This window comes from Mytilus trossulus, chromosome 3 (genome assembly GCF_036588685.1).
Source record: "Mytilus trossulus isolate FHL-02 chromosome 3, PNRI_Mtr1.1.1.hap1, whole genome shotgun sequence".
NCBI lineage: Eukaryota > Metazoa > Mollusca > Bivalvia > Mytilida > Mytilidae > Mytilus > Mytilus trossulus.
The window spans coordinates 66807808-66951986 of NC_086375.1; the positions used below are offsets into that span (position 1 = coordinate 66807808).

General features: G+C 32.5%; 7 protein-coding genes across 7 annotated transcripts; 4 read left to right on the forward strand and 3 right to left on the reverse strand.

The window, feature by feature from the left end:
- The first annotated feature begins 6050 nt into the window (after positions 1 to 6050).
- Positions 6051 to 9438, forward strand: LOC134709655 (toll-like receptor 13). The gene is made up of 2 exons (XM_063569807.1): positions 6051 to 6111; positions 7219 to 9438. The coding sequence occupies exon 2, from the start codon at positions 7228 to 7230 to the stop codon at positions 9355 to 9357; it is 2130 nt and encodes a 709-aa protein (XP_063425877.1). The 5' UTR covers positions 6051 to 6111; positions 7219 to 7227; the 3' UTR covers positions 9358 to 9438.
- Positions 9439 to 29794: 20356 nt separating this feature from the next.
- LOC134710971 (toll-like receptor 13) lies at positions 29795 to 31956 on the forward strand. The gene has a single exon (XM_063571393.1). It carries the CDS (start codon positions 29795 to 29797, stop codon positions 31868 to 31870), a length of 2076 nt encoding a protein of 691 aa, XP_063427463.1. The 3' UTR covers positions 31871 to 31956.
- A 9671-nt stretch (positions 31957 to 41627) lies between these two features.
- On the reverse strand, positions 41628 to 42713 carry LOC134710972 (uncharacterized). Its single transcript, XM_063571395.1, has one exon. The coding sequence runs from the start codon at positions 42711 to 42713 to the stop codon at positions 41628 to 41630; it is 1086 nt and encodes a 361-aa protein (XP_063427465.1).
- Positions 42714 to 49221: 6508 nt separating this feature from the next.
- LOC134712183 (tectonin beta-propeller repeat-containing protein 2-like) lies at positions 49222 to 71015 on the forward strand. The gene is made up of 17 exons (XM_063573482.1): positions 49222 to 49332; positions 51446 to 51711; positions 53414 to 53542; positions 54349 to 54480; positions 55254 to 55417; positions 56544 to 56977; positions 58534 to 59139; positions 59748 to 61365; positions 61661 to 61876; positions 62612 to 62747; positions 63338 to 63539; positions 63918 to 64007; positions 65262 to 65489; positions 66312 to 66505; positions 68075 to 68165; positions 68997 to 69146; positions 70534 to 71015. Exons 2-17 carry the CDS (start codon positions 51466 to 51468, stop codon positions 70686 to 70688), a joined length of 4791 nt encoding a protein of 1596 aa, XP_063429552.1. The 5' UTR covers positions 49222 to 49332; positions 51446 to 51465; the 3' UTR covers positions 70689 to 71015.
- Positions 71016 to 78618: 7603 nt separating this feature from the next.
- LOC134712185 (uncharacterized) lies at positions 78619 to 83460 on the reverse strand. Its single transcript, XM_063573484.1, has 3 exons — positions 83179 to 83460; positions 80194 to 80338; positions 78619 to 78824 (listed from the first exon to the last, which is right to left on the reverse strand). Exons 1-3 carry the CDS (start codon positions 83339 to 83341, stop codon positions 78791 to 78793), a joined length of 342 nt encoding a protein of 113 aa, XP_063429554.1. The 5' UTR covers positions 83342 to 83460; the 3' UTR covers positions 78619 to 78790.
- A 34-nt stretch (positions 83461 to 83494) lies between these two features.
- LOC134712184 (ribonuclease H2 subunit C-like) lies at positions 83495 to 89341 on the forward strand. The gene is made up of 5 exons (XM_063573483.1): positions 83495 to 83730; positions 85981 to 86049; positions 87441 to 87604; positions 88448 to 88506; positions 89006 to 89341. Exons 1-4 carry the CDS (start codon positions 83583 to 83585, stop codon positions 88499 to 88501), a joined length of 435 nt encoding a protein of 144 aa, XP_063429553.1. The 5' UTR covers positions 83495 to 83582; the 3' UTR covers positions 88502 to 88506; positions 89006 to 89341.
- A 24085-nt stretch (positions 89342 to 113426) lies between these two features.
- Positions 113427 to 118549, reverse strand: LOC134712186 (leucine repeat adapter protein 25-like). Its single transcript, XM_063573485.1, has 2 exons — positions 118225 to 118549; positions 113427 to 115989 (listed from the first exon to the last, which is right to left on the reverse strand). The coding sequence occupies exons 1-2, from the start codon at positions 118453 to 118455 to the stop codon at positions 115699 to 115701; spliced, it is 522 nt and encodes a 173-aa protein (XP_063429555.1). The 5' UTR covers positions 118456 to 118549; the 3' UTR covers positions 113427 to 115698.
- Positions 118550 to 144179: the final 25630 nt, after the last annotated feature.

Genomic DNA, 144179 nt, shown 5'->3' on the forward strand with positions numbered 1-144179 from the left:
ATGTACGTGTATTATAAGAAATGTTATAATTAGTTTATTACGGGAAATAGCCCGCGATAATGACATCTTGGTTCCCAACGTAAACTTCCGTTACATATTTTACTTGACGGTGGTGTTTTTTTCGTGAACATTGTAAGCCCAACCCTGGCCTAAATTTTGAATTGCTCGATTATTATTGAAAAAATATATTTATTCAAATTCGGGTTTTTGTGATATTATGCAGGTTCTATGACTTGATTTAAATTGTAGGAATTAGAAGAACGTATTGAAATTAATATTTCTGCATAATTTATTTAGAACTGTTCAGTTGTTAATTTGCAGCCTTTTCTACTAAACAGCTCGGTAGTTACATTTTTACAATAGGGAGATGGTACTATACACTTTTTTTATATCTGTAATGGGGGAAGGTTTAAAATCTTGAACCAAAACTAGTTTAAATAGCCAAAATGGGAATGTGCCTGTCCTTAGTGTATGTAATGATTTTGTTTCAAATTGTTATTTGATTCGAGCGTCACTGATGAGTCTTTTGTAGAAGAAACGCGTGTCTGGCGTAAATACAAAATTTAATCCTGGTATCTATGGTGATTTTATTTACAACCACTGGGTCGATGGTGGTGTTTTAATTCCCCGAGGGCATCACTAGCCCAGGAGTCAGCACTTCTGTTTTGACATGAAGTATCATTGATATGGTCATATTTATAAATTACCTGTTTTTTTGTTTTTTTTGCGTAGAGCGTCACTGATGAATCTTAAGTAGACGAAACGCGCGTCTGGCGTTAATACAAAATGTAATATTGGTATCTTTGGTGAGCTTATTTGCAAATTGAATTCGATTGTTTATGTTAAATTTGATCAACAAAATCATAAAGCTAACTACACAGGTTTTGATCAAACGGATAATTACTATTTCCAGCAATTGCGATTCCTAAAAATTCAAAATAACAAGCATACCTCAAATGGCTTGAATTTTTACCAAGTACAATTTCATCTTTATACCATTTACTTACGCTGAGGTGAATTTTTTTGGGGTTTTTTTTGGTGGAAATTTAACTACACGATGAGCGTTCAGAGCAATACAAACACAACTAGGTGAACCCCAATGATGTCTTTAACAATAACAAAAAATGTCCAATCTTAGTTTACCTTCCGATTATAGATAGAACGTCCAATCACAAGATAAAGTAAAATAACAAAGATACCGAACTCCGAATTTTTTTTAAAACGAAACAAAAGCAAAAATCGAAAGATCAGACACATTGAATGATGAAAAACAACTGTCTTATTCCTGACTTGGTACACGCATTTTCTTATGTAGAAAATGATGGACTCAATTTGAATTCATAGTTAGCAAAAACCTTCTATACTCCTTTTTTTCATAAATCAGGCCGGTATGTTTCTGGTTTGAATTTTTTGATATAGTCATTTAAGGCCCAATGTGTTATAAGTTTCGTTGATTGTGGAAAGTGACGAATAATTCTTAATTTCTAGGTTATTTTGTCTCTGGTGAAGCGTTGTTTTATTGCCAATAATACCATTTTCTCATTTTTGTATATACGAATAGTAATATTTTTTTCTTCTTTTTGTTTACAAAACAAACTAAAATATTGATATCTATTAAGTATAATCTGCAGTATAAAAAGGAAGATGTGGTATGATTGCCAATGAGACAGCTATCCACAAAAGACCAAAATGACGCAGACATTAACAACTATAGGTCACCGTACGGACTTCAACAATGAGCAAAGCCCATACCACATGGTAAACTATAAAACGCCCCGATAAGACAATGTAAAACAATTCAATCGAGAAAACTAACGGCCTTATTTATGTAAAAAAATGAACGAAAAACAAATATGTAACACATAAACAAACAGCAACCACTGAATTAACAGGCTTCTGCAAGAACTTTTTTTTAAAATAAACTCAGGTATAATAATAAAGTACTAATTACCAGAAAAAAACCCCATAATTAACGTCAGCACCTCTATTTAAAAAAACATTTCAAAACTCCCTGTTTTACAACTAAAACTCGTCGTTTAATATCAACTGCATTTTTGTCTAAAAATAAAACCGGTTTGTATGTTAATTATCTGTATCTAGTGTTCTATGTTGTTGTTAGCATGCTGTTGTTTGTCTTTTGGTCTGTTTCTATCTTAGACATGGCGTTATCAGATAATGTTTGACTTATGAGTTTGAATGAACATTTTGAGACATTTCGTTTTTCTTTTATTTTCTTTGTTTGCAATCTGCTTTATATTTTTATAGCTTATTTCTAATTAGTAGAACTTTTTCATGTACCATGTCAAACTTGGTCGAGTGGTGCTATCATTTCTGGACATATGCAACTACTTTTGTTTTACGAAATCTGAAAGTTTTTTACTTTGTTTTATATTTTTATGATCTGCCAAAAGATCTAAATATTTCCGTATTATTGGGTTCACCCAGTCATATTCCCCGCTTATATTATCATCTTCTTCCTGGTATGTCTAACAAAGATGAAAAGATAGATGTATCCTCTTGAACAAGCACTTTATTATTACCGGTGTCAACTTCTGTTATATTCGAAACAGCATATACACGTCTAGATGGGCATTTCCCCATTTTAAATTCAAAATAAACGGGATTGTTAGGCAGATCTCGGGTTTTAACTTTTAAAGTTGCACTTTCACAAGATATGCGTCTGTGATGAAAATAATGACACACGTTTGATTTTTTAATTTTACCCATTTCTTTAGTAAGGGAAGGGTATTTTTCCATGCTGAACCAAAAGTGCATAAAACTAGTTAAGCCGTGTGTATCCATCCTCTACACGTTTAAAGATGCACAATTGTAAAGATATTATTCACTCTATATGAGTCACAACCTACTATGTACATTTTATATAATTTATAAAAGCTCTTTAGATGTCCAGTTTATAAATCATTTTAATAACAGCGTAGACAACCGCAATACTTTTGTTGGTAATAATACTGAATCATGTATCTTTGATTTGTTTGTGATCGACAATCGATAACAGTGAGTTTATGCTCACTCAGTCTGTCAGAGGCCTTCGGATAGGGATTTAAATAAAATAAAAGAGTAACGTTCATGCAGAAGCGAAAAGAAGGTGTGCGCATTCAGCATTTCAATCAACACACAATGATTATTTCTATTCTAGTTTTTCGTGTTACTTGATTTAGGCATTTGGAACGGTTGGGATCCCAGAGTTTAAATGTATATAACACGTACGATGTCACAAGTTGGCGTTACAGACGGACATTAACATAATCAGACCAAGTCAATTGATAACCTAAGCACGCCAAGAAATAGTCCTGTCAACGCTGTTATGAAAATGATTCTATTTATCTTTACAGGTACACAGCTAATATGCATATCACAGAATGTGTATCAAGAATGATTGTTCGGCAGTAGCTGTGTACTAACTTTCTGAATGAATAATTTAAACTTTATACAATCTAGTTTAATTAATAACTGTTTCTGCCATTAAGAAAGTTCTGAGCACATGAAAGTTTTCTAAAAAATGGTTATCGTCTCGAAGAAGTTTGTTCCTAAACGGATGAACTTTAAAAAATTTTAATATCCATTGCTAAAGGATCAAGAATATCCAAGACTACAAGATACTATCAAGTTGTCTTTACTACTCACATTTTTTTGCAAAGTAAATCTATTGGGAAAAAAACACGAAATTTTAGTATACACGAAGGTAAACAAAACAAAAAAGAAAGGAAACAAGTTAAAAACATTGATCAAGTATTTGAACTATTTCATAACTGATTAATAGAGAGGCATATCGAATAAGGATAATAAAAAAAAGGAGGAAAGTGTCTTGACACTAGGTTAAGAACCTGCTGGTGGACATTTTATGCTCAGTTATATCACCAGCTAAGTAAGCAGCGCTCTTGTCCTGACATTAAATATAATAAAAATGTTCTTCTGTAATAATACAGAATATGTGACGTATGTGACGATAATATAATGTTAAAAAAGGTTATTTTGAAGGTTATTTAGGATTTCTAATATCCCAAAACATGGATTGCCTTAAATGTATGCGGTTAAAAAAATCTGTTTCAAAAGCTCATTTATAACTACGAAATAATAGCATAATATTTGTTTTTTTGTTTTTTTAGGTTCTTATGACAACTGAATTTTAATTAATACTTTCCGTAAAGAAATACAGTTTTATTGTACAAAGTTTGTTTTCGAGAAACAAAAAAGTTATGTCTATAATTTCTCGACGATAATTACGATGTTGTTCCTGTGGACAAAGCTTCAAATAATTTTGCCTTTGTGTAAAGATCATATTTCTAAGAAGTTTGACATCACTAGTTGGTTGACAGTTATGGAATATACGTTTCACAGAATTCCTAAAATCTTAACTAAAATACAGTCCACTTTTCCCGAATGTTCCCTACCTAATTTCTAAATTATTATAGTATTTGTACTAACATGTTACACGGCGGTTACGACATGTGTAGCAGGATCTTCTTACCCTTCCGGACTATCTGAGATCACTCCTAGATTTAATTGGGAATAATGTTGTTCAGTCTCCAGTTTTCTTTGCTGATTCGACTTATGAGTTTGGTTGTCTCTTTGGTATCTCTGGTATCTTTCGATTTGATTGACAAACACTATGTCTTCATTGCAAGGGGTCTTCAGAAATACTATGAAACTATTTACTCTCGTAGTGGAATTAACCATAAGAACAAATGTTTTGGTAATATACTTTTGGTTTGGCTCGGTATTTATACATTCCATGGTAAATATTTGTATGTTTGTCTTTCTCTTTTGTATATGAACTATTTCTTTTGCCGTTTGGGTATCTTTCTTGACAATTTGTGGTTTTTTTTATGGTGAATAAGATTATAACACAATATTGACAGGTGAACTTTTTTTTACATTTTTACATAGCAAGTATGTTTGTTTTGATCACGCATTGTTTTCAATATAATTGAAATATATACGATTGTCATACAAGTGAAGTGTTTGACTAGCTTTTAAACAACAATTTTTCTACATGAGGCATTGAATGTACCAAGCCAGGATTATGACAGTTGACCGCTAAAAAAACTTGTGTATCATGAACACTGCACCATTCTTCAAATGCACGTTTATTAAGTCGATTGTCTGCCATGATTGACTTTGTTTCTAGTTTATAATGTTTAGCCAAAATCAGGCCGTTGGTGTATTCTTTTGACTTCTTTTAAACTTTGTTATTGTGAGGCCTTTAAAAGCTTACCTACAGTATAATTACAGTCAGGATTCTACTTCGTCAAAATTATCATCCCATTACGCCAGTTCATGTTTACAATCGTAGAAGTGGAAGCCATTGTATGGATGACGCGCTGTCAATTTTGCTCTTGAAAACCGACACATTTTTCCACAGAGCTACATTACGATCCTTATGTGTCAATTATAAATTTAAAAGACAAAATTCCACCTGACAACCGATCAGACAATAGTTTTAAGTTGAACCAACTTTTTAACAATCATTAATTGATGCTCATTTAACTAGTAGATACATTTGTCTTTTAATTTTGTAACTTAAGACAAAGTAGAATTTAATGCTTGAAATTGCAGAATGTAACATAGAAACCAATGGGGCTATGCATTAGTGGTTTTATACTAATCAAAATCTTTCACTCGTTGTTTAACTTTACCTACGTTTGTATTTGACATCGATTTATTGTGCAATTTTCGGTTTTGCCTAATATGAAACCCTTGTGAAATACTCTTTTTCAATTTATTTCTACTTTACATAATATTATATATTTAACTGAACTTTATCATTTTGTATCATTAATCGTGAATGCACTGAAGATCATGGAAGTTGCCACTTAAGAAGAAATCGTTTAGATTGTTTGATGTTTATTTATTGTAGATTGCGTTAAATGCCGGAAGTAAAACAAAAGCATTTCAAACTTTGAAAGGGTGTATTTGAAACCATAAATGAATTATATTTTTTATATATCACGTGCAATATCTTACCATATAAGGTTTGTGTAATCGGTTTAAATGCAACGTAGTAAACATCTTAGTTCATTCTGACTGAACAACTGTCGATTAAAACACATAGGAATCAAAATATTTTTTTTTCTGACAGGATAGTTGAATGTAAGTATTAATCTTGTTTCACATGTTAAATACTTTAAACGTATTTATACATACACAGTTATGAGTGTATTAATTTACTGTTTAAACATCACATGGCACGAAAAAGATAATGAGACCATCTAGATTAAAAAATGACAGCATTTGTTCTGGAAGAAATTTCCACAAATCCTAGTATTAAATGAAGGCAAGAGTAGTATACCGCTGTTCAAAACTCATAAATCCATGGACAAAAAACAAAATTAAGTTCTACTGTGGATTCATTATTATTCGTTGGATACCAATATTCGTGGGTTTCGTAAGTACAGGTGAACCACGAGTTCAAATGTTCAACGAATAACATACTTTCATTCTTGCTTTGTATACAGAGATTGGCAAATCAACGAAATATAATATCCACGAATATGCAAGTTTTCAGCAATCCACGAAAATTGATACCCGCGAAAATAAATGAATTCACAGTATTTGAGAAATCAAGTGAGACCTTTATTGTTTTATCTCGTGCTGTCAAACTATTTGATATGCTTACGATTTTAATTAGCAAAATATGTTTCGTATAACTTACATCATATATTCACAAAACAGTGCATTTGATATTATTCATTGCTCTTCAACTTTGTACTTGTTGGCTTTATTAATATTTTGATATGAGCGTCACTGATGAGTCTTATGTAGACGAAACGCACGTCTGGCGTACTTAATTATAATCCTGGTACCTTTGATAACTATTTTAGTACGCTTGAAAGTTAGTTCAACGAAAAACTAGTTTTACTCAGCCGTGTGTTTGCTGAGACTTATGAGAATGATTAAGGACAACAAAATATGTTTTCTATCCTCGGCTACAATATTCTTAATTTGAACAACTGTGCTTCAATTTGGTTCAATTGTAATTGATATTTATCAATTTAGTACATGTGTATTATAGAATTTCATTTTGATTCAGATGGTATATAATTTCTCAGAAATATTCAAGAATGAAAAAAGTATGCTCCAATTTAAATGGCTTCATTATTAATCAAAATAATAAATTTACTAAGTAGAATTATATATGATTGTTTGAAAGCAAATGAGATCATATATATAAATAAGTAGTTTTTATGTTTTTTTCAGGTTATAGATATGATCATAACAGACGTTTGGTTTGGTATAATCGCGATCTTTATGATCATTACTATAATCCATTGTGATACATATCATGACTGTGGAGCGTCTTGCAAGTGTTTTCTTAAAGTCACTGGAGCTAGAAGGGCCTTTTGTAATGGATATTACATTCCAAAATTGCCAGTATCTGTTTTAAAAATTGAAATAAGAAATTCTAACCTGACAGATATCGGGCATTTTGCTTTGGTTAATCTTACATTGCATAGCGTGTATGAACTAGTGTTTTCAGGAAACTCCATACGTCACATTCATCAAGAGGCTTTTGTGAATTTAACATGTCTAACAGTTTTAACAATCAATAACGAAACTTCATTAAATGTAGAAGTTTTGAAGCAAGCACTTACAAAAGTGTCATTAAAATCTCTGAAAACACTCCGGCTCACTAACAATAACTGGCAGTATCTTCCAAATGATATGTTTGATTCATTCAAAAATACAAAGATACAAAAAGTTTATCTAACAGGAAATCAATTTTCTAGCATCAATGGATCAGCATTTAGATTTTTTACACTTTGTGAGAGGTTATTTCTTGAGGAAAATCAACTTACAAAGATATATTTCTGGAAAATGCAGCGTCTTAAAAGGTTAGGACTTGAAAGAAATAGGTTAGCAAAAGTCCCAAATTTCTGCAGTTTACACGACAGTTTATTTCCGAGACTAGAAAGATTGTCTTTGAGCTATAATAATATCGGGAATATTGATAAAACGTCATTTATTTGTTTACCTAAACTTAAGGATTTACATTTAAAGGGCATTTCCATTGTACAGTTACAAAACAATATATTTTCCAGTCTTAATAAACTAGAATATATAAACTTAGAAATGATTAATACATTAAAACGGATTGAAGATTTTGCGTTTAACAGTACGTCTATTAAAAAGATTCTCATGCAACACTGTAAATTTCGCTTTGACATAGTCGAAAGATTCAACCCTGTCACAATCTTTAAATGCTGTCCAAATGTAAATTATGTGAATCTTGGAATCAATTATCTGCCAAAAATTCCAAATATTCTTTATTCAATGTTCATTCCACTTGATAATCTCGAGACCCTTAAGTTATATTCCACCAACCTTGTTAATTTACCAAGGAATTTACTTAACAATTTAAGAAACTTACGTGAGCTGAATCTCCATGACAATAGTATACATACTTTGGATCACAGCAGTGAAATATTTGGTAATATGACAACCTTGAAATTTCTAGATCTCAGTTCTAATTTGATTTCAATCATGAATAAGACATCGCTGCAGTCTACAATACTAAATTCATTGGAGCAAATTAATCTAGGAGCCAATCCATTTTCCTGTACATGTGACCAAAAATGGTTTTTGGAATGGATTAAGCAAACCAAAGTAAAAATCGTTGGTTATCCTTACAGGTACAAATGTCGATATCCAAATAAATTAGAAGGACAATACTTAAAAGACTACAACCCAACTGATAATATTTGCAAACCATGGAATCAGTTATATACTATGGCGATAGTTTTGTCCTTATTTGGAATATCAATACTAGTAATTATCATTTTCATTTGGATATGTCAGAATAATATCAAGAATAGTGTTTACCTGCTCCGAGTTGTGTACAGTCACAGACAAGGTCATTTTACATTGGATGATCGTTTAAATTACGAATATGATGCATTCGTTGTCTACTGTGATGCAGATAGAAAATGGGTTCACAACGTCTTTTTGAAGAGAATGGAAAGTGAAGAAGGAATAAAACTTTGCATTCACCAAAGGGATTTCGATATTGGAAAAAATATAACTGGAAATATTGACAAATATCTTGAAAAAAGTTGGAAAGTTGTTGTTGTGATGTCAAATGACTTCGCCAAAAGTGAATGGTGTCAGTGGGAAGTTGATATAGTCCAGGAAAGACGACGACGTCAAGGAAAAGACGCTTTCTTGTTAATAATGCTGAAGACAATTGATTCCAAGCACATGACTAGTCCACTGCGTACGTTACTGGAGAGTACTCCTCATGTAAGTTTCCAGACAGGCGTAGGGGAAGACATGTTTTGGAGGGCCGCAGCAAGGTCCTTACAAAAACAACTTGGTCTTCCTCCCGTTGCCGTTTTGTGATAAAATTTATTCATTTGCTTTATTTTTATTAAAACAATTATATTATAGTACAATATAATGACCATTCAACAGTTACATTCATGTAAACCTTAACATTTACATCATCATTATCATTAAATAAAGGCAACATTTATATACCGGTGTTCGAAATTCATATACAATTGCAAAAAAAAAATCCGAGTAACAATCTTAAACTTGGGGAAATATATCTAATATAAGAGGAGAACAACGATACAACAGAAACACTGAAATGCAAGACACACACAAATTAACTATATCATAACAATGGCCATTTTCCTGACTTGGTACAGGACACTCATGGAGGAACATACAGGACAGAGAAAAATACAAATAAACAATACATTAGAACATTACGAAAGTTTATTGCTATTAAAGGTACCAGGCTTATAACTAAATACGTCAGACGCGTCTTTCGTCTATATAAGACTCATCAGTGACGCTCATGTCAAAATAACAAAGGAAGACAAACAAAGATGAAAGCATTGATGACCAAAAATTCCAAAACGTTGTGCCAAATACGGCTAAGATTATATGCCTGTGATAAGAAAATCCTTAGTATTTAGAAACACTCATACTTTTGAAAACAGTAAATTTATAAAAATGACCATAAAATTGATATACATGTTAACACCGAAGTGGGACACCTTTATTATTACTAGATATCGTTCTGTCGCACTTTGTTTGAAAGCAATCAATGCAGCAAGTTAAATATATTCATCAGTCGCGTATAAATAAAATGTAAATCAGTTCGATTTCACTATTTTTTCTTTCTACATGTTGATATATCAATAACCAAATAACAATCAAAACCAAGGAGTAAACAATAACAATCAAAACCACGGGACATTTACAACAACAGTTATAAATAATAAATACATTGTAAAAACACGAACTCCACTAAAAACCGGGAGTGAAATAAGGTTTTCCGGAAGGGTAAGCTTTTCCTGCACCGTATATGGCACCCGTCGTGTTATTTCTTTGTTCAGTTCGGTCATGATTGAAGGTTATTATGACTGAGGAAGAATATCAGATAAGATTTCCGACACACTTTTGTCATAAAGGCTAATCAGCTCATGATGGCCACCGTAAAATTTCTTTAGTGGTGACCTTTATTTAATTGATTCATAGCACTGTCTTAGGAACTTTTGAGAAAGCAGAATTCCTCGTTCATCAAAATCATTGAGCTATCCCTGAAGTATCGTATCAATTGAGACACATATACTCCATATGCTGGTGCCGATGGGATGTTGCTACACAAAAATGGAAAGTTGACTATAGGAAAATTAAAATCATCGCGTTTGTCATAAATTTGGGTATTCAACCTACCATCAGTAGTCATTTCGAGAAAAAGGTCTAAATAGGAAGCAGATTTATCCGTGTTGGTATTATCTTTAATGTCAAGTTCACTTGGATATATTAAAGGTAAGTGATCACAGAATCTATCAGTACATTACATCATCAATACATCATGAATATACCGAAAGGTAAAATCTAAGGACTGAGCTTATTTCTTTTCTCCTATCTGTACAAGCCCTTGGATAAAATCTGCCATATAGGAATATAAACACAAATCTGAAAGTAGAGGAGCGCAATTGGTACCCATTTTGGATTCCAATGGTCTGTAGCAAACCTCCAAATTCAACAGTGGTGTACGCGTACAACATAAGAACAAACTAAAAAATCAGTTTAAAACGGTTTAACTCCTTAAAGGGATAAAAATAGAAATACATCTAACAAAAACATAGAGTGGACGTGGTAAGGTACTTGTATATCCAAACAAACAAAAAACACTGATTTAACACATTATCATTCAGTACACATCCAACATCCAATGGATTAAGTGTAAAAATATCATAAAAAGTCAGAGAAAAATATGAACTTCTGCAATGCCAAGATACAAATAGTAGAGCTATGAATATGTATACGTATATAATAACATTTAATTTGCTGTTAATTTTCTGATGACAACAAAAATATGCATACAATTAAAAAGAATATTCAAAGATATAATTACAGTGTTGAACTATTAACCATTTAAAATAAGTTTATTGAGGAACGATAAGTTTTCCAGGATCGTCTGGTACGGTGACATCTCCGAAAAAATTACCATGTGTTTTCCCGTTTGACATAAGTTTTCTACAGGTTCTTCCAAATTTCAATACCAAATATTTAAATCTATGAAAGAATTTAGTAAAGGTTTTAAATAATTTGTGGTTACAGAATCGACATAAGCAAATTTACCATTAATACATAGTCTTCGTTTATAAAAATCAAAAACGTTACAACAAACCCGTTCATAACGAGTTGTGATATGTTAACACCTTAAAATAGTACCAGAGGAACAGTTGTGTTTATATCACAGGTAGTGAAAAACTACCTTTTATCTAAGTGCCTCTCCTCGTACAACAGTTGTAAACATTTAATAATTCTCTTTGCTCTAGTGTTCTTCATTCTTATCTTAAAGACAGATTGAAAGAATTAGTTGAACATATATCTTATTTACTATTTTACTAAGGTGAAATTTAAAAAAGTCAAGAATTGAAAATTGACACTATTACCAATGCTATTTCAACTGATTGGTCGGAGCTTACGTTGTAATTCGCATAAGGACAGTTAAAGATGTGTGTAATAAGTATGATTGCCGTTGTAATTATTATTGAATTCTTATCACCTATCAGTGTCACCAAACACATATACAAAAGAACTGAGTGTATGATACAGGACGAATATCTGGATACTTAATTGATGAGTTTATCCCAAAACTACTGTCTATAGATGGACTGGTCTTAAATAGGCGAACTTCTTAAATCCCTCCAAGTCAAGTGAAATAGATCTAGTAATACCAGTCAAAAGAGCAGTAGTTAAATTTTTTGACAGGTAATGTATCTACTTTTCGAGATATTTGAGTTTTAAAAAGTAACGAAAAACAATTTACTCGAACTGATGGAGAGTTGTCTCATTGGCACTCACACCACATCTTCCTATATCTTTTTACCTTAAATTTGCATTGGTATTATTTTGAACTCAAATAAAAAGAAAAGAAATCAAGAACTGCTTAAATTTTGGTAAATAACTGTTTATGCTATTGAAGATTTATTTGAAAAGAAAAATGTCTTATGATGCAAAACATTTCATACTGAATCTTAGGAAAAAATCAAGGAGTCTAAATATCTGACACAAATTCCAAAATCTCACATGAGTTCTTCCTTAAGGCAGGGCCAAACAAGCTTTCTAAAGCAGTAGTGTGTTTTATAATTCAAATGGTATTATTATAGGAAACAACAATGATCCTTTGTTTGAAGACTTGTTGCTTTGTTTATATGGGTTTATTTATGAACTTTTCAAAATTTCATCTTCTGAAATAAATTAGGATGGTTTTTGACGTTGTCCTTCACAATATGGTATCTATCTTGACTGCATCTACCTACATGAATTTGAGATAAAGGAAACCACGGATGAAAACAAAAGTAATAACTGTCTTGACTAACGTCTGGAAATTGAACATAAGAATAAATGAAAGCTAAACTTTTCCACAATTAAATATTTCAATTTTTCCCTTGTGAACTTTTCATTTTATCTAGCAATACAGAAGGACAAACATACTTTAAATGCAACTCGATATCTAAAATCTTGCGAAAACCTTAATTACTTTCACATTTTCATACAGCTCAGTCATATGAAACTTCAAATAAAAAAAAATATGCACATGTTTTTTTTAACTTAATGGCTAGGTTTTATTATAAAACTTATGTACATATATAGATATAGGAAGATGTGGTGTGAGTGCCAATGAGACAACTCTCCATCCAAATAACAATTTAAAAATTAAACCATTATAGGTTAAAGTACGGCCTTCAACACGGAGCCTTGGCTCACACCGAACAACAAGCTATAAAGGGCCCCAAAATTACTAGTGTAAAACCATTAAAACGGGAAAACCAACGGTCTAATCTATATAAACAAAACGAGAAACGAGAAACACGTATATATTACATAAACAAACGACAACTACTGTATATACCTTGTTCTCAAGAAAATTCTATAATTTTTCCAAATTAAGAAGAAGTGTACTTTTTTTTAATACTTGCTTCCTGCAAATACCTTGCCGACATGTTTTCCGTATGCAGCCTGATCTTTCTCGTAAAAATCTCGTTTTTTTATGACTTTTTGCGTTGAGGCTTGGACTAAGTTGGGTGTGACTATTTTCTGTTTTGGTCTTTGTATTATGTATTCGGGTTTTGTTTTCTGTAATTAGTTAATACTTCAGTTTTATCATATATATCTTGAATATTCATTTGATAAAATGTACTGTTTGCAATAGCATAAATTGTTCTAAATAATAAGGATGTTTTTATCCCAAGCAAAAAAACAAAGCCGTATTTGGCACAACCTTTCTCAGCTTTTGATCATCAGTGCTGTACAACTTTGCACTTGTTTTACTTTTTAACTTTTTTATCTTGGCGTCACTGGTAAGTCTTGTATGGACGAGAAGCGTTTTTGGCGTATTGAATTTTAAACCTGATGCCTTTTGTTATCTATTATTCGTGTGTTTCTTTGTTCAAAAGTTCGTCTATTTATTTGTATTACTAGTATAGTCCTGTAATATTATGTTGTCATTTTAATATTATATTTAACATTGCCATTTAAGTGCGAGGGTTGGCATGCCACAAGACCAGATTCCCACCATTTTATTCTTTTAAAATGTCCTGTACCAAGTCAGGAAAATGGCCATTGTTATATCATAGTTCGTTTCTGTGTGTGTAACATTTTAACGTTGTGTTTCCTTTGTGTAGTTTGTTTCCACTTATATTTGAGTGTGAATTCACATTACTATAAAGCGTGTCACGGAACTTTTCTATCCCAAATTCATGTATTTGGTTTTGATATATATTTCTTCTTCTTATCGGATGTTGTCTAATGCTTAGTCCGTTTCTGTGTGTGTTACATTTGAATGTTGTGTCGTTGTACTCCTCTTATATTTAATGCGTTCAGTTAAGTTTAAATTTGTTACCCCGATTTTGTTTTTTGTCCATAGATTTACGAGCCTTGAACAGTGGTATACTATTGTTGCCTTTATTTGTATAAAAGTATAATATACTCCAATATTAGAAAAAATAAATTACAAAGTCCCCCAACCCGTGACTCGCCATTTTTTTTATTATTAGAGCAAGAAATAGCAATACTTAAAAAGGTCATTAAGTGAAGGGATGGTCTAAATGTTAAAGATGCATTTCCTTTTATACTGCAACTATTTATGTTTATTTCCTTAATATAGTAGCGCAGCTATATATTGCGCACTGTCAACGTCATCATTAACCACTTTGACCACAAACAGGGTTTCATTAAAGCAGAAAAAAACAAATTGAAAGTGGTGTTATAATTTAAATACCTTTCGAAATATTAATCTTAATTGCAGTAATTAGGATAATGTCATAAAATATAAAAGCAATTTCTTAGATTAAACCTCGCCCTTTCCCAGTTTCTCAGCCTTATACAAACATTTTTATATTTTTTCTGATATTGACCGAATATTGTTTATTTATTATTAGATAAACATTGAATTTGATACCAGTTAATTTCAATTGACATCCACAAGGACAGATCGGTTCATTCAGCAAACCAGTCCTATATAAATAAGCTTGTAGATGACTGCATTTATGTCATAACGTTTTCGCCCTTCTACCAGTAAAGTTATTGGTATACCATAGATATTTTTCGGACTTTTTTGTTTTCAGAGATGATTGAATTGGTATAATATAAAACTTTAATAATTTCATGTGCGAATTGTATGCATGATTTCCGTAACAATCTGTCATGCTTTATACGGATTTTAAACTTAAAATTTTGCTAATGGCCTTAACAGTTTGACCTAATCAGTTTTTTTATAGACTCGACGGGATAATCATTTGCCAACCTTTATTTTTTGCTGATTAGTATCATCAAAAATGTGGAAATAGCGTTTACGAATAAGTAAGGCGGAGATAACAAATCTATAATCTTGGCTTACCTTCTAACGTCATGGGGTCGGTCATTCTAGGGCATAGTTTGTTTTAAAACGAAGTGAAAGCATATGACAGAATCAAATAATTCATTTGTCAGCTTATAAGAACTCAGCATTTGGATGTAGTTAACACGTCTCTAAATATAATGAAATCAATATTTTTCACATTTTGTTTTAACTAGTATTATGAACTAACATCCCTTTCTAAAAAAAATTAATCAATTTGTTTTGATAACATCTATCGCAATATCAAGATATCAACAACTATCATTATATGGGATTTAAAACACAAAGTCCTTTAAAATAACTATTTGCAATAAAACAAGTATATAAAAAGACGCATAAATACAGGCAACAGTAGTATACAACTGCTTAAAAGTCATAAATTGATTGAGAGAAAACAAATCCTGGTTACAAACTAAAACTGAGGGAAACGCATCAACTTTAAGAGTTAAACAACGAAACAACAGAACTATTGAAGTTCAACAAAAAACAAGCGAAAATGCAACATACATAGAAACGAACTATTAGATAACAGCTGCCATATTCAGGACTTGATACATGACATTTCAAGAAAAAAAGGAGGGTTGAACCTAAATACCCAAACCTCACGATTTATTGCAATGTTATTACAAGCCAGAATTCAGCACTTCCGTTTTCATAAATCTACTGTTTGCAAAAGTATGAAACATTCAAAATACTAAGGCTGTTCTTATCCCATGCATAGATTACTTAAGGTGGTACCTAACACTAAATTTATAAAGAAGACCACATTATTGATATTCATGTCAACACCGAAGTGTTGACTACTGGGCAGGTGATACCCTCGGGGACGAAACGTCCACCAGCAGTGGCATCGACCCAGTGGTGTAAATAGTTATCAAAGGTACCAGGATTATAATTTAGTACGCCAGACGCGTCTACATAAGACTCATTAGTGACGCTCATATCAAAATATTTATAAAGCCAAACTAGTACAAAGTTGAAGAGCATTGAGGATCGGTTTTCAACACGGAGTCATGGTTCACACCGAAAAGCAAACTATGGTTCATTCTGGCTATTCCTACATTTTGAATTTTACAGGTAAAATAGTAAAATGTTATGTAGGAGTTCCCAGAATTTTTTTGTAAACAATGGGAATATGCAGGATTATCTTGTAACAACACTAAACTAATGAGATCTAATGAATCAAGGTAAATGCAGGTAATTCTTGTAGAAAATAAAGAAAAAGAATAATTTATATCACAATCTTTTACTTCATTTAATAATTTCATATCACAGTTTATGTAAATAATATTCAAATAAAATTACATTAAACAAAGCACCAAAAGTATACTAAATTGACATTATTTATAGCACTCGCATAGTAAAACATTGAACATGATTGAACATATAAGAGAATACAAAGTCTTAATCAATGTGCAGGAGATGAGGAGCAGCATCCCCATACCCGACTGGAGTAAGTTCATCATTCTGTAACATTATTTTCTATTATTATCTATGATAATTAAGTACTTTTGATATTATATTTATTTTTAAAAATCATAATTTGTTAAAGTAAAGAAATTAATAAATTCTTTGTGTCTGTCCCAAGTCAGGAGCCGAAAATTCAGTGGTTGTTGTTTGTTTATGTGTTACATATAACTATGCGGTATGGGCTTTGCTCATTGTTGAACGCCATACGGTGACCTATAGTTGTTAATGTCTGTGTCATTTTGGTCACTTGTGGACAGTTGTCTCATTGGCAATCATACCACATCTCCTTCTTTTATATTTGAGGCTGAAGTTGAAAGTGTGGGTAGCTATTAATTTTCTTTTTAAATACTTTTTTTATAGTTCAATGTAAGTATCTAATGTTGTTTCATATAATAGAACATGTAAAATCTAATACATTTATATATATACGTATACAAATTGCGGCTTTTATCCAACGCATTCATAGGTTTGAACGTTGTTTTCGATTTAGACTTGTTTATACTAATTTCGTTTGGGCTAGTATTATATTTTCCCTTCAATTAATAAAATCCGTTCATACTATTTCGACTCTTTAAAATTCAACAGTCTACCCTAAATTGAGGTCGATCCCTAACATCACTGACGAGACATTTATTGTCGAAATCTAGATATGGTGTAAAACAAAATTATTACCTCATGTTTGTGGTTTACAATCTTTGTCGCAAGTTTATTGTTTTTTGTTTGGTATTGAATTACTATAAAGATCCGTTTTGTTATATCTTGTGATGAATGTATTTGGCAATCTTCAAGGGCAGTCAGTAGGGTTTAAGAACATCAGTTGTTCGACCTGTTTGTCAAATGCGTTTTGTTAAAATATACGTTTTCACTTTTTTAGAGTCTTTTTGAAGATGTTGTTTGTGCGGTATTTTGTTTTATATTCAAACGTATAAAAATTGCGGTTTTTATCCAACGCAATCATAGTTTTTTTAATGTTGTTTTCAACTTGTTTGATATTTACAGCGACAAGTATGGATTTCAGAGGAAGATTAACTATAAACAGGTTTAATGACTAACAATGCAAGTCCTTTACAAGCAGATAACATTTATTAAGAAATATTTAAGCAGTTTTTAAGTCAGGCAAATTTATGAATGATTTAAGTGGTTCTGACAGCCATCTCCGCGAATCATTTTATTAAATACTGTTTTTGCAAAACTACGTACCAACTTTTATTACTCTATCTTGTGATTTTCAAAAACTAATTACTTTGCCTATTTAAGTGTACGAAATCGATTGACTATATTACGTTAAACTTGTATATGAAAGTCACAGAAAAAATGTATCTAAATATATGCATGTCTTAATATATTCGTGAAAAAATAATACTTCAGAAAACTAGTTTTACTCATCCTTGTGTTTACCGAGTTTTGTGGGAATAAAATAAGTCTGTTCTCGGCTACCATGTATTTAAGAAATAAACAACTATATTCAACCTACAAATCAAGAAGTATTTTTTAACGTTTTTTTAGGTTAAAAATATGATCATAACAGACATTTGGTGTGGTATTCTGGTGATCTTTATGATTATGACAAAAATCCACACTGATACGGATCTTGAATGTGGAAAGTTTTGCAAGTGTCTTTCCAGGCGATTTAAGAGAGCCATTTGCCATGGATCTTACATTCCGAAATTACCAGTATCTGTTTTAGAAGTTGAACTAAGAAACTCTAACCGGACAGATATCGGGCGTTTTGCCTTGGTTAATCTTACATTCCATAGAGTGAATGAATTTGTATTGTCAGGAAACTCCATACGTCACATTAATCAAGAAGCTTTCGTGAATTTAACATGGCTTTCAGTTTTAACAGTCAATAACGAAACTTCCTTAGGTGTGGATGGATTGAAGAAAGCACTTACAAAACTGTCTTTAAATTACACAAGAAAACTCCGGTTAACTAACAACAACTGGACGTATCTTTCAAATGATATGTTTGAACCGTTCATAAATACAAAGATTAAGGAAGTTTATCTTACCGGGAATCAATTTTCTTATATCAATGGATCATCATTTAAATTTTTACCTCTATTAGAGAAGTTAGTCCTAGAAAACAAAAAACTCATACAGATACATTTCTGGGAAATGCTGGGTCTTAATAATTTAAGACTTAATGGAAATAGATTAGCAAAAGTTCCAAATTTCTGCAGTTTTGGGGACAGTTTATGTCCGAGACTTGAGAGTTTGTCTCTGAGCGATAATAATATAGGAATTATTGATAAAACTTCTTTTTTGTGTCTGCCAGCACTTAAGTTTTTAAAAATGATGGGCATTTCAATTGTTGAATTAAAAAAAACAACATATTTTATGGTCTTACAAAGCTTAAAGACGTAAGTTTAGGAAAGATAAGTACATTAAAACGGATTGAAGATTTTGCGTTTTACAATTCTTGTATAAAAAGGATTGTTATGAATAACTGTAACTTCCGTTTTCACCCAATAGAAAGGTTCAACCCCGTCACAATCTTCAAATTCTGTCCAAATGTGAATCATGTGAATCTTGGACTCAATCATATGCCAAAGATTCCAAATATTCTTTATGTTATGTCCAAACCACTTGATAATCTGGAGTCACTGCTGCTGCATTCCACCGGACTCTTTGATTTACCAAGACAAGAAATCTGCTTTCAAATTTCAGAAAGTTACGTGATTTGAATCTCCAAGACAATAGCTTACATACCTTTGATCACAGCATAGGAATCTTTGGTAATATCATATCCTTGAAATCTCTAGATCTCAGTTCTAATTTGATTTCAATCATAAATAAAACATTGCTATCGTCAAGATTACTAAATTCATTGGAGCAAATTAATCTAGGAGCCAATCCATTTTCCTGTACATGTGACCAAAAATGGTTTTTGGAATGGATTAAGCAAACCAAAGTAAAAGTCGATGGTTATCCTAAAAATTATAAATGTCGATATCCAAAGGAATTAGACGGACAATATTTAAAAAATTACACCCCTACTGATGATATTTGTAAACCATGGAATCAGTTATATACTATTGCGATAGTTTTTCTCTTTTTTGGAGTATAAATACTAGTCATAATCATTTTCATTTGGATATGTCAGAATGATATTAAGAATACTGTTTACCTGCTCCGAGTCGTGTACAATCACAGACAAGGCCTTGTTGCATACGATGAACGTTTAATCTACGAATATCATGCATTCGTTGTATACTGTGATGCAGATAGAAAATGGGTTCACAAGTCTTTTTGAAGAGAATGGAAAGTGAAGAAGGAATAAAACTTTGCATTCACCAAAGGGATTTCGATATTGGAAAAAATATAACTGGAAATATTGACAAATATCTTGAAAAAAGTTGGAAAGTTGTTGTTGTGATGTCAAATGACTTCGCCAAAAGTGAATGGTGTCAGTGGGAAGTTGATATAGTCCAGGAAAGACGACGACGTCAAGGAAAAGACGCTTTCTTGTTAATAATGCTGAAGACAATTGATTCCAAGCACATGACTAGTCCACTGCGTACGTTACTGGAGAGTACTCCTCATGTAAGTTTCCAGACAGGCGTAGGGGAAGACATGTTTTGGAGGGCCGCAGCAAGGTCCTTACAAAAACAACTTGGTCTTCCTTCCGTTGCCGTTTTGTGATAAAATTTATTCATTTGCTTTATTTTTATTAAAACAATTATATTATAGTACAATATAATGACCATTCAACAGTTACATTCATGTAAACCTTAACATTTACATCATCATTATCATTAAATAAAGGCAACATTTATATACCGGTGTTCGAAATTCATATACAATTGCAAAACAAAAATCCGAGTAACAATCTTAAACTTGGGGAAATATATCTAATAACAATTGCCATTTTCCTGACTTGGTACAGGACACTCATGGAGGAACATACAGGACAGAGAAAAATACAAATAAACAATACATTAGAACATTACGACAAGTTTATTGCTATTAAAGGTACCAGGCTTATAACTAAATACGTCAGACGCGTCTTTCGTCTATATAAGACTCATCAGTGACGCTCATGTCAAAATAACAAAGGAAGACAAACAAAGATGAAAGCATTGATGACCAAAAATTCCAAAATGTTGTGCCAAATACGGCTAAGATTATCTGCCTGGGATAAGAAAATCCTTAGTATTTACAAACAATCATACTTTTGAAAACAGTAAATTTATAAAAATGACCATAGAATTGATAAACATATTAACACCGAAATGGGACACCTTTATTATTACTAGAAATCGTTCTGTCGCATTGTGTTTGAAAGCAAACAATGCAGCAAGTTAAATATATTCATCAGTCGCGTATAAATAAAATGTAAATCAGTTCGATTTCACTATGTTTTCTTTCTACATGTTGATATATCAATAACCAAATAACAATCAAAACCAAGGAGTAAACAATAACAATCAAAACCACGGGACATTTACAACAACAGTTATAAATAATAAATAAGTAACAACACGAACTCGTCGTGTTATTTCTTTGTTCAGTTCGGTCATGATTGAAGGTTATTATGACTGAGGAAGAATATCAGATATGATTTCCGACACACTGTTGTCATAAAGGCTAATCAGCTCATGATGGCCACCGTAAAATTTCTTTAGTGGTGACCTTTATTTAATTGATTCATAGCACTGTCTTATGAACTTTTGAGAACGCAGAATTCCTCGTTCATAAAAATCAATGTACTTTGAGCTAGCCCCAAATTATCGTATCAATTGAGACACATATACTCCATATGCTGGTGCCGATGGGATGTTGCTACACAAAAATGGAAAGTTGACTATAGGAAAATCAAAATCATCGCTTTTGTCATAAATTTGGGTATTCAACCTACCATCAGTAGTCATTTCGAGAAAAAGGTCTAAATAGAAGGCAGATTTATCCGTGTTGGTATTATCTTTAATGTCAAGTTCACTTGGATATATTAACTGTAAGTGATCACAGAATCTATCAGTACATTACATCATCAATACATCATGAATATACCGAAAGGTAAAATCTAATGACTGGGCTAATTTCTTTTTCTCCTATCTGTACAAGCCCTTGGATAAAATCTGCCATATAGGAATATAAAGACAAATCTGAAAGTAGAGGAGCGCAATTGGTACCCATTTGGGATTCCAATGGTCTGTAGCAAACCTCCAAATTCGACAGTGGTGAACGCGTACAACATAAGAACAAACTAAAAAATCAGTTTAAAACGGTTTAACTCCTTAAAGGGATAAAAATAGAAATACATCTAACAAAAAACATAGAGTGGACGTGGTAAGGTACTTGTATATCCAAACAAACAAAAAACACTGATTTAACACGTTATCATTCAGTACACATCCAACATCCAATGGATTAAGTGTAAAAATATCATAAAAAGTCAGAGAAAAATATGAACTTCTGCAATGCCAAGATACAAATAGTAGAGCTATGAATATGTATACGTATATAATAACATTTAATTTGCTGTTAATTTTCTGATGACAACAAAATTATGCATACAATTAAAAAGAATATTCAAAGATATAATTACAGTGTTAAACTATTAACCATTTAAAATAAGTTTATTGAGGATCGATAAGTTTTCCAGGATCGTCTGGTATGGTGAAATCTCCGAAAAAAATACCATGTGTTTTCCCGTTTGACATAAGTTTTTTACAGGTTCTTCCAAATTTCAATACCAAATATTTAAATCTATGAAAGAATTTAGTAAAGGTTTTAAATAATTTGTGGTTACAGAATCGACATAAGCAAATTTACCATTAATACATAGTCTTCGTTTATAAAAATCAAAAACTTTACAACAAACCCGTTCATAACGAGTTGTGATATGTTAACACCATAAGATAGTACCAGAGGAACAGTTGTGTTTGTATCACAGGTAGTGTAAAACTACCTTTTATCTAAGTGCCTCTCCTCGTACAACAGGTGTAAACAGTTAATAATTCTCTTTACTCTAGTGTTCTTCATTCTTATCTTAAAGACAGATTCAAGGAATTAGTTGAACATATATCTTATTTAAAAGATGTACTAAGGTGAAATTTAAAAACGTCAAGAATTGAAAATTGACACTATTACCAATGCTATTTCAACTGATTGGTCGGAGCTTACGTTGTAATTCGCATAAGGACAGTTAAAGATGTGTGTAATAAGTATGATTGCCGTTGTAATTATTATTGAATTCTTATCACCTATCAGTGTCACCAAACACATATACAAAAGAACTGAGTGTATGATACAGGACGAATATCTGGATACTTAATTGATGAGTTTATCCCAAAACTACTGTCTATAGATGGACTGGTCTTAAATAGGCGAACTTCTTAAATCCCTCCAAGTCAAGTGAAATAGATCTAGTAATACCAGTCAAAAGAGCAGTAGTTAAATTTTTTGACAGGTAATGTATCTACTTTTCGAGATATTTGAGTTTTAAAAAGTAACGAAAAAAATTTGACTCGAACTTTTACCTTAAATTTGCATTGGTATTATTTTGAACTCAAATAAAAAGAAAAGAAATCAAGAACTGCTTAAATTTTGGTAAATAACTGTTTATGAGCTATTGAAAACTTATATGAAAAGAAAAATGTGTTATGATGCAAAACATTTCATTCTGAATCTTAGGAAAAAATCAAGAAGTCCACATATTTGACACAAATTCCAAAATCTCACATGAGTACTTCCTTAAGGCAGGGCCAAACAAGCCTTCTAAAACAGTAGTGTGGTTTTTTTTTTAATTCAAATGGTATTATTATAGGAAACAACAATGATCCTTTGTTTGAAGACTTGTTGCTTTGTTTAAATGGGTTTATTTATGAACTTTTCAAAACTTCATCTTCTGAAATAAATAAGGATGGTTGTTTTTGACGTTGTCCTTCACAATATGGTATCTTTCTTGACTGCATCTACCTACATGAATTTGAGATAAAGGAAACCACGGATGAAAACAAAAGTAATAACTGTCTTGACTAACGTCTTGAAATTGACAATAAGAATCAATGAAAGCTAAACTTTTCCACAATTAAATATTTCAATTTTCCCCTTGTGAACTTTTTATCTAGCAATACAGAAGGACAAACATACTTTAAATGCAACTCTATATCTAAAATCTTGCGAAAAACTTTATTACTTTCACATTTTCATACAGCTCAGTCATATGAAACTTCAAATAAAAAAAAAATATGCACATGTTTTTTTTTTTAACTTAATGGCTAGGTTTTATTATAAAACTTATGTACATATACCTTGTTCTCAAGAAAATTCTATAATTTGTCCAAATTAAGAAGAAGTGTACTTTTTTTAATACTTGCTTCCTGCAAATAACTTGCCGACATGTTTTCCGTATGCAGCCTGATCTTTCTCGTAAAAATTTCGTTTTTTTATGACTTTTTGCGTTGAGGCTTGGACTAAGTTGGGTGTGACTGTTTTCTGTTTCGGTCTTTGTATTATATATTCGGGTTTTGTTTTCTGTAATTAGTTAATACTTCAGTTTTATCACATATATCTTGAATATCCATTTGATAAAATTAACTGTTTGCAATAGCATAAATTGTTCTAAATAATAAGGATGTTTTTATCCCAAGCAAAAAAACAAAGCCGGATTTGGCACAACCTTTTTCAGCTTTTGATCATCAGTGCTGTACAACTTTGCACTTGTTTTACTTTTTAACTTTTTTATCTTGGCGTCACTGGTAAGTCTTGTATGGACGAGAAGCGTTTTTGGCGTATTGAATTTTAAACCTGATGCTTTTTGTTATCTATTATTCGTGTGTTTCTTTGTTCAAAAGTTCGTCTATTTATTTGTATTACTAGTATAGTCCTGTAATATTATGTTGTCATTTTAATATTATATTTAACATTGCCATTTAAGTGCGAGGGTTGGCATGCCACAAGACCAGGTTCAACCCACCATTTTATTCTTTTAAAATGTCCTGTACCAAGTCAGGAAAATGGCCATTGTTATATCATAGTTCGTTTCTGTGTGTGTAACATTTTAACGTTGTGTTTCCTTTGTGTCGTTTGTTTCCACTTATATTTGAGTGTGAATTCACATTACTATAAAGCGTGTCACGGAACTTTTCTATCCCAAATTCATGTATTTGGTTTTGATGTTATATTTGTTCTTCTTATCGGAATTTGTCTAATGCTTAGTCCGTTTCTGTGTGTGTTACATTTGAATGTTGTGTCGTTGTACTCCTCTTATATTTAATGCGTTCAGTTAAGTTTAAGTTTGTTACCCCGATTTTGTTTTTTGTCCATAGATTTACGAGCCTTGAACAGTGGTATACTACTGTTGCCTTTATTTTTTATAAAAGAATAATATACTCCAATATTAGAGAAAATAAATTACAAAGTCCCCCAACCCGTGACTCGCCATTTTTTTTTATAAGAGCAAGAAATAGCAATGCTTAAAAAGGTCATTAAGTGAAGGGATGGTCTAAATGTTAAAGATGCATTTCCTTTTATACTGCAACTATTTATGTTTATTTCCTTAATATAGTAGCGCAGCTATATATTGCGCACTGTCATCGTCATCATTAACCACTTTGACCACAAACAGGGTTTCATTAAAGCAGAAAAAAACAAATTGAAAGTGGTGTTATAATTTAAATACCTTTCGAAATATCAATCTTAATTGCAGTAATTAGGATAATGTCATAAAATATAAAAGCAATTTCTAAGGTTAAACCTCGCCCTTTCCCAGTTTCTGAGCCTTATACAAACAATTTTATATTTTTTCTGATATTGACCGAATATTGTTTATTAATTATTAGATAAACATCGAATTTGATACCAGTTAATTTCAATTGACATTCACAAGGACAGATCGGTTCATTCAGCAAACCAGTCCTATATAAATAAGCTTGTAGATGACTGCATTTATGTCATAACGTTTTCGCCCTTCTACCAATAAAGTTATTGGTATACCATAGATATGTTTCGGTCAGTTTGTTTTCAGAGATGATTGAATTGGTATAATATAAAACTTTAGTAATTTCATGTGCGAATTGTATGCATGATTTCCGTTACTATCTATCATGCTTTATACGGATTTTAAACTTAAAATTTTGCTAATGGTCTTAACAGTTTGACCTAATCAGTTTTTTTATAGACTCGACGGGATAATCATTTGCCAACTTTGATTTTTTGCTGATTAGTATCATCAAAAATGTGGAAATAGCGTTTACGAATTAGTAAGGCGGAGATAACAAATCTATAATCTTGGCTTACCTTCTTACGTCATGGGATCAGTCATTCATACGGCATGGTTTTAAATGGGATTTAGAACACAAAGTCCTTTAAAATAACTATTTACAATAAAACAAGTATATAAAAAGACGCATAAATACAGGCAACAGTAGTATACCACTGCTTAAAAGTCATAAATTGATTGAGAGAAAACAAATCCTGGTTACAAACTAAAACCGAGGGAAACGCATCAACTTTAAGAGTTAAACAACGAAACAACAGAACTATTGAAGTTCAACAAAAAACAAGCGAAAATGCAACATACATAGAAACGAACTATTAGATAACAGCTGCCATATTCAGGACTTGATACATGACATTTCAAGAAAAAAAGGAGGGTTGAACCTAAATACCCAAACCTCACGATTTATTGCAATGTTATTACAAGCCAGAATTCAGCACTTCCGTTTTCATAAATTTACTGTTTGCAAAAGTATGAAACATTCAAAATACTAAGGCTGTTCTTATCCCATGCATAGATTACTTAATGTGGTACCTAACACTAAATTTATAAAGAAGACCACATTATTGATATTCATGTCAACACCGAAGTGTTGACTACTGGTCAGGTGATACCCTCGGGGACGAAACGTCCACCAGCAGTGGCATCGACCCAGTGGTGTAAATAGTTATCAAAGGTACCAGGATTATAATTAAGTACGCCAGACGCGTCTACATAAGACTCATTAGTGACGCTCATATCAAAATATTTATAAAGCCAAACTAGTACAAAGTTGAAGAGCATTGAGGATCGGTTTTCAACACGGAGTCATGGTTCACACCGAACAGCAAACTATGGTTCATTCTGGCTATTCCTACATTTTGAATTTTACAGGTAAAATAGTAAAATGTTATGTAGGAGTTCCCAGAATTGTTTTGTAAACAATGGGAATATGCAGGATTATCTTGTAACAACACTAAACTAATGAGATCTAATGAATCAAGGTAAATGCAGGTAATTCTTGTAGAAAATAAAGAAAAAGAATAATTTATATCACAATCTTTTACTTCATTTAATAATTTCATATCACAGTTTATGTAAATAATATTCAAATAAAATTACATTAAACAAAGCACCAAAAGTATACTAAATTGACATTATTTATAGCACTCGCATAGTAAAACATTGAACATGATTGAACATATAAGAGAATATAAAGTCTTAATCAATGTGCAGGAGATGAGGAGCAGCATCCCCATACCCGACTGGAGTAAGTTCATCATTCTGTAACATTATTTTCTATTATTATCTATGATAATTAAGTACTTTTGATATTATATTTATTTTTTAAAAATCATAATTTGTTAAAGTAAAGAAATTAATAAATTCTTTGTGTCTGTCCCAAGTCAGGAGCCGAAAATTCAGTGGTTGTTGTTTGTTTATGTGTTACATATAACTATGCGGTATGGGCTTTGCTCATTGTTGAACGCCATACGGTGACCTATAGTTGTTAATGTCTGTGTCATTTTGGTCACTTGTGGACAGTTGTCTCATTGGCAATCATACCACATCTCCTTCTTTTATATTTGAGGCTGAAGTTGAAAGTGTGGGTAGCTATTAATTTTCTTTTTAAATACTTTTTTTATAGTTCAATGTAAGTATCTAATGTTGTTTCATATAATAGAACATGTAAAATCTAATACATTTATATATATACGTATACAAATTGCGGCTTTTATCCAACGCATTCATAGGTTTGAACGTTGTTTTCGATTTAGACTTGTTTATACTAATTTCGTTTGGGCTAGTATTATATTTTCCCTTCAATTAATAAAATCGGTTCATACTATTTCGACTCTTTAAAATTCAACAGTCTACCCTAAATTGAGGTCGATCCCTAACATCACTGACGAGACATTTATTGTCGAAATCTAGATATGGTGTAAAACAAAATTATTACCTCATGTTTGTAGTTTACAATCTTTGTCGCAAGTTTATTGTTTTTTGTTTGGTATTGAATTACTATAAAGATCCGTTTTGTTATATCTTGTGATGAATGTATTTGGCAATCTTCAAGGGCAGTCAGTAGGGTTTAAGAACATCAGTTGTTCGACCTGTTTGTCAAATGCGTTTTGTTAAAATATACGTTTTCACTTTTTTGGGGTCTTTTTGAAGATGTTGTTTGTGCGATATTTATACCCGTCAACAACGAAATTGGTTTATATTCACACGTATAAAAATTGCGGTTTTTATCCAACGCAATCATAGTTTTGAACGTTGTTTTCAACTTGTTTGATATTTACAGCGACAAGTATGGATTTCAGAGGAAGATTAACTATAAACAGGTTTAATGACTAACAATGCAAGTCCTTTACAAGCAGATAACATTTATTAAGAAATATTTAAGCAGTTTTTAAGTCAGGCAAATTTAGGAATGATATAAGTGGTTCTGACAGCCATCTCCGCGTATCATTTTATTAAATACTGTTTTTGCAAAACTACGTACCAACTTTTATTACTCTATCTTGTGATTTTCAAAAACTAATTACTTTGCCTATTCAAGTGTACGAAATCGATTGAATATCTTACGTTAAACTTGTATATTAAAGTCACAGAAAAAAGTGTATCTAAATATATGCATGTCTTAATATATTCGTGAAAAAATAATACTTCAGAAAACTATACTAGTCAACAAAAGAAACGATACAAGACTTTTTTTCAAATTAAAGATAAAATTTTCCGTTCATTGGACCAATATTATAGGAAGTTATACTTAATTATTATGAAAATATAATTCCGTCAAAATTATTTTTTTTTGCTTTTGTGACGTTTTTTCGCGAACTTTTTTTTTTTACAAAATTTACATGAAACGACAATTTTAAAAACAGAAGTTCCAACTAATGATGCCAACCTCTCATTTAAAGGTAAAGACAGTGTTTGCCATCAATTTGTTTTTAAGAGTCATACAGTTTATTTGTGAAGCAAAGTTCGGCCCCACGAGAAATCGTTAAAATGTATACATTTTGAACTGATTTACCATAGACAGTATGTGTAGAGTGATATTAAAAAAGCGGTCACAATCTTAAAAGAATCCGAAAGGTTTAAAATTTACTGTGTGTTGTTTTCATATCTAAAGCATTGATTTGAGACGAAAATTTAAAAAAAAAAATTGCATTTTTTGAGATTTCAAAAAAACACTTTTTTCCCAAAAAATTGAAAAAACAATATTTCAACCCATTAATTTCAACATGCACAAAACTTGATTAGCATATTGAATATTTTTAAACAAATTTGAAATTTTATTCAGTACTTAGAAAATTATGTGTCGATTTCTTATTCATCTTTCCGCAAAACTAATTTGCACCCTATGATCGTTTACACGGAATTTAGATACTTTCCGACAAGTTTTGATTTTCATTATCACATGTGCATACATTAAAAATGAAAGCTTTCTAAAATAGTGTTTCTCATTTTGTTTTATATCTAATATTTTTTGATAAATTTTATTTCAAAGTCGTGTATCGTTTCTTTTGTTGACTAGTATAGTTTTACTCATCCTTGTGTTTACCGAGTTTTGTGGGAATAAAATAAGTCTGTTCTCGGCTACCATGTATTTAAGAAATAAACATCTGTATTTAACCTACAAATCAAGAAGTATTTTTAACGGTTTTTTTTAGGTTAAAAATATGATCATAACAGACATTTGGTGTGGTATTCTGGTGATCTTTATGATTATGAAAAAAATCCACACTGGTACGGATCTTGAATGTGGAAAGTTTTGCAAGTGTCTTTCCAGGCGATTTAAGAGAGCCATTTGCCATGGATCTTACATTCCGAAATTACCAGTATCTGTTTTAGAAGTTGAACTAAGAAACTCTAACCGGACAGATATCGGGCGTTTTACCTTGGTTAATCTTACATTCCATAGAGTGACTGAATTTGTATTGTCAGGAAACTCCATACGTCACATTAATCAAGAAGCTTTCGTGAATTTAACATGGCTTTCAGTTTTAACAGTCAATAACGAAACTTCCTTAGGTGTGGAGGGATTGAAGAAAGCACTTACAAAACTGTCTTTAAATTACACAAGAAAACTCCGGTTAACTAACAACAACTGGACGTATCTTCCAACTGATATGTTTGAACCGTTCATAAATACAAAGATTAAGGAAGTTTATCTTACCGGGAATCAATTTTCCTATATCAATGGATCATCATTTAGATTTTTACCTCTATTAGAGAAGTTAGTCCTAGAAAACAATAAACTCATACAGATACATTTCTGGGAAATGCTGGGTCTTAAGAATTTAAGACTTAATGGAAATAGATTAGCAAAAGTTCCAAATTTCTGCAGTTTTGGGGACAGTTTATTTCCGAGACTTGAGAGTTTGTCTCTGAGCGATAATAATATTGGAATTATTGATAAAACTTCTTTTTTGTGTCTGCCAGCACTTAAGTTTTTAAAAATGATGGGCATTTCAATTGTTGAATTAAAAAACAACATATTTTCTGGTCTTACAAAGCTTAAAGACGTAAGTTTAGGAAAGATAAGTACATTAAAACGGATTGAAGATTTTGCGTTTAACAATACTTCTATAAAAAGGATTGTTATGAATAACTGTAACTTCCGTTTTGACCTAATAGAAAGGTTCAACCCCGTCACAATCTTCAAATTCTGTCCAAATGTGAATCATGTGAATCTTGGACTCAATCATATGCCAAAGATTCCAAATATTCTTTATGTTATGTTCAAACCACTTGTTAATCTGGAGTCACTGCTGCTGCATTCAACCAGACTCCTTGATTTACCAAGAAATCTGCTTTCAAATTTCAGAAAGTTACGTGATTTGAATCTCCAAGACAATAGCTTACATACCTTTGATCACAGCATAGGAATATTTGGTAATATCATATCCTTGAAATCTCTAGATCTCAGTTCTAATTTGATTTCAATCATAAATAAGACATTGCTATCGTCAAGATTACTAAATTCATTGGAACAAATTAATCTCGGATTCAATCCCTTTTCCTGTACATGTGACCAAAAATGGTTTTTGGAATGGATAAAGCAAACCAAAATAAAAATTGTCGGTTATCCTAAAAATTATAAATGTCGATATCCAAATGAATTAGCAGGACAACATTTAAAAAATTACACCCCTACTGATGATATTTGCAAACCATGGAATCAGTTATATACTATTGCGATAGTGTTGCCCTTATTTGGAGTATCAGTACTAGTCATAATCATTTTCATTTGGATATGTCAGAATAATATTAAGAATACTGTTTACCTGCTCCGAGTCGTGTACAATCACAGACAAGGCCTTGTTGCATACGATGAACGTTTAAACTACGAATATCATGCATTCGTTGTATACTGTGATGCAGATAGAAAATGGGTACACAACGTTTTTGTGCAGAGAATGGAAAGTGAAGAAGGAATAAAACTTTGCATTCACCAAAGGGATTTCGATATTGGAAAAAATATAACTGGAAATATTGACAAATATCTTGAGAAAAGTTGGAAAGTGGTTGTTGTGATGTCGAATGACTTCGCCAAAAGTGAATGGTGTCAGTGGGAAGTTGATATAGTCCAGGAAAGACGACGACGTCAAGGAAAAGATGCTTTCTTGTTAATAATGCTGAAGACAATTGATTCAAAGCACATGACAAGTCCACTGCGTACGTTACTGGAGAGTACTCCTCATGTAAGGTACCAAACAGGCGTAGGAGAAGATCTGTTCTGGAGGGCCGCAGCAAAGTCTTTACAAAAACCACTTGGTCATCCTCCTGTGTCAGTTTTGTGATAACTGGTGATTCTCAACATTATCACCAACATGTGTCTGCTAATTGTGTTAGCCAAAGGACCGACATATAGGAAAAGTCAGCCAAAACCAATAAACGGGAAACGTTATTTTAAAATACTTATGGATTCAGTCGAGATTATACAATTAAAAATTATATGAAAAAAACTAAGATACCCTTTCGAAGTAAGCCCCATCTTCGAGAGTGTTAAAACAAACCAGGATAAAAAATACTAACTGGTTCTTTTACTACGCAATAAATACTCAAAAATTACTACGCATTTGTCTGCCTATATGGCAAATATATCAAAGGCACATCATATTTGTTGCAGGATAAATAAATTTGAAGCCGACATTTCACTTGGAATCCCCTCATACCACGAGCAAAAGATAAAACCCTGAACATTCATAGGTAATCTTTTTAGTGTCGTTACTATAACGTTATACCGCTGTGTCTGCCATACGTTCTACGAAAACTTTTTCCAAATTTTGTTTCTATCAAACATAACAAAATATGTTTTTGCTTTACATTTTTTAAACTCTTGTCCTATATTCTGTCGATATATATGTACTTATATTTTGACTTCTGTCGGGATTATTTTTTCATATGTGAAGTAAGATGTTTATGATTGCATTCTTTACTCTTATTGGTTGGTATTACAGTCTTGTAAAACATGATTAAATTTATTTATTAGTTGTTATTGGGTATCGCCGAGCTTTCAGTAACTAAAATCAAATTAATATTGAGAGCCGATTGAAAACTAAACTTGACTAGATGACTTCATTTTTCCGACTGAGAACATTCCATTTGTATCGTCTTATATTCCAGCAGCGCCTGTATATTAGTGCACTTTTCACAGTCGATATGATAGTCCAGGACTTGCGTTTCTTGTCATGATTTCATTCATATAGTCTTCAGCATACAATCAACCTATTGCAACAATATGTCCATGTGGTTGAGTTTAAGTCGCTCCTTTAAACGAACGTCATCATGATTTTGTTGACTGTTATCGAATATCTGTGAAGCAGATAACCACGAATATGAATTACAATCCCGTCCTGTTTTCCATGATAGTGACAAAATCCTAGGCGACCTATTATTGAATTTGTTTTGCAGAACAGCCGATGGGTGCCAAATGTACAGCAGGAACGTATTAACCTTCCGGAGCACCTGAGTGCGTTTGTTTTTGTTAAGGGCATACGATACAGTTACAGGGAAGGTAATGACGTTGCTAGCGTAATTTGTTATTTTCGCGACGTCAAACTGTGACATATCGGGAAAAGATACATTTTTCGACCGATTTTTATCATTCAAACTGATTTAATTTGGAAACGAGTTTATGGACCCCTATTTTTCCAAACGGCATTTTGTTTCATTATGCAGGGAGATTATGTGACCCAAATTTTATAAAACTGTAAATAGAGGATTTTTTTTTAATTTGATAAACATGCAGTAAAAAATGACGTGTTTTCCTCAATTCATGAACATTTGATAAATATGAGTTATTTCTGAATAAAAAATTGCACATTATTTTAGAATATTTATCAAATACAGAAATTACCGATTATTTAACAAAAAACAATTTGTGTTTATCTTTTATAACAAAAAGGTTATGTCTTTCTTTCGAAAAAGAAGTTACGGCCACAAATCTGAATTTTGAGCAAATATACAAAATTTTGACCTCATTTTACTCAAAAAGTAGCACATGAAGGTATACTTTTTATTACATATTTGATTTAATCAGGTAAAAAATAGCCTATATGCAAATTTTCATGAACTTGTAAATACAGGATCAAAACTGTAGCGTATGCCCTTAAAGGTTTTCGTTATATCTGTGGTTCCGTTGCTCACTACGTATACAGATTGAAGATCTGTTTCCTTCGGATTTAGTTTTTAATCCGGTTGTGTTTTATATTACTAGTAATCGATTTATGACTATTGAACAGCGGTATATACCACTGTTGCCTTTGTTATGAAGTCTCAGTAGCAGCTGTAAGCTTCCGGCTTTTCAATTAGTTGTGAAATTAGTATCACATAGGAAGGTGAAGTTGGTAAATTGCGGCGAATGTTTTAGAAAGTTTTAACTTCAAAATTATTATGGAAAGAACTTCATCAACATATAGAATGTGAAATTAAATGATCTGGCTTCTTTGGTTTCATGTTTTTAACAAGTGTCTGAAGGAACTCAGACGTATGTTAAAATAAGAATAGGTCGGCAAGGATAGACGCACAGTTAGTACCCATAAGAATGCCGATACTTTGTTGAAATAGTATACATCCAGATTCGACATATGTGGTGTCTATACACAGAATAGAAAGTAGAATAAATAAATTAGTACTTGATGACACGTCGCCCAGGTTTTTCTCCTATAGGTGATGTGTTTTCCGTGGTTTTGATTTGATGCTTAATCGTTTTATAACTTTTGAACTGCAGTATGCTACTGTTGTCCTTATTCGTTTTCTTATTTGTGAGGTGAGCGTTGATCATTCTGGTCTGTTTTTTTTGTTGTTGTTTTTTAAATTTTTAATTTTTGCATGTTGGGAGTGTATACCCCCCTGGTATCGTCTCTCTATGAACATAATTCAGCACACAGGAAACTTATTTTAGAAACTACCTTTATCTTGTACGATTGATGCCAATAGATTATAAAGTGGAATAAATAATAGTTATCAAAGGTATCAGAATTTCAATTTAGTATGCCAAACGCGCGTTTCGTTTACATAAGACTCATCAGTGACGCTCAGATAAAAAAAAGTTATAGAGCCAAACAAGTACAAAGTTGAAGAGCATTGAGGACCCAAAATTCCAGAAAGTTGCGTCGAATACGGCTAAGGTAATTTATTCTGTGGATAATAAAATCCTCAGTTTTTCGATTAATTCAATGTTTTGTAACATGAAATTTATAAAAATGAAAACCTTTATTAGAGACATCAAAAGTGATAAGGAACCGAACTAGGACAGCTAAAACTTACTCAATCAATTTATTATAAAGGCATTGCAATAGCTGAAAATTTAGATATAAATACCATTCGAATCATGTCAATACCGAAGTGGTGGTTATTTAAAGGAACGAAATCTTGAGGCCAAATTTATTTCAAAAATATGATTTTATCGCATACAACACATGTTTTGGAATAATCTTCACCATGTACGATAGAAAGAAGAAAAAAGAAGACTCAAAGTAATTAACTTTTATAGAACACAGAAATAGAATGCGCGGAAGCAAAAGAGAACAAACGGTGTGTCAGGCCAAACTTTGATATTTATCCTCAGCACAATTTCATGACAATGTATCATTGGCTGAATCATTTCAAAGCAAAGCTCTGGTTCGGAAATTTAGTAACAAGGGATAAATTCGTTTAAAGAAAAGTCAAAGAGCAAAATCAAAAGCTCAAACATATCAAACTAATGGATAACAACTGTCATATTCCTGACTTGGTATAGGCATTTTCTATATAGAAAATGGTAGCTTAAACCTGGTTATATAGCTAGCTAAACCACTCATTTGTATGACCATCGCATTAAAATTCCATTGTATCGACAACTATGTGTGAACAAAATAAACATAGACATAAAAGGCATAATCATCAAAAATAAGGGTACAGCAGTCAATATTGTGTAACAATCTTAACCACTTTAAAGAACAAAAAAAGTTGTCAATAACAAAACAACAAAAAGGCATATAGACAAAGTATATAAGAAAAAACAAAAGACAAAAATCAAAAAATTCACTATAGCCTAATAATAAAATGAGGGATGAATAAGTACCGAGCCACGTCAACTGGATCAGTATTACCAAAAATGGACTAAACAGTAAAAAGGATATACTGTAAGAATACAAATGAAGCACACAATAACACGTAATTAAGATAATAAACACATCTTAACCATAAAACCATCGTGTAATATTTGTAATGCCCGCGTCACACTGTCCCGATTTTTAAATACGATGGACACGCGAATGCGAAAATTTTAAGTTCGTACGAAGTTGGTCCCGATCTCGTTAAAATACAAAAAAGTGACCGAAGCCTGTAATAGTTGCTCTTCTGGTTCCATTTGAATTAATAGAAACAACGCTGTCGCCTTTCATGATCTCATAGAATCATATGATATGAGCTTCATGTTTTGTGAACGTCTTTCTTAACTCTCGTATTAGACACACCAGTACATATCGCGCAAGGCACTTTAAATGTATTTAAGCGCAAAAAATAACTTGCATTTAGCTGGATTTATTGTCGTCGTAGTTCCATCTTGTCGCCTTCGTACTTTTATCCGATGGCAACACGACGGGATTACGAGGTCTTCACGTAGTCGTGTAGCCATCGTAAGACCTTCGGGTAGCTTTGTGATTCATTCGTGTAGACATCGTAATGTCAAAACTGCCCGATGGAAACGATGGAAACACGAATGCAATACGATGTTCAAAGATGCATTCCCGGTTACATTACGATGGTATGGATGGTGATACGAACTCAATACGAACCCTCAACATCGGACGCACCTTCGGGGATTTTTTAACATGTTAAAAAATTTAGAACCCTTCCTGAAGTTGTCCCCGAAGGCTAGAAAAAGTGGCCGATGGTTCTACGATGGTTAAAGATGGCACTACGAATAGTCCGATATGGATACGATCAGTCCCGATTTTGAAAATTTCCATAATCGTGTTGCCATCGGCGTAAAAATCGGGACAGTGTGACGCGGGCATTAAGGATATACTAATTATTTATCAACTAGATCTGGATATCTTCTGATGAACTTTTATTTAGAAAAAGGACGATACGTTCTTTAATATAACCCTGGTTCATCAGCTTTCTGATCAGATACTTGAGACGTTTTACAAAGTCTGAGTATTAACTGCAAGCTCTTGAATATCGAATGAGTTGCAAAAGGTACATCCAATATGAAGATGAGGTTACTATATTTCTGCCAATGTGGGGGAAATTGATAGTTTCATAATTTAAATCATCTCGTTTATCATAAATCCTGTAACTGAAATGACCGCTAATGTCAAATGTGAGGTATATGTCTAAAACTGCGACAGGTGAAGAAGTGGTGTTTGTTATTTCTTTAATTTCTAGTGTTCGAGGGTAAATCAATGGAACCCAATCAGAAAAGCTTGGATTGTTAATAAAAAGATCATCATCAATATATCTAAATGTAAAATTAGATAATATGGCTTCTTTGATTTCTTGATTTTGACAAGTATCTGAAGAAACCCTGACTCATATAAAAATGAAACGTTTGCACAGCAACAATCACAAACTGGTTGATCATTCCTGCTATTTTGCAGTTAGGTTTGCATAGCGGAAGAATAGTATACTGCATTGACAAATAATAATTCAGTGATTACAACAACAACTAGAGGCTCTAAAGAGCCTGTGTCGCTCACCTTGGTCTATGTGCATATTAAACAAAGGACACAAATGGATTCATGACAAAATTGTATTTTGGTGATGGTGATGTGTTTGAAGTTCTTACTTTACTGAACGATTTTGCTTCTTACAATTATATCTATCATGAACCTTGCCCATTAGTAACAGAGAACTATATTTGGTAAATATTTACATAAATTTACCAAATTAATGAAAATTGTTAAAAATTTACTATAAAGGGCAATAACTCCTTAAGGGGTCAATTGACCATTTAGGTCATGTTGACTTATTTGTAGATCTTACTTTGCTGAACATTATTGCTGTTTACAGTTTATCGCTATCTATAATAGTATTCAAGATAACCAAAAACGGCAAAATTTCTTTAAAAATTACCAATTGGAGGGCAGCAACCCAACAACCAGTTGTCCAATTCATCTGAAAAATTCAGGGCAGATAGATATTGACTTGATTAACAATTTAACTTCTTGTCAGATTTGCTCTAGATGCTTTGGTTTCATAGTTATAAGCAAAAAACTGCATTTTACCCCTATGTTCTATTTTTAGCCGTGGCGGCCATCTTGGTTGAATGGCCAGGTCATCGGACACATTTTTCAAACTAGATACCCCAAAGATGATTGTGGCCTAGTAGTTTCAGTGGAGATTTTGTAAAAGATTACTTAGATTTATGAAAAATGGTTAAAGATTGACTATAAAGGGCAATAACTCCTAAAGGGGTCAACTGACCATTTTGGTCATGTTGACTTATTTGTAGATCTTACTTTTCTGAACATTATTGCTGTTTACAATTTATCTCTATCTATAATAATATTCAAGATAATAACCAAAAACAGCAAAATTTCCTCAAAATTATCAATTCAGGGGCAGCAACCCAACAACCGATTGACCGATTCATCTGAAAATTTCAGGGCAGACAGTTCTTGACCTGATAAACATTTTTATCCCATGTCAGATTTCCTCAAAATGCTTTGGTTTTTGAGTTATAAGCCAAAAACTGCATTTTACCCCTATGTTCTATTTTTAGCGGTGGCGGCCATCTTGGTTGGTTGACCAGGTCACGCCACACATTTTTTAAACGAGATACCCCAAAGATGATTGTGGCCAAGTTTGGATTAATTTGGCCCAGTAGTTTCAGAGGAGAAGATTTTTGTAAAAGATTACTTTAATTTACGAAAAATGGTTAAAAATTGACTATAAAGGGCAATAATTCCTAAACGGGTCAACTGACCATTTTGGTCATGTTGACTTATTTGTAGATCTTACTTTGCTGAACATTATTGCTGTTTACAGTTTATCTCTATCTATAATAATATTCAAGATAATAACCAAAAACAGCAAAATTTCCTCAAAATTACCAATTCAGGGGCAGCAATCCAACAACCGATTGACCGATTCATCTGAAAATTTCAGGGCAGATAGATCTTGACCTGATAAACATTTTTATCCCCATGTCAGATTTCCTCAAAATGCTTTGGTTTTTGAGTTATAAGCCAAAAACTGCATTTTACCCCTTTGTTCTATTTTTAGCCGTGGCGGCCATCTTGGTTGGTTGACCAGGTCACGCCACACATTTTTTAAACTAGATACCCCAAAGATGATTGTGGCCAAGTTTGGATTAATTTGGCCAAGTAGTTTCAGAGGAGAAGATTTTTGTAAAAGATTACTTTAATTAACGAAAAATGGTTAAAAATTGACTATAAATGGCAATAACTCCTAAACGGGTCAACTGATCATTTTAGTCATGTTGACTTATTTGTAGATCTTACTTTGCTGAACATTATTGCTGTTTACAGTTTATCTCTAACTATAATAATATTCAAGATAATAACCAAAAACAGCAAAATTTCTTCAAAATTACCAATTCAGGGGCAGCAACCCAACAACCGATTGACCGATTCATCTGAAAATTTCAGGGCAGATAGATCTTGACCTGATAAACATTTTTACCCCATGTCAGATTTGCTCTAAATGCTTTGGTTTTTGAATAATAAGCCAAAAACTGCATTTTATCCCTATGTTCTATTTTTAGCCGTGGCGGCCATCTTGGTTGGTTGACCGGGTCACGCCACACATTTTTTAAACTAGATACCCCAATGATGATTGTGGCCAAGTTTGGTTTGATTTGGCCCAGTAGTTTCAGAGGAGAAGATTTTTGTAAAAGTTAACGACGACGGACGACGACGACGACGACGACGACGGACGACGGACGACGGACGCCAAGTGATGAGAAAAGCTCACTTGGCCCTTCGGGCCAGGTGAGCTAAAACTGAAATGTTTCATGCCATCACGTTAAAAACATAACTTTAAAGGGATAAAAATGAATTCATTAATCTATGGTAAGACCAAACATGACTATTTTGCTATCAACAGGTTAACTTACGGTAATTTTTTTTAACAAACTGCGAGCATACGCGAAACAAGTTCATGTTTGAGTTTTGTGTTCTATGGTATCATTATTGTAGAGTTCAGTGTTTTCCTGTATACTTGTTTTCTTTTATGTAGGTTCTGATAATCTATAGATGAAAATTATTAAAAGAGGGTGGCTAAAAATTTAGTTTAGACCTATACTGTCGTATTGTCATATGCTGGTTCTAAGTCAAGAAACTCTACAGTGGTTTATACCATATCTTAATGATTTAATTTGGTTGTTATTCTGAGAATGGGGTGTTGATGGCAGACCTTTGATTCTTCCTAATAAATTGTTCAAAACTAAAAAATTTTAAGCAATCCTGCTCAATTTTATAGCTATTGGTATTCCTAAATGCAAAATGAATTGCATAAGATAAGAAATTCAAAGCAGCAATCAAACCAAGCGAAATTCATGTGAATTTACGGTAATATTACACTCGGATGTCTTTTAGGGGTTATGATAATAGAGCAAACAAATGTAACATATTAATAACGATTTAGAGGCTCTAAAGAGCCTGTGTCGCTCACCTTGGTCTATGTGAATATTAAACAATGGACACAGATGAATTCATGACAAAATTGTGTTTTGGTGATGGTGATGTGTTTGTTGATCTTACTTTACTAAACATTCTTGCTGCTTACAATTAACTCTATAACAGTAGTTTCTGTGGAAAATGTTAGTGAAAATCTACAAATTTTATGAAAATTGTTAAAAATTGACTTCAAGGCCGTACGGTTACCTTTAATTGTTAATTTTTGTGTCATTTTGGTCTTTTGTGGATAGTTGTCTCATTGGCAATCATACCACATCTTCTTTTTTATATGAAGGGCAATAACACCTTAGGGGGTCAATTGACTATTTTGGTCATGTTGACTTATTTTTAGTTCTTACTTTGCTGTACATTATTACTGTTTACAAGTTTATCTCTATCTATAATAATATTCAAGATAATAACAAAAAAATTCCTCAAAATTACCAATTCAGGGGCAGCAACATAACAACCTAACAACCGATTATCCGATTCATCTGAAAATTCCAGGGCAGATAGATTTTGACCTGATCAACAATTTTACTTCCTGTCAGATTTGCTCTAAATGTTTGAGTTTTAAGCCAAAAACTGCATTTTACCCCCCCCCCCCCCCCCCCCCCCAGGTTCTATTTTTAGTCATGGCGGCCATCTTGGTTTGTTGGCGGAGTTACCGGACACATTTTTTAAACTAGATACCCAAATGATGATTATGGCCACGTTTGGCTTCATTTGGCCCAGTAGTTTCAGAAGAGAAGATTTTTCTAAAAGATTACTAAGATTTACGAAAAATGGTTTAAAATTGACTATAAAGGGCAATAACTCCTAAAGTGGTCAACTGACCATTTTGATTAAGTTGACTTATTTGTAGATCTTACTTTGTTGAACATTATTGTTGTTTACAGTTTATCTCTATCTATAATAATATTCAAGATAATAACCAAAAACAGCAAATTTTCCTTATAATTACAAATTCAGGGGCAGCAACCTAACAACGGAATGTCGGATTCATCTGAAAATTTCAAGGCAGATAGATCTTGACCTGATAAACAATTTTTACTCATGTCAGATTTGCTCTAAATGCTTTGGTTTTTGAGTTATTAGGCAAAAACTGCATTTTACCCCTATGTTCTATTTTCAGCCATGGCGGCCATCTTGGTTGGTTGGCCGGGTTACCGGACATTTTTTTTAAACTAGATACCCCAATGATGATTGTGGCCAAGTTTGGTTAAATTTGGCCCTGTAGTTTCAGAGGAGAGATTTTTGTAAAAATTAACGCCGGACCCAGGACGACGACGACGGACGACGGACAACGGACGCCAAGTGATGAGAAAAGCTCACTTGGCCCTTTGGGCCAGGTGAGCTAAAAAGGGCATGAATTAAAAACCAAATGTGTCCAATTTGATTTTGCATGAGCGTGTTCGTGCTTGAGCTACACCAACAGTTTTACAACAAATATTTTCGCTTTATCGTCTTCCCCATTATAACTAGTACATCCAATCAAAAGAAACCCCTCACCGTCTACCGAAAGACTATATGGAAGAATGATCCCTATGTTCTGTGTTAACTGTATTCCACACAATTCTCCTTTAGGATTAAGCGCGTGTAAAGTATGATTATTCCTATCTGATATTAAAATGACATCATTCGGCGTAACTGCAATATCCATCGGGATTAAGGGTACGTCATCTGTATTGTAAAAGGGATGGCCAGTGTAAGAAAAGGTTTTATGACCACTTCTATTAATTCCTACTATTTGTCCTCTTAAATCATTATCCATCCAATCTACAACATATACATTATCGTTCGAATCGGTTGCAATTCTGCCAGCATAATTAAACAGCTTTTTTCCTGTACTGTCAAACTCAAATACTGATTTGCGTGTATACTTTTCGTCAAATATGGCTACTTGCCTCGAACTCCTTTCCGTAATTGGATATTTCTGACCTTGGTCTCTCATGCCAATTATAAGATCTCCATGCTTGGTTAAATGAATGGCTAATATCACCATAGGCGAAGCCTGAATAACACTCTTCGCGCTTCCAGAAGCTGACACAGCTAGAAGTTCTTTACCTGGAGGTGCCGCAAATAAAATTTCTTCCTGGTTATTTACAGTGAAGTCCATGCATGTGATGTTGTAATTCAATAACACTTTCAATGACGCTTTTAAAAGTTTTCTTTTAATAAACTTGTGCTTTCCAAGTTCACAATTCCCCATGAAGAAAACGATATCGTTCTCTTTACAAAGCAATTTCCCGATCCCATGCAATTCTGTGTCATATGAATTATAAACTGAGGCAATAATCTCCGGAAGATTGAGAGATTTTATACGATCTGATATGTCTTTGCCTATATCTTTTACTGATATTACTCTGTGTTTCTCAGACGAATGTTTGGTAATTTTACAGTTTTCACACATAAACAACTCGCATTTGGTACACTTCCATTTCAAAATGACATTGGTTTCACATAACTGACACTGAATTGGTGATTGTGCCTTTACAAAAGATGTCGCCATTTTACTAGCTCAAGTCTTTAGCACGGGGTCGTTCTAAAGGAACGTGTATCTTTTATCTCAGCAAATATAAAATGTAATGCCATGCACATAGTTCGAAATAAAATCAATATTAAAAATCCTTCCTCTGATCGGAACAAAACAAACTCCGATATTGACAACTTTCTTTGTCTATTTAAATATACAGTTTTAAAAAATGAACACCAAAATATGTTAGAATAGAAGTAAAAAATAAGTTCTATATTGAATGTTTGGTTATCGTCTGAAGGACGTTTATTCAATATCGGATTTAATTCTCTGAACATGAGGTGAATCTTTTTATAATGGGTGTTACCAGAGACATGTATATAATATGTCTCTGGTGTTAAATAGAAAAATGTGTATGTAAAACAAATTTCGTTATAGAAGGGTCTAAAGACAGCACAAACACCATTTTCCAAAAGACCAAAAAGGTGAAAAAGTATATTATAATAAAACACATTTGACTAACAGGTCGAACAACTAATGTTCTTAAACCCTGCTGACTGCCATTAGCGATTGCCAAATAAACTGATCACAAGATGTAACAAAAGATATATAAATACAACTCGTCTAATCATCAGCCCAACAATGTTAGATCTGTTAATTTGCTTTTACTTATAGGTTAGACAATACTTGGTCATGTTTTATGAAGATTTAAGCCCAAGGCGAAGCCGAGGGCTTAAATCTTCATAAAACATGAATGACCTAGTATTGTTTGACAAATTTAGAACATATTCACACTTTCGAGTGACCTTACAAAACTGTCCTTTCCCATTGTAATATTCAAACCTAAATAAGAGTTCACTTTTTATAATGAAAACATAGGTAAATAAATGATCATTTCAATGGATGAAATGAAATAGCACTGACATACATGTAGTTTGTGAAGGATACATTGTTTTTCTTCTGCTTCAGGTAAAATTTAAAACTTATATATCTTTAGATTTTTTTTTATTTGAAAAATCAACACAATGCTATATAGATCCCCTTTTTGAAATTTTATTTTTTCTATAAATATAAAACTGTATGAATATTTGAATTTAGACCATTCAACATTAATTGCTTTTTTTTTATTGATAGATTTAAATGTATTGTGTTTTCCGAAAACAATCCTTTGCTTTAATCAGCAGTCTGGCATTGTGTTAATTTTTTTTTAAAGAAACAGAATACAATTCCCTCAAATGTCAGGTATATAAATTAAATAAATATCATTTTATTTATCCTTACCAATTTTATTTTGTGTATTCTATATATCTGTACCATTAGAAAATGAATGAAATTTAGCAAAATTCAAAATGTTTTTCTTTGCTGTTTCATCTTTGATCAGTAGGCTATTTTCCCAAGGAAAATGCCTTAGGGGATTGTTCACTTCATTAGTGCAGCTGTTAAGCATGTTAAGAGTTCACTTTCATAATTAACTGACAATGAAAAGTCATTCATGTATAGCATTTCATAGTGCATAGAAAACCATGTACTATGAAAATAAGAGGGCAAAAACCTGACTTTGTATTGGACAAGAAAGGGTGAGTATGTTCTAACAAATTTTTGTTCTTTCCTCGCCGGGATTCGAACTCATGCTACTGAAATATCGTGACACAAAATCGCCTGCAATGTATCCGTCGCGCTAGACCACTTGACCATCTTGGCTTCACTTGGCTATGTTCATATCACAAATTACTATATGTATTTTGGCATATCTTTGCAGTCTTTGGGTCGTGTATGAAGATTTTAAAAATTGTACTAATCTCTGATGTTCGCTTCAACTGGTTTTTTTTGTGTATAATTTTCAAGATTGTGATAGTTTTATAATTAGAACAAATTGACATGATTCATTTTACATCGTGATCATACTGAAGAAGGATATCTGTTATCTATGATGGCCGGATGCGGCCATTTCCCGATTTCGTGTTTTCGTGTTTCCTTCTTTCATTTTTCCAACGCGAAATCGAGAAATTGAGAAATAGGGAAATCGGGAAATCGGGAAATCGGGAAATCGAGAAATGGAGAAAGCGTGAATTAGAGAAATCGAGAAACTGGGAAATAGGGAAATCGAGAAATTGTGAAATAGGGAAAGCGAAAACGCGAAATCGAATAATTCATTTCGCGTTTTTGCATTTTCGCTTTCGTGTGTTTGCATTTTTGCTTTCTCAATTTTTCGATTTCTCGATTTCCCGATTTTTCGATTTCCCTATTTATCGATTTTACAGATTTCCAGATTTCTCAAATTTCGCGATTTCGCTATCCAGATTACCCGATTTCGCGTTGCAAAGTGAAAGGAGAAAACACGAAAAGGAGAAATGGCCGCATCCGGCCACCCTAGTTATCCGAAATATTTAACTTTTTTGTTCATTTCATTGTTATTTTATGGTGATGTTGTACCCTTTTAGACTTGGTGTATAATATATTTTGTAAACTGTTGTCTGCTCTATGGTCGGCTGGTTGTCGCTTTGACATATTCACCATTTCCTTTCTCAATTTTATGTATCATAATTATATGATTCATCGCCCCGTAAGATTTATCGTTGACTATTTATTGAGTCATTTTTAACCGGATTTTTGTGACAAAAATGTCGGTTATTAAATTGGGGATGCTCGGCGGGCGGGCGGCAGGGCGGGCGGGCGGCAATCAAATGTTGTCCGTGCATTAACTCAAGAACCATTCAACCAAAGCTTTTAAAATTTTAATATGTTGTTACTGACAACTAAATGAAGGTCAAGTTCAATAATGGCCATTTTGACTTTTACCGTTCAGGAGTTATGGTTCTTGAAAGATTGAAAAATGGCGTTTCCAGTCGTGTCCGTGCATTTACGCATGAACAGTTCTACCAAAGCTTCCCAAATTTTAATATGTTGTTACTGGTGACAAAATGGAGGTCAACTTCAATAATGACGATTTTGACTTTTACCGTTCAGGAGTTATGGTTCTTGAAAGATTGAAAAATGGCGTTTCCAGTCATGTCCGTGCATTTACGCATGAACTGTTCTACCAAAGCTTCCCAAATTTTAATATGTTGTTACTGGTGACAAAATGGAGGTCAAGTTCAATAATGACGATTTTGACTTTTACCGTTCAGGAGTTATGGTTCTTGAAAGATTGAAAAATGGTGTTTCCAGTCGTCTCCGTGCATTTTCTCATGAACCATTCAACCAAAGCTTTTCAAATTTTAATATGTTGTTACTGATGACAAAATAGAGGTCAAGTTCAATAATGACGATTTTGACTTTTACCGTTCAGGAGTTATGGTTCTTGAAAGATCGTAAAATGGTGTTTCCATTCACGTTGTTGCATTTACTCACAAACCATTCAATCTAAGCTTTTCAAATTTTAATATGTTGATACTGATGACCATCTTCGCTAGCCAAGGGTTGAGATCCACTCCCGCTCTCTTCACCCTTGGCGGATTGAGCCAACATTTGTGAAAACAATGTTGCGCCATCTGCCGGAACATTAAAGACACGCCCATTCCGAAAACATTATTCTTGACCAATGGTAGCACTTCAACTCTTCAATTTGGTGGTAAAAACACGGTAATGTCTAGGTACTACACACTTGGTAAAGCCGGAAACGAAAATATACACAAACATTCATGCATTTGTGCACGAAATATACACAGGAACTTCTATTAGTTGATTAAAAACATTCAAGTAGTCACTTAATATAGTCGTATGTTTAGGGATGTAAAGACTTGTTGCACAATAAACACGTGGCAATTGTTTACAAACACTTTCTACATTTACACGTGATCATGTTGAAGACGCTTTTTGATTGGATGCAGCGAGTTTCGACTGCAACCAATAAAAATCCTTACCCTGTGTCTCCGAAATTTTATCTCAATCCACCAAGGGTGAAGAGAGCGGGAGTGGATCGTAATCCTTGGCTAGCGAAGGTGACTGATGACAAAATAGAGGTCAAATTTGATATTGACAATTTTCACTTTCACCAATCATCAGTAATGGTTCTTGTGATATTGCCAGGACACAAATAAATGCTAATAAATCCGGTTTGCTGTCGTTGTGACAGCCTCTTGTTATAGAATAAGAAGAATAAGAATAGTTTTATTTGTCAATCAAGACGTCTATAAAGAGCAACATAATTACATCATTAATACAAATTACAATACAAATAAAATACATATGAAAAGAATTGATTTTGTTGATTAAAATTGTGAAAAAAAACCACCAATATATATATATATATATACAACTCGTCTAAACATAAACCCAACAATGTTAGATCTGTATATTTGCTTTCGTAAATTATTTGTTCTTCCCTCGCCGGGACACCAAATCGCCTGCACTGCAACCATTCCGCTAGACCACACGACCACCTGGGCTCTACAATAATAAAGCTTTCAGTGGCCGTGTGTTACCTTTCCTCGTCAGTTTTAATCTAGCGGTGTACTACAGTACATGATATATAAGGCATGAAGATGATCTTGTTACAGATCAGCTAAATTATCTATAGTAAAGGATCCTACAAATTAATGTAAGATACAGTCACAGAAAATTATTATATTTGTAAGTACGTCGGAGTCAATGACAACTCTACAACAGATGTATCAATGATGGTGGTACATGGCTGTGTACATAATGTATATGTTCCAGACCGTATGAGTATTTGGACCGTACGCGTACGGTCTGGACCGTATGCGTACTTTTTGAAAATACTCATACGGTCGGACCGTAAGCGTACGGTCTGACTAATGTTATAAAAGACAGTCAGGTTTATTAGATACAAATGCATTATAGCAGATCAACATAACTATCAAATTAATATAAAAAAGTTCAATTGTAAGTGAAATAAAAACTTTATATTTTAACTTTTTTTTAAATTCACGCTTATTAAATCTGTTCAGTAATCTCTTGTATCTAGCATGTCGATCAGTAATACATTAATTAGAATTTTAATCACTGAAATTGAAGATATCGGCAGAAAATATCATGAGGGAGGTCAATTTTTTTGAAAAAATGTCACGTTACTTGAATTGTGTCACCTTTACGATAGTACCAAAATAGGATTCAGATTTACAATTAAACAAATACTAAGTTGTAATTGTTTGTTTGTTCATTTTATCTAATTGTAATAAACTATCAATAACAATTTGTAAAACTAAAAATCACTAGCAAAATAAAGATTGTGATAAATGCTTGTTTCAATTTAATCAATTACCCATATGATAAAATAACATGTATGGTCAGCTCGCTCGTACCGGACCGTACGCGTATACTCATACGGTCCGACCGTACGCGTATGGTCGGACCGTACGAGTATACGTATACGGTCCGGACCGTACGCGTACGGTCCAAAAACTCATATGGTCTGGAACATATATACAACTCGTCTAAACACATCAACCCAACAATGTAAGATCTGTAAATTTGCTTACTATATATATATATATATACAACTCGTCTAAAAATCAACCTAATATATATATATATAAGTACGTCTGAGTCAGTGACAACTCTACAACAGATTTATCCATCGGATCACCAGCAATGATGGTGAAACATGGCTATGTACATATACATACATATATAAACGAGTCTAAATTGAAAACTACCTTCAAACCTATGATTGCGTTGGTTAAAAACCGCAATTTTTATACGTGTGCATGTAAAAGAAATTTCGTTGTAGAAGGGTCTAAATACAGCACAAACAACATTTTCCCAAAGACCAAAAAAAAGTGAAAAGGTATATTTAAACAAAACGCATTTATATAATTATATATAATATGTTCCTGAATATATCAAGAACCACTGTGAATAATTAGCTTGGAATTGATAGTTAATTGTAAATACAAGTCATTTCTAGTATATCTATATTCATATGATACAGAAAACGCGAAAATACTAGTAATGGAAATTAATATAAAGCCGAAAAATTAATTATTTTGGAAAGAAAGAGGGGGGGGGGCTTACAACAAATTGTCTTGTCTCCAAGCACCTATGGTATATCGAAGTGAAATTCTCGCTAAATGGCCATAACACTATAGCTAATCATTGTAATGTAGCGAAGCGTATTTTCTTTCCATTTAATGTTAGAGGCAGTCTCATTTCGTATCTGAATTTCCCACGGCCTCCTAAAAAAATATCATAAAAATAGTGATAGAACTTGGGTAATGGCCGATTTCAAGGGACAGAAATTCTGATGAAAATGATGGCTTATCATTATTTTTGTCGGATGGTCTTTACTTTTCCCTAAAAATAACCGAAATATATTCTCTTTGTTTTGATATAACTTATTCTGGGCTCGGATTTGGGAAATATCATGAACCGTTGGTTTGCAAACGAGTTGAGTTTTGTTGTCAGTCTTCCAATTTATGTGAGCGCTTGTTTTATTTATTTCTTTTGTTTGGTTTCGTTTGACCAATAGCGTTTGTTTTGTTTATACCTCTATCCAAAAGTTTTGTTTAAGTACGTTGCAGTATATTTTCTAGTTGTTGGTTTTGTATTCTCAGCAGGGAACAATCTGGCGACAGTGAACAGCTTGAACCGGAACTTGCGGAAATACACTCAGAAAACGAAACAAGTCAAAATATTGCTACAGCTGATCGCTGATCACGGGACCTCCAGATAAAAAAGCACTCGTTATTTTAGTGTAAATCAATTCCCCAAATATTATTTAATAAGATATGTTCTAAAATCTTTTAAAAAAAATCTTAAATGTCACACGTCAGTACAAATTTTACAAAACGAACCCGCATATGATATCCTTTGATCTGTTGATAGGGTTTGTTCTTATGGTAAAGGCCTTCTCCCTCATCATTCCGTAAAAAAGGCCCGGGGAAAGAAATATGGAGCCAACCTTTGCTATCCCATGAAGCAAGTGCCTTTGTTAATCTGTTAACCAGCCGACAGTACAATCCGACAAACAAATGAAGTACTTGACACTGAACTAAGAACTAAGCAAGTAAAAAATAGCTTGGTAATAATACACCTTATTTCTAGTTGTCCACCATTACTGGATATCACACAGATTCCCGTAAAATTTTAACGTCATAAAACAAAATATCTAACGGCACAATGGAAAAGTGATTGTTGTATGCATCAAAATCACAGGCACTTGTTTCTATTCATTGGAAGAACCACTATCAACGTAAATATACGTTGATAGTGGTTCTTCCAATGGATAGAAACAAGTGCCTGTGGGAAGGACCCAAAAAATAATCATGATAATACATGTGTTTTTCCTTGACATATTGAAAAAAAAGGGTATGTAGGTAGTCCATATCATTTTATTTTAAAATCATTTTTAGCTGGTTGTTCCAAAATGGCTTAAAAAGTGTTAGGGTAGGCACCAAAAATAAGTTGGGTAGGGTTGGCGGAAACACATATATTATTTTTTTGGCCTGAGTATAAATCATATACAGTTGTGTACTATGAAGGTAATTGTTATGATGACTTGGATGGCTATTTCAATCAGAAAAAAAACTTTAAAAGAGGTAGAGATTGTCAGTAACTTTTAATAGACATGCTAGAATAGAATCTGTACTATTACAGATGGTGGTCCATCAGTTGTATAGGAATAATCCAAGTCCCTTTGCTGATTAATGGATTTTAAAAGCTTTTTTTGTTTGGCAGTTAACATAAACATGATAAAATTTATAGATTCAGTCTGGAAACATATATTTAAAGAATGACATAATTTTGTTTTATGACTTATGTTTACCTTTCTACATGTTCTAGAATGTCTGAAATATTTGAAACTTGGTCAAAACCTTTTTTGATATATATCAAGAAATGGCATCTGAAGAAGAAAATGATTGAAATGTTTTGTGTATATTTTCTGTAAAAATGTATTTCACTAATTAATGGGCTAAGTTTAGGGGGCAACATTACACTTTGACTTTGACTGCAGCAATAGCCATGATAGTAGGCCAGGCACTAGGTTCCTCAGAAACCTTAATAATGTTTTGTTATCTATGATTATTGTCATGTACAAAATGTATGTGTACTGCACAAGCTGTAGGATAAAAGCCATCAAAACAACATATAATGCATCTGGTCCTGAATTTCAAAATTAAAAAAAAATGTACAAATATTGAATCCTTTCATCTTTTTCATCATTACTTTAATTATAGTATTAAATGAACATGATGAATAGGATGATATATAATCTGGATACATTTATAAGTGTAGAAATATCCATTTCAATGGTGCTATGATGTCATAAATTCAGAAGGTACATGTAAATAACCTATATTTTCAATTCATATGTACAATGTTTAACAAAAGTTTGGATATATCAGAAGTGAGTAATATAAATTGAAAACATTTATATTAATTTTGAACTTACATGACTTACTTGCCATAGCAAAAGGTGGTACATGTTTAAGTGAGAATGGGGAAAATATAAATATGATCACTTACAGCTTTTCTTGTTGATAACATGTACATCATCATCTTCAGTATAGATAATAGAATTGAGATTCCAAATGGGGAATGTGTCAAAAAGACAACAACCCGACCATTGAGCAGACAACAGCCAAAGGCAACCAATGCAATGGGTCTTCAATGCAGCGAGAAACTCCGGTACCTGGAGGAGTCTTTAGCTGGCTCCTAAACAAATATGTTACTAGTTCAGTGATAATGGACGTCATACTGAAGTCCCAATTGTACATATACACAAGAAAATAAAATTAAAAATAATACAAGACTAAGTAACAAAGGCCAGAGGCTCCTATATAGCATTTATTTATATAATTTTCCAGATGATTTAAGATTATGGAAGATGGCAGCTGTTGGTAAAAAGACTGAGGATGAAATTCCAGAAATTAGAATTCCAAAAGAACATGCTTACCTTGATTACCTATTATCACAAATACCTAAAAAGGCCCAAAAGGGGATGCTCATTCAGTGTGATTTGCATATTATTTCCTTAGATGCTAATGAGTTTTTTATTGCCCTTGGTTCCAATGTGGGAGTTGTGTTTTTGTATAACCGAAAAACCAAAGAAATAGAAAGACTAAGAACCCATGTAGGTATTAATTAACATTAAATTCTAAGGTATAAAAAGTAAATACTGTAAATATTATTATTTGTTGGCCATTATGACTTTGAAGTTTTTCCCTTTGATTAATTTTTGCTTGCAGAGCTGCAGGTTAGCTAAAGTAAAGGGTATGTGTTCTAGTCCATAAAAGTTAAGGAGTTTGTATGCTTGTCCATCTCAGTTTTATGGTAAATGTGCTTATAAAAAAGAGGATGTAGTATGATTGTCAATGAGACAACCCTTCACAAGATCTCAGACCGAATGACACAGAAATTAACAGCTTTGGGTCATCATACCGCCTTCAACATATTTAAGATGATGGGTTTGTGTAAGTTAAGGGTTTACATCAGTCTGCACAGTTAGCCACTAGTCTGATGCCCCAAACTACTAAAATTTCTCTTGGACTAGTAGGTTTTTGCAAAAGTTTGTTTGGACCAATATGAAAATTGTTAGAATATTGGTCTCCGGACTAGAAGTTAAAAAAGTTTTTGGTGCAGACTGTAAAATACATTCTAGTCCATCCTAGCGTAGGAGTTGTGTGCTGGTCCATCTCAGTTTAAGGGTTTGTGTGCTTTGCTCAGTAAGTGTAGGGTTTGTTTTCTTGTCCCTCTATAATATTATAACATTATAATTACAAGAAACTTGATTAATATGAATGTGACATTAAAGTTGATCTCCCATACCTTTACCAAAGAGAGGCGAAAGATACCAGAGGGACATTCAAACCCATACAATGTAAGTTAAAGGTAATTGACAACACCATTGCTAAAAAGACAAACAGACAAACAATAATACAAAGAACACAACATCGCAAACTAAAGACTGAACAACATGAACTGTACCAAAAACTTGATCTAAGGTGCTTCAGAAGGGTGAGCAGATCCTTCTCCACATGTTGCACTTGTTGTGTTGTGCATGTTAGTACAAACCGGGTAATAAGTCCTAATTTTGGTAGATCACATTTGAGAAAAAATCACTATTTTAAAGATATTAAACTACAAGAAGGTAAGTATGTATGAGGGAAACAAAATCCCATACAAGTTTGATTTTTTTAAATACATGGATTTTCAAACTTTAGCTTGAACTTTTGTGGCTTAATATACCTTTTGAGTACTTATAACATATATATATATACCCCATACTTATGCTAGTTAATTTATACTAGCTTCTAAGAATACTCTTCTGCCAAAATTCAAAACCTATAAAGTTAAATGGTTTGCAAGTAGAGGACTCATCTTCATATAATGTTTAACAGACCATGCTTTTATTGATTTTCTTTTTTAAATATATATTTTAGGTCTTGACATGTGAATGAAACTAAAAAAAATAATGCAATAAGATAAAATTAGCCTCAAATCCACAATTATTTATATTACATCATGTTTTGGTAACTAAAAGTTAATTGCTCATGTTTGTGGATCATAAAGAAAAAAAAATAATCCCCAAAATTCTTCCTTGTCAATATTGTCCTTTATCACTATTTTAAAGATATTATACTAAAAAGATAAGTATGTAAGAGGGAAACTGAATCTTATATGTTAGATTTTTGATACATGCATTTTAAAACTTGATGAAACTTTTTCATACTTGATAGCTTTTCAGAACTTATTAAAAAATCTTTGCAATCTCCATTGCACATATTACACACACAGCTGATTATTCTATATTGCATAATTTATTTTTCTTACAGTCCCACAATGATGTGATAACTTGTGTTGCAATACATTCCGGACTTGAACACCAGGTGGCAGTAGCTACACAGAAAGGTTTGATCTATCTATTCCAGCTTCCGTCTGTGATGCCATCTCAAAGTAAACAGGTACGTTCATTAAAAATCTGATATATTGAAGCTAAACACTACCAGGTATTTGATTCAATGTCATTCATGATCCCATATATAGCTTTAAACAAATGATGATCACATTAGGTGTTAAATCAAAGAAGGTAAATGTAAGCATCACGAATGATTCAGTTTAGAAAATGTTTAGATAAAATGGAGCAAAAAAGAGATAATTTAAGACTTAAAACAGACAATATGAATAAATTGAAAACAATGCTTATTTGCACCAAAAATCTGGCAAAGACACAAAGATAAGTGTGCATTTCATTCTTTGTTCCTAAAAGGAGCTTTTGGCAGAACACTTAAAAATGTAGCATGTACATGTATCAAAAAAGATTTTACAACTCATAAGGATTTTAACATACTGCATTTGCCATTTAAATTGATCATTGATAAGATGATCAGGAGCAGATATGATTTCAATAACAATTAATATTGATATATTAGAATAAAATTTACTTTTCAAGTTATATCGTAATGTTTTGTATTTGTCATTTAGAGAATCAGATTTTTAGGGAAATAAAAATCAAATGTCAAATAATGATTGATAGGCTGATATTTTGAACAGACAGTTATCTTCTTTATCTTTGCAAACAGGAAAAGCAGGTATAGAACTGCTCTACTCCATCCATCAGTACTTCTGTATGTTCGTCCCTCTGAAAGACCTAGGGTAAAAAACTTTTGAAAGTTTTCTTGGCTTTTATGAAAGTAAATGATTTTATATTTGGTCTTCAACTTGATAATGTTGAGTTATAAGTTACATTAACACCTTATGGTATTTTCAGCTTCAACAATTTATAGTAAAAGACATACATAAAAGTGAAGTAACAAGTCTATGTTGGAGTATGAATGGTATGAAACTATTTGGTGGTGATAAGAAAGGTCTTGTATCCTGTACGGAAGTGGATTTTTATGCTGTAAGGTTTTAAATGTTTTTAAATGCAAAGATGTATAGTAGGGACTACCAGCTGCCATTTGAATTTCTAGCATTAGAATAAGTTTGAATAGAGAAAAATATTTTTATAAAGCATTTTTGGAATTAAACTGTCATGCATTCAATTTTAAAAGGATATTTAGATAAAGATCTGTATATAGCAATTTTCTGAAATGCTATTTCAACAGTAATGCTTGGAGCTTTTTAATTGGAGAGCCAAATATGATAAATATGGAGAGCTGTACATTACCATGTGGATATAAAGAATATCCAAAATTGTCTTATGTTTAAAATCTACTGTCTGCAAGGATTTTTCCTGCCTTAGCATCAGATAAGAATGTAATAAAAATAAATATGGTAAATTATGGCAATTGCTTCTGAAATTTACCTTAAAATCTTGAAGGTTTTGTGACATTTTTCTCAGGAACAACAAATGAGCTACCTGAAATTTGAAATCAAGCTTTATGTGAACATGAATGGCAATGCCATGTGTTTTCACATTTATCCCTCATCAATTTTCTGTTATTTCAATTAATATTTATATTTTCCAACAAATAATATCAATTTACAACATTTTTCTCTTTGTCTCAGGGAATTGTTTTCAGGAATCATGGATAAATTCATCCTGAAATTTATGAAGCTTTATGTGAGCATGCCATACCATGTGTTTTCACATTCATTGCTCATCAACTTCCTAATAATTGAAATCTTATAGCAAGGTAACATAATTGGTTACAGCTTGTTTTCATATTTCAGGGATTATGTGAGACCAACATTTGTTTGATTGAGAATAACAGTGAGATTGTACAACTGAATCATGCACATAAAACTTTACTGATCTCTACAAACCAGAGATCTATGTTATATCGAACAGATACCAAAGTCTCACTAGTCCAGGTGGGACAGAAAGACAGAAAAATGTAAGTGATTCAAGCAACAAACTTTTTGTCTTGCCAGCAGCTATTTTAATTGCTAGCTCTGGAGCCAGGATTATATTTTTAAGTCTTAATTTATTGATTTTCAAGTATTTATTCAGAGATAACTGTATTGTATTTGATGCTTTAAGGACGTCCATCGGTAGTTTTACTGTCGTAAATTTAGTTTACCTGGCGACGCGTAGCGGAGACAGGTAAACAGGTATTTGAGACAGTAAAACTACCGATGGACGTCCGCAAACGCTTCAAATACAATACAGTTATCTCTATTCTAACGCAAAGCAAGTTCAAAATTAAATTTCAATCATTATTTCAGTATAAAATCTTCATTAAAAAAAAATCCGCGAAAAGATGTTATCTTCTTTGGTCCCTACACTCGTTGTCGTCATAGCTATGCTTCCGGCGTCAAACATAAACACCGGGCGTTTTCTGGAATGTAATAAAATTTGATAAAAAGATGATTTTTAGGTGCAACATGTGAGTTTTTTTGGCTTTTTATTGTAAAAATTACATGTCAATACATTCAGCAATTCAAAATGTCGGCTTCGTTAGTTACAGACAAGGAGATAGAGAATTTTATGCTAACTGTCATCCAATCAGAACCATTGATACAAAATGATTGCATTAGAATGACATGTTCATTGTTCAGTAAATAGTTTTCAGCAACCTTTGGAAGTTTTAAAGTTGGATGTCCACACATATATATGTACATGCAGTTACTGGTATATGGGATTTTATAAATTTTACTGTTTGCTTTGGGTTTTTTTCCCTGTTAATTTAAAGCAGATTCCTTATGAGACAACTATCCACCAGAGACCAAAAAAGGTTCTGTATAATTTATTTAAAGGTACAACATACTGTAAAAACTCATACTTAATTACAAAGAATTTACATTAAATTTTTTAATTAACTTTGATTTGAGTTCTAATACCCGCTATACCTATCCATATGTGTCTGCCATTACTGTAAAATTCTGTCATCTTAATAGAAAATATCTGACAGCATAATAGAAAAGTGATTGTTGTATGAAGTTAATAGTTCATTTGGCGCAGATTATCAAATAGCAATAAGGTGTATTTGATTCACAATCTATGGTACCTTCTTCTTGTAGATTTGGAAAGTTTGGTGCAGTTTTTATACCAGGACTTTGTAAACCAGAAGATGCTGAATTATATGCTTGTCGGCCAGGTCTACGAATCTGGAAATCCAAAATGGATGGTTCTGTCATTAGCACATATCTGTTCAAAGAACTTTTAAATAACCCTCATCCAACATTAGAACTCTTACCTTTCAATAGAAAAACTAGAATGTTTCTGCCAGAAGCTCAGTTTGGGCCCTTGTATTTGTATAAAGATAAATACATTGTGACATGGTCAGATTCTAGTGTTTTTATTTTGAATATGGACAATACATCTGTGATAGGAGGAACGTTTCATGTTGGGACAATTCAAAACATTGCTGTTACAACTGATGAAATATTTATCTTACGTAAAGATACAGATAGAAATGTGATAAGAATAGCTGAACGTCCTGAGACTTTGGGAGGTATGTGACTCAACCTGGAATCTTTTTCTGATGCCTACATGTATATAACTTTACTACTTTAAGCTGTTACAAGCTTTTTGATTAGCTTGAAACAAAATCATTGAATGCAACATACCTCCAAGGAGCATAATTTACATAAACATTGCACTATTAATGCTGTTAATTGTGCCGATTTTACCAAATAACTTTTTTAACATTTGGCAATTTCTTTCACTCATGTAAAAATTGATTTTTGTCGAGCCTTTGACTTAAGTCGAAAAAGCGAGACTAAGCGATCCTACATTCCGTCGTCGTCGTCGGCGGCGTCCACAAATATTCACTCTGTGGTTAAAGTTTTTGAAATTTTAATAACTTTCTTAAACCATACTGGATTTGTACCAAACTTGGACAGAAGCTAGTTTATGATCATAAGATAGTATCCAGAAGTAAATTTTGTGAAAATAAAATTCCATTTTTTCCGTATTTTACTTATAAATGGACTTAGTTTTTCTGCGGGAAAACATTACATTCACTCTGTGGTTAAAGTTTTTGAAATTTTAATATCTTTCTTAAACTATCCTGGATTTCTACCAAACTTGGACAGAAGCTTGTTTATGATCATTAGATAGTATCCAGAAGTAAATTTTGTAAAAATGAAATTCTGTTTTTTTCGTATTTTACTTATAAATGGACTTAGTTTTTCTGCGGGAAAACATTACATTCACTCTGCAGTTAAAGTTTTTAAAATTTTAATAACTTTCTTAAACTATTCTTGGTTTGTACCAAACTTGGACAGAAGCTTGTTTATGATCATTAGACAGTATTCAGAAGTAAATTTTGTAAAACGATAAATCCATTTTTTCCGTATTCTACTTTAAATAGACTTAGATTTTCTGCCTGCAATATTAATTTAATTTGTACCAAAGTTGGACAGAAGCTTGTTTATGATCAAAAGCTAGTATCTAGAAAGAAATTTTGTTTATATTTTGTACCTGTGTATCTGTATTTTACTTATAAATGGACTTAGTTTTTCTTCCAGTTAACATTACATCCAGTCTGCAGTTAAAGTTTTTAAAGTATTTATTAGATTCATAAACTATTCTGGATTTTTACCAAACTTGGACAGATTCTTCTTACAATCAAAAGATAGTATCAAGCAGAATATTTTTATTGATTTTTTCCCTCGATTTTGTTGAGCCTGGAATTTACAGCAAAAGTAGGCGAGACACTGGGTTCCGCGGAACCCTTACAAATTTTTGTATATGTAATGAATTTGCATTTTTGTCTATTGTTAAAGATCGGGATATGAGTTAGCAAGGGATCATTTAAAGCTCAGAAACTGGGAGTGATCTCATGTGCTCTAAAAGGGTAAGCATATCCTGCCTCACTACTGGCACCCATTATGCTGCTTGTTGCAAGTAAAAATTTGGTCATAAGTCTCATTAGATGATTTTACAATTGAGAAAAAGGATAATTGCAATAATAAATGCACAAACAAATTTCTGTAATGACAGTTCATGTTTTGATGAATGAAAACTTTTCTGATTTTCCAATAATTTCTTTTGATTTGTTTTTAGGTAATACATATCAGAGGTTAGTGAAGGATAAAAATCTGCCAGATTTTATGTCTGAAACTCCTGTAAAACATGAAAAGGCAGAAAATACTCAAACAACACCGTCACCACTTAGGTTTATAAAAGAAAATGTGATAGACAAAATAAAAAATTTAGATGTAATCTCAGATATGTCAGATGGTACCAGTTCTGTGTCAAATTTAGCTGACTCAGTTGATAAACATATTGAACAGAAAGAGTTACCTCCCATTGTGAAACTTGAAAATCCTGATCTTTTGACAATTGAAATTTTTCCTGGAATTCCTACCACATCAGAGTCTACTGACCAAAATGTTACTTCACCCATAAGACGAGATAGATTTAATCCATTTTCAACAGATGATTCACATGAATTTGAAGAGGATACTGAGCTGGATACGTCTAAACTACCATTGTGCAATAAACCAAAGCCAGTTAGTCATAAATCTAGTCAGGAAACCAAAGCAGAGCAACATGATTCTAAAGAATCTTCTGGATCACATGACAGAATTAGGTCTATACCTATCAATACTCCCACAGATGACATTGCTATCAGTGTGAAAACAAAGAAAAAGAAAAAGAAGAAAACTGGTAATCCTTTTATTGAAAAATAACATAACGGATAAACACAAATTGTATTTATAAATATTTGCTATGTCAAGAGTTTGTGAAATCTTTTTTCCCCCGGTGGTCCTTGAAGAAAATCTGCTGGTCCTCACTATTTTTTCTATTGAAAAGAACTAAAGTTGTGTCAGCCATTTGTAATATGTTGGTGGTAAAATCCATAGGACCACCACTTTTCATAAACTCTGCAGTATGTCATTCACTTATAGGTTATATGAAATTAGCTTAAAATAATAATGATAAATTACATAATACATGAATTAATTAAATGAAAAAATTGGATCAATTTACATTACTCTTCCAGCATGTTAGGATGCATCTTGGTATAGGCTTCATTGATTCATAGTGAGTTTAACTTTGTTATTCTTTTCTCAAATACTTACTTCATTATCACATTCGGGTCCTTCTCACATTTAAATTAAATAACACTTCGACTACAATTTTCAGTTTTATTTGAGATTTAACAAGTCAATTTAGCTTGTGTTTTCATTACCTATATATGTATTTAATGGCTATTTTGTAGTATGATAAATGGTCTCCTCTTCTAGTTTTATGTTTTGATTTTTATATTCTAGAAAGCAAGTTGTCTCCAAACATCAAGCATCAGGACCTTGACACACTATCCCAGAATTCTGTAGAAAGTGAAGCTACCAGTGAACATATGTCAGATAAAGAAAAGTCATCTGATAGTACATCTAATGATAGAGTATCCATGGAAACTGAAAATATAAATGTGGACATTTCTGACATCATTGGCTTAAAACCTTTAGAAAGTAAAATAAATTACACAGAAGACAATCAATTAAAACATGGATCTGATGGGCACATAATGAATAAAGAGGATGTGAAATGTGTACTGGTTCAGGAAGTACATAATATTCAGGATAAAGATGGTGTTGTTTCTGATTCTGAAAAAGTTTCAACTGTGAAAATTGCAGAAATACAGATTAAGGAAACTAAACTGAAGGAAAACTTACAAAAGTCTGAATCTGTGTTACAAGAGGATAAAACTATTTCTATGAAACAAGAAGAAAAACCGAAAAATGACAATGTAGTGGGTGTGGTAGAGAAAGACGTAGCAAAACCAATTACAGATAATATTACAAAAACAAAACAAGATAATATAGTGAAACCAAAACAAGATAATATAATAAAATCAAAACAAGATAATATAGTAAAACCAAAACAAGATAATATAGTAAAACCAAAACAAGATAATATAGTAAAACCTATCACAGATAATATTACAAAACCAAAACAAGACAATAGTCCAAAACCACAGACATCAAAACCAATCGAAAATAAAGCAGAAAGTTCTATTACTGTAGATGATCTTTTCAAGGAAAATAAATCTAATCTAGATATTGTTGAAAAGATAACGAAACATCCCAAAAAACAGAGTGCTTTGTCAAAACTTGAAAAAAATCTTGCCAGTTTGGAAGAAGGGTTATCTTTCTCAGGTTTTGAACAAACAAGTCAGTTCCAAAGAACAAATGATGCTGAAACCAAAAAAGAAGCATTAAATATATCTCAGGCAGATTCTGGTAATGATTCAATGCATGAAGAAACTTTGTCATCACAAAGTAAAGTGACTGAAGATCAGGAGAAAAAGGAAATGACACAAGTATCTGCCAAAGATGTTTCTCCACTTAGTGGTTCTATTTATCGTTCAAACAGTTCATCTTGTGATGATTTTTATGCACAGTACAATACTTCAGCAAATACAACATCAACAAGTGGTAGTGGACTTAGTGAATGTTCTGAAAATCCACTTTCAGGAGGTGAACCTGAGGAACCAGAAGAAATATTTGACAATAAATCTGAAAGTGTCAAAGTTTGTGATCAGGATAGTGATAATATAAATAAATCAAGCAAGGTATTCAATACATGGACAGAAGTTGTGACATCTGGCAATTTGCTCAGTCTTGTTGTGTCAGATTTACACATATGGTGTACTGACAGAAGCTCAAATATTTGGTACAGTAATATAAAATCTCCTGGCATCAAATGGGTGAAAGCTAATGGTTATGCAAAACAGATTTCTGTTTCTCCCTCAGGAATGATTGTATGGAGGGTATACAAGGATACAGTTTATGCTGGTACCAAAATCACATCAAAACATCCAGAAGGCATGAAATGGGTTGAGGCAATAAGAGGAGTTCAGTCAGTGTCTGTGGACAATTACTCTGCTTGGTATGTTGGTTATAACAATATGTTTTCTACCAGTTCTTTTGTTTTAACTACATAAGAGAATTTTACTGCCAAACTGGAACCAGAAAAGACATGAATGTTTCCAATGGTTATGAAAAAGATAAAGAAATTCAACTAGCTTTGATTTTCTTCAAGTTGTAAATATTTATCCAATTTATAATAGTATGTTACGATCTGCAATACTTTTCAAACTTGATTTTTCATTCTCCCATACAGTGTATAGTTCTTGTGGAAACAATTGAAATAAGCACACTTATAACTTTCCTTTTATTTGCAGGTATATCAAGTCTAATGGTGAAGTAGCAATGCAGAAAGGATTATCTAGGGATAGACCATGTTATAAATCTATAATTATAGAGTGTTCATACAAATTACAACACATTGTTTGTAGATCAGGGGTGGTCTGGGCCATCACTGACCAATGTAAGCTAATATATAGAGCTGGGATAAAGAAAGATTGTCCAGAAGGAATGGAATGGGCTGAATATATCAAGTAAGTATACATGGAAAGGTATTTTATGTTCACAAATTGTTAAGACATTTTAATCGGAATATATTACAGAAAACCTCATCAATGAAATTTGGGGGCATACGTTTAAATAAAGATACTATTTATAATACTGCATGATATAATCAAGTCATTAAACCAGATTTTTTTGTCAACAAAAATTAATTTATTCATGTTTCCAAAAAGTACAACTTTAATTGTTATTGATCTGATAAACTAAATGATGTCATAGCAAAGAGGTGAATCCAGTTGATGCCCTAATGAGGAAACTCCTTTTCTAAGAGATTAAAAGGAGGATTTTTTATGAATTTTGATAGACAGTAGAACCTTTATAAGTGTAGCATTAGAAATGCATAGAACAAACAGGAATTTAGAAGGAATACTTCGACTCATCCTGGTTTCAACCAGGTTCAACTGTGCAAGTGATTGAATAAAACTTCTCCATAGATAAATTAGAATCATGAAAGTGATTGGAGTTCCTATAATTCAAATCTTGCTTATAATGAGTAGATGTGCTTTCTACCTTTATTGTGAAATAGAACCTAACACAATTTTGTGGACAAATCCCAAGTTTCCTAAATAATACCAATTTAACTTATTATATTATTCTATTTTATCAAGACTTATATGTAAACATTTTCATTGACTTATTTCCATCTTACCAAATTTCAAAAAATATTGAATTTAGGTTAACCTAAAGCTTTTATCATAATATTTCAGTCCAGATGGTATGATGTTTTCATCTGTTTCATTTGGAGATGGTAATTTGTCTTGGGCTGTTGATGTACTAGGGAGAATTTATTTCATGACTAATGTTTCCATGGAAACACCATTAGGAGATAACTGTTGGTGGCAGGTGATTTTAACTTTATAATATTATGTTACAATTAGATGAAAAATTATTCAAACAATTTGTTACAACTTGTTTGAAGTTATAATACACATCTTTGTCATCAGATTTGTTTAAGGCACCAGAAACAGTGCATGCATTGTTATGACTAAAATATCTATAGCTGTAGTATTGATCCCTCTCAGGGATGGATTGGCTTAATTTACAGAGTTACACAGATTTCACAAAATGTATAAATTTTTATCAATTTAATAGTAAAATTTTGATATTTTGTAAATTCTGTGCAACTCTGTAAAGGTATATAAATCAATGGTTTAAAGTGAATCATGACACAATATATAAAAACACCAACTGTCCACAATGAGACATAACACAATGTATAAAACCAACATATTCTGAAGTGAAAGTCAACATAATATTTAAAATCATCAAACGTCTATGGTCAAATTGTTCAACTGTTTATAAATTGAACACTAAATAACATATTTAGGTTCACAAAACATAAACACATAATTCATCATTGCAGTTGTTATACTATTGATAGTATAGTATCAACATAATTAATTTAAAAAATAAGTTGTTTGGTTGATTTACAGGTACCTATTAATAATGAAATAACTACTACTGATTACACTTTAATTGATGGCATCAAGTCACTGGCCAAAGTATTTGATCCTCAAAAACTGACTGATTTAATTGGTAGCCAAAGGGGTGGTCTGATAGCAGCAGGGACAGAAGGTGTCTGGGTTTGTCCTGATTGTAAATATACATTACAACTGTGCCGAGGATCAATGGAAGGTAAGCCATATTTCAAATACATATATGTGTGATAGGATTGTCAAGAAACCTCTGTTGGGGATTTATGAATTGTGTGTTGATAATTCTTTCTATACTCAGTTTAAAAAGACCCTAACTTTTAACGACACATTATATTGCTATTTGAAAAAAAAAAGCTTAAAACATATTGAAATATTTAATATTTGGTATATTGCGCTTAAAGTGTAAATCCTAGCAGTATGTGCGTCATGATAATATCAATGTTAATTTGTTAAATTAGGTATGATACTTTTAATCGTTACAGTCACAGACCTTGATTACTTTAATATTTTCTGTTTGCAGTTTGTGTCATTAAGGAGTACCAAATATCCTAATGGCATAGTATTTGTTTTGTTTAAGGTCACTTTTGGGAGGCTGTTTTTCTGAGTGGCATTGTTTCTTCAACAGCTTGGAAATTGATTTCAGTGGCAGCCATTCATTTAGAGTGGGGTAAGTATATATATAACAGGAAGTGGTATTTCACAGTAATATGATAATTGACATAGGAGCTGAAAATAGATAACATTATTAGTCATAGTCTTGGAAAATTTCGATGTTGTCTCATGAAAATTGTATAATACCCTTACCAGGTAATCATTGCTAAGAACCAAAACATGCAACAGTTTGAATTTGGCACTTACAGTCCTATGTGTAGAGTATATTGGATATGCCTTTTTTAAAACTTGGCAATTTGTTTTCATTAGTTTCTATTTGTTTGGAAAACAGTTTTTAACCAGATTTTTGTGACAAAAATGTCGGTTATTGATTTGGGGATGCTCGGCAGGCTGGCGGGCGGCAATCAAATGTTGTCCGTGCATTAACTTATGAGCCGTTCAACCAAAGCTTCTAAAATTTTAATATGTTGTTACTGACAACATAATGAAGGTCAAGTTCAATAATGGCGATTTTGACTTTTACCGTTCAGGAGTAATGGTTCTTGAAAGATTGAAAAATGGCATTTCCAGTCGTGTCCGAGCATTTACGCATAAACTGTTCTACCAAAGCTTCCTAAATTTTAATATGTTGTTACTGATGACAAAATAGAGGTCAAGTTCAATAATGACGATTTTGACTTTTACCGTTCAGGAGTTATGGTTCTTGAAAGATCTTAAAATGGTGTTTCCATTCACGTGTTGCATTTACTCACGAACCATTCAATCTAAGCTTTTCAAATTTTAATATGTTGATACTAATGACAAAATAAGGGTCAAATTTGATATTGACGATTTTCACTTTCACCAATCATCAGTAATGGTTCTTGTGATATTGCCAGGACACAAATAAATGCTAATAAATCCGACAAATGATTATGCTGGCTATTTAAAATTTCCTCCCTCTGAAAATTACAATGCCAGCTGTTTGCTTCTTTATAAACAAAAAAGGGAGGTGCATGGAAAAGCCTACACAATCACTTTATTCTTATATACATCAGACATAGAAATTACCTTAATTGTCCTAATCAGAATTAAAATAATTGATGCAAGCTATACTTTATTGTTGTTTTAACATGGGTAGGCAATATTTTCATGTTATTTTAGCACTGTTGCTCGGGCAAAAATAATCAAGAAAATAATGGCTACCCATGTCAAAACTACAATAAAGTATAGCTTGCATCAATTATTTCTTAAATAAATCTCAATTAAAAGCCAAATATAATTAGGACAAAAGATTATCAATAGACAAGATGCCCTTCTGTCTTTTTAGGTTTAATTTGGGCTCAGCAACCAAATGGTGAAATATTTACATTCACTCCAACTAAAAAGAAAATAAGAACAGAGCAGAGGCCTCCAAAAGGCATGTTTGTGTGTATGAGTGTTTGTGAGGAGGCTGTATGGGGCCTGAATGAGGATGGGAAGGTATACATACGTAGTGGCATAGCAGATCACTGTCCTGAGGGTGCCAAGTGGTGTGACCTGGATCTGAAACAATTAGGTAGGAATTTTATATCTTTTATGATCTCATATACCAACTTATGAATTAAAGACTTCAGTGATGTCAAAATACTTTTATCAAACACAACAGAAAAATGTCTGGTTCATGATTTTATAACTTCAACTATTTGCATTGGAAATCTAGTGACAAGCATCTTCACCCTAAAATATTTCAATGATTGGAACATTCTCCACAAGAATTATTTTGTAATAAGTTTAAAAGAAATATTTCTGGTATTAGTAGTAATAATGAAAACAATTTGCATAAAAACAGAATTAACATATCATGTTATTGTTTTTCTCTCATTTATATCAAATGCAATAAATAGCAGGTTTTAAAAGATATTGGCTGTTTTCAGTTCATTATGGATTGGTGTTAACAATTTTTCTATGAACTGCAATATTGCTGCTTTATTGTCATGATGTAGTAAGCAGATTTCATTATGTGAAAGAAGGGAAATCATAGTTTGAGAGAAAACCATGCAAAAACAAATTAAATCATATTCAATACACAGGCAAAATTTGCTGACATGAATTTAACACGAACCTCAAATGAAATGACATCAAATGAGCTGATACATAATACTTATGTGAAATTTTGATGTGAAAAAAATATTTAATTTTACAAAAAACTGGATATCAATGCCTTTCAATGAGGACATGTAGTTGGAACCCCCCACCCCCTTTGTCCTGGGTTTGGAACCCCCTTTCAAAAATGTCTGGATCTTCCCCTGTTTTGACATATTGTACAATTGAAATACATTTTTTATTAGATGTAAGTAATGTAGGATGACAAATATTGATTTTTTTTTTTTTTATACAGGTGAAGCCCATTTAATCCATCTATCTTGCGGGTCTAGAAATGTCTGGGCTATTGACAGTGATGGTGTAGTATACCAAAGGATAGGAGTTAAGGCTCCTTCCACTCACTCTCTACAGGCTGCTTGGTTACCAGTAGACTCTGGTCCATCAGGGACCACATTTATACAAGTCTTTACTGGACCTTCAGATCTTTATGTATGTAGTCCTGTATTTTATAATTGTACAGTAATTTCTAATAGAAAAGCCTGTTTTCAGACATAAGAACCAAAAAATATACTTCAATAAGCACAAGTACCAACACTAGTTTTGAATTATTCTCAAATGTACATGTTCAATAAGTAATGTTTTGTCAAAAGTATTAATAGTTCATAGTTCAAAAGTAACATGAACTTCAACTAGTCTTGCATGTGAATGATAACTAGTAATACTTTTAGTTTGGTTTAAGTTTTGATTGGTTGCTAATATTTAAATAGCTATCTATATTTATCATGCAAAATTTTATGTTCAACCCAAATTTACTGAACAAGATTATAAGCTAAACAATCAGACAATTTTTGGGTCAAAATATCTACAATTCAAATTCCAACTGAAAATTCTGGACCAATAGTTATCTGATTCTGTAAAAGTAAATATGTCTATCACTCTGAAACTATGAGAGTTGACATGAATAAAACTTCAGACATACCTGCTGGTACTACACTTTAATTAAAGATTGCAAAAAGCAAAATAATTGTCAGTGATGAACAACTGAAAGAGAAATAAAATGACACATTTATCTAATTTATCCTGAGATTTTGTTTTTGTAAGCACAACTTCTTAAAATATTAGATTTATTTCAATGAAGCTTCCTTTAAAGTTAATTCAGCATATTTTATTAAGATTTCGACGGTCCAGATAGGATATATACATCCCAACAATGTATAGGGGTGTTATCAACTTTAAGAATCTTAATTTTGATGAGGAGATCATTAAGATTGAAATAAACAATTAATTTCTCCACAGGCGACAATGATAGCCTTTTTCAAGATTCAGACTTCAGAAAGATGATTTTTTTAACAAAACTTTGTTAGAATTAAAAAATAGTTATTTGGACAGTATTTTTTGGTCCAAAAAATATAGGTTTGTGTTGCTTTTCTTGGCTTAATTTTTAATTATCTCCCATGCCCATGCCTATCAATTTTGCACTTGATAAAACATGTCTCATCATGGCATTTAAAAAACATCTGAGTTCTGTTAGGGCTAAGGAAAATAATTTATTTGGCCTTTGGTATAATGCAGAATACACGAAGTCTCTAATAACAAAAAATATCGGGCGCACATATCAACCAATCAGGATTAGCTATACTCTTGATTCTGAATACCATGTTATGCTCATATAATTGCTGCGCCCATAAAATATAATGGTGTATTGTAACCTTAAACATTTGATGTGTGATTATTGTATGGTATTGAAACAAATAGGTATATTTTATTACAAAATCTTGCTTCTGTCAATATTCAAAGGAATTAAACACAAGTGAACCAACGCCTGGTAAATCTTCTGACAGTAGATTCCATGAAGTGTATACCTCGGGTATGCAGGGTCTTAATGATAAAAATATAAAATGTTATAAGACCTTCTACAATAGAAGGAATTCTTTAATTTAAATACATAATAAAAAAATACAATAATAATATTGATATAACTTGCGTGTCTGATTCTGTTGTCATTACTAAATCTCATTTATAAAATTTAATGTGCTGTAATGTTTGTTGAATTGATAGGTATGGGCTATAGATAACAGAAGGCAGACTTATGTCAGGATTGGTATAACAGATGACATGCCTATTGGAACAGAATGGATTCACATCCCTGGTAAGTCCATAGCACAAGACACAATTTTCTGCATTCATCGTCACTGCAATTCAACAACAATTTTGAATATGTTCATGTCCTGGTCATTACCAAATTCTCTAATGCTTGATTCTAGATCAATCTTTATGAAATAGCTGTCAATGGATGTAATATATATATGCCCATATCTGGGAAACAAAAAAACTTGAAGTCAATGATATCTTAAGAGTATTTAAACCCTTTCAGTTCAGTTTTAAGACTTTTCAAGGGGTCTTTTCACAAAAAATCTTAGGATGAAAATTGATTATAAGTTGAGTGAAACTTCGTACTTTATTTGGCCTTTTTAACTTTTTTGGATTCGAGCGTCACTGATGAGTCTTTTGTAGACAAAACGTGTGTCTGGTGTATATAAAAAAATTTCGTCCTGGTATCTATGATGAGTTTATTTTCATGATTAAGAGTATTTTCATCTGTAATATTCATGTGGTAAAAGTTAATAGAAAATTTGAAGCTTTGTCTCCAAGTCCTTATTCAGTGACTTTAAATTTAACAGTGTGTAAATGTTAGTTAAATTGATTAGATGTGTAAATAATGGAGTACTTATAGTTTTAATACTGAAGCATTGAATTAAACATTGTGAAATGTTTTAAAGTTATCTGATTTGGTGAAATTAATAAAAAAAGTATTTCTAGTGTGTTTTTTAGAAATTATACTTGATCTTTTATATTTGGTTTGTGGTTGCATTAGCATCCCTAAATTTTTAATATAGAGGAGAATATGATAAAATTGTACCTTTGTATCAAGTTTTGATTTTAATGCATGTTTTAAATGTTTGATATATTTAATTTTCAGGCATTCAGGCACAAGAACTTGCCATAAGCAATACATTTCTGTGGGCCTTGGACCCAAATGGAGAAGTACTCTGTCGTCATAATATAACTAAAGATAATCCAGGGGGAGACTACTGGAGAAAGATTCCAGGAATATTCCTCCATATCTCATGTAAGTACCTCATATATCAATCTAACAAATATTTCTTATTATGATTATTTGCCTAGATCTCATGTTATTCCACCATATATCAAGATAACCCATTTTTCTTATATTATTGCATTGTACTTCCTATATCTGAAGCATTGTTTTCTAATCATGAATATTTGTTCACATCAAATATGACTGTCAGATTTTATACAAGAGTTATCTTCCTATGGTCATATGCAAATAATACAGAGAATCAAGACAAGGAGAATTACATGTGTATGTACCAGTAAGCAACTGCAGGTCACTTTGTCCTTCAACAATGAGTAAAACCAACACTGCATAGTCAGCTATAAAAGGTCCTGACATGTCAAATTTAGATAATTTTGTTCAAATGTTATAGTATAGGAAGTCATAACATCATAGATATCAGGTTTTAAATTTTGTATACCAGACAAGCTTTTCATCTACAAAAGACGCATGAGTGGCATTTTATTATAAAAAAAAGTGAATAAGACAGTTTAAAGTACATAGTTTTATAAGCATTCAGGACCCAAAATTCCAAAAGTCTTTGCCAAATCATATACAGAGAAGGTAATAAAGGATTACTTGCAAATTTAAACAAGCGATCTTTAATTGAAAAATCTGAAAAATAAACTTTATACAAACACAAAAATCACTAGAAAGTCAAAAAGGTTTTTCCAAAGTGGTATTAACAACAAAAATGTCAAATACTTATTATATCCATCAAAGCATCCAAAAGTTCTATACTTGACCCAACTTTAAATACAGACCGACAAAGTCATTCCTATGTGCCCCTTATACTTCATGTACATTAACAAAAGTATACAAATATTTACACCACCTTCAATTGAAGTTCACATTTAATCCACAGTTAAAAGTACATGTACTATAAGAGAAGACGAATATTTATACCCCCGCTTTAAAAAAGGGGGGGTATACTGTTTTATCTCTGACTGTCCGTCAGTCCGTCCGTCAGTCCTTCTGTCCGTCAGTCTGTCCGTCAGTCAGTCCGTCCCATGAAACTTTCGTCACATTATCCTCAGGAACTACAATACAAGGATTTCTGAAATTTGGTTTCAGGGTTTATCTAAGTCAGCTATACCGTGTGATGCGTTTTCAGATTGATCACTTGACAACTTCCTGTTTACCGAACACTAGCATATTTTTACACTATTAATATTATCCACTTGCGGCGGGGGTATCATCAGTGAGCAGTAGCTCGCAGTTTCACTTGTTAATCATTGAATTAGACCATTATGAACAATACATATTGAATCCCGTTTTGTTTTTTTTACATTTAAGAAGCTTTCTTTAGGTTATTATTGTGAATTATTGAAAAATTGAAAAAGGCTCAGTGTTTTTATTAATTGTAGACATTGCATTTCAGGTTCTGTCAATGACCAGTTGTGGGCAATAAGCCGTGAAGGACAGATTTTCTGTAGAAAAACAAGATATCTATTACGTAAAGACTTGCCACAGGATGCTCAAAAAGGCAGAAAATCATCTAATTTATCCATCAGTGAAGACTGGGAATTAGTGTAAAATTTAACTGCGAATGAAATTAAACTTTTTATCATAGGCATATATCATAAAATTTCAAATTTTTGTGGAAGAGCTCATATTAAAAATTCAGGTGGTTCTAAATTTTAAAAAGGAATGAATTTTAATAAAGAACTTGTTCAGATTTGTTGATAGTGTAATGACGGGTATATCGTAATTTTTTCTAGCTTTTCTAGTCATGTGTTCAAGTAAAATCAAGACTTAAAAAATTCAAAAATGGTTGTAAAAAAATAGAACTGCCTACATTTATAACTGGACAAGGACGAAAACCATGACCTGTATTTTATGCAGAACCGAAATGTGAGTCTGTTATTAAAATCAAGGGATAGAACACTTTTGTGAAGAAAAAAAACTTTTGTTCAAGTATATATATATATGAAAAGTGTATTTCTATGATAACAGTACACCTTTGGTTAAAACAGTATTATATTTCTTTTTTGTATAACATATATTTATCATTCCATCATTATTTTTTAAAACAAAAGATATATTTTTTTAATTTATTTTTTCTTTAAAATCTCTTTTGGGAATACTTTTTCACTATTTAACATATTATTTGTTTTAGAAGTTATAAAAACTTGGAAAATCTTGCTATTAATTGTAAAAAAAATATTTTCCATAAATTATGTTAATACTTATTATATTTATTTGTTCATTGATCATGTTGATGCTTCAGAGTTTGAGTATGAATACATTTTAGAAAATAATACATTTTCTGCAGATGTGTTTGTATTTTCATTGTGTATTTAACCATTTGTATTGTCTGAACTTTCTTCAATCATAAGATATTTATTTTTTGTATAACGAATCCTTTTGTCTTAAAACTTATGTTTACTTAAGTTGGTGATAGCTTTTTTTGCAAGACTGGTGTAAAGCTTTAATGCTATTATGTTGGCTTTGTGATTTGGTGCTATCCTATGTTGTGCTATTTGATTAAGTGTAGTAGCTTACTTTTTGCATGTCAGATTAAAATATGACTACGCATATTTGTTATAAAGCCATCCTATTAGATAATATAACTTATTCAGATCATATATAACCATGATCATATAACCACTATTATTTTCTTAGCTTATAAATTGATGAATTTGCACAAGTTTTATCTCTTACTTTTGTACATTTATTTTCGAAAACAGATTTAAAGATCATGTCTATTTATCACTTGGTAAGATATATTTTAAATTCAGTTTCAGAACTTTATGCCTTCTGAGTTATATTTTTAAAGCCTATACTTAAATATTGTAATTAACAACATCGGAAACAGTTAATATCAAATTATTTGTGTAACACTGATTTTGAATTGCAACACCATTAGTGTCAAGAGATTTTGTATGTGGGGTTATATTACTTTTAGTGCAAGATCCATCTGAAACTAAATATGTCAGAAACAACGTATTCAAAACGCATTATTCAGCCCTCTTTCACTTTATTCAAAACATAAAAACACTAACTTTCAAAGTTTTTTTGTCGATGTAAAAGAACATCCATTATCATCGAACTAATATATATATATATTTGTTAACGGGCCAGCTAAAGGATGCCTCTGTGAGCTGTAGTTTCTCGCTGCATTGAATACATGAAGCTACTTGGCTGCCATTTCAACCATTCCAGAATGTGACCTATTTTCCTAATCTGATTTTATTGATATTTACAACAAATTAAAATATCTGTAGTATGGCTATACAATTAAAAAACAGAGCATTTAGCTTATATCTGGTGTATGTAATAATCTTTTTAGACACCCATAGGTGTAGCTGAATTTTGTAAAATGAGACAAGATGTTCTTTGGTTTTACTGTTAATATATATATTTGTTTACGGGCCAGCTAAAGGATGCCTCTGTGAGCTGTAGTTTATAAATGATATGCACCAGATTGCATCGTTCTGGTTATTTGTTATACATATTAAGGTAATGTGTCTTCAAATTATACATATGACATTTGAACGGTATTTATTTGAAAAAAATACAGATATGTATTTTCTGTTTTTAATGTGCCCTACCTTCTTAAAAGGGGGCTAGCTTTATGTTTTCCTGTCTGTGCTTCCTTCTGTCCGTCCATTAGTCTGTCCCATTTCATGTTTTAAATTTTTGGTTCATTAAGTTGTTCCCACCTTTTCTAGAAACTTAAGTACATGTACTGGGTAATATATGTATGTTTATTGTGATGTGAACCATTTAAATGATGTTTTGATTTACACTTGACCCTAATTTCAGGGTTCACTGAAAATCGAAATTTAAAATGGGAGTGGAGCATATCCTATAGAAACATTTTCTTGCTTTTTTTATTGACTTTCATTGTCTTTCTGGCAGAACATTGTTATTTACAAGCAAATTATAAATTTTGTTAGATTATGTTTTTGAAATGATATGTGATATATTTAATGTTTGTGATTTTTTAACAAAAAGCATAGCCTTTTGAAATTAGTTTGCAATAGATGAAGTAAAAAGGTATTTAAAAATGTTTGTTTTTTTAAGCGATGGGTGTAAAAAAATTGGCACTCAGTGCAGAAAAGCTTAATCATGGCAACTCTCAAAAAATTGGAAAACAACTTTTTTAAATCTTAGATTAGGAAGTTTTTGGGAGGTCCACAAATTTTAAAACCTAGTTGTTTTTATTAAACTTTTTTGAAATAATTTTTCACAAAAAAAAATCTTTAAGTCAATCAGTCCTAATCCTCTAAGGTGTGAATTTGTCAGTTTGTAATTTTTTGATAAAGGATTTGCTATATAGGGTTTTACATCTTATATATTGCAATCTTAGATGTTTGTGACAATGGGGACTATCTTGTATGCAATCTTAGGTATTTGTGACCATGAGGACTATCTTGTGTTATTTACAGTTTTATTAAATAGCATATTATGAATGAAACATTATTGAGCAAAATTTCCTTTATTTTTTGTTGTTGCTTTTACAGTCACAATCTTACTTTGTAGTAAGTTTTATATATGTGTTTTTCGTTTACTCTCTACTGTAAAATTTGAGGATAGCACATATAAACTTCTTTCATAATAAGATTGTGCTAGTAAAAGAAAGAACACATTTAGTTATGTGTTTATGATTTGTACTTCATGTAGAAATGATTACAGGTATGTTTCTAATATAGGTCAGTATCTTACGGTTTATAGTACCAAAACATTCCAAATATATTGTAAAGCTCAAGTAGAATAATTGTGTAATTATAACCTTTCATTGTATGCATTGTAGACTTATAACCATGTCTTAGAGTTTTAATTTTTCAAATTTTATTTGCTAGAGCAATCAAGACTTGAATAGATTACAAAAATACAATGTATTTCTTTTTTTTTCAATGAAGGAATCAAATTGCAAAATAATATTTGTGTGTTTAGTTCCATTTTGTGTGAGGTTTAAGTTATTCATATGCCATTAAAAGTTGGGGAAAAAGTATCTAGATATTTTTTTTTCTTGTGTATCAGAAAAACCAATAGGATATTATTCTTCTAAAGAACAGCATGCAATTTGAAGATGCAAAAAGCCATCCAAAATATGTTAAACATTTACCATTGTTTACTGGTAAAAGCCAATGACATATTCTACAGTTCTGTACCTGAGAAACACATAAAACAACATATTTCATGTCTATGGAGGGGTATGTGGATTCAGTGAAACAGCCATTTAAAAGCAGTATTAAAAAAACAAATTTTTGCTTATATATATCTAGAAAAAAAAGTAATTGGAAAAAACTAATAGGGTAAAAAGTCAGCACAACAAACTATCTCCCCTCAAAAATTTAGAAAATCTACCTGTTTTTGACTGTTATCTTGAAAACTAGGAGGTAGTTGCAAAAAATATCTGCAAGAAATGATATATCAACCTGGAAAAAGGAGGAAATTCAATTTTGGAGTTATTTCCCCTGAAATATATATTTTTGTAGATCTTGCAATATTTGGCACTCATATTGAATATTTTGATTACTGTAAAATGCATTTTAACATACTGGTATATACTCAAAACAAGCATATTAAAGGGAAGTGTGATTTCAATTTCAACAAACCGGCTGTTTTTCATGGTCCAATAGGTGGCCAGTTTTGAGAAGTTCACTGTAATAACCAATGAAAAATGTAAATGAGGTACCAGTTAAAAGTACATTTAGGACAGACAGACATCTCAGGGCTCGACATTACCGTTTGTCCGATTGTCCGGGACAAGTGGAAATAGGTGTCGGGCAAGTAAATTCATCATACTACTTGTCCGATGGGACAAGTGAAAAAATCGATGTCAGATGTTAATAGAACAAATTCAAGACTTATACATTCCTAAAAATATGAATGATTGTTTTATTGATCATACAAAATGAAATAAATATTCATTGATTGAACCAGAGACATATAAACTTATTTAATTTGTCTCTGTTTGAACGTATTTGAACATGATGGCAGCCATTGACCAGGGGAAAATAAGTAAGGGGAAGGAAACCAATGTAAATGTTTCTTCTTAATAGGAGCATCTTGAATTAGGAGCACCTCCATATGCATGATATGGAGTTTTACCTCAACTTTAAAATTTTGAATTAAAGTTTGTATCATTTGATTTGCTTTAAGGCATAACATTAAATTAAAAAAGGTTTTATTTAATGAGATCTACATTTTAAAATAAAAAAGTTAAGATGTAAAAATTAAATAAAATCTTAAAAGGCAAATTTTTTACTAAAATGTTTTATGAACTTCATGATCATATATCAATGTATGTAAAAATCAAGATAAATTGTAAAATCTTGTTTGGCACCATCAATAAATTAAAAAGATTTATTTGTAAACAAGGAGCCAGGTGTATTTGGTTTAAACCATACCACTACTTAAGAATGAATATAGGTCCATGAATAGGAGAACCTAGTGGTATGGGAAGAGATATATGATTTAATGATTGACACATGATAGTGACAATGAGCTCAGTCTTGCAAATAAGCCTTCAGTCTGAAATAATAAAATGAATTTTGATGTGGTATTCATATAACTTAATAAAATGCTCCCTTAATTGATCTTTAATAGGAACAATCAAAGGGCAAGTTTATTATTGCATATGACATGTATAATCAATATGGAGGATTTTTAATTATAAATTCGGACAAGTGAGTTGAGAGTTCGGACAAGTTGATTTTCTTGCAACTTGTCCGAAGGGACAAGTGAGAAAAAATGATAATGTAGAGGCCTGCATCTACACCTTACAATCTTTATGTACACCAAATAAAGTTGATCTGTAGATTATATTATCTTAAATCTAAACTTATCCAGGAAAACTTAACATTAACAATGGACCATGAAAATGAGGTCAAGGCAAGATGCTACAATCCAGACAAATATGCACACCTTACAAAAATTCCATGCACAAAATATAGTTGACCAATTTCTTACTTTTGTAATACATGTATGTAAGACAAAGACTTGTGTCATTTGGTATCTTGTGGAGAGTTGTCTCATGGAGCAATCCTACCACATATTTTTATATTAACATTGATCAATGAACATAAGTATAAGGTAAAGGTCAGATGAATATTGCCAAATAGACATGTACACCTTATAATCACCCAATACTCAAAATATATAAACCTATAGCTGCAATATAGCAATCTAAAAACAGACCAAAGCACAACATATTATCATTGACCAATGAACAGTGTAAAAAAAACAGTGCAACTAAACCTGCCATAGTTGCGTTTTCAAATAACAATGATTCCATACAACAAAGATATTTACCCTACTGCCTAAATAGTATTAAGTGCTCATCACAGATTACTGATCAATGGATTTAGGTCGTGTCACGAGAACCATATCTGACGGACATGTAGACCTTGTAAGGAATCCATATACCAAATACAATAACCCTTTTCTTCTTATTGGGGAGAAATACACATGACAAAAAGCTTTTCATTTTTTCAGTGGTCATTGAACTATGAAAATGAGGTTAAGGATATTGGACATATGATAATGACAGATGGATACTTCTTAAAACAAAACAGATGAAGCATATAGTTCTTCAACCCTCTGACTATAATTATAAAGCTTTATACAAATAGCATTCCACAAACAGATAGTATTCTGAATGTCATGCATTCTGTGACTGGTGGTTCACTGACACTACAGGTGCAATAATAATGACTTAAAATCATCATTACAGAGCAATAATTTGTTTTGCCAGAGACATATAATACTGTCTCTGGTTTTGCTTATCAATTTTGCTGTTTACCAATTTTCTTGACCAAAAAAAACATCAGCTTTTCCATTGGAACAACTTTATTCCTCTTTTTGTTGACTGGTTCCCTAATTCACATGAGGCTGACATCATACAGGAGCTTCTTAAGAAGAATGATATTTTATAGATACCTATTCAAGTTTGATGACCTTTTAACAGATAACAAGGGATATGTTTCAAACGCAGTAACCACATTCCTGTCCATCTTTTTCCCAAATTCGACACATCACAGGTTTTTTAAATTGAGCAACGAGCTTGACACCACATGTGAACAGGATCTGTTTATTTCACTTGGGCACATTAAATCAAAATTGATCTTACAAGAACTAATATTAACACAGCCACTATTGTCAGATGTTTCCTTATAGCCCTAGAATAATTTTTTTAAACTATTTTGTTATGTTGCAGACGTTGAAGTTGAAGAACTACAAATCAGTGAACATGCCTTAAATCGCAAGTCCACTCTGTATAAGAGCACTTACCCTTGGAAGAAAGATCTATTTTTTTACACTTTGTTTCTGGAAATCATCTCTTTACAATTTTCTAGAAAATAGGTAAAAACACAAAAATGATCCATAAAAAGTAGTTTTGTTGAAGACAAAAATCTTTACAAAGAGTGTAAGAAAAATTCAATAATGTTGACCTATTTTAGATCTGACAGTTTGGGAAAATCATTTAATGTGGATCTAGTACTGTTGATTAATTCCCACACAACTTTTTTTTTAATGTTACCATTTTTAAATTTATATGCACTTTTATAAGTTTAATGTTATATAGGTGGGAAAAAAATAAAAATCCTTGAAGAACCTACCTTTTGTTATGATGATAAATTGTTCTCTTCCTGATTATACATGAAATATTTGTTACTAGATTTTAAGCAAGCAACACTCACTAATTGATCATGTTTTGTGACATAGATATAAATACCTGCAAGTAAACATAAACTTGCAAATGGCAATGGGGAATGTGTCAAAGAAATAACAACTTGACCGAAAAGAATAAAACAACCAAAGATCACTAATGATAACCATTATGATGGCAAGACTTCTCCTTATATATCAGTTGTTAGCCTACTAAAGCTCACAGAAAAATAATCTGTATGATGGTGTGTTACGGCTTCTCAATGCTAACTTGAATGGTCTGCTGTCTTCAGATACATATTATATCAGCAGAAGTGGACCAGTCATGGAAAATTTGTGTATATAGTATTGTAAAGGAAAATGAAGGTTTGGCTGAATTCTGTCATGTCATGGTAAAGGAGTTGTGGATTAACAAACAGATGTTGTTAGGCAGAAACTGTTAATACTATGCTTCTGTACGGGAAACTTCAAAATGAAAAAAAGTTTTAAAAGCAGCTGCAGTCCTAAAAAAGAATCTTTGCATGTTTGGTTGAATTTTTTCAAGATGTTTTCTACTGTGGAAGTGTTTTATACCAGTTGAGGATAATCAAAGTGTGAAACTGGCTCAGAAGTTATCCCTGATTTTACTACAGAAACTGAACACTGCCTGGTTACATTAATTTTTACTTATTTCAACTATTCCTCCACAATTGATAGATATGTAATTATCATTCCTTAATTGGATGGTGAAATATTGGGAATGGTAACATTACACTGAGGTCTGTACCCATAATTGTAATTATTATATACAATTCAGTTACTGATCTTGGCATCTAAGCTATATTCAATCCTTTAAACTACTTCGTAAATAAAAAGTTCTTTATTACATGTTATTCATTTTAAAACAAAAACACATCTGTTAACAATAGTCATTAACAGAATAGTAAATCACTTTATATCCATTATTTCAGTTGACCATGTGGTCAGTAATGTAATTAGTAGCACTAAAATCTTCTAATAAATCGTCTGCCCTCTTCTCATTCATCTGCTTCAATAACATTTTCAACTGACCTGAAAAATACCATTAAAATATATAACAACTATGTACAAGGCTTAGAAACAGGTTGAAGGCCAGGCTGTGCTGATTTCCTATCCTGTTTGCAGTCAAGTACATGTAAAATAAAATTCAGACTTTGAAACAAATTTATGATTATTCTTTATAACTCCTACCACTGTTCCAAATGAAATATTAGGGGTAAAAAGCAACAATATTTAAATTGGAGGATCGAAATAAACATTTCGCAAACATATATACTTTTAATGACGTCATATATAAAACTCTACAGAAACGCACTGTCCATGTCATAAATAAGGCAATATACAGTCAGTGTTCTCCATGAGGCCTTTTAGCATGTTTAGCTTTAAGGTAATGTGATGATAATATTTCTTGAATTGGCTTTCTTATACATTACATTATGTATGTGATGGTATATATTATTTAGGAACAAGATGATATTTAAAGTTTCCTTGATTACCAGGATGCTAGATGAAGTATCTGGAGGAAAAAACTGTACAGTCAGTGTCTGTATAACACAAATGATTATGCCTCAATGAAATTTGAAAGCATAAATAGCACAGTATATAATTCATTAACAATTTGATCTTGAAAAATCATTTCCTTTTACATAAACTGTTACATGTACAGTGAGATGGGATTTTTTTCCTTACTTTGTCACATACTATTTTATTTTAGAAATTCCTGAAGATTAAAAAATAATAAGTACAATGTACCATGTATTTACAAAACCATGAGAAAAAAGTGTGGTAAAATCAATAGCCATTCATTAATGTGTATTTACCAAAAATTTGTTATAGTTGAAATAAGTGCTATAGATTTGTTCTATTTTTTAACCTTGAATATTTAACATTTTGTTCTGACACCATATCTTTTTATACATGTTATAAGTATGATGACACAATTTTAAACATCCAAAAAAAATACAGTTTTACACTTGTAAGCAATTCAGCTTATTATGAAAGTTTTATATTATACATGTGTAGATATGAGAAAGGTTTAAATTTGGCACCTGCTATTAACATGTTTAACCTGCTGCTTTCTTTAAGTGCCTATTTCAAGGCAGTGATTCAGTGGATGTCATGTGTTACTGAATTTCATAAAAAAAAAAAATCGTTTATTGTTTGATATATAAATCAGGCGATTAATTTTTCTCGTCTTAAATTTTTCATTATGCAGCCATCTGTCATGTCTGTAGCTTTCAATATGGTATGGGTTTTGCTCATTGTGTAAGCCATACCATAACCTATGGTTGCTAATTTCTGGGTCATTTAATTTTGGTCTCAGTTTGAGAGTTGTCATTGTCAATCCTACCACATCTTCTTTATTTTATTGATACATGTGAATTATGCATCTTTTACTCACTTTTCTTCTTGCTCTCCTTCTTTACTGTACTTGTGAAATAACTCTTTGCCTGTCATTTCTTCCACTTTCATGCCTCTACCCAGGGTAATTTTTGTAGTCTTTGCATTTGAATCACCATATCCATAGACTAATAATGCTTTTTGTGCTACAAGGGGAATTTAGAACAAGTAGAACAATATTAAACTCAAATCACAACTAGGATAGAAGTTCTTGCTTTGATGTAATATCAAGCTTTCCAAATAATGCACATTTGTACATGTGTTCATTGTACGTTGTTGTATGTAGGTCTTTTATTTGTTTGTTTCAGTAAGTAGTCATCCTGTTGGTAGCTGGGTTTTGTTTCATGTTTTACTTTCATGACATAAATGTATGATCTAGATACATGTACATGTATATATAAAGTATTATCTTTTAATGTATATGTTATTTTATCTAAAATATACAGCACCAGGTTTGTGATACCTATATTTTTAACAATGGTGCTTTTATATAAATGGACATATTAAATTGTTGATACATGTAATAAGATGCAATCTATAACAGCAATCTAATCCAGATTTTTAAACACTTTGACGACAAATTAGGAACAATCAAAGTTGCTTAAATAGTTGATGGAATTAAACATTTCCTGAAATATTATACAATTACTGTCTTTTGATGAGGTAAATATGCGGTTCTATTGACTTTTGAAAAAATGATATTCACTAAGGCCGACAGCCGAAGTGAATATCAGTTTTTCAAAAGTCAATTAAACCCCATATTTACCGAAACAAAAGACAGTAATTGTTTTATTCCATATTCAGAGAGAAGAACATGTATTTAAGGAATAACATATATACCAAAACAAATTTTACATGAAACATTTAATCATAACGTTGCATGTAAAAGCGTGCGACGTTTAGCGCGTTGAATAACACTTTCTCAGGTGAATATGCTTTTTTATTCAAAATCCAATTCATATAAAGAAACCTACTAAAATAATACCACTATGGAATAGCAATTATCATTTCATTTTTCCTGAATTAAGAATTTAATTTCACATAACTACAATGTATTTGGGGCCACTAGCTGATTTTAGGGCCACTACATATACGCAGCCCCAAACTAGATCATTAGAATCATTTCTGCTGTCAGTAACTATGAGTTCTCTCAGATCTGCAAGTAATGTCATTTTGGTGTGGGTATGTACCTGAATGAGGGTAGTAATGCCCTTTATCGTCAGGCGTTAAACAGTCATTTTCGGCTACCATTAGCATCAAATTGGTTAAATGTTTACAGTGATTTGTCAGAGGTCTCAAAAAATTATTGTTACGGTTATTTTAGGAAAAAAATTAACGTGATTCATGAAAATCAGTTGATTTTCTTATCATATAAAAGAAAGTGTTCATTTTTTTGTCATGCACAAAAAAATACCATTAACATCATTTAGCAAGAGCTTTTACCATTATTCTTCATAAAGGTATCCCCATTACTACCCTCATGTATAAGCACTTTATTTTTTCATTATATGGTTATACACTAGTCATTTTTGGGGCCCTTATTAAGGCATAATAGCTTGCTCTTCAGTGTGAGTAAAGGCTCTGTGTTGAAGACCATACTTTGACTATGAAATGGTTTACTTCAACTAATCATATATATGTGCTTATTGTGACTTGGATTAAGAGTTGTCATATTAGCACTCGTTTCTTTTAACCATAATTTTTTTGTTTAGCATCAATTTTAAAACTGAAGAACAGAGGAATCCAGGTTCAATCGCCCAAAATCACATTGCCTCCCAATTAGCATTTGCTCCTTTTGATGTTCATACCCGTTTTTAAGGTTTTGTGTTTGAAATATAATTTAAAAAATGCTTTATCATGTTATTTGTATTGCTATAAAAATACAGAAAGTTTTTTTCTTATTGTCTTTTTTTTTATATATTTTGTCTTTTTGATACATTGTAGAACATTGTTCATGTTGTTGAACCAGAGACATACATGTATAAATACATTAATGTATAATATGTCTCTGCTGAAACTGAGGTAAGTGTACAGAGATATTTTTTTCCTGAGACAGAGTTTGAGCGTGGATGATGAATAAATGACAGGAAATTCAACCTCACCATAATTACCCGATCCTCACTTTTTATAACTCGATACTTGACAAAGTCCCCAATAACAGTAGTAAAATCAATAAAAAAAAATTAAAAAAAATCTGGAAAATTTTCGTCATGTTCGTTGTTCTGATAACTTCAATGAACTTCAAAATCGTTCTATTTTTTGGATGTCATGTTTTGAATTCCCACATTTGCACAGAAATCTACAATGTACTTTCTTCTTCCGGTCTGGTTTGTATGAAACTTTGAGTAAAATATATATTCATCTAGTCGATAAAATAGGAAGGAATGCAATACCAATATCATTTTTAATAATTCCTTGATATGAAAAAATGTTACCTGATTATAGCATTTCTTTGTTTACATGGCATATGACATTATAACTTAAACATCGTCACAACTAAAATCCCTAACAACAGAGCCAAAATCGGAAACGTTACTGTATTTTCGTTTCTTTTTTTTTTAAACAAATATTTAATTTTAATAAGTTACAAAAAAATAATTCATACAGACATTTGTCCCCATTTACAGGTAATGCCTGCCTCATATTACAGAGGTGGATTTAGGGGTAAGGCCCAGGGGGACCCCCCCCCCCCCCCAAATCATGGCAGATGGCTGCATAATGAAAAAATTTGGTAGCTTATATAGGGAATCACTGAAGCGTGACTGGAGCGGGCCCCCTCTTAGGCAGTCAGTGGGCCCCCACCTATGAAAATTTCTAGATCCGCCAGTGTATTACTCGACAAAAAGAAATCCTCATGGTGGTACCTAGCTCTTCTGTAAAAATTTAGATTTTTCTAAAAGATTGGATATCAGTATAAAAAAAAAAAAGCATAGAATGATACCAGAACAGAGATATTGAAATTTCTAAATATAGCTGTAAAGCTTACTGTGAGTTAGAGAGTCGTATTCTGGATGTTTCTCTTTAGTTTTCTTCATTATTTTATGCCAAGCTATATAGCCAAAGAAATTCCATGCAGTAAAAGCATACATTAAAGGCAGGTATCTTTTCCATCCAGTCCTTTGAGAAGCTGAATACCTATATCTTTTCATGATGCTATATAATTTTGCATTTTCAGCTAATTTTTAACAAATCAGAAGGAAAAAGTATTCAAAGTCAAATCTTTCATGGGGGCTGACATGACACCGGAAATATACAGACCATCTTTGCTAACGAGTACTTTGGTTAGTTATTTTCTTTTATGTCGTTGTTTGAACCAATCACAAAATAGATTACTAAATACCGATAATTCTGACAAATCCGCGGGAAAGTGTTAGAATAAATAAATTTAAAATGAGTGCCGTGGTAATAGACGTAGACTCTTGTAATAGGGCTCCGGATTGCAAAACTCACCTTTTACCGTGTGAGATTAGTTACAATGGTCAAGCAAAGGTAGAAGAATATTTTGCAAGCTCAATTAAGCAAGACAAGGAAAGTCAAGGTATTTTATTTTTAATAAATCGAAACTTCCTTATTCAATTAATAATTGTACATACATGTAGGCTCCATCCATTACGAACAAGAAGAAGATACAAGTTGCTCTCTTTGCAAATCAAAAAGGAAAACAATACGTGAGGCCTAGGCCATTAATTGGGATTCATTTTTTTGGGCCCAAAATCAAGTTTAATTAATTGCTCCCATACACATGACAGGCGCGTAGCTCCCTATACGCCAACACGCAGTTGCGTGCACATCGGTTCGGCATGCAAAAAAAAATGTTGCAAAATTAAAAATTTATAAATTAAATTTTAAAGGAAACACATATGTTGTCACTTTTTTGATTGATGAAATGTCATTAAATAACGGCCATTTGGTTTCAAAATAGAAGTTATATTGGAGATCATGCATGACAAAATCGGACACTGTAACGTGTAGATCTTTTACAAGATTTAGATTTGTTATACTCAATACATGTAGTTTCGGAGCACATTTTACAGAGTACGGTTTAACTGTTTGGAATGAGGTGTACCAATCGGCATTAGCTTTAAACCCTTCGATATCGTTGAAATTATGCCACGGCGATGTGTTAGGGACTACCAGAGCCATTCATCCTGCTAACACGCCAAAACAGTATTGGAAAGTCTCATTATATTTTGCGTTTACAGACCATATGATAATGGAACTGGAGAGTGGAATCTCGTCTGGTATTATCAGAAAATCGCTCCTTTGTGTCACGGCGTATCTGCTTCCTCGTGTCGTAGGAAATATAACAAACGAACAAATCTCAACATTGTCTGAGACATACATGACATACGAAACTGACCTGGTATGTAATTTTGACGAATTCAATTGGGAGGTCGCTCGATGGCAAACACGTACACTGGTTTATAACATCTCGCTAGTGCTACCGTGGAGATGTATCAGTCACCATCAGTGTCACTACGTCTGTTGAAATCAAATGTACGATCAACAACGAACAATGACAGGTTATCATCGCTAGCATTACTGCTTATTAATCGAGATTTCAGTGTGAATATTGTCAAAAAATAGAGAAGCTCGTTTCTGCCTAGACCCGAAGAGCAGATTTTGGACAATTTTGAGTAAATTCTGTATCAGAAAAATGTGTAGTTTATATGTTTTTCAATTAACCATGATTTACTTTATTCAGAAGATTTATGAATAGTTTTACATTCATAAATTGTTTATAAGTCCTATCTACATGTAGCTCCTCTTTCAACTTTCTTATGACCGAAAACCGAAAAAAAACCATTTTCCTGCATAAAAGGGTCCCAAAATTTTTTCGTCTCGCTCCGTTCGGCGGTAGGTGCTTGCACATAGTTTCTTTCTAGCTACGCCCCTGCATGATACAGATACATCTTAGGCAGCAACCATTTGATTTTCTGGTGGGCTATGGTTTTTTTTTCTGTGCAAACTTTTTGTTTTGCCTTTGGCGAAGAACAATCTATTTTTTTAGCGACAAACCGAAAACATTTTTTTTCTTTCAATTATAGCATAACATATAATGGCAGCTGAGGGTGAAACAAACAATTTTTTTTTTCTCAGAATCAAAAACAAATTATTTTTTTCTCCAAAAACTGGAAACAAACTTTTTTTTCCAAAAAAAACCATAGCCCCTCCCCCCCCCCCCCCCCCTCCCCCCAGAAAATCAAATGGTTGCTGCCTTATTGGAAATCTGTGTTGGTTGAGGTTGGGTATGCATGAAGCTGAAATAATTGCAGAAACTAAAAACTTGGCCTTGACATGCTTGATGACTAATTTTCGAATAAGATCAATATATATACATTTTACATACATGTAAACCATGGTCAATCAATGAGACGAGAGTCACGAGACCTTTTTACAAATGTTTTAATGATAAACTTATAAGCTGTAATAACAAGGCTTAGTTACAATTACAAAATATATTAAAGGCATGTAGCTTTTTATGTGACACATTTTTGGAATGGATGGGAAACTTAAACAGAATGTCATTACATGCTCTGATCATTCAATCTTACAATGCAATAGGATACATGTACATAATGATTAAGCATGGTCTATGTCTTAGCAAATGCTTTGAAGTGATGTATAGAAGCTGTAATAACAACCTTTATTTATTACAGACATGTTTTTTTTTCTGTAATAACAGGTGTACTATATATTATGGTCAGTAATGAAGGGTGAGACCTTTCAACATTTCCACTCTGGTCTTAAAATTGATTCAAAAAACTACCACACCATTTGTTTACAGGTTTGACATCTACGTTTAGAGGGAGGCCTCTTGATGGTGAAGTAAAGGAAGTCCCTTCAGGTTACACAGGTAAAAATGTATATTGTTTTAGAAATAAAGAATACATTTTGTAAGTACATACATTTTATGAGAAGTGTCCTGATTAATATAGATATTACAACTGCATCAAATGTGATACCATATTTCTTTTCTTGAGACAGTTGACTTTTCAAGCTTTTTAAATATTTTACGTTTGAGTAGCATGGGCAGATATATATTATTACACTAGATTTGTTGGTAGAGTCTGTTACTCTAGCTCTAATATTTATGATTTAAGATGATATGTAGACAACATCAATAATTTTCAAATGATCTGAACAATTTATGATGTGTTCTTTCTTTGTTGCTTCACCAGACAGTCTAGTGACCTTTCTTGGTGAAGATGAGAAATTCTAAGGAAAACAAGAAATTTTTACATTATAAATGAATTTTGACTAAATTGCACTCCTAAATTGGCAATGAAGAACTGATAAAGTTAAGTACCACATGTTAATTAAATAAGATTATTCATTGAACAGGTCATGAGAAGGATAAACTGACTAAATAAAAATTGAAAACTATTTGTATATATATCTACAGCTTGCCTAACAATCTCTATTGTGTATTTGAAATAAAACATCTTACAAAAGTATATGAATTACACCCTATTAGTTTTGAACATACATTGTTCAGCTATATCATAACGTAACATGTACTATCAGCAACCTATTCACTTTAGATTGAACTGAACACTAGTATGGTCTAATCAAAATTATGAAAAAAAATAGTAATAAATAGTTTTTCATATTGAAAGATGCCTGATATAATGTTAGAGAAAGTAAAAGATAAACCTACCATCGTTGTCGTAGAACATGCATTTGACCAGGCATATCTTTAGAAAAATTGAAAAATTAGATGGAGATGAAAAGTTAAGTCAAGTTGTAATAATCTTTTAGATTATTAGTCATGAAACTACATTGTAATACTCCAAAAAATAGAAAGATAGGTTTTAAGAACAGCATGCTAAAGATTAAGCATCTGATATTTTATCTGAGCCACCTTTTAATAATTAATTAAGAGCACTCCAAAAAAGAACATTTAGATTAGAAATTAAAGAAAGATTTGGAGGAAGGTCAATCATTTAGTTGATATAAATACATGCAAGTAAAAAAAATATATTCATGAATTTGGCGAAATTAGATGATTTTATTATTGGCACAAATGATACCTAGATATTCTTTTTAAATTGAAGTGGTGTAGCAGTAGCTTCGGCGCTAAAAAGATACTGCCCAACAATTTAGAATACTTGCACAATTGAATTGAACAATTAATAGAGAAACAGGACTAACAGCAAAATAAAAATCTTCTTGAAAAGTGGTTGACAATTTAAAAATCAATTGTTTTAATATTTAATATTTTCATGTTTAGCTTTTTTTTCAAAGGTATTATACTGAAAGAAACAAGAAAAGCTTATACAGATGAAGAAGAGAGAAAACTGATAGCAACACACAAATTCTCTAACTTTCATTTCTGGAATCTGGATAAAAAGACATCACAAGAGGATAAACTTCATCAGGTTATAGACTGGATGGAAATAGCTAACGTTGTAAGGATTATTGATATTATTTAATAAAATATAGTTGTGAATTAGGGTGGTGTGTAGAGGGCTTCCCACAAACAGACACATTTTTGGATGGGTTTTTACAAAGTCAAAGCTTAACTATAATATATGGTGATGCTGGGTAGTGAAAAGTGGATACTGTGGATTCATTATTTGTTGGATACCAATTTCCTAGATTTCATGGTACAGGTTAACCACAAAATTAAATGTTCAACAAATAATTTTGTAAACTTTGGTTTTATGAAGAACTTTGGCAAAACCAAGAAATCAAATATCCATGATATTGCAAGTTTTCTCCAATCAACAAAACAAAAATTGGTACCCACACAAATAAATGAATCCACAGTACATTATTTGAGTAAAGCTTTAACTCAGAACCATGGAACTTCTCAGAAAGATTGTACAATTGTTAATGTTTTGCACCTGCTTTTATGGCATTTCCACCCATTATTGTAAGTTTAAGAAATTAGTTATTATTCAGCAAAGTTGCAAATGACAGTACCAATTATAATTTTTTTTTTACTTCAGTTATCAACCCAGATACTTGAAACTTCAAAAATTAATTCGATTATTAGACTGCAGCTGTGCACCTGCTATTCTTGAATTGTTTTAGGAATATTTCCCTATTTTTCAAGATTAAAATTTGGCTAACCTTGTACCCATGACCTTCCATTATTGAGTTGTGATATAATATTTTTCTTTAACTAATGTTACATTTAATTTTAAATTTTAGTTATAGGCTATTCTCTATTTGCTCTCTAAGAACTTTAACCTACTTTAAAATGCCATTACATCATTTACATAGCATTTTTTTATTATTTATTGTAGTTGCATAGTCCTGTTAACTCCAATAGCATACCAATAAAAATGGAAGATAGTTAAAGGGTGTAAGTATTTCCTCACAGTCTTTTTACTTTAAAATCACTTTAATTCACAAAATATTCCAAGAGAGAAACAAGAAAGAAAAAGACTTTCACCAAAGATTTTACTAAATTGACAATAGAAAAAGGAAATCTGATGACTTGTTTATTGATCTGTAGATCCGAATATTAACTAAGTTTTCTTCTCACCCTTCTTTTGTTCTGATCATGCATGAAATATTTGCTGCTTGACATTAATCAATCAACATTTATCAATTTCACTCTTCTTGGTATGTACACAAGTTTCATTTTGCTATAAAAGCTGTCTTTAATGTGTAACCAATTACTTTTTTGATAGAATACTGTTATTTTGTTTTGATTTCATAATGCATGTTTGCTAGTCACTTTTCCAATACAGTAACATGTTCACAATTATGATTTTATAATAGCTTTCTATTATTTAATTGGATATAAAAAAATGTTAGATGTAATTGCATATCTTTGATCCTATATTTTTATTTTACAGAATATTATTCAGACTTGACCTTGACAGAATGTGATAGATGTCAAATAATAAAATTAACTGGAATGGAAGATTATTCAGTGCCACATAATTGACAGAATTTTCTTACAAAAAATACTTTGAAGCATATATATAAATTGTTAATGAAATGAAAATAAAATACACATAATATAGGATCTGTTGAATGACATCTTCTGTACTCTTGACAATTATAAATGTGAATCAAGCAGTTAAAAAATAAAATATGAAAAAAATTGTTATTCAGATAATTGATATACCATGAGCCTTAACCATTTATTGTTGATGAGTTTGTGCTAATAAAATATTTGTATTCAGATATACTTAATCACCATTTTTAACTGGATTTCTGAAGGAAAAATCAGTAATGTTAATGGGGTTGTTATCGGGTTGGGTGGCTGCCAAATAGAGTCTTATGAGCTGTTCAACCAAAGTTTATCAAATTTCATTATGTTACTGAAGACAAAATGGAGGTCATTACCATCAAGTTCAATATTTTCTCTTAAACCATTCAGGAGTTATGGTTCTTGAAGGATTGAAAATGAATTTTCCAGTCGTGCCTGCTTTAACTCATGAAATGTTCAACCAAATCTTTTCAAATTTTAATGTGTTGTTTCTGAATGACAAAATGAAGGTCAAGTTCTATATTGGTGATTTTCAATTTCATTGTTCAGGAGTTGTGGTTCTTGAAAGATTAAAAAATTATCTTTCCAGTCTCGTCCATGCTTTAACTCGTGAGCAATTCAGCCAAAGCTTTTCAATCTTTTATATATTGTTACTGATAACAAAGTAGAGGTCAAGTTTAAAATGGAAGATTTTCACTTTACCCTTCTGGAGTTGTAATCCTTTTGATATTAAAAAATGCAAGGACACAAATAAATGTTAAACAAGAATGTGTCCCCAGTACACAGATGCCTCATCCACACTATCATTTTCTATGTTCAATGGACCATGAAAATTGGGTAAAAACTCTAATTTGGCCTTAAATTAGAAAGATCATATTATTGGGAACATGTGTACTAAGTTTCAAGTTGATTGGACTTCAAAAAAAATTAAAAAAATACCTCATACAAAAACTTTAACCTGAAGCCAGACAGACAAACAGACCAGAAAACATAATGCCCATAAATGAGAAATAAAAATCTGGTTTGCTGTTGCTCGGAAAGTCTCTTCTTTAGATTTAATTGTAAGCTGAACATCCTACACATCCTATATATATGTCAATGCACGAAAGCTGGACAAAGCACAACAAGGGGATGCTATTTTGACAGTGCAATTATTGTATAAACCTTTATAAATCAGAAGGGAAAGACTTTAATGCTTATAACCTTTTATACAGAATCGTTATGTTGCAAAGATTTATTTCTGTCAAATGTCAATTTCAATGGTCATGATTCCAAAATTATTGAATAGTTATTTTGTAATGTGTAATAAATAAAAGAAAGATATTTGGTATAAGTGATTATTGCAAGTTTTGACATTTGAACATTAATTAACCTGATCATAACCTTATTTCGTTGATCAAAAATGAAAGCTGTTGAAAGTTTTTGTGGTCAAAGATTGAAAGGTGTAGATCTCCATCTGGCAGGTTTCCTCAGACCCTCATCTCATTTTCAAGGTTTATTAGTCAATGTTTAGTATTGGTTTTGTTCCATCTCTCAATACTCATGCAATACATTTTTCTCCTTTGGTGTTTGAAATGATTGTACAGTGTACAGATTAGTCCAGCATGGTTAATCTTTATTTTCATGGTCCATTGGACAATGAGTTTTCATAGTTAGGTCTGTTTCTCCTGTAATTATAAGCAATATGTGAACTATATTTGGTGTATGTAGTTCATGTCTATCTTACAGGTTTATCTGACCTTGACCTCATGCATTCTATTGTGAACTATTAGTGTGCCCGACTCATGCAAATTTGTTACTAATGTGAAATTCATCCAGACTTCTTAACTGCATCTCATCAAAGCAGGAGCAAGATAATTACAGATACCACTGACACTACAGTACAAAGTTTGCTCTATACATTGATAGAAACCTTTCAATGGATTGATAAATGTGCATGTGAACCTTGGTATTAACCAGGCATATCAATACATATGGACTTCCTCTTTCTGAAAATTAAGGAAACTAGCTATGGACAGTTTGTAGGGGTCTCCTCATCACCTCCATTTTAGCATTTTAAGAAATTTCACCCTTTATCTTCAGTGGTTTAGAAATTGGTGAACCCACATCAAAAGTTTTCTCTATTCGTAGCAATGTTTTTTGTAAGGTGGTACCTAACACTCCAGGGAGATAACGGCTATTGGTACTTTACGGAACGGAACGGAACAGAATTTCATTTAAGGTATCCAAAGGGGGCATTTATCAAAATTTCGAAAAATCTTTAAAACAAAACAAACTTTAAAATTTCTGTGTTTTACGGTTTTCCATATACAAATAACACAAATGTACTATAATCTCATCTTCACAGGTGAAATGTGCAATAATGTATAACATCGGGAACTATTCTGTAAATGAATATGTCGGATTGTCCTGATAAATTATCATGAAATTAACGCATTTGCAAGTCATGCATTATGATATCTAGACTGACCTCACGTCGTCCTTTCCGACGATGATTAGAAACATTGGTTCTGATTTGAACTTTTTAAATTTATTATTCCGTTCCGTTCCGTTCCGCAAAGTACCAATTGCTCTGAGGAATTGGTATTTAACGGAATCGAACGGAACCAGACATTTATAATGAAATAAAAGTAGTATGATAAAAAAAAATGTGTCTGACACCCCTTTTTGCAGAAGAAATAAGTGTTTTAGATAGCATTCCCGGCCAGATAAATAATTAAGAATTTAACACAAAGGCCGGATAGACAAAAAGTCTTACTTCTTCCATTGGTAATAATATTTTTTAAAAGAGGCCCTTCCACCTTTCGTTCCGACGATGATTAGAAACAGTGATCAAGTTGAATCTGATTTAAACTTTTTAATTTATTATTCCGTTCCGTTCCGTTCCGCAAAGTACCAATTGCTCTGAGGAATTGGTATTTAACGGAATCGAACGGAACCAGACATTTATAATGTAATAAAAGCAGTATGATAAAAAAAAATGTGTCTGACACCCCTTTTTGCAGAAGAAATAAGTGTTTTAGATAGCATTCCCGGCCAGATAAATAATTAAGAATTTAACACAAAGGCCGGATAGACAAAAAGTCTTACTTCTTCCATTGGTAATAATATTTTTTAAAAGAGGCCCTTCCACCTTTCGTTCCGACGATGATTAGAAACAGTGATCAAGTTGAATCTGATTTAAACTTTTTAATTTATTATTCCGTTCCGTTCCGTTCCGCAAAGTACCAATTGCTCTGAGGAATTGGTATTTAACGGAATCGAACGGAACCAGACATTTATAATGAAATAAAAGTAGTATGATAAAAAAAAATGTGTCTGACACCCCTTTTTGCAGAAGAAATAAGTGTTTTAGATAGCATTCCCGACCAGATAAATAATTAAGAATTTAAAACAAAGGCAGCTTAGACAAAAACAAAAAATCTTACTCCTTCCATTGGTAATTATATTTTTTAAAAGAGGCCTTCCACCTCTCGTGCCGACGAGAATTAGAAACAGTAATCAAGTTGAATCTGATTTAAACTTTTTAATTTATTATTCCGTTCCGTTCCGTTCCGCAAAGTACCAATTGCTCTGAGGAATTGGTATTTAACGGAATCGAACGGAACCAGACATTTATAATGTAATAAAAGCAGTATGATAAAAAAAAATGTGTCTGACACCCCTTTTTGCAGAAAAAATAAGTGTTTTAGATAGCATTCCCGACCAGATAAATAATTAAGAATTTAAAATAAAGGCAGCTTAGCCAAAAAGTCTTACTCCTTCCATTGGTAATTATATTTTTTAAAAGAGGCCTTCCACCTCTCGTGCCGACGAGGATTAGAAACAGTAATCAAGTTGAATCTGATTTAAACTTTTTAAATTTATTATTCCGTTCCGTTCCGTTCCGCAAAGTACCAATTGCTCTGAGGAATTGGTATTTAACGGAATCGAACGGAACCAGACATTTATAATGTAATAAAAGCAGTATGATATAAAAAAAAATGTGTCTGACACCCCTTTTTGCACGAGAAATAAGTGTTTTAGATAGCATTCCCGACCAGATAAATAATTAAGAATTTAAAACAAAGGCAGCTTAGACAAAAAGTCTTACTCCTTCCATTGGTAATTATATTTTTTAAAAGAGGCCTTCCACCTCTCGTGCCGACGAGGATAAGAAACAGTAATCAAGTTGAATCTGATTTAAACTTTTTAATTTATTATTCCGTTCCGTTCCGTTCCGCAAAGTACCAATTGCTCTGAGGAATTGGTATTTAACGGAATCGAACGGAACCAGACATTTATAATGTAATAAAAGCAGTATGATAAAAAAAAATGTGTCTGACACCCCTTTTTGCAGAAGAAATAAGTGTTTTAGATAGCATTCCCGGCCAGATAAATAATTAAGAATTTAACACAAAGGCCGGATAGACAAAAAGTCTTACTTCTTCCATTGGTAATTATATTTTTTAAAAGAGGCCCTTCCACCTTTCGTTCCGACGATGATTAGAAACAGTGATCAAGTTGAATCTGATTTAAACTTTTTAATTTATTATTCCGTTCCGTTCCGTTCCGCAAAGTACCAATTGCTCTGAGGAATTGGTATTTAACGGAATCGAACGGAACCAGACATTTATAATGAAATAAAAGTAGTATGATAAAAAAAAATGTGTCTGACACACCTTTTTGCAGAAGAAATAAGTGTTTTAGATAGCATTCCCGACCAGATAAATAATTAAGAATTTAAAACAAAGGCAGCTTAGACAAAAACAAAAAATCTTACTCCTTCCATTGGTAATTATATTTTTTAAAAGAGGCCTTCCACCTCTCGTGCCGACGAGAATTAGAAAATTAAACAGTAATCAAGTTGAATCTGATTTAAACTTTTTAATTTATTATTCCGTTCCGTTCCGCAAAGTACCAATTGCTCTGAGGAATTGGTATTTAACGGAATCGAACGGAAACAGACATCTATAATGTAATAAAAACCTGTTCTTTATATTCCATTTAAATTTTCTATGTGTAGACTGCCTACGGATTTATATTGCTCTTATGGGACCCGAGATAAAGGGGGCCAATAGGGGGGGGGGGCCTGAAAAAATATATTTGTTTTTTATTTCAAGTCCGATTTTGATGAGTTTTTTTACATTAAATTCCTGATAAAAAGCAATGCCTGCCGGGCATTTTTCACATTGCACGTTCCACAAAGTACCAATTGGTCTGAGGAATTGGTATTTAACGGAATCGAACGGAAACAGACATCTACAAATGTAATAAAATCAGTATGATAAAAAAAGGCTGACACTTCTTTTTTTGAATGAGTGGTAATTGTTTTATATAGCATTCTCGACCTGATCATTAATAAATAATTTAACACAAATGCAGGTTACCCAAAATCCATCCATTCCTTATTATATTTTAAAATTTTCGGGAAAAAAAATGATGAAATGGGCAAAAAAATGTTGTCGTTAATTTTTAAAGTTCGGAATGAGTTGCTACATTTGTATGTCTAAAGTAATGTTGATCCTCTTGGAATTCATTTGAATGTAAGTTTTAAATTGTGCTAATGAATATCATGCATGTGTATTTAAGTTAAAAAAAAAAATGAAAAAAAATGTCTTGAATAAAAACAAAGCTCTCGTCAATGATACCCGGCGTCATTACAGTGGTTACAAATGAAAACATCAAAATTAACCTTTCATTAAATTAGAAGTCCGCAACTTTGACAATATACAGTGCGAATGACATAAGCTTTTGATGTAGAAATACAAGTGTACTTAAACTATGACAGTGTCAATTTTTTAATTACTGTAACGGTTATTGGGTTCGGTATTGTGTACTTGTTTTTATGTTGTTCGTTCTATAAATAAAGTTTGAGTACTGCAGACGTCTTTTTGTCACAGCCAAGCTTTTTGTAGATCTCTGCTATTTGTGGTGCCAAATAGGACCCACGTTGCTTGAGAAATGTTTCAGGCATCACACTGGTGTCAGAAGTGTCGACTATTGTGAATTTATTCGACTGAGAAGTTTGGAAATTCATCGGAAAGTTGCCAGTTTGGAAAACCACGTGAGTCGACGATTGGGCGATCCAGAAGCGGATCCCCGTCAATCACAACCCAAACATAATTATTCCGGTGAGATTGTATGATTTTTATACTTTAAATACTGAAAATTGTTTTAATTTTACAAAAATTTAGCTGACGAAAATTTGCATTTGAAAAAAAATAATTCCGGTGGCTCCGACCTCGTTACCAAATTACCGGACATACAAAAACATTTTGATTTTTGATTTTTTATTTTATTTTAGTCAAGATTTGCATTTTGTATCATAATAATTTGCATATTTTTAGACTGTTTCATGTAATACGTGTTTTTTAAGTATTACAGATCGAATTTAGAAAATAAAGGACTTATGAGTGAAACTGTTCTACACAACTATCTCAGGTCTATTCCACTCGTCATCACACAACAGACAAAATATTAATTTTCACCTGCTAAGAGACGGGCTTCATCCTAAAAGAATATGGGCACAAAAGTGGTTTAGAAGATTACCACTTGACATATGCCAAGAGTATTGGTTAGATAGGGAATCATTTTCAGTACACGTCGATCCACAGGATTGAAAATTACAATCTTTTATAAATTGCAATTTAATAATAAACATGAATGACGATACAGTAGTAGAGACGGGTTCTGATTGAAAAGTCAGCGAAGATTCCCCGCCAAATGGTGATCAGTTGGGCATAAAAATGCTTAACGTGTTAGAAAGAATGGGGAACGACATGGGAACCTTGGCTGACACCATGACATATGTTTAGAAAACAGGATGAGGTTTCTGCCAATACAATGCAGCTACTCTACCAACAAAGTAGAAGTATAGAAGAATTGAACAATACGTTTTTGCAGAACCGGGAGACATCGAAATCCGACATTAAGAGCACACGCCACAGGAACTAATACTTCCGGTTACACAGTTGACGATTTTTCTGGGTCTTCTATTTGTCCAAAGTATGGATTATATGATGGAAATAATGAACACCTAGACCCTAAGTTAGGTGAAAACAAACCAGTTGACAGTTTTCAGGTTGACCAAGAGAACAGTCACAGACAATCTCTGTTCGGTCAAGATAGCAAGCCGAAATCGGTTTTACAGTTCGGTCGTGGGAACAGTCCCAGACCACCTTCATTTAGTTTAGATAATCAACCAATAGGATATTTGCAGTTCGGTCGAGGGAACAGTCCCAGACCATCGTCCCAGAATACAGATAATGACATACAGACCGGAAGTTTGCAGTTTGGTCGCGGGAACAGTCCCAGACCAAATGCAAATTCACACCCACCATTGTCATCAACACAAAGGGATACAACAACACAGAATTTAGATGATGACAGACAGAACGGGAGTTTGCAGTTTGGTCGCGGGAACAGTCCCAGACTAAATGCTAATTCACACACACCATTGTCATCAACACCAAGGGATACCACAACACTCCCCCCTTTTAAACCGTTGTTAAGCACTATAGAAAGATGGGAGTCTAGGTCGAGTTCTATGAACACAAATAATAGACAAGATTTGATAAGAAACATACAACCTTCGTTTTCTAGTGATATTGAAGCTATGCACAGTAGTAACAATACACAGCAGACAAGACAAAAAGTACCAAATAGTGACGTTCCGCACCAAAAACTTCCAACATTCGACGGGAAGGATGATTATGAGGGGTTTATTATCCCATTCAACAGGGAAGCTAGGAGAAAAGAATGGACAGAGGAGGAAAAGTTAGATAGGTACATTGAATGCCTGCGAGGACAGGCGAGTAAATTTATGACCGCAATTCCTCGACAGGAAAGAGATACTTTTGAATCCAATTCGCGTCACATGGAAAACAGGTTCAACCGAAAAGAGCCCCCATCCACTGCACGAAAAAAACTATCTGATTTAAGACAACACAATGAAAAAAATGAAGAGTTTGCTGAAGAAGTAAGACGATTAGTCTCAAGAGCATACCCAACAAGTAGTATCGAGTTACAAGAGGAACTTGCAGCGGAACACTTTTTGAAGGGCCACAAGAACGCCAAAATAGCATATGAAGCTTTAAACCACCAACCTTAGACTGTATCTTCAGCACTAGATATTGTTGTACAACTACAACACAATTATCATGCTACGTTGGGCAGGGATGTTGATTATAATACAAAACAAAGGACCAGACGCGTTACGTGGAAAGATGAAGAGGAAAAGAGTACTGACCAATATGAAGGGATGGACAGCGTTAGGCAGTTGGTAAATTCATTTCGGAAACCAGATGATCAAACATTACAGAATGAAATCAAAGCACTAAGAGATCTTTTAGAAAGGGCCATGCTGCATGATTCAAAACCAGATACCTTGACAGCACAGTCAACGGGATGTTATTTTTGTGGCGATAAAAGCCATTTCAAACGTGATTGTCCAAAAAGATCACGATCCCCCAGCCCTATGAGAAGACAAGATGCTGTTGCTAAATGTGAAAGGAGATATATTATCAAATTGGCAGAGGACAAGATTTACTCATTCCAATTCAAGTCAAAGGCAATAAGGTCGATGCTATTGTTGATACAGGAGCAGATCTAACGGTACTTTCAAGATCCTTTGCAAATTGTATTGGTTTGAGCGGTACTACCGGTATAAAAGCTTGCTTATTGAATGCAGAAAATGGGAAAGAAATGGAGGCTGACATGAATATTGTTGCAAAGCTTCAACTGGGTAAAAAGGAGATAATTTGGAAAGTATGCATTGCCCCCATAAGAGATGATATTTTGATTGGAATAGACTTACTGAAAGAAGTAGATGGTATCATAATGGCCAAATAAGGTGATCTGCTGATAAATAATGAGCTGATACCAGGACGGTATCGAACAGAAAATGATTGCCAAATATCAAGAGTGACGGCTGAAATGGAACCCACTTTAGATACTTTAAAGCCCATGGACGAGACAGATGTATATGGAGGAGTTGAAAGTCTAAAAGAAATTATTGTTGATGTTTTAGACCCAGCTTCCTTACAAGAAAATAACAACACTGGGTCGATTTTAGTGGAAACTCGCCTACAGGATAATCTTGAAAAAGATAATGTTTCAGACATGGACGAGGTAAGTGCGATTGGTTCAAATGTGCCACATGAGCCGAGGACACAGGCTCCAGACTCAGGTGGGTTTGAGAACAAGAATATTAAGCTATCGCAAGAATTTGTTGTCGAAATTTCAGATGCTTATGATGCGGCTAACGACGATAAATCTGATAGTTCAAAGAAAGAGAATTCACTATTTGAAGACTATATCATATGTTCATTAGAACAGACGATACAAAGTTTAGATTCGGGCAAGAATTCAACCAAACAAGATGATGAATCAGAACAGAAGGAGATTATATCACGTGATTCGGGGACAATGAGTCCAGTCTCAAGTGGTAGTAAGACCCATGCAAACGTAACCAAGAAGATAGGGTCTCTCAATGATGCCTTAAATCCAAAGATTTCACCCAAGATGGATGACAGTTCAGATTCCAGTGAGTCGAGGACACAGGCTCCAGACTTACCTGGGAATCATCAGATGACAAAAGAAAAGCACCCACCTAAAATCAGTCGATATGGACGCAAAATAAACCAACCCTTACGTTTCAAAGATTGACAAAAACATTTGTGCAAAAAAATAAGAGATATTCTTGTTGAGAACTGTCTGTTTATAAAGAAAAGGGGGGATAGTGTAACGGTTATTAGGTTCGGGATTGTGTACTTGTTTTTATGTTGTTCGTTCTATAAATAAAGTTTGAGTACTGCAGACGTCTCTTTGTCACAGCCAAGCTTTTTGTAGATCTCTGCTATTTGTGGTGCCAAATAGGACCCACGTTGCTTGAGAAGTGTTTCAGGCATCACATTACATTGTGTTAAACTCGCACGTCAATCTTTTGTCTGTCAAGTTTTGATCACTGTTTCTAATCATCTTCGGAAGGCCCCTTTTTTAATTTATAATTACCAATGGAAGTAGAAAGACCTTTTGTCTAACCTGTCTTTGTGTTATTTTTTATACGTCCGTCAATTTTGACGGGACGTATTATGGTATACAAATGTCCAGTATCCGTCCGCCCGTCTGTCCGTCTGTCCGGTGTAAACATGTCGCACCGTAACTTGAGAACGACTTATCCAAATTTCATGAAACTTAACATAGTTGTTTCTTATGATGGTCAAATGATCTGTATACTCTTTTGTGAAAATAAGATTACAACTTTTTGAGTTACGGCACTTTGTAACTAAAACAGGGGGGTGTTTTTTTCACATGTCGCACCGTAACTCAAAAACGATTCTTGATTATGGCTTTAAACTTTAAATACTTCTTAGTTATATTAATCTTAATATCTGTATACTTTTTGGTGATGATTCAAAATTTAATTTTTGAGTTATTGAGTATTTTGTAAAAAAGGGGGAGGTTTTTTTTGTGAAAATAAGATTACAACTTTTTGAGTTACGGCACTTTGTAACTAAAACAGGGGTGTGTTTTTTTCACATGTCGCACCATATCTCAAAAACGATTTATGATTATTACTTAAAACTTTACACATGTCTTTGTTATATTAATTTTAAGATCTGTATACGTTTTGGTGATGATTCAAAATTTCATTTTTGAGTTATTGAGTATTTTGTAAAAAAAAAAGGGGGGGGGGGTTTACATGTCGCACCATATCTCAAAAACGATTTATGATTATTGCTTAAAACTTTACACATGTCTTTGTTATATTAATCTTAAGATCTGTATACGTTTTGGTGATGATTCAAAATTTCATTTTTGAGTTATTGAGTATTTTGTAAAAAAAAAGGGGGGGTTTACATGTCGCACCATATCTCAAAAACGATTTATGATTATTGCTTAAAACTTTACACACTTCTTTATATTAATCTAAAGAACTGTATACTTTTTGGTGATGATTCATTTTTATATTTTCGAGTTATTGAGTTTTTTGTAAAAAAAAGAGTTTTTTTTTCACATGTTGCGCTGTATCTCTATTGCTTAAAACTTAACAGGCTAATGTTGCGTCGGGCTTCCAAATACATCTTGTAAAATGATGAATCTTCCTATTGAGCGGGAATAAGGAAGGAGTCAGGATATACTAAGCATGACATCCTGTACAACCCTGTGTTATTTAAAAAAGATTTATGTTTTTTCACAAGACGACGGGCGTATCATGCGCTCATGGCGCAGCTGTTTATTTAAATATTGATCAAGTCGAAATGCTATCTAAAACACTTACTTACCACTCATTCAAAAAAGAAGGGTCTGACTTGTTTTTATCATACTGCTTTTATTACATTATAGATGTCGGTTTCCTTGATTACTGTTTCTAATTCTCGTCGGCACGAGAGGTGGAAGGCCTTTTAAAAAAAATATAATTACCAATGGAAGGAGTAAGATTTTTTGTTTTTGTCTAAGCTGCCTTTGTTTTAAATTCTTAATTATTTATCTGGTCGGGAATGCTATCTAAAACACTTATTTCTTCTGCAAAAAGGGGTGTCAGACACATTTTTTTTTATCATACTGCTTTTATTACATTATAAATGTCTGGTTCCGTTCGATTCCATTAAATACCAATTCCTCAGAGCAATTGGTACTTTGCGGAACGGAATGGAACGGAATAATAAATTAAAAAGTTTAAATCAGATTCAACTTGATTACTGTTTCTAATCCTCGTCGGCACGAGAGGTGGAAGGCCTCTTTTAAAAAATATAATTACCAATGGAAGGAGTAAGACTTTTTGTATAAGCTGCCTTTATTTTAAATTCTTAATTATTTATCTGGTCGGGAATGCTATCTAAAACACTTATTTCTTCTGCAAAAAGGGGTGTCAGACACATTTTTTTTTTATCATACTGCTTTTATTACATTTTAAATGTCTGGTTCCGTTCGATTCCGTTAAATACCAATTCCTCAGAGCAATTGGTACTTTGCGGAACGGAACGGAACGGAATAATAAATTAAAAAGTTTAAATCAGATTCAACTTGATTACTGTTTCTAATTCTCGTCGGCAGCCGCACGAGAGGTGGAAGGCCTTTTTTAAAAAATATAATTACCAATGGAAGGAGTAAGATTTTTTGTTTTTGTCTAAGCTGCCTTTGTTTTAAATTCTTAATTATTTATCTGGTCGGGAATGCTATCTAAAACACTTATTTCTTCTGCAAAAAGGGGTGTCAGACACATTTTTTTTTATCATACTGCTTTTATTACATTATAAATGTCTGGTTCCGTTCGATTCCGTTAAATACCAATTCCTCAGAGCAATTGGTACTTTGCGGAACGGAACGGAACGGAATAATAAATTAAAAAGTTTAAATCAGATTCAACTTGATTACTGTTTCTAATCCTCGTCGGCACGAGAGGTGGAAGGCCTCTTTTAAAAAATATAATTACCAATGGAAGGAGTAAGACTTTTTGTCTAAGCTGCCTTTATTTTAAATTCTTAATTATTTATCTGGTCGGGAATGCTATCTAAAACACTTATTTCTTCTGCAAAAAGGGGTGTCAGACACATTTTTTTTATCATACTGCTTTTATTACATTATAAATGTCTGGTTCCGTTCGATTCCGTTAAATACCAATTCCTCAGAGCAATTGGTACTTTGCGGAACGGAACGGAACGGAATAATAAATTAAAAAGTTTAAATCAGATTCAACTTGATTACTGTTTCTAATCCTCGTCGGCACGAGAGGTGGAAGGCCTCTTTTAAAAAATATAATTACCAATGGAAGGAGTAAGACTTTTTGTCTAAGCTGCCTTTATTTTAAATTCTTAATTATTTATCTGGTCGGGAATGCTATCTAAAACACTTATTTCTTCTGCAAAAAGGGGTGTCAGACACATTTTTTTTATCATACTGCTTTTATTACATTATAAATGTCTGGTTCCGTTCGATTCCGTTAAATACCAATTCCTCAGAGCAATTGGTACTTTGCGGAACGGAACGGAACGGAATAATAAATTAAAAAGTTTAAATCAGATTCAACTTGATCACTGTTTCTAATCCTCGTCGGAACGAAAGGTGGAAGGCCTCTTTTAAAAAATATAATTACCAATGGAAGAAGTAAGACTTTTTGTCTATCCGGACTTTGTGTTAAATTCTTAATTATTTATCTGGTCGGGAATGCTATCTAAAACACTTATTTCTTCTGCAAAAAGGGGTGTCAGACACTTGTTTTTTTTATCATACTGCTTTTATTACATTATAAATGTCTGGTTCCGTTCGATTCCGTTAAATACCAATTCCTCAGAGCAATTGGTACTTTGCGGAACGGAACGGAACGGAATAATAAATTAAAAAGTTTAAATCAGATTCAACTTGATCACTGATTCTAATCCTCGTCGGAACGAAAGGTGGAAGGCCTCTTTTAAAAAATGTAATTACCAATGGAAGAAGTAAGACTTTTTGTCTATCCGGCCTTTGTGTTAAATTCTTAATTATTTATCTGGTCGGGAATGCTATCTAAAACACTTATTTCTTCTGCAAAAAGGGGTGTCAGACACATTTTTTTTATCATACTGCTTTTATTACATTATAAATGTCTGGTTCCGTTCGATTCCGTTAAATACCAATTCCTCAGAGCAATTGGTACTTTGCGGAACGGAACGGAACGGAATAATAAATTAAAAAGTTTAAATCAGATTCAACTTGATCACTGATTCTAATCCTCATCGGAACGAAAGGTGGAAGGCCTCTTTTAAAAAATGTAATTACCAATGGAAGAAGTAAGACTTTTTGTCTATCCGGCCTTTGTGTTAAATTCTTAATTATTTATCTGGTCGGGAATGCTATCTAAAACACTTATTTCTTCTGCAAAAAGGGGTGTCAGACACATTTTTTTTATCATACTGCTTTTATTACATTATAAATGTCTGGTTCCGTTCGATTCCGTTAAATACCAATTCCTCAGAGCAATTGGTACTTTGCGGAACGGAACGGAACGGAATAATGAATTAAAAAGTTTAAATCAGATTCAACTTGATCACTGATTCTAATCCTCGTCGGAACGAAAGGTGGAAGGCCTCTTTTAAAAAATGTAATTACCAATGGAAGAAGTAAGACTTTTTGTCTATCCGGCCTTTGTGTTAAATTCTTAATTATTTATCTGGTCGGGAATGCTATCTAAAACACTTATTTCTTCTGCAAAAAGGGGTGTCAGACACATTTTTTTTATCATACTGCTTTTATTACATTATAAATGTCTGGTTCCGTTCGATTCCGTTAAATACCAATTCCTCAGAGCAATTGGTACTTTGCGGAACGGAATAATAAATTAAAAAGTTTAAATCAGATTCAACTTGATTACTGTTTCTAATTCTCGTCGGCACGAGAGGTGGAAGGCCTCTTTTAAAAATATAATTACCAATGGAAGGAGTAAGATTTTTTGTTTTTGTCTAAGCTGCCTTTGTTTTAAATTCTTAATTATTTATCTGGTCGAGAATGCTATCTAAAACACTTATTTCTTCTGCAAAAAGGGGTGTCAGACACATTTTTTTTTATCATACTACTTTTATTTCATTATAAATGTCTGGTTCCGTTCGATTCCGTTAAATACCAATTCCTCAGAGCAATTGGTACTTTGCGGAACGGAACGGAACGGAATAATAAATTAAAAAGTTTAAATCAGATTCAACTTGATCACTGTTTCTAATCATCGTCGGAACGAAAGGTGGAAGGCCCCTTTTAAAAAATATAATTACTAATGGAAGAAGTAAGACTTTTTGTCTATCCGGCCTTTGTGTTAAATTCTTAATTATTTATCTGGTCGGGAATGCTATCTAAAACACTTATTTCTTCTGCAAAAAGGGGTGTCAGACACATTTTTTTTATCATACTGCTTTTATTACATTATAAATGTCTGGTTCCGTTCGATTCCGTTAAATACCAATTCCTCAGAGCAATTGGTACTTTACGGAACGGAACGGAACGGAATAATAAATTAAAAAGTTTAAATCAGATTCAACTTGATTACTGTTTCTAATTCTCGTCGGCACGAGAGGTGGAAGGCCTCTTTTAAAAATATAATTACCAATGGAAGGAGTAAGATTTTTTGTTTTTGTCTAAGCTGCCTTTGTTTTAAATTCTTAATTATTTATCTGGTCGGGAATGCTATCTAAAACACTTATTTCTTCTGCAAAAAGGGGTGTCAGACACATTTTTTTTTTATCATACTACTTTTATTTCATTATAAATGTCTGGTTCCGTTCGATTCCGTTAAATACCAATTCCTCAGAGCAATTGGTACTTTGCGGAACGGAACGGAACGGAATAATAAATTAAAAAGTTTAAATCAGATTCAACTTGATCACTGTTTCTAATCATCGTCGGAACGAAAGGTGGAAGGCCTCTTTTAAAAAATATAATTACCAATGGAAGAAGTAAGACTTTTTGTCTATCCGGCCTTTGTGTTAAATTCTTAATTATTTATCTGGTCGGGAATGCTATCTAAAACACTTATTTCTTCTGCAAAAAGGGGTGTCAGACACATTTTTTTTATCATACTGCTTTTATTACATTATAAATGTCTGGTTCCGTTCGATTCCGTTAAATACCAATTCCTCAGAGCAATTGGTACTTTGCGGAACGGAACGGAACGGAATAATAAATTAAAAAGTTTAAATCAGATTCAACTTGATTACTGTTTCTAATCCTCGTCGGCACGAGAGGTGGAAGGCCTCTTTTAAAAAATATAATTACCAATGGAAGGAGTAAGACTTTTTGTCTAAGCTGCCTTTGTTTTAAATTCTTAATTATTTATCTGGTCGGGAATGCTATCTAAAACACTTATTTCTCGTGCAAAAAGGGGTGTCAGACACATTTTTTTTTTATCATACTACTTTTATTTCATTATAAATGTCTGGTTCCGTTCGATTCCGTTAAATACCAATTCCTCAGAGCAATTGGTACTTTGCGGAACGGAACGGAACGGAATAATAAATTAAAAAGTTTAAATCAGATTCAACTTGATCACTGTTTCTAATCATCGTCGGAACGAAAGGTGGAAGGCCTCTTTTAAAAAATATAATTACCAATGGAAGAAGTAAGACTTTTTGTCTATCCGGCCTTTGTGTTAAATTCTTAATTATTTATCTGGTCGGGAATGCTATCTAAAACACTTATTTCTTCTGCAAAAAGGGTTGTCAGACACATTTTTTTTATCATACTGCTTTTATTACATTATAAATGTCTGGTTCCGTTCGATTCCGTTAAATACCAATTCCTCAGAGCAATTGGTACTTTGCGGAACGGAACGGAACGGAATAATAAATTAAAAAGTTTAAATCAGATTCAACTTGATCACTGTTTCTAATCATCGTCGGAACGAAAGGTGGAAGGCCTCTTTTAAAAAATATAATTACCAATGGAAGAAGTAAGACTTTTTGTCTATCCGGCCTTTGTGTTAAATTCTTAATTATTTATCTGGTCGGGAATGCTATCTAAAACACTTATTTCTTCTGCAAAAAGGGGTGTCAGACACATTTTTTTTATCATACTGCTTTTATTACATTATAAATGTCTGGTTCCGTTCGATTCCGTTAAATACCAATTCCTCAGAGCAATTGGTACTTTGCGGAACGGAACGGAACGGAATAATAAATTAAAAAGTTTAAATCAGATTCAACTTGATTACTGTTTCTAATCCTCGTCGGCACGAGAGGTGGAAGGCCTCTTTTAAAAAATATAATTACCAATGGAAGGAGTAAGACTTTTTGTCTAAGCTGCCTTTGTTTTAAATTCTTAATTATTTATCTGGTCGGGAATGCTATCTAAAACACTTATTTCTCGTGCAAAAAGGGGTGTCAGACACATTTTTTTTATCATACTACTTTTATTTCATTATAAATGTCTGGTTCCGTTCGATTCCGTTAAATACCAATTCCTCAGAGCAATTGGTACTTTGCGGAACGGAACGGAACGGAATAATAAATTAAAAAGTTTAAATCAGATTCAACTTGATCACTGTTTCTAATCATCGTCGGAACGAAAGGTGGAAGGCCTCTTTTAAAAAATATAATTACCAATGGAAGAAGTAAGACTTTTTGTCTATCCGGCCTTTGTGTTAAATTCTTAATTATTTATCTGGTCGGGAATGCTATCTAAAACACTTATTTCTTCTGCAAAAAGGGGTGTCAGACACATTTTTTTTATCATACTGCTTTTATTACATTATAAATGTCTGGTTCCGTTCGATTCCGTTAAATACCAATTCCTCAGAGCAATTGGTACTTTGCGGAACGGAACGGAACGGAATAATAAATTAAAAAGTTTAAATCAGATTCAACTTGATTACTGTTTCTAATCCTCGTCGGCACGAGAGGTGGAAGGCCTCTTTTAAAAAATATAATTACCAATGGAAGGAGTAAGACTTTTTGTCTAAGCTGCCTTTGTTTTAAATTCTTAATTATTTATCTGGTCGGGAATGCTATCTAAAACACTTATTTCTCGTGCAAAAAGGGGTGTCAGACACATTTTTTTTTTATATCATACTGCTTTTATTATATTATAAATGTCTGGTTCCGTTCGATTCCGTTAAATACCAATTCCTCAGAGCAATTGGTACTTTGCGGAACGGAACGGAACGGAACGGAACGGAATAATAAATTTAAAAAGTTAAAATCAGAACCAATGTTTCTAATCATCGTCGGAAAGGACGACGTGAGGTCAGTCTAGATATCATAATGCATGACTTGCAAATGCGTTAATTTCATGATAATTTATCAGGACAATCCGACATATTCATTTACAGAATAGTTCCCGATGTTATACATTATTGCACATTTCACCTGTGAAGATGAGATTATAGTACATTTGTGTTATTTGTATATGGAAAACCGTAAAACACAGAAATTTTAAAGTTTGTTTTGTTTTAAAGATTTTTCTAAATTTTGATAAATGCCCCCTTTGGATACCTTAAATGAAATTCTGTTCCGTTCCGTTCCGTTCCGTTCCGTTCCGTAAAGTACCAATAGCCGGAGATAACTCTGTAAAATCAGCTAAACGTTTTATTTATGTTGTGTTGTTTGTAAGGAATTATTAAGCTTCTCAAAGATCAAAATTAGTGTTTGTTAAACTGCTAAATAACCAGTGTAATTTTTCTGATAAAATGGTTGGTTCAAATGTTTGAAATTTTTGTAGTTCTGTCAAAGGGTCAAAGTAAAAAATTTATGAAAATTAAACGTGCCAAATTAATTTTAGTGAAGGTGTTTGGTACCACCTTAAAAGAACAAAATAAGGATTATTTCAAGAGGACTTAATAGAAATCATTGCTGTAAAGTTTGGCTCAATTTTGATCTGATAACAGGTTGTTGAAATGAAAACTTTACAGAACGAAAGAAATTAAAATATATCTGCAAGAATCATAAACACATTTTAGTAGTTAGTCAAATAAGTTGAGGCTTTCAAGGCCAAATGGTTAAATGGTAGATAAAGACTCCAAGATTACTACGTTGTGTCTTTTAACATTTTATTAGTTGCATTTTGTACAAGTGGGACAATCCAAGCCCTTTGGAAGTGATTTTTGTTGAGCCTACAACTTTTGTCACAGAAAGCATGACATAGGGATAGTGATCTGGTGATGACGTTCACTAACTTCACCTTATATTTTAGAAGGTGGAAGACCTTGATGCTTCATACTTTGTATATAGATGTCTCATGTTACGAAGTTTCCTTCATTCACAAGTCCAATGTCCTTGACCACATTTTAATGATTCAGTAAATATCTGCAAAAAGTTAAGATTTTTTGTAATGCTTATGTCTCTCTTATTATGAGTGATAGGATAACTATTATTGGTATGTGCATAACTTGACAGAAGCTCATGCCTGTTGGACAGTTTTCACTTGACCTTGACCTCATTACATGGATCAGTGAACAAGGTTAAGGTTCGGTGGTCAAGTTTATATCTCAGATACTATAAGCAATAGGTCTAAGTATATTTGGTGTATGGAAAGATTGTAAGGTGTACATGTCCAACTGGTAGGTGTCATCTGACCTTGACCTCATATTCATGGTTCAGTGGTCAAAGTTAAGTTTTTGAGTTTTTGTCTTTTCTTTTTATACTGTATGCAATATGTCAACTATGATTGGTGTATGAAAATATTTTATGTACATGAACATGTCAGTCTTGCATGGTTCATTTGTCAATGTTTCTTTTTCTTGGTTAAGTCTGTTTCTGACTACATGTATAAGCAATGCGTCTACTATATTTAGTGTGTTGAATGGTTGTAAGGTGTACATGTATTTCTCCTTCGGTTTATATGACCTTGACTTAATTTTCTTGGATCATGTTAAGTTTATGTAATAGTTGAAGTAAAGCTTTATATTTTGGACTATCTACATAGAATTAACATAATATCAATGGTTAGTAAAGAAAGCAACACATTTCAGGGTGTGCACTCTTGTTACAATTTCCTCTTTTGGTGTGATGTAACTTGTTACAACATGGTCCAAAATTAGTTTTACCCCAATACATCCTATATGCACTTCCCATAATGTTACTCAATGTCCATGTCATAAAATGGACACAGATTTAAGTGCAATGGCCTCACAGGACACACATCTGAGGAAAGGGCACAGACCTTAATACAGATTTGATATTTACATATATTAATATAAAATATATGAATATATATTTCAAAGTTAACTTATTTCCACAATTTACAAAAGAAATTTAATGATTATCAATTCAATGAGGTCAAAGTGCATTATTCTCACTAAGATTGGTATGAACCAAAAACCAAATTTGGGGTATACATCAATCAGACAGCAATCCAATGACAAAAATAATCAAGACATCAAGGGCAACAAACAGTCTTCAACAATAAACTTGATAAACATTAGTTTAAAGGCCTTTTTTCAACAGGATCAAACTGTAAGGTCCATGGAATAGAAAAGATCAGGTGTATCAGTTCATGACACAAAATAACTGTGTGCACAAGATAACAATAAACCAATAAAACCAAAGGGAAAAGTGCTTTTATTGATAAGGACTTCATCATTGAACAAAAACTCAACTCACAGCAAGTACAATAAGGCCCTACCACTGATCTCAGTGTAATTCTTTGCTAGTTGATCCACAACATATGTGAAGCCAAGCCCAGTCCTAGTTGAGAGACTACAACTTTTTATTTCAATGTTAAATGCTACAGTTTAACTGGTGTTTTATTTATTAAAACTAATAAAATATAAACCTATGCCTATGACCAATTTTATTGAGAACAATATGAACATTTGTAAATAACATCATATATTGTGCATGCAATAATATACTAAATATCAATATTAATCATTGGTTTACAATTATAAAATAATTTAATAATCTGTCATAAAAATCTAATTATTACACAATGTACTACTACAATAAATTATTTAATACACTTTTAAGTAGTATTGAATCTATAACAACCTTTGGTAACTTGTGGTATAAATTAACTAGTGTCTGTCTATCCTAACTACTGCTACATGCATTATGTCCCTGTCCTTTCTTATATTACTATAGTAAATGAATAGACATGTTTCATCAACATACTTTTTCAAATGTAAGACAAAATATTCAAAATAATTTTTTGTCATTTCTTCTCTGGTGGAGGTTCATTGTTCTGCGTTCACAATTAATTCAAATTCAATTTGCATTAACTAATTCAAATTCGTATTAACAAAAACGGAATTCTAATTCTAATGCTAATTGGATAATGCAATAAAGCCAATTCGAATCAATTCAAATTAAAAAAAGAAGAGTGTGTGAATGCAATTAGCAAATTCAATTTGCATTCGATTCGAATAGATTCGAATTCTATTCGAATTAAATGTACATGTGAAAAAGGCATGAGAGTGGTCTCATTGTGGCAATCAGACCACATCTTCTTATTTTCATAATAATTGTTTTTGGGAAATTGTCATTATATCAGAATAAAATATTTTAATTACTGTAACTGTAAAATAAAAGTTTCGTTTGATAAATACAAAATACAATTAATGATCAAGAAAATTACTAAACAACATCCTTATTTCATCGTTGTCCAGGCTATAAATGTATAAATTTTGAATATCAAAACTTACATAGCATAAAACATTCAAACTTCACATATTTTCTTACCAAAATTTGGGCAAAAATCTGAAAAAACTTCTACATCCAAAGGCTTTCTATCAGCTGGCCCGGCCCCATAACAAATATGTATACTAGTTCAGTGATAAATGCTTTTCTCAACCTAATGAAATTTAAACGAGATCTTAAACAAAACTGAACACCAGGCTAAGTATGTATGTTAGTTTGTTATAGTCAAACAAATCAAATAAAACTAAACAAATGTTTATCTATTTATGTTAAAGCACAACAAACATCACATCTATTTCATAATATGAAGTAAAAACATTTTATCAAAAACAAGAACCAATTATAGAATTACAAGTTCAATGATGCATAAACATTTATTCCAATTCAAAATTAATGTTAAATGAAACATATTTATTCATTAACTGTCAAACAAATTTTCTTTTTTCTTATATATGCCTACATCCTTGCAAAGCTTTCAAAATATATAAATAACGTGTTTGTTTTACATGTACATTGTACATAACTCCTGTTAATCAAACTACAAGCTATTATACTTCATATTTAAATTAAGTACCCTTAATACAGAAATTATTGCGAAAAATGCGACACAGTTATAATCGCAATAATTTAAACTTGCATTTTGAAATTTTTTTTATGAATTAAAAAATTGAATTTTTCTCAATATCACAAAAAAATCAAATTGCATTTTAGTCTAAATTGATAAATCACAACAATAAAAGCAAACAATAATTTCTGAATTAACAGAACTTATACAAGTCTTAAATGCACTGAAAACTCATCGATAATAATACAGAAACATAGAAAATCGGTGTTCTTTGCTTTTTCCGGTGGGTGTACATGTTTATGAGGTGATTAAAAGTTTGTTATTATGTATCCTTATACATACAAGTTAAAACTTGAGTGTTCATTCTGTGTTGATTTAGCTCAATTGGAAAAAAAAATCTTAATTTTTGTAGTCGTAACTTTTTGACATTGTTCCTGATTTGATTTTTTGGGTGTATTTGATTTATGATAATTAAGTAATTGTTACAGAATGATTTTATTTGTTATGAAATACCTTTTTTTCAATGAAATTGCAGTCCATAAATATAAAGTATGAACTTTCATAAAAGTTAAGCATATTCCCTTCTTTTTGGCATGTTGCTCAGGTTGAGCCAATGCAGAACTATGGCCCATAACCATATTTTATTTACAATTAACTAGAGGCTCTAAAGAGCCTGTGTCGCTCACCTTGGTCTATGTGAATATTAAACAAAGGAAGCAGATGGATTCATGACAAAATTGTGTTTTGGTGATGGTGATGTGTTTGTAAATCTTACTCTACTAAACAGTTTTGCTGCTTACATTTATTTCTATCTATAATGAACTTGGCCCAGTTGTTTCAGTGGAAAATGTTAATAAAAATTTACAAATTTTATGAAAATTGTTAAAAATTGACTATAAAGATCAATAACTCCTTAGGGGGTCAATTGACCATTTCGGTCATGTTGACTTATTTGTAAATCTTACTTTGTTGAACATAATTGCTGTTTACAGTTTATCTCTATCTATAATAATATTCAAGATAATAACCAAAATTTCCTTAAAATTACCGATTCAGGGGCAGCAACCCAACAATGGGTTGTCAGATTCATCTAAAATTAGAGGGCAGATAGAGTTTGATCTGATAAACAATTTTACCGCATGTCAGATTTGCTCTAAATGTTTTGGTTTTTGAATTATAAGCCAAAAACTGCATTTTACCCCTATGTTCCTTTTTAGCTGTGGCGGCCATCTTGATTTGATGGCCGGGTCTCTGGAAACATTTTTAAAACTAGAAACCCCAGAGATGATTGTTGCCAAGTTTGGATTAATTTGGCCCAGTAGTTTCAGAGGAGAAGATTTTTGTAAAAGATAACTAAGATTTACGAAAAATGGTTAAAAATTTACTATAAAGGGCAATAACTCCTAAAGGGGTCATCTGACCATTTCGGTCATGTTGACTTATTTGTAAATCCTACTTTGCTGAACATTATTGCTGTTTACAGTTTATCTCTATCTATAATAATATTCAAGATAATAACCAAAAACAGCAAAGTTTCCTTGAAATTACCAATTCAGGGGCAGCAACCCAACAATGGGTTGTCTAATTCGTATGAAAATTTCAGGGCAGACAGATCTTGATCTGATAAACAATTATACTCCTGTCAAATAAGCTCTAAATGCTTTGATTTTTGAGTTATAAGCCAAAAACTGTATTTTACCCCTATGTTCTATTTTTGGCTGTGGTGGCCATCTTGGTTGGTGGACCAGGTCACCAGACACATTTTTTAAACTAGATTCCCCATTTATAATTGTGGCCAAGTTTGATTGAATTTGGCCCAGTAGTTTCAGAGGAGAAGATTTTTGTAAAAGATAACTAAGATTTACGAAAAATGGTTAAAAATTTACTACAAAGGGCAATAACTCCTAAAGGGGTCAACTGACCATTTCAGTCATGTTCACTTATTTGTAAATCTTACTTTACTGAACATAATTGCTGTTTACAGTTTATCTCTAACTATAATAATATTCAAGATAATAACCAAAAACAGCAAAATTTCCTCAAAATTACAAATTCAGGGGCAGCAACCCAACAACGGGTTGTCCGATTCGTCTGAAAATTAAAGGACAGATAGATCTTGACCTATAAATAAATAAACCCCATGTCAGATTTGCTCTAATTGCTTTGGTTTTTGAGTTATAAGCCAAAAACTGCATTTTACCCCCATGTTCTATTTTTAGCAGTGGCGGCCATCTTGGTTGGTTGACCGGGTCATGCCACATATTTTTTTAACAAGATACCCCAAAGAGGATTGTGGCCAAGTTTGGATTAATTTGGCCCAGTAGTTTCAGAGGAGAAGATTTTTGTAAAAGATTACTTTAATTTAAGAAAAATGGTTAAAAATTTACTTTAAAGGACAATAACTCCTTAACGGGTCAACTGACCATTTCGGTCATGTTAACTTATTTGTAAATCTAACTTTGCTGAACATTATTGCTGTGTACAGTTTATCTCTATCTATAATAATATTCAAGATAATAACCAAAAACAGCAAAATTTCCTCAAAATTACCAATTCAGGGGCAGCAACCCAACAACGGGTTGACCAATTCATCAGGGCAGATAGATCTTGACCTGATAAACATTTTAACCCCTGTCAGATTTCCTCTAAATGCTTTGGTTTTTGAGTTATAAGCCAAAAACTGCATTTTACCCCTATGTTCTATTTTAAGCCGTGGCGGCCATCTTGGTTGGATGACCGGGTCACGCCACACATTTTTTAAACTAGATACCCCAATAATGATTATGGCCAAGTTTGGTTCAATTTGGCCCAGTAGTTTCAGAGGAGAAGATTTTTGCAAAAGTTAACAACGACGACGGACGACGACGGACGCAAAGTGATGGGAAAAGCTCACTTGGCCCTTTGGGCCAGGTGAGCTAAAAAAGGTATTCTTGTCATATCAGCATCTTCTACATGATAGTGGTCATTTACTTTTAAATCTATTGATTTTTGCAATGATATAAAGAAATAAGTAGAGGATTGAATTCACATGGGTCAGAATTTGCCCTTTAATTTTTATCTTTTTTCAGACTAAAATACTGCATATTTTACACAAATACATTTCTGATATTTTGAAAATAAATTCAAAATAACTTTTTTTGTAAATTGACATTATGAACTTATAATTCTTATTTAATCATACTTTATTTATAAGGTTGTAACAACTTTTTGTTATCATGGTAATAATAAATAAGTTTTAAGCATATATACAAATTTTACCTCAACAACTGTTGTGTATATATACAACATGTACAATGTACATAATTGATGTAAACCTTTGAACATTTTGGATCATAAATTGCAGTCAAGGGTTTTTTTAAGCTTTCATTTCCAGAACAAAATGCCCCAAATCTACAGAATAGTAAAAACTTAGCTTTTGAAATGGATCTATATATAAACCTCATAAAGGCCTTTTTGATAACTTATGATACATTTGTAATTCAAAGCCATGTTTTGATTAAAGTGAACCATGCTCTCTTTACAACCTAAGATATATATCTATAATTATTCCATAAAACAAAGAAAGGAGTCAAAACCATATTTCAATAATAAATAGTGGAATTTTCAGGAATAAGAAAATATATAATTAACTAAATTATATGTGCAATATTAACAATGTGCAATAGTTGATAAGCAAAATATGGATGTAAAAATATTCAACCATGTTTAGTACATGTAATATAAGTAATTCGCCATTCGATATATTTGACCTTCTGAACTATCGAATAAAATCTCTTGTAAATCCAATAATACAAGTCATGGCTCAAATCTATCCTTTGTAAAAGGTTCAAAAATCCATATCCTTTAGACAAAAAAAAGTTTATGGCCTGAGTGTTATGGGGTAAACAAATAAACAAATGATAATCTACAAATATGGAATTCTGTACAACAATATAAAATAATTGTTAAGTCACAGTTCAGCACCAATTTTCTGGATATGTTCATTTCACAACTTTAACACAAAATTGTTATCACTTGCACAGATACTTATGACAAACAGTATGAACAGTCACATACTATCAGAATAAAAGGCCAGAAAAACAGCCAATATAATATGTTAACTGAACAACATCAAAAATGTAAAATAAGATTGAAATATAGTTTATGTGTCGACCCAATATACAACTGTCAACATATTTTGAAACAAAAGAAAATAATTTGTTCCTTTGCATTGCTTTCAACATGTCATGTTATTAATACATAAATTTGTTTAACTTGTGTAAGGAAAGACAAATCAGGTTGTGGTAATGCCCCGAGTTCACAAAAAGTGGTGGTCCTCAGGACTTTACCACCAAAGTGTGGCATAGGACTGGACACATTTTTGGTATTTTTCAATAGAATTAATAGTGAGGACCTGCAGATTTTCTTCAAGGACCACCAGGGAAAAAAAGATTTTGCCAATTCTGAATGCCACCTTAATATATATAGTTTTCTATAGTAGTCTATTCTAAAAGCACTATTTTTTCAGTTATTGAAGTTTTTTCTGTATAATGTTAAGTATTTGTTAAAATATTCATCACCTGAATTTGTATGTGTTTATTATTCAAATTTCTTTCATTTAAATTTCAATTTTATTTTTCATTTTAATGTAACACATTGCTGTGTAAGCTTTAAAACTATATTAATTAGTGCTTCATGTACATGAACTGAATATTCAAGTTAATGAAAAAGTCAAAGAATTACCTAGTAGGATGGAATAATAAATGTGCCCACACAATTCATATTATATACATTTGTATATATGCAAGTACAATGTATAGCACTATCAAAAAATAAATCACCTGCATTGCTTCATCTGATAATCTTTCAATAAAATTCAACTTAATTTTTAACAAATGTACATGTATACCCTTCTTAACATAAACACCAACATCAAAATTCTGTTTCAGCCCTTTGTTTAAGTTCATTAATCTGCTGAAGAAGACTTGACGTACTACTGTGCACTGAATTAGGGACGTGATTTTCTGGTTGTAAATGAATGTCAGCATTCCAGTCATAATCATCCATACTTCCTATAGAGCTGGTCCTACTGTTCATCCCCCAAGAGTATTCTGAATTAGTCTCTGAACATCTCTCTTGTACAACAGCTTTGTAATCTTGTATTGCATCATTCAGTGACCAAAGCTGTGACAACAATGACATGTCTAGCTGTCGTAGACCAACCTGAAAAAACGAAATACCATGAACATAATCTGCTTTATGACTTTAGTTTTATAAAGTTTAATAGGAAATAACATAGTATAAATAGACCCAATTTATATTTGAAACTCACTTTTTTCTCTTGACACCAACATTGACCAACCACATGTATTAAAATGATTAAATTTGATAATTACATGCACAAATACTGATGCGATCGCTGCTTGAAGATTACTCGAAATATTCATGGTGATGCACAGCTTGGATTTGTGTTACTCAAACCATGTTATGCACTGATGCATTTTAATGATAGATTTGATTAGTTTGTCACTTCTTCTGTTTTGGTTTTACTCAGGTGCTCCAAGAATGGTGGAAATAAATCAGAGAAGACAATCTTGAAAACTCTCTGATGATTTAAAACAATTCTTCATTGGTTCAAGTTTGTAGTAGTATTTTTTTTCTTGAGTGGTGCAAGTTCTGTCTCTACATATGACACAGGTGCTCAGAGAAAGTATTGATTGATTTTTGGTTGGAAAAAATTCATGCATGTTCAGGATGATCTCTGAGAAAGAAGGAATTTACTAAGAGAAGAAGAAAAAACAAAATCTATTAATGGATTAAACAATTTTTTCAAATTTCAAATTTGTTATATTTCTTATCTTTTTTTTAGTAGTGCCATTTTGATAAATTGATATACATGATATAGTGATGCAAGTTGTAATAATTAGAGTGTTTGAACATGTTGAATGGGTTGAGTTTGCCTAAGGCCCTTGTGCCCAGTTGTCATAAATTCAAGAAAAATTACTTATAAACATTTCCGCCTCCTTACAAAACATAGAAGGTTAGGAACTTTATTTGAGGTTTAATAATAAAATTAACGGTACCAATTTTCTTGCACCAGATGCGCATTTCGACAATACATGTCTCTTCAGTGATGCTCTTGGCCAAAATATTTGAAATCCAAAGCTTATATAAAAGATGAAGAGCTATAATCCAAAAGGTCCAAAAAATATAGCCAAATCCGTGAAAGGAATCAGAGCTTTGCATGAGGGAGATACATTCCTTAATTTATAATAATTTCTAATATTTTGTAACAGCAAATTTAAATAACACAAAAAATCTGTATCTTCATGCCAGTACCGAAGTACTGGCTACTGGGCTGGTGATACCCTCGGGGACTAATAGTCCACCAGCAGAGGCATCGACCCAGTGGTAGTAATAAAATTAACGGTACCAATTTTCTTGCACCAGATGCGCATTTCGACAATACATGTTTCTTCAGTGATGCTCATGGCCAAAATATTTGAAATCCAAAGCTTTAACCTCAGCTAATTCTTACACTTTTTATTAATTATTACAGCTGTATCTCAGAAAATCGTCAGCTTGGAGACAAACTGGCTCAAAAATGTTGGTCTCCAAAGTTCAAGTTGATAGTATGTGTACAGATGAAGCGGTTATGACTTTTTTTATGCACCAGCACCAAGGTGGAGTGGACATTAAGTGTTATTCTTTTCAATTAAATTGAAAGTGTGTTAGTAATGTTAGCTGAAAGAACCCCCTGAAATTTATTTTTTGGCTGTCAAATCTAAGTGTACGGTACATGTATGATGTTTGATGATGTACATGTATCATGACATTTGGTTGCGGTAAACTAATTAAGATAAGGGAACAGAAACCAATTTAGGAATGTACATATGGACAGAAAGAAGGACTTGATGCCTGCTCGGCTAGGACTGGCCGGGCATACAAATAAGCTTTTTCAATTGTAAATGTATATGTTGCCTTTTCACCAATTTTCTTGAAGCAGTACTAGTAGTTATAGAAAATGCTTCAATCAAGAAAAGGTGTGAAATAAAATTTATAAGCACTTCCAGTTTGCCATTTATCACCTGGCTTCTTTGAATTCCCTGAAGCAAGTCACCTTGTACAATTGTACATGTAGGTTGCTTATAGAGATCCTACACTGTAGTCTGACGATTAGAGGTTGGTAATGGGGTGTAACTTCATGATGAATATATTAAGGTAAAAAATCTTACTGTAAAGTGACGGAAATTTTTGGTCAGGTGCATGCATATGGTAATAAATGAACAGTTATTTTAGACAATAAAAAAAATCAACTGATTTTGACATATCACGTTAATTTTTAACCAAAATAAAAAATGTAGCTGTAACTATTTGAAACAATCTAAGAATCACAGAAAGGATGTCAAGGATATTTTGACAGTTAGTAGACTAGTAGTAGTAATCTGTTTTCTTTACCATTTCATCTTTAAGTCTATTGAGTGCAACATTTAATCTTGAGAATGGCGATGCATTTTTTTCCGTTTCATTATGTCTCTCTGTTTTCACAGGAACTTTTATTTTGATAGCATCTGCATCTTTAACTTTGTCTTTTGCATCATGGTCGACACCATTTAGAACTTTTTCACCGTTCGCTAAAAGTCCATTAAAACATTTTGGCAAAGGTGGTAGCCCATGGGCCTCTGTCATCTTACTTCAAACGACTAAACTGCGATTTAGATTGATGGTGAACAATCATTTGAAGTTGCTCGTCTGAATCTCTCGAGTCAGAACTCAGAACCCAAAGAATGACATTTCCGGTCGGTAGGGGTTGTCGTTCTTTTAAATATAGACTTTTCTCGTCCTATGTTTTCTCGTACCTTTGCCAACTCGTACCAATTTTTTTTTTTATTCATTCATTTTTTTTTTAATATAATAGATTTGCAGTTATTTACTTTCACGTATATATTCTAATAATGAAATATATGTTATTTTTTTATTGGAAATTATAACGATATGTCATCTCAGTGTGTAACAGTATATTCTATGTTTGATGATATTTCATTTTATAAGTGCAAACAAATATATGTAAATATCATTTTAAAATGTTCTTTTTTTTCCATATTTTACAAGAAAATTATTAGTTACCTGTAATAACCTACTACACACTATAAAAAACAGATGAATCACAATCAAAGCAATTCCCGACTGTCGACAATTTTAAACAAACTTCCCAATTGTCCCACAAATTTTCACTTCCTTTTTACGGCTATCAGGATTCAACTTCGTCAAAATTATCTCCCCATTACGCCAGTTCATTTTCACAATCGTAGAAATGGAAGCCATTGTAGCAATGATGCGCTACCAATTTTGCTCTTGGAAACCGATAAATTTATCCACATTGCACCATTACGATCCTTATGAGTCAGTTGTATTTTAAAAGAAAAATGTATCAACTAGCTAATGAGCACCAGTTAATAATCTTGTCTGCATTGATTCAACTTAAAACTATTGTCTGATCGGTTGTCAGGTGGAATTTTCGAAAATTCATAAACATTTAAAAAAAAATCTAATTAAATATTTCGTGGAAGGACACTAGATTTTTTTTAGTGTATGAAGACTATAAACCCTAGTTATCACACACACAAAATTAGAATTTTTTGAAGATATGCATTTTCATCATCCAAGTTGAAAGGCTGTCCAGTCAAGTACTTTCAGTAAAAAAAAATAGCTATTCGAACACCCCTTTTCTGCTTTTGTGACTCATTAGATAGGTATTTCACTTGACCCATATATTTCATCTTTTAGTAGCCTACTGTGATTTTTTTATGTTATAAAGTCAACCTGTAGCTTAAATATATAAAAATGATAGAATCTGAAGCGAAACGATGTATGAAATATTCTTACTTTGTACGATAGCAAGACAAAATACTCAACTCAAACACGTCCTAACATAAAAAGGGGCACTCGATTTTCTCTTTTCGATACAATTGTTACCCATTTTGGGGATTTTTTTCTTCAGTCACATAATGGAAGGGCAGACACGAAAATTACTGAACTAATAGATTTATTTGTTTTCCGTCCGTGGTAATTTTTTCGAAAAAATCGGAGGTTATGCATTTTTTTCATCCAACTTGAAAGATACCCATGTCGTCGAATTGATATCTAATTGTTCTGCTTGACTTTGTGCTAGATAAATTGAAAACTTATGCAAATGGTATTTTTTAAAATAAAACACCTCGTAATTTAGAAGAAAATTGCAATTTTGTTTGTTTTTATTAACTTTTAAAAAAAATGTCACTCTAGTAAACAATACAGTAAACATTTATCGCCTTCTCCAACAAAGAGCTTCGATTCTTTTGTCCTATTTCAACCTGGTTTCCAACTGTATAATTTCAAAAAGTGTGACAATCGGGAAGACACCGAGAACGATACATTATCATTAAGGTTTATGAACCCTTCTGTAGCCATTTTTGTACAAATTTTTCAAACATCAATTGTATCAAAACTACAGGTGTAATGAATAATAGAGACAGGCCATGTTGTACATATACTAGGGGAAACTTGATGGAAAGCATAATGCCCATTATAATTTACTGTTTCAGTTCATTTAATAAAATGAGTACTTTGTGGCAAATAAACCAATATTTTTAAAGGCAGTGCTTTAAGGCCTGACTTTTAAGTCATGAGGTTCATCTTTTCATACGCAATCCATGCTGGGGGTCTTTTGGCCAGAAATAGATCCGGAAATGTTCGAATTTCTCCTCTTCTTTTTATGGTATGATATGGTTTTTGTTTCTTTCATTTACATTGGGGACTAAAGAAACGATCAGTGTGTATTGTTCGTTTTATAGAACTTGTTATAAGTGTGTATTTTGCATTATAAGCAGTCAACCTGACTACAAACTATCAATAGTTGTATATTCCGTGTGGAAAGAGGTCGGGTCAATTCCAAGTGTTATCTGACATCTAAAGATTCTTTATTTAGTTCAGACGTTGATATAACAATGAAAAGTCGACTGAACATGATTAATATTGCATCTTCTATAATTCAAAGCGGAATTCGGTTTATGAACGAGAAACCGTAAAGCGTTTTCAATTTCGGTATTAGTTATGTATGTTATCTACGTATTATCCTGGTTCACGGTACTACGTTCCGGGTATTAGCTATTTGATATATTTGATGTGTAACATTACAATCGGGTACCAGCCAATCTATGTGTGTATGTGTACATGATTTACCGCCAAAATGACCGACTTAAAAAATAGTCCATAAACGTTCCGTATAATCAGAGACATATATACACATATGTGTATATATGTCTCTGGTATAATGATATGCAAATTCATAATTAATCGTAACTTTTTTTATCTTTGTATAATTAATATAACAAAATGGATTCCACAAAATTGAAAATAGCATTATTTTACGAGGATTTCTCATATTTTTTTCACTTCCGGGCGCAGTAATACCTGAGACTACTATAACACATATTGTAGGAGAAATCTAGACATGCTAGAGGAAAGTTTTGATTTGTGAAATTGGTTTTCCTGAAAAGTCATTCATCCTAGCCTGCAGAAAGGAACTATAACTGTCCACCACCAACTGACGAGCTAATGTTGAGCTTCACATATGGAATTACTCAAATACCATCAATGTCTATGTTTTCAACACAAATTTCACAATTTATGACACAACTGTGCTTTTTTTTATACCGTTAAAGAGTTGTATACCAAATTTTATTTTTTTATCAATAAATATATATTATATTAATTGTGTCATCTAAGAACAAAGTCTTGTATTTTGCCAAAAGATGCATACTAGTGAATGAAAGTGGTGCAGTTCATTTTGCTTTGGTATATAGAATTGAATTACAATTGTTCATGTTATTGGAATGCATATAAAAATAAGGAGATGTGGTACAATGTATATGATATTTAGTGAGTTTATCAAGCAAAAGTGAATAAGAAATAGGTATAAGCAGTTACAGGTACTACTGTACAATCTCAAACAAGGAGAAAAACTCATACCGTAAAGAGAATTTCATATTTACAAGTAAGTTTTGTTTTTGCGTTGAATAATTTTCTTCTATTGTTTTAATTGCAAATATGGGAAGTGGTTAAAATGCTAATGAGACAGCTGTTATGGTCACAGAGCCTTAATTGAAAACTTCTTTTTCATTCATACCGGTAGATTTTGCCAGGAGTAAGAAACATATCTGCCAACTTTTCAAAATGCACATGGGGGTTTTACGTGAAAGATGGTTCATATAGTCATACAAAACCTTCAAGGGGGCCTTCAAATGGAAGCAGGACAAGTCGCCCCACTGGCTAATCGGCCCACTTTTTAAAAAAACACCACAAACTGATTTATCAAATCACCCCACATGTGAAATTGGTTAAATCATGTTTAATATTACTCCTGCCAACTCGCCCCACATGTGAAATTGGTTAAATCATGTTTAATATTACTCCTGCCAACTCGCCCCACATGTGAAATTGGTTAAATCATTTTAAATCAGGGTTCTCACTAAGGATTTTTGAAGGCGAGTCCAGGGACTCGTCATTTTTGGCCACGGTGAGTCATGGTAACTGTGTTCAGTTTATACAAAATATTTCAATATTGATGTATTTGTGGACTCACCAGTTTTGAAAATGGTGAGTCCAGACAGATTTTGTTGAGTCCAGGACTCATGGACTCGCCTTAGCGAGAACCCTGTTTAATATTACTCCTGCCAACTCGCCCTACTTATAAAAAAACGGTAATTTTTAGATTAATATATATATATATATAATTAAAAATAAAAACTCGTACCACTTTAATGAAAACTAATCTACACAGAATACAAACAAACCGAAAATTAATTTAATTACTATTATTGATATATACTGAAGAATAAATGTAAGTTTTGAAGCTTAGTTATTTGCATAACAATTGAAAAGAAACCTGTTAATTGTATCATAATGCAATATAAGGAATTGAACTTATATTCAATGGGATAACATCTTTTTCCATACGTGGGGCGAGTTGGCATTACTAAATTCATCCTGGTTAATAATATATTTATCTAGATTTCACCGATTTCCATTGGGTGGGACCAGTTGGCAAGAGTTATATTAACAGAATTTAACTTATATACAATGGGATAACATCTTTTTACATAAGTGGGGCGAGTTGGCATTACTAAATTCTTCCTGGTTAATAATATATTTATCTAGATATTATCGTTTTCTATTAGGTGGGGCGAGTTGGCAGGAGTAATATTAACGGGATTTAACACAGTTCACAAGTGGGGCAATTTGGTAATCCAGGTTGGGGCAGGTTTTTTTTTAAAGTGGGGCGAGTTAGTGAAAAAGTGGGGCTATTTGCTAATGGGGCGATTGTCATGGATTCCCTTCAAATATATTCTAATGTGGTTTTTGGCTTCTTCTTGCATTAACAAGCTTATAGCCATTGTTGAATTAATTGTTTTCTTTAAATAGTTGACAAAATTGCTCTTACAAAATTTCCATTTGGGAGCCTCGAGCTCGATGGGGGAAATACTCTGCAAATACTGACAGTTGGCAGGTATGGTCATCAAAAAAGTTGACATGTTACTATGTACATTTACCATTATGTTACTTGATGTTCTTGCTATACACACAGCACAGAGACTAGTCAATCTTTGTGAACTATTTATTATGGGAGTCATAGAATATGCGTATACAATCAATAATTAAAAATAGTCTATTTATATTGAAAAGGAAAAGTTCTTATATGTCTAAAGAAGAGGGACGAAAGACACTAAAGGGACAGTCAAACTCATAAATTTAAAGCAAACTGACAAGGCCATGGCTAAAAATGTATTTCATGGCGAGGCACAGAAAATATACTGTAAACAGTAGACTATAGATACATGTATAGGTGAACTAAGGTACAAAAGAACTCTAAATCTTAAATTCTACAAACCACCTCTGTTCTATGGAAGATAATGATATAACTGGACTAGAAATACACACAACCTGTAATTAACTGCCTTTACAGCGCTTTCGCGCTTTGATTATAGAAGATTATAGAAAATTTATTTATAAGTACAGACAAACCTGTGCATCTGGAAAAGTTTTAAAGCATAACATGCCCTAGATTAATATAATTCAAATGCATCATTGTATGATTCATAACTTAACTGGATTTTGAAGTGCACTTTTATTCGTACCAAGTTAACAGAAGATGATAAAATTAACAAACAGTTGAGTTTCCCTTGATATGGTCCACTGAAGTACACAGATTCAATATTTACACAGTTTAAACCACCAATTATTGTCAGGTATTTTTTGTTCTCCTGGTATAAACCACTCATCAATGTAGACATAAAACCAATACTTGCACCAAATAAACAAGTATAATCAATACTTGTACCAAATATCCAAGTATAATCAATACTTGTACCAAATATCCAAGTATAACCAATACTTGTACCAAATATCCAAGTATATATATGAACACACTCTGCATATAAACGCCATAAAGGCTATAATAAATACCAAAGACTTTGTAAAGTGGATAGTCGCACGACAACGCCGATGCTCTATATTTAATGATAAATAATCTCAATACATACATATATATCTACACATATAATATATAACTCAAACATCAGTATCGACACAAAAAACTCTCCAAATAAAAAGCTTAATAAACTTTAACCAGAATTAAAATTTACCAAGAAAATTCGACTGCTCAGATTGACGATGTCGTGCTGAATGATAACATAGGCAATAAAATACCGCGAAAATAATTTTGAAGCGGGAAAACATTACGCCCTCTATGCTACATATGATGAAACACCCAGGAGAAATTAATTTCACTCTAATGCACTGCCCGTTTAAACGAATGAAATTATAATTCTCCTGGTATAAACCACCCATCAATGTAGACATAAAACCAATACTTGCACCAAATAAACAAGTATAATCAATACTTGTACCAAATATCCAAGTATAATCAATACTTGTACCAAATATCCAAGTATAACAAATACTTGTACCAAATATCCAAGTATATATGTGAACACACTCTGCATATAAACGCCATAAAAGGCTATAATAAATACCAAAGACTTTGTAAAGTGGATAGTCGCACGACAACGCCGATGCTGAACCCAAAGAACGGGAAGCTATTTAGTACTATGTATGCAAAATTATATAGTCCAAATGTAAATAAAACAAAAAAGATATTAATTTCCCAAATTCTGAGAAACAATCCTACGTTCTGATAAATCTTCTTTCACATAGCCATCCTTTGAAGTGTCCGACTTCCAACGCCAATGACGTTTAAAAAGTCTTTCTGAAAAAACCAAACCTTGCAGCGGTAATAGCACCACAAGATCGTAAACTATATAATCCGTATGCTTTTATATCGGTAACAAATGGAGAAAATTGCATCAAAGTAAATTCCCTCGTCCTTGTATAGTTTAAAGGCTAATTTGTTGAACGAAAAACAAAAAGTTCTTTCACTTGTGACAATTCCTGAATGAATACAAATTTTAATCAGATTAAATGCTACTCTATGCATATATAATTCCAAATTAGGACTGGACGCAAATTTGTGCGTTTTTCACAATGATAAACCAGTTTCCATCTCTGTAATAAATATCCGTTTTTCCGATACAAATTGAAATGTGTATTGACTTGCAATTAATTGCATAATAACGCAGATTCAACAATTCTGATACACTTAAAACATAGATATCCCAATATACACGCACCAATGGTACGTTGTGTAAAACGATTATATACACAAAATAACTTATTATACGCATCCTGTAATAACTCATCGGCTCTCCCTTCCAGATTTATGGGCCTAATTTCTTTTCAACATCCTCAAAAACATATTTCACTAATTGAGAATCTGTTGTAGAATCTACACCAGTAATCGAGTGCACCCCTCTATACTATAGTATGCAGATACATACAGGACTAGACAAAGCAATATCGTTTCTGAACACCTGGAAAAAACATATTAAATAACATAAATTTAAATTGATATGTGGTTCCTTCCAAGTTTTCAAATATTTCATCAATACAATACATTCTACACCAATAAAATGAAAAATTACAATAAAGCATATGCAATAAAAATTACCTCAATACATGAAAACTATCACCAAGTTAATACTAGTTAATTTAATGTCACCCTAAACTCCATTCTAATAGCCAACACCGTAAATGGTAAATCCATATACCAAAAGCCGATTTATTCCCTCTACCAAATAAAAAATTAGCTTTGTTAGTAGGTAATGTAAACCCAACACCTGATCAATAAATATATCTCCTTTGGGACATAAAAACGGCCAGTAAAACGCCGATCTCCACAAAGGTAAAATAAAAGTTCTATATGCCTTGTACATGTATACATAAGGACTTTCAATAATAGGCAAACTGGGGGAACATACCACCCATTTATACCTTCTGATCAATTAATCTATCTTCTTTGGGACATAAAAACGGCCTGTAAAACGCCGATCTCCACAAAGGTAAAATAATAGTTCTATATGCCTTGTACATGTATACATAAGGACTTTCAATAATAGGCAAACTGGGGGAGCACACCACCCATTTATACCTTCTGATAAATTATTCTATCTCCTTTGATATATAAAAACGGCTAATAATACGCCGATCTCCTCAAATGGTAAAATAATAGTAAAATATGCCTTACACTGCTGCATGTATACATAAGAACTTTCAATAATAGGCAAACTGTGCATACCACCCACCCATTTAAAACCTTGCCAATAGATAGTGAACGCATCAATAAACATGAATGTACATTCCAATACCTGGAGTAAAATACAGGTAATCGATGGTTATGATCACTAACAAACCTATTAATTTCATGAGGACCCAAACAGGGAATCCAAATATTCAAAATTATGTACTGCAAAACGGCAGTCATCAGTATTTATGATACGACTTATATAGTCTGCAATTTTATCTATGCCCTAGGTATCCATTCAACCTCTAAGAACAAGACTTAATTGTGCTTCTAACAAGTCACAAAAATGACATACGCAATATCTGCAAATAAGGCTTCATACTACCCTTATATAAACAATAACAAAAAGTTTTGGTTATCCGTAAACCACCAATGCGTTTATCTCTCATAAAATCCGTCCAAGAAGCCATATATATTTAACAGCCGTAAATTCTTCCAAATAGAACTATGGTATACATCGTATTCATGACACATACCTTGAGCAATAGTCTTACTGAACTGAAAGTCCAATATTAGATTCATATAGGCTGATATAACATCAAAACTAATGATTCAATCATAGTATAGCCACATTCCTATGACATATATACGAAATGGATATAATTTGACCAACTACAGTTCTCCCATAAAATTAACCTCAAAATTCTGAAGATAGTTTTTATGGTATCAAACAGTTATGAGTCTCTCAACCGGTTATGCTTATGATAGCTTTGTCTGTATCAATGAAATACTTTAGTAACCAAATATGTCAATGTATAACTGTGGATACAAACACTTTGGACAATAAGGTCTTGTCTGACTCAGGTGGCAAAATCTGTACACACGTTAATATCAGAATCGGTGACAAATCCATAAATCTATATACATAAAATTTAAATTTCTTATCATTCACATCAATTTAATTAGTGGTCACGTAACTTCAGTAAATATATATTAAGCAACACTTCATCCCAAAAAGGAGAACGAGAATAAAAATATATATGAACTTCCATCCAAGGATTAGTAGTCTTAACTATTATACCTCGTCATATGTTCAGTAAAAACCAAGATGATCAGAATGCAGATCGTATATATGCCTATCTGGCGATAAGCTGAATGTTAAACGTAAAACAATAAAAATATGTTTAATTAGATTGCATATCTACCAAGATTTCTTCAAATTTCACAAAGGTGTTTTCCATAGATGTAAATGACATGACCTACAATATTTATCTAAAATTAAAACTTTGATTACCATTGTTTAGAACAGAGGTAGCAAGTGGTGGCAAGTTAATAAGCAAACCAATGGTTTACATCAGTACATTGAATAATAAGTCCTCTAAACAAAAGATCTTCAATAGCTTATAAAACAAGATCACTGTATGTAATAGCAGAAGTTTTGTAAACAAACGGACAGCCGTGTAGTACAACTTTTAACAAAAGAGTATTTATAAGCGTGTAAAATGGTATCGGTATTTAAATTGTCGGTAATGAAATCATGACAACCAATGTTATACCAAAAATCAATATATCTCTATAATCTATCTCTGCCGATAATTTTAGACTGACCTTGTTCATATTCAATGTAGTCGTGTGTGAGAAAAGTGTGCACTCGATTGACTACTAATATAAATATTTAAATACTCATCTTATATAAATAATTCCTGATTTGGACCATAGACTGCTTTCGAGTTGAATAGGCATCTATTCCTCAAATATTGGTTATCCACAACCATAGCAGGCTCCTTCCTGAAACTTGTTACTGACTTCCGCTCATGCTGGACATGTTGCAATATAACGGGAAAACGGCATATACAACCGGGATGAGGTTCTCGAAAGGGTTGCTGTTGAAACTTTAATTGTTGTTTACTAGTGTTGAAAATGTCCTGTTGTGAAACACCATGCAGGAAATTCCTCAAGTAATGGAGAATCTGGGTTCATTGTCAAATTCAAGATAGGCAGAGTACCAAGAAAATTCGACTGCTCAGATTGACGATGTCGTGCTGAATGATAACATAGGCAATAAAAGACCGCGAAAATAATTTTGAAGCGGGAAAACATTACGCCCTCTATGCTACATATGATGAAACACCCAGGAGAAATTAATTTCACTCTAATGCACTGCCCGTTTAAACGAATGAAATTATAATTGATCTTTTGTCCATGTCAATCAATACAACTCACTTCAATAATTACCTGTGGGGAAGTTCTCAAACCTCTTTCCCAACTTAGTATTTGGCACCTTCTAGTGGAATGAAAAAAGTGCACTGCAAAATCCTGTAAAGTTTTTATTTTTCTAAAACATAAAACATATTTGAAATTTATTTATCTAAGGAATGCTATGCCTTATATTTTTTACAGATGCACATGTTTGTCTGTACTCAGAGTAAATTTGGAGGAAAAAAATACGGCCATTTTAACCAAAGGGTCCACATGAACCTTAAAACAAAACAAATATGAATATGGAACAATTCAAGTACACCTTCTAGGGTGCGCTCGACCTTAGTAAAAATCAGGACGGTGTCCAATTAAAACAAAAGAACTAAACTGGATGCATATTGTAGGAGAAATCTAGACATGCTAGAGGAAAGTTTTGATTTGTGAAATTGGTTTTCCTGAAAAGTCATTCATCCTAGCCTGCAGAAAGGAACTATAACTGTCCACCACCAACTGACGAGCTAATGTTGAGCTTCACATATGGAATTACTCAAATACCATCAATGTCTATGTTTTCAACACAAATTTCACAATTTATGACACAACTGTGCTTTTTTTTATACCGTTAAAGAGTTGTATACCAAATTTTATTTTTTTATCAATAAATATATATTATATTAATTGTGTCATCTAAGAACAAAGTCTTGTATTTTGCCAAAAGATGCATACTAGTGAATGAAAGTGGTGCAGTTCATTTTGCTTTGGTATATAGAATTGAATTACAATTGTTCATGTTATTGGAATGCATATAAAAATAAGGAGATGTGGTACAATGTATATGATATTTAGTGAGTTTATCAAGCAAAAGTGAATAAGAAATAGGTATAAGCAGTTACAGGTACTACTGTACAATCTCAAACAAGGAGAAAAACTCATACCGTAAAGAGAATTTCATATTTACAAGTAAGTTTTGTTTTTGCGTTGAATAATTTTCTTCTATTGTTTTAATTGCAAATATGGGAAGTGGTTAAAATGCTAATGAGACAGCTGTTATGGTCACAGAGCCTTAATTGAAAACTTCTTTTTCATTCATACCGGTAGATTTTGCCAGGAGTAAGAAACATATCTGCCAACTTTTCAAAATGCACATGGGGGTTTTACGTGAAAGATGGTTCATATAGTCATACAAAACCTTCAAGGGGGCCTTCAAATGGAAGCAGGACAAGTCGCCCCACTGGCTAATCGGCCCACTTTTTAAAAAAACACCACAAACTGATTTATCAAATCACCCCACATGTGAAATTGGTTAAATCATGTTTAATATTACTCCTGCCAACTCGCCCCACATGTGAAATTGGTTAAATCATGTTTAATATTACTCCTGCCAACTCGCCCCACATGTGAAATTGGTTAAATCATTTTAAATCAGGGTTCTCACTAAGGATTTTTGAAGGCGAGTCCAGGGACTCGTCATTTTTGGCCACGGTGAGTCATGGTAACTGTGTTCAGTTTATACAAAATATTTCAATATTGATGTATTTGTGGACTCACCAGTTTTGAAAATTGTGAGTCCAGACAGATTTTGTTGAGTCCAGGACTCATGGACTCGCCTTAGCGAGAACCCTGTTTAATATTACTCCTGCCAACTCGCCCTACTTATAAAAAAACGGTAATTTTTAGATTAATATATATATATATATAATTAAAAATAAAAACTCGTACCACTTTAATGAAAACTAATCTACACAGAATACAAACAAACCGAAAATTAATTTAATTACTATTATTGATATATACTGAAGAATAAATGTAAGTTTTGAAGCTTAGTTATTTGCATAACAATTGAAAAGAAACCTGTTAATTGTATCATAATGCAATATAAGGAATTGAACTTATATTCAATGGGATAACATCTTTTTCCATACGTGGGGCGAGTTGGCATTACTAAATTCATCCTGGTTAATAATATATTTATCTAGATTTCACCGATTTCCATTGGGTGGGACCAGTTGGCAAGAGTTATATTAACAGAATTTAACTTATATACAATGGGATAACATCTTTTTACATAAGTGGGGCGAGTTGGCATTACTAAATTCTTCCTGGTTAATAATATATTTATCTAGATATTATCGTTTTCTATTAGGTGGGGCGAGTTGGCAGGAGTAATATTAACGGGATTTAACACAGTTCACAAGTGGGGCAATTTGGTAATCCAGGTTGGGGCAGGGTTTTTTTTAAAGTGGGGCGAGTTAGTGAAAAAGTGGGGCTATTTGCTAATGGGGCGATTGTCATGGATTCCCTTCAAATATATTCTAATGTGGTTTTTGGCTTCTTCTTGCATTAACAAGCTTATAGCCATTGTTGAATTAATTGTTTTCTTTAAATAGTTGACAAAATTGCTCTTACAAAATTTCCATTTGGGAGCCTCGAGCTCGATGGGGGAAATACTCTGCAAATACTGACAGTTGGCAGGTATGGTCATCAAAAAAGTTGACATGTTACTATGTACATTTACCATTATGTTACTTGATGTTCTTGCTATACACACAGCACAGAGACTAGTCAATCTTTGTGAACTATTTATTATGGGAGTCATAGAATATGCGTATACAATCAATAATTAAAAATAGTCTATTTATATTGAAAAGGAAAAGTTCTTATATGTCTAAAGAAGAGGGACGAAAGACACTAAAGGGACAGTCAAACTCATAAATTTAAAGCAAACTGACAAGGCCATGGCTAAAAATGTATTTCATGGCGAGGCACAGAAAATATACTGTAAACAGTAGACTATAGATACATGTATAGGTGAACTAAGGTACAAAAGAACTCTAAATCTTAAATTCTACAAACCACCTCTGTTCTATGGAAGATAATGATATAACTGGACTAGAAATACACACAACCTGTAATTAACTGCCTTTACAGCGCTTTCGCGCTTTGATTATAGAAGATTATAGAAAATTTATTTATAAGTACAGACAAACCTGTGCATCTGGAAAAGTTTTAAAGCATAACATGCCCTAGATTAATATAATTCAAATGCATCATTGTATGATTCATAACTTAACTGGATTTTGAAGTGCACTTTTATTCGTACCAAGTTAACAGAAGATGATAAAATTAACAAACAGTTGAGTTTCCCTTGATATGGTCCACTGAAGTACACAGATTCAATATTTACACAGTTTAAACCACCAATTATTGTCAGGTATTTTTTGTTCTCCTGGTATAAACCACTCATCAATGTAGACATAAAACCAATACTTGCACCAAATAAACAAGTATAATCAATACTTGTACCAAATATCCAAGTATAATCAATACTTGTACCAAATATCCAAGTATAACCAATACTTGTACCAAATATCCAAGTATATATATGAACACACTCTGCATATAAACGCCATAAAGGCTATAATAAATACCAAAGACTTTGTAAAGTGGATAGTCGCACGACAACGCCGATGCTCTATATTTAATGATAAATAATCTCAATACATACATATATATCTACACATATAATATATAACTCAAACATCAGTATCGACACAAAAAACTCTCCAAATAAAAAGCTTAATAAACTTTAACCAGAATTAAAATTTACCAAGAAAATTCGACTGCTCAGATTGACGATGTCGTGCTGAATGATAACATAGGCAATAAAATACCGCGAAAATAATTTTGAAGCGGGAAAACATTACGCCCTCTATGCTACATATGATGAAACACCCAGGAGAAATTAATTTCACTCTAATGCACTGCCCGTTTAAACGAATGAAATTATAATTCTCCTGGTATAAACCACCCATCAATGTAGACATAAAACCAATACTTGCACCAAATAAACAAGTATAATCAATACTTGTACCAAATATCCAAGTATAATCAATACTTGTACCAAATATCCAAGTATAACAAATACTTGTACCAAATATCCAAGTATATATGTGAACACACTCTGCATATAAACGCCATAAAAGGCTATAATAAATACCAAAGACTTTGTAAAGTGGATAGTCGCACGACAACGCCGATGCTGAACCCAAAGAACGGGAAGCTATTTAGTACTATGTATGCAAAATTATATAGTCCAAATGTAAATAAAACAAAAAAGATATTAATTTCCCAAATTCTGAGAAACAATCCTACGTTCTGATAAATCTTCTTTCACATAGCCATCCTTTGAAGTGTCCGACTTCCAACGCCAATGACGTTTAAAAAGTCTTTCTGAAAAAACCAAACCTTGCAGCGGTAATAGCACCACAAGATCGTAAACTATATAATCCGTATGCTTTTATATCGGTAACAAATGGAGAAAATTGCATCAAAGTAAATTCCCTCGTCCTTGTATAGTTTAAAGGCTAATTTGTTGAACGAAAAACAAAAAGTTCTTTCACTTGTGACAATTCCTGAATGAATACAAATTTTAATCAGATTAAATGCTACTCTATGCATATATAATTCCAAATTAGGACTGGACGCAAATTTGTGCGTTTTTCACAATGATAAACCAGTTTCCATCTCTGTAATAAATATCCGTTTTTCCGATACAAATTGAAATGTGTATTGACTTGCAATTAATTGCATAATAACGCAGATTCAACAATTCTGATACACTTAAAACATAGATATCCCAATATACACGCACCAATGGTACGTTGTGTAAAACGATTATATACACAAAATAACTTATTATACGCATCCTGTAATAACTCATCGGCTCTCCCTTCCAGATTTATGGGCCTAATTTCTTTTCAACATCCTCAAAAACATATTTCACTAATTGAGAATCTGTTGTAGAATCTACACCAGTAATCGAGTGCACCCCTCTATACTATAGTATGCAGATACATACAGGACTAGACAAAGCAATATCGTTTCTGAACACCTGGAAAAAACATATTAAATAACATAAATTTAAATTGATATGTGGTTCCTTCCAAGTTTTCAAATATTTCATCAATACAATACATTCTACACCAATAAAATGAAAAATTACAATAAAGCATATGCAATAAAAATTACCTCAATACATGAAAACTATCACCAAGTTAATACTAGTTAATTTAATGTCACCCTAAACTCCATTCTAATAGCCAACACCGTAAATGGTAAATCCATATACCAAAAGCCGATTTATTCCCTCTACCAAATAAAAAATTAGCTTTGTTAGTAGGTAATGTAAACCCAACACCTGATCAATAAATATATCTCCTTTGGGACATAAAAACGGCCAGTAAAACGCCGATCTCCACAAAGGTAAAATAAAAGTTCTATATGCCTTGTACATGTATACATAAGGACTTTCAATAATAGGCAAACTGGGGGAACATACCACCCATTTATACCTTCTGATCAATTAATCTATCTTCTTTGGGACATAAAAACGGCCTGTAAAACGCCGATCTCCACAAAGGTAAAATAATAGTTCTATATGCCTTGTACATGTATACATAAGGACTTTCAATAATAGGCAAACTGGGGGAGCACACCACCCATTTATACCTTCTGATAAACTATTCTATCTCCTTTGATATATAAAAACGGCTAATAATACGCCGATCTCCTCAAATGGTAAAATAATAGTAAAATATGCCTTACACTGCTGCATGTATACATAAGAACTTTCAATAATAGGCAAACTGTGCATACCACCCACCCATTTAAAACCTTGCCAATAGATAGTGAACGCATCAATAAACATGAATGTACATTCCAATACCTGGAGTAAAATACAGGTAATCGATGGTTATGATCACTAACAAACCTATTAATTTCATGAGGACCCAAACAGGGAATCCAAATATTCAAAATTATGTACTGCAAAACGGCAGTCATCAGTATTTATGATACGACTTATATAGTCTGCAATTTTATCTATGCCCTAGGTATCCATTCAACCTCTAAGAACAAGACTTAATTGTGCTTCTAACAAGTCACAAAAATGACATACGCAATATCTGCAAATAAGGCTTCATACTACCCTTATATAAACAATAACAAAAAGTTTTGGTTATCCGTAAACCACCAATGCGTTTATCTCTCATAAAATCCGTCCAAGAAGCCATATATATTTAACAGCCGTAAATTCTTCCAAATAGAACTATGGTATACATCGTATTCATGACACATACCTTGAGCAATAGTCTTACTGAACTGAAAGTCCAATATTAGATTCATATAGGCTGATATAACATCAAAACTAATGATTCAATCATAGTATAGCCACATTCCTATGACATATATACGAAATGGATATAATTTGACCAACTACAGTTCTCCCATAAAATTAACCTCAAAATTCTGAAGATAGTTTTTATGGTATCAAACAGTTATGAGTCTCTCAACCGGTTATGCTTATGATAGCTTTGTCTGTATCAATGAAATACTTTAGTAACCAAATATGTCAATGTATAACTGTGGATACAAACACTTTGGACAATAAGGTCTTGTCTGACTCAGGTGGCAAAATCTGTACACACGTTAATATCAGAATCGGTGACAAATCCATAAATCTATATACATAAAATTTAAATTTCTTATCATTCACATCAATTTAATTAGTGGTCACGTAACTTCAGTAAATATATATTAAGCAACACTTCATCCCAAAAAGGAGAACGAGAATAAAAATATATATGAACTTCCATCCAAGGATTAGTAGTCTTAACTATTATACCTCGTCATATGTTCAGTAAAAACCAAGATGATCAGAATGCAGATCGTATATATGCCTATCTGGCGATAAGCTGAATGTTAAACGTAAAACAATAAAAATATGTTTAATTAGATTGCATATCTACCAAGATTTCTTCAAATTTCACAAAGGTGTTTTCCATAGATGTAAATGACATGACCTACAATATTTATCTAAAATTAAAACTTTGATTACCATTGTTTAGAACAGAGGTAGCAAGTGGTGGCAAGTTAATAAGCAAACCAATGGTTTACATCAGTACATTGAATAATAAGTCCTCTAAACAAAAGATCTTCAATAGCTTATAAAACAAGATCACTGTATGTAATAGCAGAAGTTTTGTAAACAAACGGACAGCCGTGTAGTACAACTTTTAACAAAAGAGTATTTATAAGCGTGTAAAATGGTATCGGTATTTAAATTGTCGGTAATGAAATCATGACAACCAATGTTATACCAAAAATCAATATATCTCTATAATCTATCTCTGACGATAATTTTAGACTGACCTTGTTCATATTCAATGTAGTCGTGTGTGAGAAAAGTGTGCACTCGATTGACTACTAATATAAATATTTAAATACTCATCTTATATAAATAATTCCTGATTTGGACCATAGACTGCTTTCGAGTTGAATAGGCATCTATTCCTCAAATATTGGTTATCCACAACCATAGCAGGCTCCTTCCTGAAACTTGTTACTGACTTCCGCTCATGCTGGACATGTTGCAATATAACGGGAAAACGGCATATACAACCGGGATGAGGTTCTCGAAAGGGTTGCTGTTGAAACTTTAATTGTTGTTTACTAGTGTTGAAAATGTCCTGTTGTGAAACACCATGCAGGAAATTCCTCAAGTAATGGAGAATCTGGGTTCATTGTCAAATTCAAGATAGGCAGAGTACCAAGAAAATTCGACTGCTCAGATTGACGATGTCGTGCTGAATGATAACATAGGCAATAAAAGACCGCGAAAATAATTTTGAAGCGGGAAAACATTACGCCCTCTATGCTACATATGATGAAACACCCAGGAGAAATTAATTTCACTCTAATGCACTGCCCGTTTAAACGAATGAAATTATAATTGATCTTTTGTCCATGTCAATCAATACAACTCACTTCAATAATTACCTGTGGGGAAGTTCTCAAACCTCTTTCCCAACTTAGTATTTGGCACCTTCTAGTGGAATGAAAAAAGTGCACTGCAAAATCCTGTAAAGTTTTTATTTTTCTAAAACATAAAACATATTTGAAATTTATTTATCTAAGGAATGCTATGCCTTATATTTTTTACAGATGCACATGTTTGTCTGTACTCAGAGTAAATTTGGAGGAAAAAAATACGGCCATTTTAACCAAAGGGTCCACATGAACCTTAAAACAAAACAAATATGAATATGGAACAATTCAAGTACACCTTCTAGGGTGCGCTCGACCTTAGTAAAAATCAGGACGGTGTCCAATTAAAACAAAAGAACTAAACTGGATGCATATTGTAGGAGAAATCTAGACATGCTAGAGGAAAGTTTTGATTTGTGAAATTGGTTTTCCTGAAAAGTCATTCATCCTAGCCTGCAGAAAGGAACTATAACTGTCCACCACCAACTGACGAGCTAATGTTGAGCTTCACATATGGAATTACTCAAATACCATCAATGTCTATGTTTTCAACACAAATTTCACAATTTATGACACAACTGTGCTTTTTTTTATACCGTTAAAGAGTTGTATACCAAATTTTATTTTTTTATCAATAAATATATATTATATTAATTGTGTCATCTAAGAACAAAGTCTTGTATTTTGCCAAAAGATGCATACTAGTGAATGAAAGTGGTGCAGTTCATTTTGCTTTGGTATATAGAATTGAATTACAATTGTTCATGTTATTGGAATGCATATAAAAATAAGGAGATGTGGTACAATGTATATGATATTTAGTGAGTTTATCAAGCAAAAGTGAATAAGAAATAGGTATAAGCAGTTACAGGTACTACTGTACAATCTCAAACAAGGAGAAAAACTCATACCGTAAAGAGAATTTCATATTTACAAGTAAGTTTTGTTTTTGCGTTGAATAATTTTCTTCTATTGTTTTAATTGCAAATATGGGAAGTGGTTAAAATGCTAATGAGACAGCTGTTATGGTCACAGAGCCTTAATTGAAAACTTCTTTTTCATTCATACCGGTAGATTTTGCCAGGAGTAAGAAACATATCTGCCAACTTTTCAAAATGCACATGGGGGTTTTACGTGAAAGATGGTTCATATAGTCATACAAAACCTTCAAGGGGGCCTTCAAATGGAAGCAGGACAAGTCGCCCCACTGGCTAATCGGCCCACTTTTTAAAAAAACACCACAAACTGATTTATCAAATCACCCCACATGTGAAATTGGTTAAATCATGTTTAATATTACTCCTGCCAACTCGCCCCACATGTGAAATTGGTTAAATCATGTTTAATATTACTCCTGCCAACTCGCCCCACATGTGAAATTGGTTAAATCATTTTAAATCAGGGTTCTCACTAAGGATTTTTGAAGGCGAGTCCAGGGACTCGTCATTTTTGGCCACGGTGAGTCATGGTAACTGTGTTCAGTTTATACAAAATATTTCAATATTGATGTATTTGTGGACTCACCAGTTTTGAAAATGGTGAGTCCAGACAGATTTTGTTGAGTCCAGGACTCATGGACTCGCCTTAGCGAGAACCCTGTTTAATATTACTCCTGCCAACTCGCCCTACTTATAAAAAAACGGTAATTTTTAGATTAATATATATATATATATAATTAAAAATAAAAACTCGTACCACTTTAATGAAAACTAATCTACACAGAATACAAACAAACCGAAAATTAATTTAATTACTATTATTGATATATACTGAAGAATAAATGTAAGTTTTGAAGCTTAGTTATTTGCATAACAATTGAAAAGAAACCTGTTAATTGTATCATAATGCAATATAAGGAATTGAACTTATATTCAATGGGATAACATCTTTTTCCATACGTGGGGCGAGTTGGCATTACTAAATTCATCCTGGTTAATAATATATTTATCTAGATTTCACCGATTTCCATTGGGTGGGACCAGTTGGCAAGAGTTATATTAACAGAATTTAACTTATATACAATGGGATAACATCTTTTTACATAAGTGGGGCGAGTTGGCATTACTAAATTCTTCCTGGTTAATAATATATTTATCTAGATATTATCGTTTTCTATTAGGTGGGGCGAGTTGGCAGGAGTAATATTAACGGGATTTAACACAGTTCACAAGTGGGGCAATTTGGTAATCCAGGTTGGGGCAGGGTTTTTTTTAAAGTGGGGCGAGTTAGTGAAAAAGTGGGGCTATTTGCTAATGGGGCGATTGTCATGGATTCCCTTCAAATATATTCTAATGTGGTTTTTGGCTTCTTCTTGCATTAACAAGCTTATAGCCATTGTTGAATTAATTGTTTTCTTTAAATAGTTGACAAAATTGCTCTTACAAAATTTCCATTTGGGAGCCTCGAGCTCGATGGGGGAAATACTCTGCAAATACTGACAGTTGGCAGGTATGGTCATCAAAAAAGTTGACATGTTACTATGTACATTTACCATTATGTTACTTGATGTTCTTGCTATACACACAGCACAGAGACTAGTCAATCTTTGTGAACTATTTATTATGGGAGTCATAGAATATGCGTATACAATCAATAATTAAAAATAGTCTATTTATATTGAAAAGGAAAAGTTCTTATATGTCTAAAGAAGAGGGACGAAAGACACTAAAGGGACAGTCAAACTCATAAATTTAAAGCAAACTGACAAGGCCATGGCTAAAAATGTATTTCATGGCGAGGCACAGAAAATATACTGTAAACAGTAGACTATAGATACATGTATAGGTGAACTAAGGTACAAAAGAACTCTAAATCTTAAATTCTACAAACCACCTCTGTTCTATGGAAGATAATGATATAACTGGACTAGAAATACACACAACCTGTAATTAACTGCCTTTACAGCGCTTTCGCGCTTTGATTATAGAAGATTATAGAAAATTTATTTATAAGTACAGACAAACCTGTGCATCTGGAAAAGTTTTAAAGCATAACATGCCCTAGATTAATATAATTCAAATGCATCATTGTATGATTCATAACTTAACTGGATTTTGAAGTGCACTTTTATTCGTACCAAGTTAACAGAAGATGATAAAATTAACAAACAGTTGAGTTTCCCTTGATATGGTCCACTGAAGTACACAGATTCAATATTTACACAGTTTAAACCACCAATTATTGTCAGGTATTTTTTGTTCTCCTGGTATAAACCACTCATCAATGTAGACATAAAACCAATACTTGCACCAAATAAACAAGTATAATCAATACTTGTACCAAATATCCAAGTATAATCAATACTTGTACCAAATATCCAAGTATAACCAATACTTGTACCAAATATCCAAGTATATATATGAACACACTCTGCATATAAACGCCATAAAGGCTATAATAAATACCAAAGACTTTGTAAAGTGGATAGTCGCACGACAACGCCGATGCTCTATATTTAATGATAAATAATCTCAATACATACATATATATCTACACATATAATATATAACTCAAACATCAGTATCGACACAAAAAACTCTCCAAATAAAAAGCTTAATAAACTTTAACCAGAATTAAAATTTACCAAGAAAATTCGACTGCTCAGATTGACGATGTCGTGCTGAATGATAACATAGGCAATAAAATACCGCGAAAATAATTTTGAAGCGGGAAAACATTACGCCCTCTATGCTACATATGATGAAACACCCAGGAGAAATTAATTTCACTCTAATGCACTGCCCGTTTAAACGAATGAAATTATAATTCTCCTGGTATAAACCACCCATCAATGTAGACATAAAACCAATACTTGCACCAAATAAACAAGTATAATCAATACTTGTACCAAATATCCAAGTATAATCAATACTTGTACCAAATATCCAAGTATAACAAATACTTGTACCAAATATCCAAGTATATATGTGAACACACTCTGCATATAAACGCCATAAAAGGCTATAATAAATACCAAAGACTTTGTAAAGTGGATAGTCGCACGACAACGCCGATGCTGAACCCAAAGAACGGGAAGCTATTTAGTACTATGTATGCAAAATTATATAGTCCAAATGTAAATAAAACAAAAAAGATATTAATTTCCCAAATTCTGAGAAACAATCCTACGTTCTGATAAATCTTCTTTCACATAGCCATCCTTTGAAGTGTCCGACTTCCAACGCCAATGACGTTTAAAAAGTCTTTCTGAAAAAACCAAACCTTGCAGCGGTAATAGCACCACAAGATCGTAAACTATATAATCCGTATGCTTTTATATCGGTAACAAATGGAGAAAATTGCATCAAAGTAAATTCCCTCGTCCTTGTATAGTTTAAAGGCTAATTTGTTGAACGAAAAACAAAAAGTTCTTTCACTTGTGACAATTCCTGAATGAATACAAATTTTAATCAGATTAAATGCTACTCTATGCATATATAATTCCAAATTAGGACTGGACGCAAATTTGTGCGTTTTTCACAATGATAAACCAGTTTCCATCTCTGTAATAAATATCCGTTTTTCCGATACAAATTGAAATGTGTATTGACTTGCAATTAATTGCATAATAACGCAGATTCAACAATTCTGATACACTTAAAACATAGATATCCCAATATACACGCACCAATGGTACGTTGTGTAAAACGATTATATACACAAAATAACTTATTATACGCATCCTGTAATAACTCATCGGCTCTCCCTTCCAGATTTATGGGCCTAATTTCTTTTCAACATCCTCAAAAACATATTTCACTAATTGAGAATCTGTTGTAGAATCTACACCAGTAATCGAGTGCACCCCTCTATACTATAGTATGCAGATACATACAGGACTAGACAAAGCAATATCGTTTCTGAACACCTGGAAAAAACATATTAAATAACATAAATTTAAATTGATATGTGGTTCCTTCCAAGTTTTCAAATATTTCATCAATACAATACATTCTACACCAATAAAATGAAAAATTACAATAAAGCATATGCAATAAAAATTACCTCAATACATGAAAACTATCACCAAGTTAATACTAGTTAATTTAATGTCACCCTAAACTCCATTCTAATAGCCAACACCGTAAATGGTAAATCCATATACCAAAAGCCGATTTATTCCCTCTACCAAATAAAAAATTAGCTTTGTTAGTAGGTAATGTAAACCCAACACCTGATCAATAAATATATCTCCTTTGGGACATAAAAACGGCCAGTAAAACGCCGATCTCCACAAAGGTAAAATAAAAGTTCTATATGCCTTGTACATGTATACATAAGGACTTTCAATAATAGGCAAACTGGGGGAACATACCACCCATTTATACCTTCTGATCAATTAATCTATCTTCTTTGGGACATAAAAACGGCCTGTAAAACGCCGATCTCCACAAAGGTAAAATAATAGTTCTATATGCCTTGTACATGTATACATAAGGACTTTCAATAATAGGCAAACTGGGGGAGCACACCACCCATTTATACCTTCTGATAAATTATTCTATCTCCTTTGATATATAAAAACGGCTAATAATACGCCGATCTCCTCAAATGGTAAAATAATAGTAAAATATGCCTTACACTGCTGCATGTATACATAAGAACTTTCAATAATAGGCAAACTGTGCATACCACCCACCCATTTAAAACCTTGCCAATAGATAGTGAACGCATCAATAAACATGAATGTACATTCCAATACCTGGAGTAAAATACAGGTAATCGATGGTTATGATCACTAACAAACCTATTAATTTCATGAGGACCCAAACAGGGAATCCAAATATTCAAAATTATGTACTGCAAAACGGCAGTCATCAGTATTTATGATACGACTTATATAGTCTGCAATTTTATCTATGCCCTAGGTATCCATTCAACCTCTAAGAACAAGACTTAATTGTGCTTCTAACAAGTCACAAAAATGACATACGCAATATCTGCAAATAAGGCTTCATACTACCCTTATATAAACAATAACAAAAAGTTTTGGTTATCCGTAAACCACCAATGCGTTTATCTCTCATAAAATCCGTCCAAGAAGCCATATATATTTAACAGCCGTAAATTCTTCCAAATAGAACTATGGTATACATCGTATTCATGACACATACCTTGAGCAATAGTCTTACTGAACTGAAAGTCCAATATTAGATTCATATAGGCTGATATAACATCAAAACTAATGATTCAATCATAGTATAGCCACATTCCTATGACATATATACGAAATGGATATAATTTGACCAACTACAGTTCTCCCATAAAATTAACCTCAAAATTCTGAAGATAGTTTTTATGGTATCAAACAGTTATGAGTCTCTCAACCGGTTATGCTTATGATAGCTTTGTCTGTATCAATGAAATACTTTAGTAACCAAATATGTCAATGTATAACTGTGGATACAAACACTTTGGACAATAAGGTCTTGTCTGACTCAGGTGGCAAAATCTGTACACACGTTAATATCAGAATCGGTGACAAATCCATAAATCTATATACATAAAATTTAAATTTCTTATCATTCACATCAATTTAATTAGTGGTCACGTAAATTCAGTAAATATATATTAAGCAACACTTCATCCCAAAAAGGAGAACGAGAATAAAAATATATATGAACTTCCATCCAAGGATTAGTAGTCTTAACTATTATACCTCGTCATATGTTCAGTAAAAACCAAGATGATCAGAATGCAGATCGTATATATGCCTATCTGGCGATAAGCTGAATGTTAAACGTAAAACAATAAAAATATGTTTAATTAGATTGCATATCTACCAAGATTTCTTCAAATTTCACAAAGGTGTTTTCCATAGATGTAAATGACATGACCTACAATATTTATCTAAAATTAAAACTTTGATTACCATTGTTTAGAACAGAGGTAGCAAGTGGTGGCAAGTTAATAAGCAAACCAATGGTTTACATCAGTACATTGAATAATAAGTCCTCTAAACAAAAGATCTTCAATAGCTTATAAAACAAGATCACTGTATGTAATAGCAGAAGTTTTGTAAACAAACGGACAGCCGTGTAGTACAACTTTTAACAAAAGAGTATTTATAAGCGTGTAAAATGGTATCGGTATTTAAATTGTCGGTAATGAAATCATGACAACCAATGTTATACCAAAAATCAATATATCTCTATAATCTATCTCTGACGATAATTTTAGACTGACCTTGTTCATATTCAATGTAGTCGTGTGTGAGAAAAGTGTGCACTCGATTGACTACTAATATAAATATTTAAATACTCATCTTATATAAATAATTCCTGATTTGGACCATAGACTGCTTTCGAGTTGAATAGGCATCTATTCCTCAAATATTGGTTATCCACAACCATAGCAGGCTCCTTCCTGAAACTTGTTACTGACTTCCGCTCATGCTGGACATGTTGCAATATAACGGGAAAACGGCATATACAACCGGGATGAGGTTCTCGAAAGGGTTGCTGTTGAAACTTTAATTGTTGTTTACTAGTGTTGAAAATGTCCTGTTGTGAAACACCATGCAGGAAATTCCTCAAAATTCGACTGCTCAGATTGACGATGTCGTGCTGAATGATAACATAGGCAATAAAAGACCGCGAAAATAATTTTGAAGCGGGAAAACATTACGCCCTCTATGCTACATATGATGAAACACCCAGGAGAAATTAATTTCACTCTAATGCACTGCCCGTTTAAACGAATGAAATTATAATTG

Coding starts and splice junctions, on each gene's coding strand:
- LOC134712184 (XM_063573483.1), top strand. CDS start 83,583: ATGAGTGCCGTGGTAATAGACGTAGACTCTTGTAATAGGGCTCCGGAT. Junction 86,050..87,440: donor AGTCCCTTCAGGTTACACAG/GTAAAAATGTAT, acceptor TTTTTTTCAAAG/GTATTATACTGAAAGAAACA. Junction 87,605..88,447: donor GGATGGAAATAGCTAACGTT/GTAAGGATTATT, acceptor TATTTATTGTAG/TTGCATAGTCCTGTTAACTC.
- LOC134712185 (XM_063573484.1), bottom strand. CDS start 83,341: ATGAAAAGATATAGGTATTCAGCTTCTCAAAGGACTGGATGGAAAAGA. Junction 80,339..83,178: donor ATACGACTCTCTAACTCACA/GTAAGCTTTACA, acceptor TTCCCCTTGTAG/CACAAAAAGCATTATTAGTC. Junction 78,825..80,193: donor GAAGGAGAGCAAGAAGAAAA/GTGAGTAAAAGA, acceptor GGTATTTTTCAG/GTCAGTTGAAAATGTTATTG.
- LOC134710972 (XM_063571395.1), bottom strand. CDS start 42,713: ATGGCGACATCTTTTGTAAAGGCACAATCACCAATTCAGTGTCAGTTA.
- LOC134712186 (XM_063573485.1), bottom strand. CDS start 118,455: ATGACAGAGGCCCATGGGCTACCACCTTTGCCAAAATGTTTTAATGGA. Junction 115,990..118,224: donor ATAGACTTAAAGATGAAATG/GTAAAGAAAACA, acceptor TCGTTTTTTCAG/GTTGGTCTACGACAGCTAGA.
- LOC134712183 (XM_063573482.1), top strand. CDS start 51,466: ATGGCAGCTGTTGGTAAAAAGACTGAGGATGAAATTCCAGAAATTAGA. Junction 53,543..54,348: donor TGCCATCTCAAAGTAAACAG/GTACGTTCATTA, acceptor TGGTATTTTCAG/CTTCAACAATTTATAGTAAA. Junction 59,140..59,747: donor AAAGAAAAAGAAGAAAACTG/GTAATCCTTTTA, acceptor TTTATATTCTAG/AAAGCAAGTTGTCTCCAAAC.
- LOC134709655 (XM_063569807.1), top strand. CDS start 7,228: ATGATCATAACAGACGTTTGGTTTGGTATAATCGCGATCTTTATGATC.
- LOC134710971 (XM_063571393.1), top strand. CDS start 29,795: ATGAAAAAAATCCACACTGGTACGGATCTTGAATGTGGAAAGTTTTGC.